At 37.6% G+C, this 141780-nt stretch overlaps 12 protein-coding genes, 3 non-coding genes and 3 pseudogenes across 22 annotated transcripts in view; 6 read left to right on the plus strand and 12 right to left on the minus strand.

Annotated features, from left to right (window-relative positions):
• LOC104742144 (serine decarboxylase) overlaps window positions 1–1466 on the minus strand; it is a 2310-nt gene extending 844 nt beyond the window's left edge. Inside the window, exons 1-4 of the mRNA XM_010463113.3 lie at window positions 853–1466; window positions 533–764; window positions 245–438; window positions 35–171 (exon numbers count right to left, since the gene is read on the minus strand). Coding sequence (XP_010461415.1) covers window positions 35–171; window positions 245–438; window positions 533–764; window positions 853–1183 — 894 coding nt within the window. The 5' untranslated portion in view covers window positions 1184–1466. The remainder of the gene's footprint in view (window positions 1–34; window positions 172–244; window positions 439–532; window positions 765–852) is intronic.
• An 11254-nt stretch (window positions 1467–12720) lies between these two features.
• On the minus strand, window positions 12721–13759 carry LOC109128780 (uncharacterized). Its single transcript, XM_087486202.1, has 3 exons — window positions 13547–13759; window positions 13294–13429; window positions 12721–13084 (listed from the first exon to the last, which is right to left on the minus strand). Exons 1-3 carry the CDS (start codon window positions 13757–13759, stop codon window positions 12960–12962), a joined length of 474 nt encoding a protein of 157 aa, XP_087342328.1. The 3' UTR covers window positions 12721–12959.
• A 549-nt stretch (window positions 13760–14308) lies between these two features.
• Window positions 14309–17891, minus strand: LOC147928585 (uncharacterized; annotated as a pseudogene).
• A 312-nt stretch (window positions 17892–18203) lies between these two features.
• On the plus strand, window positions 18204–21258 carry LOC147928586 (uncharacterized; annotated as a pseudogene).
• Window positions 21259–21422: 164 nt separating this feature from the next.
• Window positions 21423–23745, plus strand: LOC104742145 (uncharacterized). Its single transcript, XM_010463114.3, has 5 exons — window positions 21423–21910; window positions 22365–22494; window positions 22589–22789; window positions 22885–23052; window positions 23129–23745. Exons 1-5 carry the CDS (start codon window positions 21777–21779, stop codon window positions 23606–23608), a joined length of 1113 nt encoding a protein of 370 aa, XP_010461416.1. The 5' UTR covers window positions 21423–21776; the 3' UTR covers window positions 23609–23745.
• Window positions 23746–23874: 129 nt separating this feature from the next.
• Window positions 23875–29199, minus strand: LOC104742146 (transcriptional corepressor SEUSS). 4 transcript variants are annotated; one of them, XM_087483113.1, is made up of 11 exons: window positions 28898–29085; window positions 27886–28453; window positions 27119–27762; window positions 26916–27035; window positions 26683–26731; window positions 26363–26577; window positions 26205–26273; window positions 25767–25864; window positions 25586–25679; window positions 25314–25383; window positions 23875–25224 (listed from the first exon to the last, which is right to left on the minus strand). In XM_087483113.1, exons 2-11 carry the CDS (start codon window positions 28097–28099, stop codon window positions 24281–24283), a joined length of 2517 nt encoding a protein of 838 aa, XP_087339239.1. In that variant the 5' UTR covers window positions 28100–28453; window positions 28898–29085; the 3' UTR covers window positions 23875–24280. The 4 variants fall into 4 exon arrangements, with proteins under 4 accessions (XP_087339239.1, XP_087339240.1, XP_010461418.2 ...); XM_087483114.1 differs by having other exon boundaries at window positions 28623–28926; XM_010463116.3 differs by having other exon boundaries at window positions 27119–28453; window positions 28898–29199.
• A 7870-nt stretch (window positions 29200–37069) lies between these two features.
• LOC104742147 (structural maintenance of chromosomes protein 4) lies at window positions 37070–40055 on the plus strand. Of its 4 annotated transcripts, none has more exons than XM_087484766.1 (9): window positions 37070–37120; window positions 37206–37577; window positions 37740–37841; window positions 37984–38160; window positions 38237–38418; window positions 38503–38578; window positions 38994–39152; window positions 39338–39646; window positions 39746–40055. In XM_087484766.1, the coding sequence occupies exons 6-9, from the start codon at window positions 38510–38512 to the stop codon at window positions 39926–39928; spliced, it is 720 nt and encodes a 239-aa protein (XP_087340892.1). In that variant the 5' UTR covers window positions 37070–37120; window positions 37206–37577; window positions 37740–37841; window positions 37984–38160; window positions 38237–38418; window positions 38503–38509; the 3' UTR covers window positions 39929–40055. The 4 variants fall into 4 exon arrangements, with proteins under 4 accessions (XP_087340892.1, XP_087340895.1, XP_087340893.1 ...); XM_087484767.1 differs by lacking the exon at window positions 37070–37120 and having other exon boundaries at window positions 37124–37301; window positions 37466–37577; XM_087484769.1 differs by lacking the exons at window positions 38994–39152; window positions 39338–39646; window positions 39746–40055 and having other exon boundaries at window positions 37072–37120; window positions 37206–37301; window positions 37466–37577; window positions 38237–38519.
• Window positions 40056–44715: 4660 nt separating this feature from the next.
• Window positions 44716–50811, plus strand: LOC147928587 (structural maintenance of chromosomes protein 4-like; annotated as a pseudogene). Its single transcript, XR_760457.3, has 12 exons — window positions 44716–48136; window positions 48344–48427; window positions 48507–48716; window positions 48798–48887; window positions 48972–49101; window positions 49172–49327; window positions 49414–49521; window positions 49625–49685; window positions 49911–50045; window positions 50139–50226; window positions 50302–50372; window positions 50464–50811. The product of XR_760457.3 is annotated as a structural maintenance of chromosomes protein 4-like (transcript).
• LOC147928588 (uncharacterized) lies at window positions 45686–46372 on the plus strand. Its single transcript, XM_087486203.1, has one exon. It carries the CDS (start codon window positions 45686–45688, stop codon window positions 46370–46372), a length of 687 nt encoding a protein of 228 aa, XP_087342329.1.
• A 1357-nt stretch (window positions 50812–52168) lies between the features above and the next one.
• Window positions 52169–53606, minus strand: LOC104743854 (protein AIG2 A-like). Its single transcript, XM_010464890.3, has 5 exons — window positions 53453–53606; window positions 52893–52965; window positions 52692–52784; window positions 52515–52598; window positions 52169–52407 (listed from the first exon to the last, which is right to left on the minus strand). Exons 1-5 carry the CDS (start codon window positions 53575–53577, stop codon window positions 52273–52275), a joined length of 510 nt encoding a protein of 169 aa, XP_010463192.1. The 5' UTR covers window positions 53578–53606; the 3' UTR covers window positions 52169–52272.
• A 1161-nt stretch (window positions 53607–54767) lies between these two features.
• On the minus strand, window positions 54768–56711 carry LOC104742149 (stearoyl-[acyl-carrier-protein] 9-desaturase 6, chloroplastic). Its single transcript, XM_010463123.3, has 3 exons — window positions 56198–56711; window positions 55735–56028; window positions 54768–55488 (listed from the first exon to the last, which is right to left on the minus strand). The coding sequence occupies exons 1-3, from the start codon at window positions 56507–56509 to the stop codon at window positions 54919–54921; spliced, it is 1176 nt and encodes a 391-aa protein (XP_010461425.1). The 5' UTR covers window positions 56510–56711; the 3' UTR covers window positions 54768–54918.
• A 414-nt stretch (window positions 56712–57125) lies between these two features.
• Window positions 57126–57887, minus strand: LOC104742150 (protein TRACHEARY ELEMENT DIFFERENTIATION-RELATED 6). The gene has a single exon (XR_015579325.1). It is a non-coding gene; the product is annotated as a protein TRACHEARY ELEMENT DIFFERENTIATION-RELATED 6 (transcript).
• A 1589-nt stretch (window positions 57888–59476) lies between these two features.
• Window positions 59477–61286, minus strand: LOC104767947 (uncharacterized). The gene is made up of 4 exons (XM_087485872.1): window positions 60687–61286; window positions 60312–60598; window positions 59998–60222; window positions 59477–59924 (listed from the first exon to the last, which is right to left on the minus strand). Exons 1-4 carry the CDS (start codon window positions 60831–60833, stop codon window positions 59705–59707), a joined length of 879 nt encoding a protein of 292 aa, XP_087341998.1. The 5' UTR covers window positions 60834–61286; the 3' UTR covers window positions 59477–59704.
• A 10348-nt stretch (window positions 61287–71634) lies between these two features.
• Window positions 71635–75040, minus strand: LOC104743855 (serine carboxypeptidase-like 44). The gene is made up of 9 exons (XM_087483226.1): window positions 74706–75040; window positions 74153–74260; window positions 73978–74070; window positions 73671–73852; window positions 73303–73581; window positions 72886–73019; window positions 72717–72809; window positions 72497–72614; window positions 71635–72046 (listed from the first exon to the last, which is right to left on the minus strand). Exons 1-9 carry the CDS (start codon window positions 74968–74970, stop codon window positions 71879–71881), a joined length of 1440 nt encoding a protein of 479 aa, XP_087339352.1. The 5' UTR covers window positions 74971–75040; the 3' UTR covers window positions 71635–71878.
• A 10238-nt stretch (window positions 75041–85278) lies between these two features.
• Window positions 85279–88153, minus strand: LOC104742151 (PHD finger-containing protein 1-like). Its single transcript, XM_010463126.3, has 6 exons — window positions 87841–88153; window positions 87522–87610; window positions 86204–87397; window positions 85883–86107; window positions 85661–85788; window positions 85279–85547 (listed from the first exon to the last, which is right to left on the minus strand). Exons 1-6 carry the CDS (start codon window positions 87841–87843, stop codon window positions 85486–85488), a joined length of 1701 nt encoding a protein of 566 aa, XP_010461428.2. The 5' UTR covers window positions 87844–88153; the 3' UTR covers window positions 85279–85485.
• A 15557-nt stretch (window positions 88154–103710) lies between these two features.
• On the plus strand, window positions 103711–103817 carry LOC147928589 (small nucleolar RNA R71). The gene has a single exon (XR_015581094.1). It is a non-coding gene; the product is annotated as a small nucleolar RNA R71 (small nucleolar RNA).
• An 8215-nt stretch (window positions 103818–112032) lies between these two features.
• On the minus strand, window positions 112033–113053 carry LOC104743856 (uncharacterized). The gene is made up of 4 exons (XM_010464893.2): window positions 112978–113053; window positions 112479–112903; window positions 112278–112346; window positions 112033–112191 (listed from the first exon to the last, which is right to left on the minus strand). The coding sequence occupies exons 1-4, from the start codon at window positions 113051–113053 to the stop codon at window positions 112033–112035; spliced, it is 729 nt and encodes a 242-aa protein (XP_010463195.2).
• Window positions 113054–118572: 5519 nt separating this feature from the next.
• Window positions 118573–118679, minus strand: LOC147928590 (small nucleolar RNA R71). Its single transcript, XR_015581029.1, has one exon. It is a non-coding gene; the product is annotated as a small nucleolar RNA R71 (small nucleolar RNA).
• Between the last annotated feature and the right edge of the window lie 23101 nt (window positions 118680–141780).

Genomic DNA, 141780 nt, shown 5'->3' on the forward strand with positions numbered 1-141780 from the left:
ATCAAAATAGTTTGATTAAAGACTGTACACTTACACGTTTGACAAAAGGCATCATAAGTCCAAACAGAGCTCCATCACAGTGAATATAGAACCTGTCATGAGAGAAGCCACACTCTTCAAGAGTTTTGATTACAAGGTCAAGATCATCAACAGCTCCTTTAACCGTAGTTCCTGCAAATAACAAAATTTAACCATCAGCAAAGATCCCAACCTCAACAAACTAAAGTAATAAAGATACACCAACCTATGTTAACATTAAGAATAGCAGGTTTATCCTTATTTGCCAACAGCTTTTTCCTAAAATCATCGCAATCAATCTCCCCAGAGATAAGCGTATCAACCTTCTCGCACTCCATACGATACATACGAGCTGCTTTAAACACAGAGTAATGCGATTCACGCGAGGCATACAAGATCCCATCAGGAAACATCTCCCTCCTGAAAGAACAAAAGAAATTCATAATGAGCATCAAACCAAAACACCAAATAAATCAAAGAATCAAAGGTTAAGGGATGGATTCCTGAAACTGACCCAACTAAGATGCCATGAAGGTTGCCTTCAGTACCACAATTAGTAATGTAACCCCAATAATCATCTCTCTCAATCTCCCAAAGACGAGCAAACCAATCCAACACACCAACTTCAAAAGGCCTTGAGTGCACACCATAGTTGCTTTCAATAAACGGATCTCCAAGGTTGTTAATCGAGAAATGCTGTAACTGACCAAGCGCACCATAGTCGAAATCCAAATTATAAGGATAACCTACGCCACCAGATTCACAGATTCATTATAAAAATAAATAAACAGATCAAGACGACGATGACGATGACGATGAATTCAAAGTTAATACCTAAATGGTATTTGGTTCGCTCAACCAAAGTTTTGCGATAACGAGCGAGAACACTAGCCATATAAGCTTCTTTATCACCGGTGAAATCATCGTTCACCTCCGGTTCTGTAACAGCGAGTGACGTCGTGTGTATATTCCTACCGAGAACCATTTCTCTATCTCCACCTACTCCGTTCGTTTTCTTCAGATTCTCTTCACCTTCGGTTCCATTTGTCGTCACCGGAGAAGGTAATGGTTCGGTGACAACGGCGGTTGGATCGAAATCGTCGGTTAAGATGTCGTTGAGGTTCGTCATTCCAAGGAAATGATCAGATTCGAAAGCTCCAACCATGGTTAAATAAAAGAGAAGAGAGAAGAGGAGGGAGGAATCTGAAGAATCTGTAGATCTGAGAGTGATTGGAGGAGAAGCGGTGAAAATGGTGGGACAAAGAGAGAGAGAGACGCTGCTACGTTGATTTTTATTTATATAGAGCAAGAAATTGATTCTCTTTTGCTTTTCAGATTTGCCCTTTCGCCGTAGTCAGTCACCTGTGTTGTGTGTTGTGTGCTCGTGAGATTTTTTAATTATATAACAAATGTGGTTGTCATGAGACTTGTATTTTTTTTATGCTATTAAAGTAATTGTCATGAGACTTGTATTTTTTAAAGGTTGCCAACTTGCTAATTGCTATTGAGATTCTCTTTTTTTTTTTCTTTTTTTTTTTTTTTAAATACTACATGGAGACTTGGAAACAAAACAAATTTTGTTTTTACGAAGTTTAAAATAACTTTTTAACAACAACAAAAGTTAAAACTTGCTGCAAATTTTCGAAAATAGTATTTTTATCACAAAAAAAAAATCTAAATATATTAGTTGAGAATCAATTTTAATTAAGGTAATAACAAATTTAAAAAATACATATTGCTCACCAAAAAAGAAGTAAAATATATGTACCTATATGGAAAAAATTCTCACGACAAATGGTTGTGGAACATCTATTTCTTTCTGATTATGTTTTCCCGTCTTATACTCGGATAAACATGATAATCTCCAGCATTAGCTTTATCTAACAACCTAAACATTGGTATGATGCAAGGAAGCTTAAGATCTATTTTTATCCTCTCAGATATAAGAACAGCTTAGAGCACTTCTAAACTAGAAGAAATATATTATCAAACAAGCTTAACCAATCTAAACAACCACAACTCTAGACCAGCCTAATCCATCTCCAAAATCCTAACTCACTACACAGATGAACAAAACATGATGATGATGAACATAAACCCAGAAAATGATAAAACTAGCATGATAAGATAGATGAGATGATGAACAACAACTTTATATAAAGAAACTAACTCAGATTACCAATACCCAGAAAGTTATGAGACTTACAAGGTATGAAAATCTGGAGAAAAGTAAGAACAAAAGTAGTAAATGATGCAAACAAAAGCTAAAAATCCAAAAGGGTAAAAACTAGGTTTTTTTGGTGGCTACAAATATTTTTCTGACCTAAAAATGACTTATCATAGCTTATGGGCGGCCATGGGGTACATTGGATATATATATGACAAGGGGGAAGCCCTAAAATAGCTAGCTGACAAAATAGAGAGGCGGCTCAATGTGCTCGACCAAAAGCGGTCGAGTGGCTATGGTCGAGTGGTCCATTTCTCTGCTTCCTACTGGTTGAGTCCCTGAATAGCACACGGTTGAGTCCCTGAATAGCACACGGTCGAGTCCCTGAATAGCACACGGTCGAGTGTCTCCGGGCGTGATGGTCGACTCCCTGAATAGCACAAGGTCGAGTGTCTCCGGGCGTGATGGTCGAGTGGTCTCCAAGCTTTGGTTTCCAGCTTGCTTCAGCTCCTATCTGCTTCACTGGTTGCACTCCACTCCTCTTAAGCTCCATTTCCATGCTCCTTGAGTCCAAATCACTTGTTTAAACAAGAAACAATGCAAATGCAATGCAAATCCTACTCTAATGCACAAACTGACCTTAAACTACATGTAAGTAACAAAACAAGCTAATAAAACATGTAAAAGATGTGAATAAACTATGGTTAAACAAGGTAAAATATATACATATCACTGGGTACGCATCGACCGACACAAGCTTGCATCGACTGATGCAACATTCACTTGCATCGACCGACACTCACATATTTCCGCTGTGGCTTTTGCTCTAGCCTTTGCAGCGTCGATCTTCTCATTCCAATCAACTCAGCGATTATTCAACTCTCTGACCTAAGCTTTATGCGCCTCTTGCTTTGCTGTTAAAAGATTGGCCACTTCCTGTTGGAAAACTGCAAAGCACCATACTAAGTACACCGAGAGATTTAGGCATTGATGATACCAGCAATTGATGGTCATGTAGTGTTGAAGAACCTTTGGCAAGACATTTATAGCTTCTATTAACTATGTGTTGACAAGAACAACTGTTTTTGTTTGGCGTGTGTTTCAGGATTTATCTCTTGCTAAAGGCTTACCAACTCTTTGTGCCTATTACTGGTTCCAATTCAAGAATTTCTAGATGAAATGCCCCTCTCATTCGAAGTTCTAACCCTTCTTGTTCTCCTCTGGGTAACAACCACAAACTTAACTTGGTACGTTGTTTTGCCTACGGCTCAAGTGGCGCTCATTTCAAGGTTTATTCTGTGTTTATTTCACGATTTAAGAGCCACTATAAATGTTTGTAGTACCAGTTTGTTTGTCATAATATTAATTGCGATTGATCAATCTGGTTATAAAATAGTAGTTGGTAAGTGTGATCGATGATGTTATGTTATTTACTTTAATTGTAGCACACAAAAATGCAACATTGCAGAAGCGACATGGTATTACATTTTGGTAAACGTAAAACGTAAGGTTACAACATAAAAAAATGGAAATGTAATCGTATACCAAAGTAAACAAACAAGAAAACGATATATAAGAACTTCTGTATGCGAAAAACTATCAGGATACAAAAAAAGGAATGGTAAATTGTTTTGGTTTACATAAGGGTACAACATACACAAAGTGTTTGAACCATACACCAATGACAAAACACAAGGAGTGGATGAGGGTACAAAAGAAATTGAAAATGAAACCGTACACTAATGACAACACAAAAGAAAACGATATATAAGCCCTTGTGTGTACGAAAAACTTTCAGGGTACAAAAATCGGAATGGTACTTGTCTTCTGTTTATATAAGGGTACAACGTACGCAAAGTGTTTAAACCGTACACCAATGACAAAACACAAGGGGTGGATGAGGGTAGAACATAAGAAAATGGTAATGTAACTGTACACAAATGACAACACAGAAGAAAATGATATATAAGCCCTTGTGTGTTCGAAAAACTTTCAGGGTACAAAAAAATAAATGGTAATTGTTTTTGATTTACGTAAGGGTACAACATACACAAAGTGTTTGAACCATATACCAATGACAAAATACAAGCGGTAGATAAAGGTAATGAAATTTAATCTTGTACTATGAACATGAAACTATCAAATGACTACAAAATATCTTCCCTACATATGTCTGCCCGAACATACTCGCTCCAGAATTCGTAATCATAGTTTTCCTCATCAGAATAATTACCGTCCATAATTGGCTCGTTACTTATCTGTACTCTATTACATCAACCACCGTAGTTACCGTCACAACACTGGTTGATGTCTTCACTTTACATCCGCGAAAGAGAAGCCCTAAACCAACCACATAATACAGATAATTAAAATCGAACCGGTTTGACCCGACCAGACAAAGTGTTACCGAATTTCCAAAATTCTGTTCACGGGTGTTACATACGGTGAGGTACTACACATTGTGCAGTATTGACTTCTCCGTATGCACCTCCTTCCCCGTAAGCACCAATATCAACAAGAATACTAATTTTTCCCAAACAAGTTACATATACACTTATGGCCTTGTTTATCTTACGATGTTGACGGAAACCATTGTTACCCAGCTCCAATCGTTATAGGCAGTGGATAAGAGGACTCGTCAATTTCTGAAGTAAACTGATTTGCGACAAAATAAGTCATGGAGAAGCCAAACTGATGTTACTGGACTGTATTACCACCACGACCAACATCCAGTTTGAATTCCCACCCCACTTTATTATTCATAATCCATCTTCCAGCTATGATGGTTATGATGAAAACTTCATCCCGTGACATCCAGGAAGTTTTATATGTGAATCTCAATAAGCTTAGATCTTGCTCTGAAAGTTTGGTGTTGCTGTGAGATCTGTATCCCATTACTTTATTTATAAGTGAAGAACTTGAATACCTTTTATAGGTCATTCACTTGGGTACTATTTTAGTTTTCCCAAAATTAATCTTTAGAAAGGTTAAACACCCAACACAGATTACAAAAAACTCAATCGCGTTCAAGGGTTAAACACCCAACATGGACCAACCAAAATGTAAATTTGTAAGTTTGACAAAAAAAACTCAATTTTTTCATAGTAAACTCAAAATAAACAACTTAAAAAGGTGGATGCCAAAAAATTATACAACCGCGTTCAAAGGTACATCCTAACACGGATTACATGACCAATAACACCAGTGAATAACCAACCAAAGAACATATCATAATCTGAACCCTGCAATATACAAAACACTATACCTAAAGAGTGTACAAACCACACTCGGCTATATTAGTGGCCAATTAGAAAACATTACAAGTGGGGATGTCAAAAAATTGAAGAATGACATCCACATTTGTTATGCCTAACCAAAATTATGACCTAATCCCCTTTTTCAATTTCCACCGGCGTCCAAGCAATCTTGGAATCTAAACTTCATACTGGTTCGGCTATTGAAATATATATGTAATCTAACTTCTTAAGCTTTTTGATTCCAAGATGAACTCAACCTCGCTAAAGTCACAGCGTGTCAAGGAGTTATCTAACATTTTTAGAAAGCAGTTGTTGTCTGGAATCTCATCAAACACTTTTGTCGCAATTTTCTTCCTAATGACAGGCATGGCCGCATCAGAGAGGCCTTCAAAGTTTAGTCTCAGGTCTAAACACTCAATGTACTTCAACGCATACACAACACAATCACCAACTTGAATATTCTCGGGGTTGTTTTCATCCTGTAAATAATGTTTGATGATGCCCTGATTTTATCTTTCTTGTATCGTTGGGAAATAGCCTGCATCAAGTGAGGAATCATTCTGGTGAACGGCTTACAATGCTTGTGGAGAACCTCGTCGGTACTACTGTCGTTTATGCTACCGTATACTTTAATCTTGCGCTTAACTAATTCAGCTTCGAGGGCAACCTATTGATTGTTATTGATGTTGTGTGGGATGTACAAGATGTCTACATCGTCAACCCATTTCGTGTGTGTCATACCATATATTGGTAATCTCTCCAAGTACGTATCAAAATAACCATCTCCAAACTGTCATTTCTTATCGGAATCAAAAAAGGGTATTCTTTTGCCTAATGGTTAGCAAATCACGGGTTAAGAAAAGCAATCTGATCTATTACAAAAGGAGATGTATTTTTCATCCTTTCTACGGAACATATGCATACATGCGGATATGTGCTGCAACAAATAATTAATGTTGCAGTGAATAGTCCACTATGTTTAGATCAGATAATTTATCAGAGAAAACGTCCAAGCTTACCGTATCACACAACCAGTCGTACTCTTTATCACAAGGTGGCCTTAATTGTTTAGGGGCATCAGGCGCAAATAAAAATTGGCATTTCCAGTGCTCAAAACTTTTGCCCTGATTTCCACAATTTAACAATCAGTTATAAATCCTATTTGATAAACAATAATAAATGCTTGTCACATTTGAATTCCCAAAAACCACTTACAATTCTTAGGCTAGGAACGCCTTCAACTTTTTCACTTTTGCAGCACATGGCGCAATAAAAAGATCATACATTTCTTGGGAGAGGACTACCTCTGGGAGAGCTCTTCTTAGTAATGCAATTATTAGCATAATCTCTTTCTCACATATTAGCCGCTATTGTGTCTCCAATTATTAGCATAATCTATTTGCTGAGATTGGAGGATTCCTGTATCTCTATTTTCCTCATAACTGCTTTCTTGGTGACCGATATTGGTTTCTTCATCACTATATTAATCGGGAGGAAACTCATCGGACCGACATTCTCTACGGAGTGAGTTATGTAATCCATCACAAACTAATACGAGTTCTCGTTGTACCTTAAAAGGAAAAAGCGGTGCTCATTTCAAATCAGAAAACTAGATTTGAAGATATCAAAAATTCTCTCGATCACATTTCTCAAAGATGCATGACGCAAGTTAAATAACACATTTTGATTACCAGAATCACAACCTTGACCTCTGAAGTATAGTAGATCATGATACCTTGTACCTCTTAATGGCACTAAAAAATTGTGTCGATCTGCAAATCCACAATCAACTAGATAATATTTTCCTGTAATTCATATATAAATATTAATAGTTATATTAACAAAAGGGAAGTAACAATGATCTGTGTAATGCATATGGATATACCTTCGGAAATAGGTAGTTTGCTCTTACTTCTCATTAAAGCATCACTAAATATTTTTGAATCCTGTGTTGTAAAATTATAGATCAAAGTTACATGTAACAAGAACATTTTTTAATGTTTCTGATTACGATAGCTTGGTGCATCATCAGCAGGCACCGTTGCATGAATGTGTGTGTTGTCGATAGCCCCAATGCAATCCTGTAAAAATCATGATAACGAGAGTTCACATCTATGTTTAGTATATTTTTTACCCCTACGTTCATTTTTCTGTTTTATCAGTTATATGCGAAAGATATAATAACTGTAAAGCAGCTAATGAGTCTTCGTATTTAATTTTGTCCTAATTTCGTCTTTGATAGAGGTTCTCTGATTTTTCTAATAGACTTTTCCAATATGTTACTTTGTTTGCACGTTTTTGGCTTCCACGAAGCCAACTAAATAATTCACAACTAATTTGACCAATGAAGAAATAATGAGATACTAGCTAGCAAAGATTACTCACATAGTCACAACTGTCGAGTGTAAAACAACCATATTTAATAATCAAGTAAGGACAAAGAAAAACAACATTCACATCAACCCAAACGTTCCTGGGAAGCAATACGTATCCAAGCAAAGCTGGTTCTAATATTTTATAATTACCTCAATTGTGTTGAAACATAATTTGAAATAAAATTTGTAGTAAACATACCTTGAAATAAGGATAATAGTGTGTGCTTTCTCTTATTTTTGCAGAAACTGTGAGTCTAGGTTTGGCCATCCAACTTGGTGCAATCATATTTAATGCATCTAAAATCATGTGCCCATTGTATACTTATATATCTTGAGCTTTGACCAATGGTGAGCAAAAATGTAGCCACTATTTCTTCAAGAGAAGTCTGTCGGGTATCTCTTAAAGAAATTTTTTTCTCTGATAATATCACATAACTTCAAAAATACTTCACGTCGAACTGAAGAAGGAAAAAGGAAAACGGGTGATGTGTTTGAGAAAGAAATTTACACGGACCAACAGCCTGTTTGAAAGAAAAAGAGTCAGCTCTAACCAGAGGGAGAGGAGACGTCATTAATTAACTGGAAACAGAGGAGTTCAGTAAGCACAACAAGGTTGGAAGAACGTTGAAGCAAGATTGGAGTTAGCTGGAAACTCAATTAAGGGGGAGTGTTGGTCGATAATTGAGTTTCAGAGTCGCAACGTTCAAGTCAGTGATGTTTTGGTTTGTGACGTTTCATCCAAGAGTCATAAGTACAAAGAGATACAACTCTTTATGATGTAGGGTCTGTTTGTTTTCTATATAAATCAGTTTTGTCTTGATGTCATGTAACAAGTTTCAGGAAAATAAAATTTTCAGATTTCGTTATTTGTCTTCTCAAAAGAGAAGAGACAAAAGGTCTCTTACTCTGCTTTTTTCTTCTTCCTCTCAATATTCTAACTAGTGTAAGAGTGGACACGGAACTATACTTAAATTTTGATATTTTTGATCAATGTTTCTCTGCAATTATCTGATTCGTTAAAATTCAGATTTTTAGTTAGATCTTTAATATATAAAAAAATTGAAAAAAGAAAATATAAAATTCATAATTTCAGATTAAATACCAGTATTAGATTAAAAAATATATATAATACTATTTAAAAAAATATATATATACATATCATTTTTTAACATCTAATTTTATGATTTTTTTTTTAATCAAACATTAAATTAAAAGATGACTCCAAGGTTGGTTGCCCAAACCGAAGGGAAAAAGTTTACAAAAAAATTTCAGAAACTAAAGATTTTGAAAAACGAGCAAGACAATCTGCTCTCGCATTTGACATTCGCGGGATCTGGATAAGAGTGAAGGAAGGAAAGGATCGTCTGAGGGAGTTAAATCTTCCAACAAATTCGAGAAGGCGGGTCAATCGTCTGGAGACTGCACTATTGCAACTAACTCTGAGCAATCCGACTCAAAATTTTGACAGTCAACACCAACCGCTAAGAGGGACTCCATAGCCCAGATCTAGGCTTGTAACTCCGAATGAAGGGGTGCAGGGCTGCGTCTAAGGCTCCATGCTCCCAAGAGTAGCGTCCTATCTTCACTATTACTATACCACCACCCCAAACCTACAAAAGGATCTGAACCTTTTCAGGAACCATCAATCTGACAACGGGGGTAAGGATCCCGAACCTCCAAGGTTACCGGAGGATCCAAGTAACTCGCCGAGAAGGACTTGGCCTCCTCCCACAGTAATTTATCATTAGCCGCCTGATTTATAATATCAATTGGCTCTGCCTCTATTCCCTGAAAAACTTTTTTATTTATGTCCTTCCAAATTGACCATAAAATCCATGGTAGCCGATAACATCTATCTGAAGTCCCGAATTGGGATGATGCCCACCAAAAAATAAAATCTAATTTCGAATACACTGATCCATAGGAAATCGGAGACAAATCCCATACCTTACGCGAACGGATACACTCAAAAAGAGCATGATTTATAGTCTCCATCGCAGAACCACACCGTTTACACATAACATCACATTGGACACCCTGATGAGCAATCCGGTCCATCACAGGAAGAGTACCAGACGCAATAGGCCAGAAAAAATGTTGAACCTTCGGAGGGACTTGAAGTTTCCAACCCGGAGGGCCTTACACGACAGCCCATATTCAACTTTCCTGAGTAATTCTCGTGCTAGCCGATATCCCGATTTAACCGAATACTTTCCGGATTTAGTATAATGCCAAATCAAACTATCCGATTTAAAAGATTTACTGACCGCCATACTCCGAATAAGCGGAATATCCTCCGGGTCCATAAACTCCTCAATAATAGGCATATGACAATCCCTCGTAATTGGATTAATTAATTGATTAACCATCAAATTAGGATGTAGCAATCTCCTCCTACCATTAGCTGGTCTTGGTTGATGGTTCGGTATCCAGGGATCACACCATACCAAAATATTACATCCAGAACCTACCGCCTACTTTGCCCCTTGTTCCACTAGTTCTTTGGTCGAAAAAATACTACTCCAAACAAAAAAAAGGAGAATGTGGTTTTTTGGCCAATAGAGGATGTTTATTCCTAAAATATCGACCACGCATCACCCAATCCATTAAGGATGTCAGATAATGAATTAACCGCCAAAACTGCTTAGCCAGCATCACGTCATTAAATTGCTCCAGAGCACCAAAACCCAAACCCCCTTCACATTTGTCCTTATACATTTTATCCCAAGCTACCCAATGCATACCTCGTGCATTATCATTAAACTTCCACCAGAATTTTGATATGGCACTCGTAAGTTTGGACGTTAGCTCCTGCGGCAGTTTATAACATGACATAACATAGGTCGGGAGAGCTAACACAATTGATATGATCATAATTTCCTTACCCCCTTTCGATAAATACTTTTTCGACCAGCCATTTACTCGCTCGTCCAGGCGATCATTAACATAACTAAAAACTTTAGTTCGCGATCCCTGAAGACTTTCAGGAATACCCAAATAAGAACCCATACCGCCTTCTTTAGATATACTAATAACTGATATTAAGTGAGTTCGTATATCATACGGAAATTTCTTACCAAACATGATGGAAGATTTCTCCAAATTTACCTCTTGTCCCGAAGCTTTCCCAACAAATGCAAGATCATAGGGCAGTCCCGAGCAATCTTGATACCCGTAAGTTTCTTCTCCCGTTCCGCCTTTTTGATATTTGCTGTCAAAACCTCGGTACAAAGTATAAACAGGTACGGGGAGAGAGGGTCTCCCTCACGTAAACCCCTCTGCGATAAAATATAACCCCAAGCCTGACCATTCAGAAGAACTTGATACGACACCGAAGATACACACCACATAATCCAAGAAATCCATTTCCTATCAAATCCTAACTTAATCATAACCGCTTCCAGAAAATCCCATTCAAACCAATCATACGCTTTACTCATATCCGTTTTGAATGCCAAAAACTCTGAATTACAGCGCCGATTAGTATTCAGCCCATGAAATATTTCCTGAGCAACAAAAATATTGTCGGTAATCAAGCGTCTGGAAACAAAGCCGACTGAGTTTCTGAAACCAGAGACGACAAAAACCGCTTAAGCCAAAAGCGCAAAACTTTTGAAATAATCTTATAACTCACATTACAAAGACTGATCGACTGAAATTCCACCATGCGTTGCGATTGGTCAATTTTAGGTATAAGACAAATATTCATCTCATTTAGGCGTGGATCGAAACAACCCATTCGAAAAAACTCTTTAACCAAAGCCACCAAGTCCCCTTTTAATGAAGACCAAAACTGTTGAAAAGACAAAACTGTCATACCATCAGGACCTGAGGATTTCTCAGGATGCATAGCAAACAAAGCTTTTTGAACTTCCAACTCTGTGATTTCCATAGTTAGAATTATGTTTATATTATCTGTAATGAGTGGGGAAATCTCCTGAATTATCTCTGAGATGCCACTTACATCTGATTTCATAAAAAGATCCTCAAAGTATTTTGAGGCAATATTCTCCATCCCCGAGAACGATTCATCCCAGAAATTATCGGGACCAAATAAACCAACAATCCTATTCCTCACTCGTCGCTGCTTAGTAAAAGCATGGAATTTTTTGTATTTTTGTCTCCAACCCGTAACCAAAATTTCCTACTTTTTTTGTTGCCAATACAATTCCTCATCCCAATATGCCTATTTTAGTTTTTTCTCGATACCCCGGATTTCTTCCTGAGAAATCGAGTCATCCATCTTTGCCTTCTACAAGGCCACCTTTAAGGAGGAAATAAGTGAGGGACCGGAATATATATTATTCTTTCGCCACCAAGAAACTGAATTCCTACAATTCTTGATCTTATACACAAAAACCGGTATCCGAAATTTTTTTGTGCGATCCATCCTGACTCGCCACCCCTGATAAACCATCCTTAGCCAACCATCCTATTCTGACGCGTAGCTGTTTTCAGGCAAGTTGTTAAAATTGGACAATGTTTAGAACTAACCATCTCCAAATAATCTACTTTCGAGTTAGGGAAAATACCGTGCCAATACTCATTACCTAAAGCAAGATCCAACCGACACCAAACCACCTGATTGTTACATCGGTTACCCCTTCAGGATAACTACTCACCATAATAAGGGAATTCGAGCATACCACAATGTCGAATCATAGATATAAAGGACACAAAGGAAGAGACTGGTCGTAGAGCACCACTTTTTCCTCATGATTCTCAACAAGTTCGATAAAATCACCAATCATAATCCAAGGGTCAACGCAAAAAGATCCAATATCCATTAGCTTATCCCATACCTTCTCCCGATGTTGGGGGAACATGATCAAAATAAACAAAAGCCAAAAAGACCAATTGTTGTCCAAAAAACGCTTGTGTATCAATAATATGGTCACTATCATATAGAATTGAAAGTTTTATTTCATCCATAAAAAATAAAGCTAAACCGCCACTACACGCGCGGGGTTCAACAATATACAAATTATTATAACCATACTTATTCTGAAATTGTTGTAAATAAGTAAAACATTTTTTTGTTTCCGAAAAAAATAAGATATTTGGATGATGCTTATTTTACAAATCTCCCAAATAATCTTTTGTCAGGTCAGCTTATGCCCTGACAGTTCCAACTCAGGATTTTCACGTTTTCGCCGGTGGTTTCGGGAGCGCCACCATCCCTTTCTTGCCTTGACGACCACCATCCGATGAAACAGCCATCTGTTTGTTTCCTTGTTTCCCCAGCACCTTCTGTCTGTTCCCTTTACCTGTAGGTTTAGATAAAGCCTTAGCTAATAAACGTTTCTGTGAAGAAGTCAAAGCCAAAGCTGCTATCCTAGAGCCACTAGCACCTTTTTAACATGAGTACTATTAATTCTCTGCCTATGAACACACTGTCCCCCTAGGGTAACAGCAGACATAACACTATTAACTACACCCAAAACAAGCTCAACCGGAACACAGGGTGAAGAAATACCTTGCTGATTACCATCTGCCTCACCCTGAGGATCGGTCCCCTGACAAGCCAAGAGACCAGTCCCCTGATCTGGAAGAGCATCATCCCCATGGACAACCTTAGCACCACCATTAACATTATCATCAAACTCACCGTCCTATAGCAGATCATCTGTTTCTTCCACAAAATCCACAGCCATAGCAGCCATATCATCCCCCTTATATTGATAATCCTCCATTTCCTTATCCGCTTGAGAATAACCATTCCCTGAAACCAACGAACTATCACCAATGCCCACCTGTGAATTCATCACAATAAGGTTCTGTTTGACCTGATACAAAGGCTTAGGCCAAACTGGCCCAGCACCCTTCCTGTTGAGATGAAAAGTGGAAACCTGACCCGAGGGATCCTCACTCACAAAGTGAACACCTCTACGAGCACCACCCTCACTAGAAGTAGCCTCACCCGCACGTTTCTGAAAGTCCATTTCTGCGAGAAATGGCCACGATCACCAACATCCAAATTCTGAAAGTCCAAAGCTCTCTTAGCATGCTTCCTTGGCTTTACCCACCCCCCAACATTGTCATTCAATTCTTGCTTAACCAAAGATTGTTGCCTTTGCTCATTCCTCTTATTCGACTGATCTTCCATACCATGATTACTAACAATTATGCTTTACTCTGGACTCATGAGTCAGCCGCGAACAATGATCGCAGAAGCCCACCAATCTCTCATAATCAAGAGAAACCACTACTTCATCACCAGTATCTAAGGGTACCACCATCTTAAAGATCAGAGGATTAAAACCATTGACCGTAACACAGAGACTACCAGATTCCTCATCTAACTCTTGAATTTTACAAAGCTTTTTACAGATTGCTTCTAACGTCGCCACCTCCCACAAATGCATGGGAATACCAGCCACCTTAACCCAGAAATTAATCGCAGAAGGATATGAAGATGAAATGATCATTTCCCATCACACCAAAGAAACCATCCATCCATCAAAATGGTACGAACCATTCTGTAAAACTGACTAAATATCACCTTCCTCTTCAAAATTGAACTGAAAAATGCCTTGCTCCAAATCCGCTTCCACTACTTTATCCTCTAGCTTCCAAATCTTAGGGATATTAGCCACCAAGGACTCCATCCTCTGACTAGCCGGATTCATTAGCCTACCAATGAGGGTCATAGAGAACTGCTGGATTCTCTGAGCCAAAACAGAATTTGATATCTTCACTGTGTTCGTACGAACCATAGAACCTTTTCTCTTACTAAGCGCTAGTTGTGCCATAACTCTCAACAGAGGAAAACCCTTCACGACACGTCTGTGAAAGAAGCACCGAACAATGAACAGACCGCATCGACCAAAGACAAGCCAAGAACAAAGAAATATGTAACGGGTCCCTGATAAGAATCCAGACCAAAGAATAAATACCCCTTCGACGACCCTATCACCACTACACGAAATAGAAGATATGCGAATTGCAGACAATACCAAAACAGATCTTATCATCAAAGCTCCAAAGATTCTCTTTTCCATAGACCTCAAAGAATTAACCTTCAAACTTCCATAATTAAAGCACTGAGTGATCCTCACCATGATTTGTATGACTGAAATCTCAATCCGGTAAAAACTCAAATCCAGAGAAATAAAGGAGATCGCAAACGGAATCTGTATTGTCCAGAAACGGATCCGCCCAAACCTAATCCCATCAAGCTCTAAATCCGATCGATTCGTGAAATCCAACGCCATGAAATCCACAAATCTCCTTTGGAAATCAGATCCTTGCAATAAATGTCGGAACCCAACCAAACCCAGAGATGGACTTCCGATCCATCCCTGAAACCAACCCTCCACAAGATCGACAGAGAGACCACCTTTAGTAGGTAAGACTTATATGCTAACAGACTAATAAATATATTATTTTCCTTCTACGTATTTGTCTTTGATCTTCGTGTTTTGGCTATTTTTTTTTATGAAACTCAAATAAATTCCAATATATATATATATATTTGTACATAGATAATAATTATTAATTTATTATGTATATAAAAATATTAGTTTATATCAATTATTAATTTTTATCAGCATTATTAATTTAAAGAAAATTTTCCTTTATATAAAGGTGTGAATGGTGCAGCGGTTGAGGCGGACAAATATATCTGCGGATTAAACCGCTTTTTATTTACCATTCACCAAACATTATCCGCAGTCTGTGGCAGAGCCAGTAAAGTTATTCATGGGTGTAATAACTCATAATATTTTTCTCATAAAAATATAGATTATATTAAAAAAATGTTATTACAAAAGTTCATTCTAAAGATGAATCCTACGCTCACTCATACTTTGGAAACATTTAATGACTGTTTTTTTTTGTCACAGTGTCAATTACCTATTTCTCAATAAAGCAAACTAGACAATCACTAAAAAAATGTATTACAAATACGATTACGTGATGTTGTCTTTACAATGTTCATTGCAGAAAAACATCTTTCAACGATTGCGGTAGCAACAGGTAGAATCAAGGTAGAAACATCTTTCTTTTTCTCTACCATCACACGAGTTAGATCACCAAGACTTTTGAGATTAGAAAACCTTTCATCTCTTTTCGCATTATCAAGATAGATGTCAAGTTGATGATCAAGAGATACACGCTCCACATAACTAAATTCATCTGGATAAAGCTCAGCCATTCTCACCAACATTGATTTATTAAATTGACGAAAAGAATCCACTGGACTTAAGGATGCAATACAAACAAGTAGTTCTGAATTTACCTCGTCAAATCGATCATTGAACTCTTGAAGTTGCATATCTAAGACAGTGTAGAAACAATCTACCTTATAGTAATGCAAGTTGCTTATGTTGGTCTTTTTCCTTGGCCTTCTTGAATCAACAAACTCTTCGTCCATATTAAGCACTTCAGTATTGTTTTTCTCACGAAAAGAACATACTTTAGTAAGAAAATCATCCCATCCATCATCTATAAGCTTCTGCAGTTGTCGCTTAGTAGATGCCACCAATGAAATAACATTCAAGATATCTTGATCTCTTCTCTATAATGCCTTGGATAAGCTATCAGAGAACAAAAAAATATGCAATGTTAACTGGAGATAGAAAGGAAAATCAATGGTGTGAAAGCATTTGAGCAGGCCATATGCTTGTCTCCTTTTGGTTGTGTCTACACCTTCATCCTGCATATATTCAAGAACCTCAATAATACAAGAAAACAAATCAACAAGTCGCAGTAAAGTCCTATAATGTGAATCCCAACGAGTATTTGTAGGCCGTTGAAGTGAAAGCTCATGATTTAACCTAGTTCCAGTCTTAATTTCACCATTTATAATCCTTTCTTCAATTTTTTTGCGATAGCATTCCCGTAGCATGTCTTTTCTCTTGCAAGAAGCCCCAACCACATTAAACAAGAGAGAAACCATATCAAAGAAGTCTCCAACTTCAAAATATTTTTTTTGCTACCGCCACGACAACTAACTGCAATTGATGGGTAAAGCAATGAGCATAATACGCCGAACTACTTTCTTTCAAAATCAATGAACTCAATCCATTGAATTCTCCTTTCATGTTGCTAGCTCCATCGTAACTTTGACCTTTCACCTTTTTTAAACTCAATCCATGTTTGGCAAACAAAGAATCAATATCAATATTCAGAGATAAAGAAGTTGTCTCCTTCACATGACTAATGCCAACAAATCTTTCTTTTACTATTCCATACTTATCAACAAAGCGAAAAACATGGCCATCTGCTCTTTGTCTGAAACATCAGCTGATTCATCTACCAATAAGCCAAAGACATAATTACCAATTTTTTCGATAACAGATTTAGTTACTTCTTCTGCAAAGCAGTGCACAATATCTTTTTGAACCGGAGGTGATGTCATCTGATTATATTTAGGAGCATTCTTCAACACAACTTTTCTCACAATCTCATTCTGACCAGTAGTGTATTTGAGAAGCTCCAAAAAATTACCTTTATTTGTTGAAATCTTCTAACTCATCATGACCACGAAAAGGTAACCCTTGATGTAACAAATGTCTAGAAACATCAATTGAATCACTCAGCTGCAATCGATACTCATATTTCATAACATAAGTTTGCTTCTGTAAAGCATATTTGATAGACTAACCTTGTCTCATCAAGGCATCACATTTATTTTTGGCAATGCTGTGAAAACTAGTATGATCACCTTTATGCTTAGTAAACCCAAAGGTTTTATTCCACCCATAATAACCAATTGAAACAAAAGCATCACTCCCACCTTGTTTCTCAGCTTGATCTCTGAATAAATAACAACACAAGCAAACAAACTTTTTCTTTTTCCACACTATACTCTAACCAATCACATCCATATTGATCATACCATTGTGGATTAAAATGCCGTAGTATACCTCCTACAATAATTTGTTTAAAACTATGATCACGAGGTTGATAAGGTCCTTTTATCAAGTATATGCGTCGTACCTCCTCTCTTTGATTAGGATGATAACTTAGAATGCTTTTTCTTTTAGCTGGATCCCATGGCAAGTCCTCTGAATCAATGGTGGGTGGTGGAGAATTTATTTTCAAAAATCTATCAATTGTATTGCGTACAAAAAAATACACAAAATAACGAATTATCAATACATGTTTGCGTAATTATTTGTAGAAAAATCTAACATACAAGTAATGAAATAAAAATTTGTTATGTTCCAACTACGTTACAAACTAACAATAATAAATGATAATCCATGATTCCATTCCCACATAGATTATCCAAGTAAGAGAAAAACTATTAAGCAATCCCTTCTATTTTCACAAATCCAAAATCGTGTATAGTATTTTAATTACTTAAACTAAACAAAAAAAGTTTCTTAAACTACAATAGAAATAACTTACAATTCATAGTTTTCAATCTGTTTAAACAAAATGATGATGGAAATTGGAAGAGGAAGAGTACGCAAAGCTGACGATGGAAGAGGAAGAGTCCAAATTTTGGATAAATTAAGTTTTTTTAATCAACTTATAATTATGTTTAGCCATACAAATATACAATAGATTAAGATTTTGTTAAAGGCTAAGCCCAACAGTTTGTCAAAAAGCCCAATTACCATATGGTACTATTTATTTGAGGGGTGTCAACAAAATTTCATAGGGGTGTCAAAGGTTTTGCTTAAACATATGCTATTAATTATTTTTATAAAAACTAATCTGAAATTTATAATTTCATGGGTGTCATATGGCAACCATAATTTTTCTTTACTTCTGCCATTTTTCGCAGACCACAGTGGTGCGGTCCAAAAAAAAAGACAAAACCGCTGCAGACTAATTACAAACTATTTTTGCATACAAATAGAATTAAGCCGTAGCGATTTGTTGTCCACACCATTTTTAAGACGGACTAATCTATTGACGGATTTATCCACTGGGACCGCCGTTACCATTCAACGCCCAAATAAATATTGAAGGTTAAGGCCCTGAGTGGAAAGCGTATAAAAGGCAGATGATCTGTTAGATGAGTTCGTCCACTTTAATGTTACCATTCACAAGTACAATTAAATTTAGAAGTTTTTTGTTTAAAATACAAAAAGAAGAAGATGGACTGCATGCAGACTAAAATTATGAAGGAATTGTAGTGGTCTGCCATCTACAGTATAAACTAGGCCTACGAATTTGAACCGAACCGATTTGTCCGAACCGAACCGAACCGAGATTTGGGCAAATCGGTTCGGTTTCTATTAATTAAGTATACCGATCGGAAAGATTTTAATTAGGCTCGGTTAACCGAGATTTTCGGTTCGGTTCGCTTGAACCGAACGGTTAACCGAAAAAAGAAAACCTTAAAGGTAGTCGTCGTTGCCTCTTTTCATTCTTTGATTTTTCTTCATTTCTTCTTCTTCAATTCACCATCTTTATTATCTTCGATTCATTATCGTCGTCCTCTTCTTCTTCGATTCATCATCATCTTCCTCAGTTATGATACTTCTTCCATATATTATCATCTTCATCATCTTTTCTTTTGTGTTGCCTATTCTTCTTCTCGATACATCATCTTCTTCCTTTTCACGATTCATCATCATCATCATCACCTTCTTCTTTATCTCGATTCATCATCATCATCATCTTCTTCTTTTCCTCGTCCTTATTCTTTGACTTCGATACCACAATCTTCGGCTTCGAGATCTCGCCGCTGTTGCCTCCACAGCTCTAGTCGTGGTCGTAGGGTTTTCCTTCTCTCAAGACAAATCTCAGATTTTTTTATTTTTTTTTGTGTGTTAATGGGCCATTTTTTTGCAAGCCCAACGATCAAAAACATCTTTAGCCCAAAACTAATAAACCGAAATAACCAAATGGCAAAAACCGAAATAACCATCACCGAATCGAACCGAACCGAAATCTTAGTCGGTTTAATTCAGAACAGTTTTCAATTTCTAAAATAACCGAAAAACTGACATAACCGAACCGAAATATCCGAATAAACCGAAGTCGCAGGCCTAGTATAAACGCTGGTAATTTCGTCCGCTTCTTTTATTTTTTTTATTATTAAACTTATTGTATTTGTCACACATTTCAATAGACTGTATTATTAACACACATATCAATACATATCTAGTACAACACACAACACAACGAAGTATCTATATAACACACGCCAAGAAAGAATTTTTATTTAATGTCATTTTATTTATTACTGTTCTAATTTTTTTAATCTCTTATCTTTCAAATTTTAGGTGTTTCGTATATGCCAGTTGCGATCACGAGGAGTCCAATTTCTAAGTTATGAAGAAAGAATTGAGTTATGGAATTTGGAAAATGAGTAATTTGAAGAGTTAATAATTCAACCAGCACTCAGTTACTACAATCGATATTTTCAAAGAGGACCAGTCCAAACAGACGGTGGTTTAGGGTGGGTAAATATTTGGCATCGTCTGCAAGAAGATGATGCTGCTTGTTTACAATTACTACGAATGTCACTTAGTACTTTCAGAACATTGTGTGATAAGCTACAAACAAGTTATGGTTTAAGATCAACAATGAATGCAAGCATTGAAGAGAGTGTGGCAATGTATTTACAGACATGTGGTCAAAATGAAGTTCAAAGAGATGTTGGATTGCGATTTGGACGAAATCAAGAGACAGTGAAGAGAAAGTTTTTTGAGGTTCTAACAGCAACTAAGTTACTTGCTTGTGATTATATCAAGACTCCAACAAGACAAGAACTCTTCCGAATTTCCGAACGACTGCAGATAGATCGAAGATATTGGCCATATTTTAGTGGATTTGTTGGATCAATGGATGGGTTCATGTATGTGTTCAGGTGAAGCCTGAATTACAAGGAATGTATTGGAATTGACATGGTACAACATCATTTAACATCATGACAATATGTGATTTGAATATGTTGTTTACATATGTCTGGAATGGAGCACCTGGATCTTGTCACAATACAACAGTTCTCGCAATGGCACAAGATAGTGATTCTGAATTTCCTTTGCCTCTAATAAAAAAATATTATGTTGTTGATTCTGGCTATCCAAATAAACAAGGTTTTCTTGTTCCATATAGATCTTCACGAAACAGGATTGTTCAGTATCATATGTCACAGTTCGAAAATGGTCCTCTTCCTATGAATAAACAAGAACTATTTAATTGATGTCACACATTTTTATGCTCTGTTATTGAGAGGACATTTGGAGTTTGGAAGAAGAAATGGAGGATTGTCTGTGAGTTTCCTAGATATAATATTCATGTACAAAAAAGAGTGGTAACGGCTACAATGAGACTACATAATTTTATCAGAATTTCAAATTTTTCAGATGACGATTTTGCATAAGTAATGAGAGAGACAGAGATTACTAACACAAATTCTGAGTTTGATATAGGGGATACAAAATCTGCAGAGATAGCTGATGGCAATCTTATGGTAAATATCAGAGAAAATATTGCATATATGTTATGGAAAAATCAAAGTACTCGATATTAGTTTTTTTTTATTGTGTTGTATTTTAAATATTTTAATGTTTAGTGTTTTAGTATTTATGACAATAAATATATTTGTAGCATTTTAAATTGAATATGTATACATTAAATATTTTTTAATAATTTTATTTTGCATAAATATGAATAACATGTTATATAAATACAAGTTTTTGTTTTAATATGTATTATATTATGTAAAATATTTTATTTACAATTTTTATTTTTTATAATATAAATATTTGATCCGCATTATTTGATGTACTTTCACCATTCAAACATACATTTTGAACTGCTAAATCTGTTTAATCCACACTTATTCCGCCAGATCCGTTTGATCCGCTTTTATTTCGTCTGATCCACTTCGCTTGATCCGCTTTCTCCGTTGGGAGCCTAAGGAAGACCGAAGACCTACCATTTTTTTGCAATTTTGACAAATAAATATCCCAAAGTAGTGGCGGCGAGAGGGAAAAAAAGAAGACGAAGTTACGAGCGAGAGAGAGAAGAAAGCAGAGAGAAAAGAAAATGTCGAAGACGCTGGTGCAGCCCGTTGGGCAGAAGAGGTTGACGAACGTTGCAGTGGTTCGTCTCAAAAAGCAAGGCAATAGATTCGAGATCGCTTGCTACAAGAATAAGGTCCTTTCATGGCGGTCTGGCGTGTAAGCTATTCGATAATATCCGAATCTTCGCTTGCTTGCGGTTTGATTTTGCTGAGTTTTAGCTGATTCGATTCTGATTTGTGTGTAGTATGATGTGTGACGATTGTGTTGAATCGGATCATGTGCTTAACCTAATTTGAAGGAGAAGGAGTATAGTCGCATCAATCAATCTTTGTTTGCTTGTGTTTGATTGGTCTTTTGTGTTGATTTTTTTTTTTCTGAATTTTGCGGACTCGATTCTGATGTTGAAGGTCTTAAGCATACTTTAGTTGTTTCGCTCTGTAACTAATGTTATGGAATTGGTATAGTATGATGAATATGGTGTGACGGTTGGGCATATGTTTAACCTAATCTGAAGGGAAATGAGAATCAATAACACACCTCTAGATAAGATTTTGTTCTGCGTTGTTTTATTAGTAAACGTACTGAGATGTGGGCGAAAATGTTCATGCAGGGAGAAGGACATAGATGAAGTGCTTCAGTCTCATACTGTTTATTCGAATGTTTCTAAAGGAGTTCTTGCCAAATCCAAAGACTTGATGAAGGCCTTTGGATCAGATGATCATACGAAAATATGCATTGATGTATGTCATGGCTTGTTTGATTTTATTAGTGTTTGAAGTTGTGACTCCTTAAGATGTCTCTTATATGTTGCATTTCCAACTCTCTGTGTTTCAGATTTTGGAGAAAGGTGAGCTTCAAGTTGCTGGAAAAGAGAGAGAATCACAGTTCTCTAGCCAGTTTCGGGATATTGCAACCATTGTTTTGCAGAAAACCATCAACCCTGAAACACAACGGCCTTATACAATCACCATGGTAGAGCGCCTGATGCATGAGATTCATTTTGCTGTTGATCCTCATAGCAATTCCAAGAAGCAGGTGATTGGTTTAGGTTAATGTAGAGGCAAAAGTGACTTGTGGTATACATATGAAATGTTTATGTGAGGCTTCAATTTGATTATTAAACTATGCAGGCTCTTGATGTCATCCGTGAGCTGCAAAAGCACTTCCCTATCAAGCGTTCTCCAATGAGACTGCGCCTCACTGTTCCTGTTCAAAACTTTCCCTCGCTTCTGGAGAAGCTAAAAGAATGGGACGCTAGTGTTGTCTCCAAAGACGAATCTGGAACACAGATGTCCACTGTAATGATCTAAATCATCAACATTTTTTGGACTTCTTTTTTTCTTTCTCTAATCCTGTCTAATTGTACTTGTGCAGGTCTGCGAGATGGAACCGGGCCTATTCCGAGAGTGCGATTCCCATGTCAGGAACATACAGGGAAAACTAGAAATACTTGCTGTATCAGTTCATGCAGAAGGTGACACAAGCATGGATCATTACGATGAGCATGATGATATGACATTGCAAACACACAAGCCGTTGTTACCTGCTGAGGCTGAGACTAAGGATTTGACTGATCCCGTCGTTGAACTTAGCAAGAAAATGCAGAAGCAAGAGATAAGTACTACAGATAACATAAAGCAAGAAGGAGGAGAAGAAAAGAAGGGGACCAAGTGCAGCACTTGCAACACGTTTGTTGGGGAGGCTAAGCAATACAGAGAGCACTGTAAGAGTGATTGGCACAAACACAACCTGAAGCGTAAGACTCGTAAACTCCCTCCTCTTACCGCTGAAGAATGCTTGTCTGAAATTGACATGGACGACTCTAGAGCAGATTTGAAAGACTACTCTTTCTGAAACTACAGTATTCTCATTTTGTTCTTTTTAACTTTTGTCAATGTTGAATCTCGTGGTCACATGTGAGTAGATGAATGCACAAAACTTGTGCGAACTTATGAGTAAAAATCGTTTGTGTTTAAGAGATAATTTGGATTTTCGGTGCTTGAGTGGACAATTTTGACCAACCACAGACAATTAAATATCGTACAAAACCATTATTGCACGAATAACTAACAATCATCCAAACAAAGACATCATAGATCGATCATACATAAGCATTGCACTTTTTCGTTTCAAAAAGGCATTGCGTATTTAACGTTTTTGTCAGATAATTTAGGAAAGTTTGGTTAACACATGGGAGAGAGATAAATGAAGGACAGAGCTTGATCATTGCCTCCCTGATAATGTGCCCTAAGGAACACACCCATAGAAAGATGTACATTATAACTATAAAGCATAAGAAAACTCCCCAAGATCTTTAAAAAGAAAAAGAAACAGTAACTCAAGAGATGGTATGGTGGTTGTAAGAGGGTGACCTAGAAACCAGTTGTTGGTACAAGATATGACTCTTCCTTTCTTAAGCACAATATCACGGCTTTATGGCCTATCCTTATCCTGAGTTGAGTTGTGTAATGCTGCACAAGCAAAACATTACCCGATCAAAGTCTTGTTCATCTTCATCTTTAGATCTCACGCGTTCCAATCACACTGAAAATTGTTGAAACCATTCACTGCTCCTAAGAGCTGGTTTCCCAGATCCTGTTGCCCGTTCGGATCCCGCACCATCATCCCAACTCTTCCGTTCATGAGACTATTGTTACCGTTCATATTATTCATTCCATTAGCTGTCATGGACTGACCCATCCCACCACCAAACCCACCAGCACCTCCAATACTTGGGTTGCTGTTGTTCACTTGGCCATTCATCAGCAGAACACCAGAGCTATTTACATTAGCTGCCTTCCCATCATTCCCGAAAGACCCATGCCCAACCATGCTTCCTCCTGAACTATTATGAGCTTGGTTGTTCATCAGGATTTCATTTAGTATCTTCTGAACCGAGCTAGACTCGTTTGCATCAACCTCACCCGCCTGCTGCATTGCTGATGAGTTTGTGGAACCCATGTGATTAACAGATGGTATCCCGTTTTGAGAGGGATTATTGTTATTAGATGAAGATGTTGGAGACTGAAATGTTGGCAGGTTGTGTTGTTGCTGCGATGATGCCACCATGGTACCTGAGGAACTAGGTGACGGCATCTGAACAGAGTTTCCTCCATACGGACTGTTTGGAGGATTGTAGGCAGCATTCTGATGTCTTGCCTTCATTGAATTCTGGTGGATGAGTCCTGCGATGCTGTTGGTGGAGGTGGAGGCAGAAGCTGCATTGAAGGCATAATTTACACCATTGCTGGGATTTCCCTGCATTAGTGTCACCTGCCTATTACTTGAATCACTGTTTGCATTCTGGGCAACTGTTTGCTGTTGCTGTTGCTGCTGCTGCTGCTGCTGTTGCTGTTGCTGTTGCTGCTGCTGCTGATGCTGCTGCCTTAGTTGTTCACTGGGTTGCTGAGGAGAAGGACCAGGCAAGCCAGATGAAGGGCCTGTTCTCCGTGGAAACTTGGCTAAACTTTCTGTACCAAATAGAAAATCACGGAAAAGGAATTAGATGCTATAAGAAGAAAAACACCAAATACTTTGTCAGGAGGTCACATTAACTTACCGATTGGTCCTGTTCTTGTTTCTCTGCTATAATCTATCAAGTCCTTCATACTATTTACCACCTCCGAGATCTACAATATTGCAAAAAATCAATAATATGCATTGGCAGACATGGTCACAGGGCCAGGGTTATTACAAAGGTTGATTTAATTATTTCATCATGGATATCCCTTTCAAAGCAGAGCGTCCAGGGAATGCAAGTATCTTAAGTTTTATGCAAGACTGCAGAGATGCAATAGGGTTTGATTCATATCGGGACATTCTTTCATATACCTGCAAACACCGAACATATCTCTTTGTGTATCCCAAATCATTCACGAGTGGTACTTCTAGGGCCTTTGCCAATTGTCTAGCAGATGCAACAAACCTGCAGAACAGTTGCAGCACATCAGACATCACCAATTAAAAGTCTTGAGTTACATCAATCTAACAACAAAAGAGAGGAGAAGTTTACATGTTGCAATTATTTTGTAACTCCGGAAGAGCAGAATCTGTTGTTGCATTTTGAGCGGCTTGCTGATATTTCTGAGCTGCCGATCCAAGCTGACTAACCTGAACGTGTATACAAAAAAAAAAGAGCTAATTACCTAAGCCGTTTAACTGATTTTGCTGTATATTCTACTACTATTTGGAAACCACAAAAAGAGGAAAGGGAAAAGTGATGATTTCGCAAACAAAAGCAGATAGAATAATATTAAGACAGTATTTCCAATTTTGTGCTAAAAGGAAAGGTCGCATCTTCAAAATAACTATCTGCCAGAGCAAAAACTTCCTGTCACACAACATATGTACTGAAAACAACATAGGCCTCTTTACAGACTAGGTATATCAGTTTGTTATAAACATAAACCCATACGATGCAGGAAAGATGGTTAATCTTTCTTGAAGTTACCTGTGGTATCAAAAGCCTTCGTGGAATCAGCTCTTCATGCCGCCGAGCACAAAATTCCCAAGAGAATATCTGAGGAGGAACTTACAAGAATGAAGGGATTGGAGAAAAAAATAATGGTATCATAATTTGCTGTGAGAGAAAAGAGTTGTTTGAAGAACCTTAAGATCTGGAGAGAATACTATTCGAAGTTGGCCATCACGAACAACTCGAAGATGCTCAAATACACTCTCTTGTGTTGCTTTTGCGTACTCCAACACAATTTGACCAGATGAATTCTGAGATTCCCTTGGCATATCGACATATAAAAGTTCTTCCAAAGTGCCACTTTCATACTTTATCTTAAAAAGCCGCGGGAGGACTTCGGCGGTTGCCTCTAAACAATGAAAGAGTCAAAGACACAAAAGATGAGCAACTAAAAAAACAAGTTATATTCCAAAACAACGCAAGCAGTCAAGCACTGATTATCTAAATAACATACCAAAACCACGTCCAGGCTTTCGGTTACATATCTCACAGTGCCACACATCCTGCAATGTTTGTTAAATAAAATATCCATGTAAAGAAGTATAACATGAAACAAGTACCTAACTGACTAAAACAACTGGCTCAGTTGCATGAAATCAGCTTAGCAAAAGACGATATAACTAGATGAAAAGACAAGCTCTTTCACAATCGTATTACAAACAAGACCAAGTTCACTGAGCAGTAAACCTGAGGGAAAACGCCAGTTGTTTGCCGGCCACTGCCATACATCGAAACGCACCATCTCTTTTTGGCATTGGGAGCAAAGTACTCAGCTACAAATTTTCTCCAGAACTCGATATTATTGTCCTGCATTAACAGCAGACAGATCTGTCAATCACGAAGAAAAACAATAGGCTGAAAAATAATTAATAAAAGGTAAGAAGATTTACTTCAGGCCTATGTTGTTGTCGGTACATATACTGAGTAAGTCGCTGAGCACCCATGCCCGGCTCATACACTGGTTTCAGAGGTGGCCTCAGAGGTAAACTCTGCTGTTGGAACTGCTGTGGTAATTGAGGACGTTGTTGAGGCATAGATTTCAGGAGTTGCTGTTGTTGAAGTTGCATAAGTCTCTGCTGGTGAAATATGTTCATTTGAGCTTGCGGAGATTGTCCTGGCATTTGAAGAAACTGTTGTTGTTGTTGTTGTTGCTGCTGTTGCCTCTGCTGTTGTTGGAGAAACAATGACTGCTCTGAATGTTGAGGTTCCATTTTCACTTGGGCCAAGTTTCTCATGGCCTGAAGTTGCTGCGGTTCCAACTTTACTGATCCTAGGTTTCTCAACATTTTCTGTTGTGGCTGTTGTACTTGACCATGCTGCTGATCATTTGAAACCTGACCAGGTTCCAACTTGACAGGTCCCACACCTGCTAACCCACCTCCACGCACTGCTGAAAACTGCTGCTGCTGCTGCTGTTGCATAGAGTGCTGCTGACCATGTTGAAAATTCTGAGGCTCCATTTTCTTATTCCGTTGTTGTTCTGCCAACAACTGGTTAGATGAAACATTCGAGAATTGCTGACCCTGAACTTGACCTGACGAGCGCGGGGACACCATACTCGGAGCATTAAAAGAAGACAAACCACTAAACCCGACACTGGACAGCGGGTCTGACTCAGCCCCACTTGTATCCATAGAAATAACAGAACCGGGAATACCATTTACAAAAGACTGATTATTGAGGAGAGAAGATATGTTTGGTGCATTCCCAAGCATACTCATACTCATGTTGTTACCAAACTGATTACGCGGAGAAACAAGGGAAGGAAATGCTGGTTGGGAAGGAAGAGGAGCTCCTCCTTGTCCTCCTAAGATGGAAGGCGGAACACTTTCGCCACTGCCAACAGGATTAGGCGGCTCTGATGGTACCATACTCCCCACCAAATAATCACAACTTCACAATCCAACAAAAAGCAAGAACAAAACTGACTGAGAGATTTCACGGCGTTAAAACAAAAAAAAAACTCAGCTCCTCTGTGTTGGAGGAGTAAAGATGTCTCCAAGGCACAATGAAGTAGAAACGTCTTCTATCTGACCAATGATAAGCTTCAGAGTCGTAAATTCCACGAAACAGATGTAGGAAAGAGCTGAATCTGAGTGGTGAGGTTCCGTATCGAACATTCTAGACCAAAACCAAAACACTTAGTCTCCGTAATCTCTGTTTGATTACAAATGAATTTCTCAGATCCAAAATTAAGCAAATCTACTCCATTCGAAACTCAGCACCTTTAAACAAAAACAACAAAAAAAATCAAGAAACAGTCCTCCCAGAGAGGCAAAAGCAAAAAAAAAAAAAAAAAAAAAAAAGTAAAGAACAACCCAGAAAAGAAAGCTTGATCAAACCCTAATTGAGAAAACAGAGATGACTAGTGAGAAACAATCTATACAGACTTACCAGAAGCTGGAATTGAAGAATAAAGTCTCCTAAGACTCAAATCATAGAGAAGCGGAGAAGAAAAAAGGTATAAACTTTACACACAAAAATCAACTCTTTCTAATCTTTAAGAAACTTGGATGAACACAAAACAATTACAAATGAAGAAACTTTGCAAGTCTTCTAGGGTTTTTTTGGAGTGGGTTTGGGGATAAAGAACCCAAAAGACAAGAGAAACAGAACAATCCTGTGCCGCCTCTACAAATTGTTGTTTCTGGGTTTTTATTAAATTATACCTTTTTTTAGCTTCAGAGTATTGTGTCCTGTTCTTCGCTGTATCTTTAGAGAGAGAGAGACAAGAAAGAAGAAGATGAAGAGAGAGAATAGTGTCCTTGCGGACGTCAAAACTGTATTCGATCGGATTTATTTCATTCCCTTTCTTACTTTTTTCTTTTTTTCTTCTTTTCTTCTTTTCTTCAGTCTCTCTCTCTCTCCTTCAAAGGAAGTCAATGACATGCCCTAGCAATGTTTTTTTTTTCTCATCACAATCTGGATTTTTTTTTCCTTTGTTTTTGTAAATCACAAACATTTTGTTTGTATTTGTTTTAGTGTTTTAATTGTACTTTTTTAAGTTTCACATAAGGTATCAATTTTTTAATTAAAAAGGGGAAATTTTTATATAAATCTTTTAATATTTAATGTATTACTATATTGATAATGATTTTTAAAAGATTATTTCTATTGAAAATTACTATATTTGGTTCAAAAAATCATAATATAAAATACCACTATTGCTAAGAAAAAATAATTATTAAACAACAAAACTAAATAATTGATTAATCTAGCACAGATTTATTTATATAATTAAATAACTTAAGTTCGATTTTTATCGTCTACTTATTTTTTTCTATCTCTTTATAGTACGACTTCACCTCTAATTAGTGGATTCTTCCTTACTGTTATTATTTAATTGTTCAAGTCTACTTAATAAGTTTTGTCTCACTCTAAGAAAATTGTTTTTAGAATGTTGACTCTTTTTATAGTGTTTTTGAATTATTTGGTAATTAAGATAAGGGTTGGCTCATGATAAAATAAAAAAAAATTACCCCTAAAATAAAAAAATATAATCTATAAGCACCTTAAAAAATTCTCTTGTACTATAAATATAGATTGTCTATTACATAGAAACATATAGAGTTTTAGTGAAGTTCCAGTTAAATATTGGTCAGCCTTTTCCAACCAACTGAACGACGTTCATCTTTTCTTATGCTTTCCTTATCTAAGAATTTCTCGTATTTGTAATTCAAAAGCGGATTATCTAGCTTGTTCTTCCAGATCTCTTGTTTTTTAAGTCACTTTTGTAATCTTTATCTCCTGTTTGGACGATCAAACTATAAAGTAATATTTTAATTAATGTATGATTGACAATATATATATATATATATAACTCTAGAGAATTCCTACATGAGCTCATAGGTCTCTAACTACAATGATCTTATACCTAAGTATGAGAGAGTATTTATCCAAGTGCTTGGGGATTTCTAAAGCGATATTTATTTAAAAGTGATTTTTTCATTGATTTAAAGTTCTTTATCTTTGATTGTTCTTTATGATATTAGTCCAAAAAAAAAAAAACTATAATCCCATAGTCAATCTCATCAAGCCATCAAAAGTGGTGTTGAATTGATGGATTATTAGATGGACAAAGCTTCCTAAGCCAACCAATAGTTGATGTTATTGTGCTCTCAGAACTAGATGAATTTGGATTATAATGCTTGCTAAAATTGCTTAAAATAAACCAAAAGTTTAGTCTTTAATCACTAGCAGTGTTAGAGACGACCAGAGAAGCTACAACTCCCTGACTCGCCGTCGAAGCCTTTGAAGTTCACCAAAACTCTTTCTCTTTCGTTAGCTTTGCTTTGTTTCTTAGAGAGAAGTCTTTACCTCTTGTACTCGGTCTGAGAAGTAACATCTAAACCTTATCATCAGTTTTATGCTATTTACTTTTATGAATTACTTAAACCTTGATTTCATGATTTCTTTTAGCATTCTTGAGTTTTTACTTGTTGGTTAATTGTTCTATATATTTTAGATGTTCTATTCATCCACTCTTTTCGAAAAGAAAATGTTACTCATATCAAGTTGAACAAGATTTTATCGTGAATGATTTTAATTATTGAGCTTTATTTATTTTAAACAGTCTCAGGAGTTTCTATTTACACAATGTGTAAAAGAATTTTATACACAACATCGTGTTGTTAAGCTTTTATATTTTTGTTATTAGTTTTAATTTAAAATTATGTTTCAAGGTTTAGAAAACATACAAAAAATTATTAATTATAAAAGTACATTTAGATAATTTCAATATATGCAATGTAAACTATACTTATATGTACATCAAACACTTTATAACTTATTAACTTATAAATATATTAAGTTTTCATGACATATATGAATAGTCACACCTATATTTATATTTTTATATAATTTAATGTAAACTATACTCAATATATGTATTAAACAATCAAATTATATATATATATATATATATATATATATATATATATCCTATCGAGGGCCTCACTCAAGACATAAAATTATTGGCCATCTAGTTTTCAAAGGACTCAAATTATTTTCTCAACAAGGAGTTGTAATAATGTCCCTCACTTGCTAGCAAAGTTTGGTTGCATTTCAAACATTTTCTACTCAAGGTGTTTTTCACCTCCACGATGGCTGTCAAGCCAATTGTATAACGATTAAATTAATTCATCTATATAATTTATTTGCTGAAAAAAATATATTACCTTCTTATAATCACAAGTTAATTAAAAAAAACTAGAATTGGATCCGTGCTAGAGCATGGGTTGAAATTTCTTCTATTTATTTTGTAATTTTTATTTAAATCACTATATATGTGATTGTTTTATTTATTTTAAAAATATTTTTTTTGGATGAAACACTATGCCATGAAATCATGTTCTGAATATTACTTATGAAATAATATCTATTTTGTAAAATAGTCTAGTAGATTTAGATTTTGACCCGCGGTACACTGCGGGTTAAGTTATTTGTTAAAAAACAATTATTTTTTGTTTATTAATTTTATTTGATTTTTTAGTTTTTAAAATTATATATTGTATTTTGATTGTTAATTCTATGACTTAACCCACAATATACCGCATATTAATTTTAGGATCAAATATGTAACATATGTTTGTCAAAATCATCTTGACCGAGAAAGCCTCTACCAAACAACATTATTCCAAATTTTAATTTAATCTGAGAAATTGTATTTCTTTAAATTTCAATCCATGCTCTAGCAAGAAATCATATTTCTTGAAATTTTTTCATATTATAGTGACATATTATTGACCCGTGCTATAACAAATCAAATTAGAGTGTTTATAATTTTAAATTTTTGATTTATCATATATTTATGATATTCTTAAAAATATCAAATTAAACTATTTTTAAAATACTTCAAATTAAATTATTTAAAATTTTTATTATAATATATAAAATTATACAATTCAACAAAAGAAATATATGAAATATATGAAATTGAATTTAAATATTCAAATTTTTACTCATTATACAGTCAAAATTTTAGTTGAATAGATATTTTTAAAAATAATAATATTATTATAGCTTGAATATTTTATAGATTGAATAATTTATATTGGTTTTAATAGTATAACTTTGAAGTATGACTTTACAGTATGATTTCAATGTCCGATAAATCAAAATTCGTGCCCATTCGTATTCAGAATCATTTTGATTATTTTTTTTATAGCATGACTTTGAATCTTTGTCTAGTTTTCTTAGGCAATGTGGTTGAGACATTTTATACATTTTTTATTCATTAATTGAGCAATATATATCCGTTTAAAAAAATTTAAATTACATCATATGGAGAAAAAAATCATAAATTTTATTAACTAAATATATTATATAATAATTTATAATAAGTTAAATATAAAATTAAATAAAAGTGAAAGAAGAATCGCATATGTTTGTTTTAATTAGGTTGAAAGATTTCCTATAATTGATTTTATATGTTACTATAATCATGAATGCCATAAGTCTATAACCAAAAAATCATATATATATATCTATTATATAGTCTACAAAAAAAGTCATATACTTTCAAAATATTAAATAGGAGATATAAACAACTAAATACTTCATTCACGCATACTATAGACAACAATCTAGTTATATATAAGATACTAAAGTCTATTTGACTTATTAAGGGTCTAGTGGACATATTTACTACTTTTTCCTTTTGATTTGAATTATTTCGTGAAATGGAAGATTTTTAAGGAGAAGTTCCGTGAGCGTTTCAAGGCAAGCCGAGGCAGTTCGACGGTGGACCACTTGCTGCAAATGTACCAAACAGGTAGTGTGGATGAATATCGTGAGAGGTTTGAACATCTGACAAGAGTTGCCCCATGTTACTGATGATGTTTTGGAGTCGGCTTTTCTTCGAGGGCTTCGGAAGAACATCTGTGACCAGGTGGTCCGATGCAGACCGACAAACTTTGTTGAGTTGGTGGACTACGCGCGGATCATCGAATCGCAGGAGAGCGAGTCTGGTAGTTCCACGGTCCGAACCCAACCAAAGGTGACATCCTCGACACCATCACAGCCACACCGACCGACCACTCAATCCTTTCCTCGCAACAACGAGTTTAGGAAGCCAGTGGGGAGTGGTGAGAACCGAGGTTACAACCCTTGTAGGCACTGTAGAGATAAGTGGTTCCCTGGCCATAGGTGCAAACCAAAACTGAAATGTTTGGAGGTTACCGAAGGGGAGAACTTGTTGGAGGACTGTGAGGACGAACCGGCGACTCAGGAAGAGGATGAGCAGGGGATAGCAAGCCCAGAGGTGGAGACCATGCACTCCATGGGAAGCATGACGGGTGAACAGTCATTGATGTTACGAGGGAACATTGGGAAGCGAAAGGTGGTGATCTTGATTGACTCAGGGGCTACCACCAATTTCATCTCCGACAAGCTGGTAGCCGAGCTTGGGTTGCCAATTACACCAACACGCAAGGTAGGAGTGAAGATGGCAAATGGCCAAATTTGCAAGAGTAAGGGCAGGTGTTCTGGCCTGTTGCTGGAGGTTCAAGGGGTTGAGATGATGGAAGAATACTTGTTGTTCGATCTTGGAGATGACGTGGATGTTGTGTTGGGATACCCTTGGCTAGCGTCCTTGGGGGATACTAAGACAAATTGGGCGATGTTAAAAATTAGTTGGAAGATCCGCAACTCTTGGGTGACGATAGTTGGTGTCCCCAGTTTGTCTAATGGACAAATCTCTTACAAGGCAATGCGGAAGGTCATCAGAAGGAAATGAGAGGTTTACCTTCTTGAACTAAAGACTATTTTCGAAGGGGACGAACAACACAACAAGGGAGTGGAGCATGATGCGATCTTGGAGTTGGTATCCAAATTTTCCGACGTGTTTGAGGCTCCAAAAGGGTTGCCACCAGTTCGAAACCGTGAACATGCCATCACTCTCCACGAAGGCACATCTTCAATCAATGCCAGACCTTACCGCTACTCATTTGTCCAGAAGAACGAGATAGAAAAGCTGGTTCAGGAAATGTTGGAAGCAGGAGTCATACATCCAAGCATCAACCCCTATTCGAGTCCAGTCCTCCTGGTCAAAAAGAAAGATGGTGGGTGGAGATTCTGTGTGGACTATCGAGCTTTGAACAGAGCCACCATTCCTGATCGCTACCCCATTCCTCTCATCGAAGATAGACTTGAAGTCAGGTTATCATTAGATACGAGTTAAGAGCAGTGATGTAGAGAAAACTGCTTTTAAAACTCACCAGGGGCATTACGAGTTCATGGTAATGCCCTTTGGGCTCACAAATGCTCCCTCGACCTTCCAGTCTATCATGAACGACCTCTTCCGACCTCACTTGAGGAGATTTATGTTGGTATTCTTTGACGATATACTCGTCTACAGCCCCGACTTGGAGACACATCTGAAGCACTTGAGCATTGTCTTGGAGATCATGGTAAAGAGCCAATTTTACGCCAACAAGAAGAAATGCTTATTTGGAAGCAAGGAGATCTCTTACTTGGGACATATTATCTCAGGAGAAGGTGTAGCTGCGGATCCGGAGAAGATTGCAGCCATGACAAATTGGCCAATCCCTAAGAATGTGACAGAGCTACGCAGGTTCCTAGGGTTAACCGGCTACTATCGGAAGTTTGTCAGAAACTATGGACAGTTAAGCAGACCTCTCACTGATCTATTGAAGAAGAATGGGTTCGTGTGGTCACCAGCTGCAGAGGAAGCCTTCTACGAGTTGAAGCGTGCAGTAACCAACTTACCAGTGTTGGTCTTGCCTGACTTCAACAAGGAGTTCACAGTGGAAACAGATGCGTTGGGAGTCGGGATTGGGGCTGTCCTATCCCAAGAGAAATGACCCATTGCTTTTCTGAGTCAAGCCTTCTCGTCAACAGGTCGCATAAGGTCCGTTTATGAGAGGGAACTACTAGCCATTGTGAAGGTTGTTACGAAGTGGAAGCACTACCTGGCAGGGAGAGAGTTCGTGATCAAAACAGACCAGAGTAGTCTGAAGCATCTGTTAGAATAGAAGGCAGTATCCACAGTGCAACAAAGATGGGCGGCTAAACTCATTGGCCTCACTTACCAGATAGAGTACAAACCGGGGGTGGAGAACAGGGTTGCAGATGCTCTCTCGCGGAGGCCACCAGAGGAGAGATTGTTACAAATGGCGTTAGAAGCCCCACTTAACTTGGATAAGGAAGAGTTGGCAGCTCGAGTTAAGCAAGATTTCGACTTGATGACCATAATGGCAGCCTTGGAGTCAGGGGAACCATCTAAATTAGGATATACGGTGGAGAATGGGTTGTTGTATAAGAATGGATGTATGGTCATACCACGGAGATCAACGCTTATTCCAAAATTGCTGGAGTAGTTCCACTCCAGTGTGATAGGGGGACATGAGGGAGTGCTTAAAACCTACAAGCGGCTTGCTCAGGAGGTCTACTGGTGGGGAATGAGGAAAGATGTCGCGACTTTCATTATCAACTGTCAAGTTTGTCAGGAGAACAAGACTTCGACCTTGTCACCCGCTGGACTGTTAGCACCACTGCCAAATCCACAACAAATATGGTCTCACATCAGCATGGACTTCATTGAGGGCTTACTGCCAACCAAGGGATTCTCAGTCATACTGGTGGTGGTTGATCGCCTCAGTAAGTATGGGCATTTCATTGCTCTAAAACACCCTTTCAATGCAAAGTCAGTAGCTGAAGTTTTTATCAAGGAAGTGGTCAAACTCCATGGTTCCTGGATAACATCGTGTCTGACCGAGATAAGGTATTCCTCAATAACTTTTGGTGTGAACTTTTCAGGAATCAGGGAACCATTCTTCATCGAAGTACGACTTACCACCCGCAGACCAACGGTCAAACGAAGGTAGTCAATCGCTGTCTGGAGACGTATTTGAGGTGTTTCGCAAGCAAGAAACCAATTACGTGGGTGCATTGGCTACCATGGGTAGAGTTCTGGTATAACTCCTCTTACCATTCCATCATTAAAACATCTCCTTTTTATGATGTGTATGGAAGAGAACCACCCAGGCTATTGCGTTACGGAGACACGCCCTCTGCCAATGCGGAAGTGGAAGATCTACTCAAAGACAGAGACGCATTGTTGGTTGAGTTGAGGGAGAACATGGAATTGGCTCAAACCATAATGCAAAAGGAGACGAACAAACATCGGAGGGAGGTGACTTTTGCAGTGGGAGATTGGGTCTATTTGAAGCTCAGGCCATACAGACAGAATTCAGTGGTAGGACGAAGGAATCAAAAGCTGGCTCAGCGCTATTTCGGTCCTTACCAAATCACTGAACATATAGGCAAGGTCGCTTACAAGCTGAAGCTTCCCACTCACAGCCAAATCCACCCAATGTTTCATGTCTCCCAACTGAAAACTACAGTGCCTTCAGACCAGGTAGCTCAAGAAATTCCTGCTATTTTGTCCCCTAGTCTGGAGTGGCTAGTTGAACTGGAGAAGGTGTTAGATGTGAGGCGTCCGGAGCAGGGTACTGAATCGGAAGTTAAAGTATAATGGAAAGGGCTGCTTGATTTCGAGTCGATTTGAGAACCAATTACGGTAATGATGTAGCAGTTTCCTGAGTTCGACCTTGAGGACAAGGTCAGTTTATTACCAGGGGGTATTGATAGGTTGAGAGTGCCTTTGGTCTTTATGAAGGAGAAGAAAAGAACAAGTGGTAGGAAGGCAAGAGTGTGGTTAAAGAATAAGAATGCTAAAAGTGGCTACGAGTCAAGAAGTGAAGGGAAGACTCCTTCTGGAGAAGAGGGTTCAATAATAATAACTAAATGTTGTCGTTTTATTATGTTGCCCTATGCTAAGGTTGTATTTAAAGGAGATCCATTATTAGGGTATCCTTATCTTATGAAAAGAACAGTAAACATTTTCTATTCTCAATTCTAAGGCTGTCAAGGTTATATTTATCTATTCTCATCTTATTTCTCTATGTTCTTTACTCTCTCTTAACTCTGTCTTAACAGTCTGTGCCTAACCAGCAGAAGAAATCTGGAAGTCTGAGGCTTTACATTAAAGAGCTTGTGATGAGGAACTTCAGATCTTATGCTGGTGAACAACGCGTCGGTCCTTTCCACAAGGTTAGGGTTTTACATTCCCTCAATTTCATTTTCGAGAAAATTTGAATCTGATTAGGTTTGGGTTTTTATCACGTTTTCTTGAATTTGAGCATAGTTTTTCGAAATTCTGATTTTGGATACTTCTAATTTGAATTGATGCGTTGTGATTTTTTCTAACCTTGGAGATAAATTGAAAAAAGTCATAAGAGTTTTTCTGCGGTGGTTGGACCTAATGGGAGTGGAAAGAGTAATGTGATAGATGCAATGCTCTTTGTGTTTGGAAAACGAGCAAAGCAGGTAAGTACTTCTCTTTTTCTATTAGTTATGCTCTTTGCTTTAGGTCTCTCTTGCTCAGGAACCTAGACCACAGTGCTTTCTTTAGGTCAATTCACAACTATTAACGATTATAGTTTTCGATTGAGCTTTGTTTGAGTAATCTTATGTTTTGTTTGATGTCAGATGCGGCTGAACAAAGTTTCGGAGCTCATTCACAACTCAAATAATCACCAAAACTTGGATAGTGCTGGAGTTTCTGTACAGTTTGAAGAGATTATCGATTTGGTAAATGTTGTTGTCTGCTTACCTTTTATTGAATGCCTTATTACGAATATATCTTGCATTTCTGTTTGATGTACCTCTTAGGAAGTTTTTGACTTTGGAAAAGGTTTGTAGTGATGTGAATTGTTATTTTGATCTAATACAGGAGGATGAATCGTATGAGACTGTTCCTGGAAGTGATTTCATGATTACTCGGGTTGCATTCCGGGATAATTTGTCCAAGTATAATATTAATGAAAGGTTGAGCAATTTCACTAAAGTTACAAAAAAAATAAAGGGGAAAGGAGTAGATCTTGACAACAACCGTTTCTTGATTCTTCAGGTCCTCACTTTAGAGAAACAGCCTACATATTGTTGAATTACATGTTCCCCCGCTAATATTTCTTGAACGTTGACAGGGGGAGATAGAACAGATATCACTCATGAGGCCGAAAGCTCAAGGTCCCCATGATGAAGGTTTTCTTGAGTATCTCGAAGATATCATTGGAACAAATAAATATGTGGAGAATATAGATAAATTAAATAAGCAGTGAGTGATCTATGCAGATTTTGGAAAATACAGTAGTCTAAAAGATGAGCGGTAAGCATTACTAAATTTTCTTTAAAATATTTTAGAAATGATTTGAACTCATTTGTAACAAATATCGTAATATTTCTGTTTCAGAGTGAAAATGGACGAAAGTAATCAAGAGTTAAAAGAATTCGAGTCTGTGCATGAAAAACATAAGAAGAGGCAAGAGGTATGTCTGAAATCCAGATGTGTCCTGCTCTCATGCTTATTGCCGACAAGGCTTAATTCAATTTTTTTTCTCCTAAGTTTCAACAAATGATTAATCACCTTATCTTCCTTTGCAATGATTAGGTTCTTGATAATGAACTTAGAGTCGGTAAGGAGAAGTTCAAAGAGTTTGAAAGGCAGGACGTAAAACATAGATCTGTGATACTGAGTTGGTCTTAGTAAACTATTATCAAATTAGGAAGTCAGGAACGTGTTATGGTGGATTTTGTATCAGAAAATGAAATGCAATAGGGAGTGTTCTTAGTAAATCTTCAAGGTGACTGAAACTGAAGCTTTATATTTTCACCAAGTAGTTTCTAGTTATTACTCGTGCAAAAAAAGAGTGAATAATCCTTCTACAATATTCAATTTTGCAGGAAAAACAAACAGATCATATACATAAACTGAAGGAGAAAGTGAAAACTCCCGAGGATGTACCACGCCTCTTTGATCTGATCAGAGTAATGGATGAAAGTATGAAGCTTGCATTCTATGCAGCCTTGGGAAACACTGTTGTGGCAAAGGATCTTGATCAGGTATATTTGTGACTTCTCATCAAGACTGACTTAGCTACAAAATTTATTTACTGACATTAGTAAATTATGAATTCAGCTAAGCTCCGCTAATCTAGTGAAACCCAAGATGGGTAATAGCTCTTAAAATACAAAGTTTCTTTGGAATCACAGGTGAGCTAATAGATACAATTTTTCTTGCTTATTAGGCAACACGTATTGCATATGGTGGGAACAGAGAATTTCGAAGAGTCGTGACTCTTGATGGTGCCCTCTTTGAAAAATCTGGTACCATGAGTGGAGGGGGAGGCAAGCCACGTGGGGGAAGAATGGGAACCTCTATCCGAGCCACTGGTGTGTCTAGCCAAGCTGTTTCTAATGCAGAAAATGAGCTCTCCAAAATTATTGATATGTTAAGCAACATCTGTGAAAAGATTGGCAATGCTGTGAGACAATATCGAGCTGCAGAAAACGAAGTCTCTCGCCTGGGGATGGAACTGGCGAAAAGCAAAAGAGAGGTACTGTCTTCTGTGAATTTATCAGTATAATCCTCCCTATCGAGATATGTGATCAAGTTGCCTTAAGTGTAACCGATTGTTTCTATCTTTCATCTTTAGATTGAAAGTCTCAATTCAGAGCATAATTATCTCGAAAAACAACTAGCTTCCCTGGAAGCTGCATCTCAGCCAAAGACAGATGATATCGACAGGCTTAAAGAGCTTAAGAAAATCATCTCCAAAGAAGAAAAAGAGATTGAAAACCTGATGCTGGGGAAGGTTCCCAAACCTAATCAATTCTAGTTTACAAGTTATTACAATACTAGATAAGGACCCGCATTGTGCGGATTTAAAAATTGTTGAAAAAAATAAATCCTAAACCTTAAACAATTTTTTTTTAAAAATATATAAAGAAATTTTATTTCCTAAAGTAAATATATAAATAATTTAAGTTAGAAAATATTTGTATTTACCTTCATACATTTATTTATATTTATATATTTTTAATATTTTATAACAATTATTACAATAATTTAAAACTAAATTATATTCCACTAAAACTTTTGCCAAATACTCATCATTACAAATATTATTATTGTCAAATTTCAAAAACGTTTCACAACTTATTTACAAAATACTTTACATGCAACAAATTCATCAAAGCAACATTTAATAAATAACCACATATAATTTTACTCTATGTTTTACCATTAAAAATATATTTTTACACCCAAAATTATTTTATTGTTAAAGTATGCTCTTTATCACCACCTATAAAATGTCTTCTAACCAAATTAAACAAATTTTATGTTGCTTTATTTTCACTTTGGTATAATTATAGTTCTTATAATTACTAAAATTGTTTTGTGACATAATTTCTTTAACCATGAAGTTTTTTTTTTACTCCAAAGATGTTTTGGATGAACAATTGGTGAAAATTATCTACTCGATTCCAATGATTTTATGACTAACCCAATAAAAGTTTAGAAATTGAAAAAAAATTAATATAATATAATAAAAATAAAAATTTGAAAATTGTAATTAGGATGATATATATAAGTCTTAGATAATTCAGATATACAAAATAGAAACTTTATATACAATCCAAAACATGTCATGAGTCATAATCACGTTAAGGATTAACGACCTATTTACTCTTCAGAAATATCCAATTGTACTTAAACAACTTAAAGCTATGACTTCGTCTCAAATATTCTCGAATCATAAATTCTCAACTTATTTCTACCCGAATAAAAAATTCTCAAATATTTCTCTATATACCTGGTTTAAACGGTTTTGCGAACCTAATTAGATAGAAAACCACATAAATCCAGTTTGAAACAACTTTAAAATGGTATACCGTTCCAACTTCCCAATTTTGAAACCGCTTCTCAATTACTCGATCAAACAGCTTTTGTTTCAATACCGGAATCATCAACATTATTCAGAAAAGACAACTCTAAGTTTTGACCAAAAACATCAACCACCGACTTATCTACCAAACTTATAATGCTACTAACAATAGAATTACTTTTGGAACCTCCATCAGTGTCTCCATCCTCAATTAAATTAGCGGGCTTATATACTTTAATTCCATTTATTGCATCTGATAGCTTCCACTGAAAAACCCGCACGAATCAAAGACCAACGCAATAGATCGACAAAATTATATAAGAAAAAAAAATCAAAGATCAAAGCTTTCGATAGAAACATGTAATGTTATGTAGATATAATGTTATTTTCTTAATTAGCTGTCCTATTAGGTTTCAAAATAATAATTCTTTTGACATAACGTATGTTTTAAATTGTTATTCACTATTTATTTATTAATAACCTAATAATATACATGCTTAGTGAATTACTTTTTTGTTTATACATGTCAAAATCTTATTAAGAAAACACGTATAATATAAGTAATGTACAATGGAATTAGATTAGTTTTGTTAATTTTCTTTTTTGATTTAGAATTTTTTTTAGATATAAACATGTAAATTTTATTTAGATTTGATGTTATTTTCTTAATTATCTGTTTTGAAAAATAACATTTTATTGACACGTGTCAACATCTCATTATGTCATGATCATGTTAATGTCTAATTTGAAAACCCTATTTTATATAGTAAGATTTTTAATATAATAAAAAAATTAGTTCACTTCAATTCAAGTTTTTTTTCCAAGACTATCAATCGGTTTTTCATGATTTTCGTTTTCTTCGTTTTCTTCGTTTTAATATCTTGTTTAATGTGTTATGTTATATAATATAATTATACAACCAAATATGGATGACATATAATATATTTATTTTACCCTTTAGTGGTTAAAAATATTTTGTAACAGTAAAACTTTGATATGGATGACACATAGTATATTTATCTTAGTTGTTTTTTGAAAATATAATAAGATTACAATTGACACGTGTCACGATCTGATGAGTTACTAACTTTGATATTTATTCGTTAAAATTGACACGTGTAACGATCTGGTGAATTTTTAACTTTGATCTTTAATCGTTAAAACTAACACGTGTCACGATCTGGTAAGTTACTAACTTTGAGAACCAAGGTTTATATAATAAGATATTTTCCTTTTTAAGTATTTTCTCTTTTCTATTAGGATTCTAGTAACTTTACTTATTTTCTAGGAATTACCTATTTTACGTTTTAGCCTTCTCTATATAAAGAATCTTAGGTGATATGTTTTAGACACAATATCATTATTATTCTTATCAATAAAGTTTTAGAGTTTATCTCTTTTATCTTTTCTGGTGGATTCCAGAGCTTTTCTATCAAGATCATCGCTTGTGATCTTGATTTTCAATCTAGGTTTAACGCTTGTTAACCTAGCACATTCCGACTGCGTCAAGTGGTATCAGAGCAGGTCTTCTCTTACTCTTTTCGAAGCTTGATCGGCCATGGGTGATCAACCATCAACCAAAGCAGATATTGAGGCTTTAGGAGCTCTGCTGACGGCGTTGACTAATCAAGTTGCTGTTTTACCCCATGAAACTTGCTTTCTAGTGTGATGATGATGGATGATATGATATGATGATGAATATAGAGATGGATGCAAGATGTTTCAATTACCCTTATGTAGTTGTAGCATAAAGGATGTCAAACCATAATGAGTATGATGCAAGCAATCAGGATGTGAATACTCATCTAAGTTAAACCAAATATGAAAGATGTTTGTCACTAACAACCTAATGATGATTATGAAATGCAGAATGTAAATCTACTAAAACAGGATACTAAATGCAAAGCAAAAACAGAATGATCAAAGCAATAATGAAATGAAACAGGAAAAGTAATTATAGTAAGCAAACTAAGCAATGACACAGGATTAAACAGAAACTAAATCAAATGCAACAGGACAATGCAACTAGAATGAAACAAGGAATGAAACAGGAAGATACAGAACAAAAAAAACAGGAACTCTGGAAGGAGCTCGAGCAAGCACTCGATCGGATGCTCGATCGAGTGGATGGTCGAGTTGATGAGCGAATGCCAGAAACAGAGCAAATATTGAAACAGAGCAAACAGCAATCAATTAACAAAACTTGAACATGAAATCAATAAACAAGAAAGGTCTTAAGGATGGATTCATGGGATGGACTCAAGCTATGGCTATCTAAATTGGTCAACAAACCTCAATCAACAATGAGCTATCTCTAGACAATGATCTTCTAATACATGTTAATCCATTCTCATGACAATAACAATCAAGCCAAGATACTTCTTAGACTTAGTTCTCACTAGCTATTACATATCAAAGCAGACATTAAACAACCAGATCATCAATGTCAAAAATCATAGTAAACATCTAATCTCTTTGCATGCTTCATGATAATCTCTAGTATTAGCTTTATCTAACAACTTAGACATTGGTATGATGCTAAGAAGCTTAAGATCTACCCTTACCCTCTCAGTATAAGAATAACATAGAGCATATCTAACCCAGAAGAGATATTAAGCAATCAATCTTGACCAATCCAAACAACCATTACCTTTATCCACCCTAATCCATCCTCAAGATCCTAAGCCACTACTCACAATCACAAAACATGATGAACAAAGTCATAAACCCAGAAATCAAAGAAACTTGCATGATTAGAAAGATGAGATGAAGATCTACAATATTGAAGAAAAAATCAAACTCAAATTCTTAATACTTTGAAAGCTATGGAACCAACAAGTATCAAAGATTTCTTAAAAATAAACAAAAGTGGCTAAAAGATCTAAGCAATAAAAAGCAAAAAGGAATAATTCCCCAAAAAGGTAAATACTAGGTCTAGGATTGTACTCTAAAAAGTCTCTCTCTTTTGGTGGCTGCAGGGTACAAGGCCTTTTATAGGAAAAGGAAGGGAAGCTCTAAAAAGCTAAAAGACAAAATAAGTGGGCGGCTCGGTCAACTCGACCATGTGCTCGGTCGAGTGCTGGTCGAGTGCTGGTCGAGTGGGTGGTCGAGTGCTTGGTCGAGTGGGTGGTCGAGTGGACTTCCGGACCTTGATTCTTCAGCTCCAAATCCCTTGTTTCCTTCTCTTGACAGCTCCAATCTTCTTCAGCATCACTTCCATGCTCCTTAGGATCCAAAATCACCTGTTTATGCAAGAAACTATGCAAATGCAATGCAAATCTACTCTAATGCATAAACAGTTCTAAAACTATGCAATAATGGACAAATGAGATAGAAAATCATGCAAAAGATGTGAATATACTAAGGGAAAACAAGGCAAAATATATGAACATCACCCCAACAGATTGCTAACGCGATGCAAGGAAGAGGAGAACGAAGGGGACCAAATCCAAATCAACAAGGCGGAAACAATCCGGCCGTTGAGGAACAAGCTCGGGTTCAGCAAGGTGGAAACAACTGACAGCACGGTGGAAACAATCGACAACAAGGCAGAAACAATCGTGTTGTTGTTGAAATTCCAGCTTGGAGGAGGACTCAGAAGGAGAAGATGAAGAACAAGAAAATCAAAACAATCATGATTACCGAGTGAAAACAGATATTCCATTGTTTTATGGGACTATGGGAGTAGAGGAATTTCTCAACTGGCAAATTGATGTTGATCGATTTTTCGATGTTATGGGTGTCCCGAAAAGTAAACAGGTCAAGATGGTGGCAATCAGATTGAAGAAGACTGCTGCTATATGGTGAGATAAACTAGTCCTCCAAAGACAAAGACAGAGGAAGGGTCCAGTATAAGATGTAACTACTGATGGTGGAGCGTTTCTTACCGGAAGATTACGAACAGATTCTCTACAAGATGTAAATTGAGTGTGTTCAAGGAAACAAAACAGTGACGGACTATACGGCTGAATTCTTATGTTCCTCTTAACGTAATGACTTGAATGAAACAGAGAATCAGAAGGTGGCTAGATACATCAGTGGTTTAAATGGGTCTCTTCAGGGAAAGATAGGGTTACAGACTGTATGGACGGTGCAAGAAGCCTCGAGTCTAGCTTTGAAAGCAGAATTGATGGAGAAGTCATCTCGGGGGTTCTCAACCTTCCCTCGGTTCAGAACAGCTTCGAACCAACTGGGGAGAAAGACAAGGGCGTATCCAACAGGGATCCAAACACTGGCAACAAAGGAGCTAGTAGTTCTAATAGCAGCATTCAACAGAACAACACACCAGCTCCGAAACAGAATACTCCTTATGCTAGACCAACCATCGACAAGTGTTTCCGTTTCCAAGGACAAGGTCACAGGTTGAATGTATGTCCCAGTCAAAAAACGGTTGCCTTAATAGAAGAGGAGGATGACGACTTCGCAGAGAATGAGGAGTATGAGGGGGTCGAGTTTGCTGAAGAGGAATCTGAAGAAAGAATAAGTATTGTACTCCAGCGACTCTTGTTATCATCTAAAGAAGAGGGACAACGCAAGAATATGTTTAGAACACATTGTTCTGTTCAAAACAAAGTGTGCAATATGATTGTTGATAACGGTAGTTCCGAGAATTTAGTTTCTCAAAATCTGGTGGAATATTTGAATCTACCCACGACCCGTCATGCAAAGCCGTATGGTCTTTGTTAGGTCAAGAAAGGCTCACAAGTAATGGTTAACGAGACTTGTAGGGTTCCCTTATCTATAGGAAAACACTACAAAGAAGAGATAACTTGTGATGTTCTTGACATGGATGTTTGTCATATTCTCCTTGGGTGTCCCTGGCAGTATGATAACGACATCACGTATCGAGGACGAGACAATGTGATCATATTTACGTGGGGAACTCACAAAATTTCTATGGCTCCTGTTAAGGATTTTGGTGACAAAGCGAAGGAAAAGAAGTCAAGTTTCTTGATCGTGACGCAGAGTGACAAAGAACTTGATAAAGCTGTTAAAGAGACAAATTGTTTCTATCCAGTGGTGGTCAAAGGGCTGATGAGCGTTGTAACGGAAGAAACTACAACTCCGCGGGAAGTATTAAAAATTCTAAAAGACTTCAAGGAGTTGACTGTAGATGAACTACCTAATGATCTACCTCCTATGCATGATATTCAACATCACATTGACTTGATTCCGGGTTCTAGTCTACCAAATCTTCCCCACTATCGAATGAGTCCTAAGGAGAACGAAATTGTAAGGGAAAAGATTGAAGAATTGTTAAGGAAAGGGTTAATCCGCGAGAGCATGAGCCCTTGTGCCGTACCGGTTCTTCTCCTTCCAAAGAAGGGTAACCAGTGGCGTATGTGTGTTGATTCTAGGGCCATCAACAAGATAACAATCAAGTATCGATTCTAGGGCGAATTTATTCTTTTCACGGACCATCAAGCTCTCAAGTTCCCTCACAGCCAGAAGATGGTCAATAAGATGCATGCTCTTTGGGTAAGTTACCTACAGAAGTTCCTTTTTATCATCCAGCACAAATCAGGAACGCTTAATAAGGTTGCAGATGCCTTAAGTAGAAGGGCTTCTCTACTCACTACTTTAGCACAGGAGGTTGTCGGTTTCGAGTTTTTGAGGGAGTTGTATGGACAAGATGATGAGTTCCAGGACCTATGGATCAAGTGTAGTCAACAGCATCTCGGCGGATTTTGATATCCGAGAAGGTTACCTTTTTAAAGGAGATAGGTTATGCATTCCATGTTCTTCCTTACGGAAGAAGTTGATTCGAGAATTGCATGGAGGAGGCCTTAGTGGTCATTTGGGACAAGATAAGACGATTGCAAGCTTGGAGGAAATGTACTATTGGCCGCATCTTCAGAAAGACGTTGGAGCTATTGTTCGAAGGTGTTATATATGTCAGGTTTCAAAGGGTCAAGCTCAAAATACAGGTCTTTACATGCCATTACCTGTTCCTGAAGACACCTGGCAGGATCTATCCATGAATTTTGTGTTGGGATTACCGAGAACACAACGAGGTGTGGATTCTGTGTTTGTTGTTGTTGACAGGTTCTCCAAAATGACAGACTTCATTGCTTGTAGGAAGACTGCAGACGCAAGCAACATAGCCAAATTGTTCTTTCGTGAAGTTGTACGTCTCCATGGAGTTCCTAAATCCATAGTTTCAGACAGAGATACCAAGTTTCTCAGTCACTTTTGGATTACATTATGGAGGATGTTTGGAATAAGTTTAAAACGAAGCTCTACAGCTCATCCCCAAAGTGATGGAAAAACCGAGGTGACAAACAGCACGCTGGGTAACATGATCAGAAGTGTCTGTGGTGATAAACCGAAGCAGTGGGATTAGCTCTACCATAGGTCGAATTTGCTTACAATAGTGTCGTACATTCCACAACAGGGAAATCACCATTCTCTTTGGTGTATACCTCTGTCCCGAAGCATGTGGTCGATTTAGTTCCATTACCGAAAGCTCCTGGAGTTAGTGCGTCAGCTGAGGCTATGGCTAAAGACATTTTGGAAACTAAAGAAGCAGTCAGAGCTATATTGGAAACAGTTGGACAAAAGAATAAAAGGGCAGCAGATAAACATCGACGGCTCAAGGTTTTCAAAGAAGGAGATGAAGTGATGGTGTTTCTCAGGAAAGAGAGGTTTCCCGTTGGATCTTCCAGACGACATGAACATCTCTCATACGTTCAATGTGGCTGACATTTATGAGTATCATGCAGATGGTGTTCTTTATCCAAATGAGAACTCGGGGTCGAGTGCTTTGGAGGAGGAGGAGACTGATGCAAGAGAAGGTTCTGAAACCTAATCAATTCTAGTTTACAAGTTAATACAAGTTATTTTCCTTTTTAAGTATTTTCTCTTTTCTATTAGGATTCTAGTAACTTTACTTATTTTCTAGGAATTACCTATTTTACGTTTTAGCCTTCTCTATATAAAGAACCTTAGGTGATATGTTTTAGATACAATATCATTATTATTCTTATCAATAAAGTTTTAGAGTTTATCTCTTTTATCTTTTCTGGTGGATTCCAGAACTTTTCTATCAAGATCATCGCTTGTGATCTTGATTTTCAATCTAGGTTTAACGCTTGTTAACCTAGCACATTCCGACTGCGACAAAACCTTGAGAAGGGTTCTAAACAGCTGAAGGATAACGTGCGTACCATCAGTAATTCTATTTTTGTTTTGAAATGTGGCAATATGTTTTTGGTCTAACCAGCCATGTTTATAAAATATTAACTGCTTTTTCCTTGGGAGCTGAGATCAGTAGATGCAAAATCTATGGAGTTGTTCCATTGTTTTATTACTCTGTAATATAGAACTACTGCATTGAAACTTGATGAGGTTTCTTATTTAATTTAGGCTTTGGAGATGCAAACCAACATAGAGAACGCTGGTGGTGAAAAATTAAAAGGACAGAAGCCAAAGGTTGAGAAGATTCAGACTGTATGTTTGCTTTTTCTCTTAGCATGCTGTTAGTGATCTCACAGTTGAGTGTGTCCTAATTTGTGTTGCTCATATTTAGGATATGGACAAAAATAATACAGAGATCAATCGGTGTCATGTTCAAATAGAAACAAACCAGAAACTGATAAAGAAGTTGACAAAGGGGATTGAAAAGGCGACTCGAGAAAAGGAGAGGCTAGAGGGTGAGAAGGAAAAGTTGCATGTGACTTTGAAAACTATAGAACAGAAAGCATTCGCAATCCAAGAGACATATAAAGAAACACAGAAGGTTTTAACAGTTCTTATCTCAATCATGAATTATCTAGATACTATTTGGATAAAACTCACTGATCTGTTCTTTCTATTTTAGTTGATTGATGAGCATAAAGACATTCTGACTGAATCAAAGTCCAATTATGAGAATCTGAAAAAGTCTGTGGATGAGTTGAAGGCATCTAGGGTAACAAACTACCAAATCATTTTCTTTCTTGTTGGTTGCTGCATTTCTTTGCGTTTTCATCATCTAACCTCTAGTCGAATACAGGTAGATGCAGAATTCAAAGTACAAGATATGAAAAAGAAATATAATGAATTAGAAATGAGAGAGAAGGGCTACAAGAAGAAACTCAGAAACTCAACGACTTGCAGATTGCTCTCAGAAAGCAAATGGAACAGTACGTATGGTAAACCCTTCGTTATATGATTACCTCTTTCACATCTAAAATTTGTCATTCTCCATTGCAGAATTCAGAAAGATCTTGATGATCTGGACAAGCTCCAAGCAACATTTATGGATAATAATTTGAATGAAGCTTGTGATCTGAAAAGGGCTCTTGAAATGGTTGCCTTACTGGAGGCTCAGCTAAAAGAGTTGAATCCAAATCTTGACTCCATCGCCGAGTAAGAATTTTGTTGTTGTTTCTTCCTTACTTCGATTTACACATGTTTCTCTAGCTTTCTTGATTGTTTGCTATAATTACTTATAGGTACCGGAACAAAGTGGAACTTTACAATGGACGGGTAGACGAACTTAACTCGGTGACCCAAGAGCGTGATGACACAAGGAAGCAGTATGATGAACTGAGAAAGAGAATGTATTCCACACCTCTAGTTTTTTTCTGTATATATATGTGTTTCCCTTTTGTTCTTCGTCTCATGAAGCGAATGTAAACTTGGATGACTACAATTTCATTTCAGGTTGGATGAGTTTATGGCAGGATTTAACACAATATCCTTAAAGCTCAAAGAAATGTATCAGGTTAGTTTACCTTCTGAACATTGTTTCCAACTCCAAAACCAAAAGCTTGGCGAATAACAATATGGTGTATAATGAAGATATCCAGAAAGATTTTAAAAGTTATGATTCCTGTCTTTCTATGAGTGCTGCTTTTAAAATCTTACTAGAATATAATACTTTTTTTCTTTGCCTATCTTATGCGTTTTATCTTCGTCCCTAATAAATTATACAAATATGTTTCTCTAGATCATCACTCTCGGAGGTGATGCAGAGCTGGAGCTGGTAGACTCGCTGGACCCTTTCTCGGAAGGTGTCGTTTTCAGTGTAAGACCTCCCAAGAAGAGCTGGAAGAACATTGCAAACTTGTCGGGTGGTGAAAAGGTCATTCAGAAAAACAAACATCTTAACACACTTTTATATCACCAGTTTGTCTGTGAACTCTCTAAAAAACTTCTCTACCTCTTTTACTTACAGACACTTAGCTCACTCACACTAGTCTTTGCACTCCATCACTACAAGCCTACTCCACTTTACGTCATGGGCGAAATCGACGCTGCTCTAGGTAACTCTTCCCATATTTTATCTGCCAAAAAACTCATTCAATCCCTGAAACGTTTTTACTCTTTTTTTACACCAGATTTCAAAAACGTATCAATCTTTGGACATTACGTGAAAGACCGTACTAGATGCTCAGTTCATTATCATCAGGTCAGTTTCAATCTTCTAGTTTAATCAGTTGTTAGCTTATTCAAGTAGGTCAGTTCTTGAGGTCTAATTAATACTATGAATAATGGTGCAGTCTTAGGAATAACATGTTTGAGTTAGCAGATAGATTGGTGGGAATCTACAAAACAGATAACTGTACTAAGAGCACTACGACCAATCCTGTAAGCTTTGCAGTATGTCAGAAAACTCCTGCTTAGTCTACCAAATGGCATGTCTACATTAACAACCACATAAAATATTTATTGTATTTTATTGTAATGGATTCCTTGTTTAGTGACTTTGGCTATGCTTTTCTATGATGGTATTAACATCAACTATGTGATACCCCCACTGTATAAACGAGATTGTACAAAGTAACGAAACTAGGAGACTTCCCAAGCTCCCAAAGGTAAAAAGTATATATAATCCTCCTTACATGTCACTAGATGTTACATCTGTTTCCTTACTTACTGTTGATATTTTGGAATTATTAATCTCAGACTATGCTTGTTGTTCTTTAGCCTCTATCATGCTCATTATATATATACAAGACGGAGAGATCTGTACTTTACTAACTGTTCCATTTGCACGCTATGTGGCTATGAACGGGTATCAGAACATTCAAAAGATACCAAATAGCTAAAGTATACCGAAGGGATAACCCATCTAAAGAGATACAGAGAGTTTTATGAATGCGATCTCGATTTCATCGGTCTGTTTGAAAGAATGGCACCCCATTTTGAGGTTGTAAAGATCATGACAGAACTTCTTGATGAACTACAATGAGGTGACCGTCACTGCTAGCAGCCTTGTGAATATCATTGTCCCGACGTTAATTTACAGAGGTTTTATTGTACTTATTGTGAATCTCTCTGAGTTTTGAATAGGTAAAGTTGAGTCACCGGAAGTTGCTTGACGGTATCCTGGAGCTATGTGGAGTACCACCGGAAAAGTTCAGAACCATCTGTTCGAGTATCATCGACAAGTTAGACAAGCAGTCATTTGAGCAAGTGAAGAAAGAAATGGTGGAAGAGAAGGGTTTGCCTACAGGGACAGCAGAGAAAGAGGACCACATATACTGTTGTTGAAACTCAGACAATAAGGGAGCGAGCTGTTAACTAACGAATCAACAAAAGAAACAAGACTTGAGCATTCTGTTTGAAGCACTTGAAAGATCGAATTGCATCAATAGAATAGTCTTTAACACAAGTGTTGGTTAGTGTCATGGTGGCATAGTGTTATTTTTGCAGAATTGGTACGTCAGCTTTGGATGCTAAGAATAAAAGCTTGTGAGCAGAAGACCGTCAAAGCATTTCAAGCGGGCCATGGAATCTGAAATTCCTTGGATGGTGATTGTGGACAAAGAAGAACTCAAGGCGGTGTTGTTAGATAGAAGATTGTTAAAGGGACTTCCCAGAGATTGTTTCACAGACCGATTGATGAAGCTTCGTAGCACTTGAAAGCCATTTCGTCTTATCATTATGTATTGGTGAAATAAAAACAAAGAAAACACTGATTCGACCATTACTAGTTTTGATATTTGAACAGAGTCACTGGTTTAAGTGGGGTTCGGCTAGTTAGTTCTAGTTTCAATGGAAATTTGGTTACCGACTTGGACGTGGCAGAAACCACAGTCTCCGGTTACCAGTGCCGTTCAAAGAATCATGATTCAGATCAGATTTGTCTGATTGATGAGACGATCCTAATAAAGACCAAACGCAAAAAGCTTTTAACTCAAAATGATGAAACAACACTCACATACAACTCAATGTTCACAAACAAAAATATAAGATACAACATCTTCTTTGTGCTTCTAACTCACAAAGCCTCTTACTAAACTTTGTAATGAGACTGATTTATTTGCAGTAAATGAAAGTGATCAATACATATAAGATAAGATTCTTCAAGCCGGGGTGGGAGGATCTGCGTGTACAAACTTCTCAAACTCTTCCCTACTTCTCCCATCCGGATTCTTCTTCCATTCCATAAACTTCTTCGACGCCTCTATGAATTTCTCCATATGAAGCCGCTTCCATTCCTACCAAACAAACCCACACAACATTTCACCAAAACCATTAAGCAACAAAACCTTCAAACACCTCATTAAAATTTAAATTTTGATGAAACAACAACTTGTGAATGAACCTCAAAATCCCATTCTCCATACATATCAGGATCATCCTTGTTTGCCCATACATATGTTTCCACATTCATCTTCTCACAAGTGTCCTGAATCCAAAATCAAGAATTTTAAAAATAAAAGCTTAGATCTTTAAGTATCTCAAGATCATAAAAGGAACACAATTACAAGTAGAAACTTACAGTCAAAACAACTTGAACAGTCTTCCTCACATAATCATCTCCTTCAATCATATCTAAATTCTCTAACTGAGCATCTGTTAATCCAGTTAGTATCTGCAACAACCCATTTCTTCAGACTTTTGTGATTCAAAACCCTAATTTTTTTATTTCTTCCAATTCTTGTAAAAGAAGGAAACAAAAAAAAAAAAAAAAAAAAAAAACCTTGCCGTTGATTACTCCATTCGCACAAGGAGATATACATGGATGCAAACGACCCTTGACTCTATACAAGTGACTGTCAAAAACCTATGATGCACGGGTACGTCTATTTGGTAGTCGTCCCCGTACCGGGGACATGTTGGGACGTAAACTCTACGGGGACTCTATGGGGACGCCTTAGATGCTTTAGGGGAAGATAACATCGAATTTTTTGATATTTGCATCCATTTCATTTCATTCAAAGCACTCTTATCATAAGTATATTTTCATTTCTTCATGTTTTTCTACTTTTTAGACTCTTTTCCCCTCTCTCCTTTTCCCATTAGCTTTACTAACCCCCTCTTATTCAAGGTATGGGTATATTTTCTTATATGTTTATTGAAGTACCCATACCGTATCCGTATCTATAAATTTTTACTTCACCGTTTTCCGTCCCCGTTTCTGTACCCGATTCCTGTTCCCGTACCCGTTTCAGTGCAACCTAGTCAAAAACAAAACCCATAAAATCAGATTTTAACCAATCTTGAAGAAATCGAAAATTGGAATCGGAGAAGGTGACATACTAGCCGTGGAGTTGAGCGGAGACGATGATCGGAGTGCACTCGAGGATGAGACCTACGACGGCTGGTTCTTGGAAACTGCCGTAGACGAAGACGTTGTGCGACGGAGATTGGTCGGAGCTAGTCATCTTCTATGATTTCCACTGTGAGATGGAGTTTGAAATAGAGGAAGTTGATAGATGAATGAGTTTACTTAGGTAGAGTGTCGTTTTTATATTCTCTTTAAACTGATTCCATCTGTTGACTTTAGCCAACCATCTTTCACTCTTTTTTTTTCTTGGCATTCTATACAAATAAGGAATTTTGGCAAAAGTAACCAAGAAGGAAACCTAAATTAAATATCTAACTAGCTCTAACCATATAACTATGATATTCTCTATATAAACTATAATATACTAGTAGTCACTCCGTGCGTAGCACATAATTTAGTTTACATTGTTTTTAGATATTTTTTGTAATTTTGGAGATTGTTAGGTAAAACAATATTAATTAAAAAAAAATATTATGTAAAAATTAATCAATTTTTTAAAAAAATTTAAACTAATTTACTTAAATAATACCTACCCACCATCTTACTAAATTTGATTCCGTTTGTGCCCGTGAAAATTATATAAGATTCAAATACAGAAACTAAACCCAAGAATTCAAACCTATAAATTTAATTTAATGTTGGTATAGTTCCAAGATGAAACCAACTACAGACTGATATAAGGTGTTTTTAGATTCTTGGGCCTACATATGTTTCTGATTAAAGAAGGGAGGAAGGAAATGTAGTTTTTTTTTTTTTGGTTTATGAGCCTATAGTTAATTAGATCTAAATTATAGTTAATTAGATTTAAATAAATAAAATACATGTATCAAAAATATAGTAAGCCAAGTGTCATCTATAAAAACTTTCTCATATTATATAAGATATCATTATATCCTTCACCTTCACCACCACCCCCACCCCTTACCACCACCAACAGCGAGATGCTGGTTAGCATCATGGTGGCAACTGGCAAATAAGGTAGCTGAAGCTGCAGAATTGGTAATTAATTAAGCGTTGGGATACTAAGATAAAAGCAGAGTTCCTTGTGAGCAAAATACACTAATGACTTCATTTGATTCCTAACGTATTCGACCTTTTTACACTAGACTCCAACAATATTTCTAATTTTATAATTAATGTTGAAACTTTAATTTTATAGTAGTCTAGTAGATAAATTAATTGTAAAGTTGTTTGGATGCATAGATAAAGGTAATGATATTTTTTTGTAATTCTTTAAAAAATGAAATATTTTTTTTTTAATTTATATTTCAAAAATACTAGTTCGGATGGATCAAATCAGTCTATCCGGATTGAACATTTATTTCGAACCATTCGAATTGTAAGTCAAAAACACGTTACAGAAGTAGAAACTTGACTGAAGGAAAAAAAAATATATGCTTACAAAAAAGAAATAAAAAAGTTTTATATTTTCAAGCGGTTACACAATAATCTTCTTGTCAAAGATCCAACTAAAGCTAACCTCATGGGTCTTCTTAAGCTTCTTAGCTCTCTCATCTGCACGCTCTTGGAGCCGTCTGATCCTCTGAGCTAAACCACACACAAACTCCTGTGCACGTTGACCCTCAGCCGTCAATCCTTCTAGCGTCTCCAGTCTCCACCGTCCAACCAAAAACTCCAAGATGTCAGCGTAATCATCCGCCGTGTAAACCCCTAGCCGTTGAGCCACGGCGGAGAAATGTTCGAAAAGCATTGGGTCTCGACCGTCTGTCATTAGATGAGCCGGCATTGTGATCTTCTTCCGCATCATGTCGGCTATGGCAGAGACTGCACCATTTGGGTCGATCTCGAGGAGCTTCTCAACGATGCTCGCGTAGGCTCTCTCGTGACGTTTCTCGTCCGCTGCAATGGTGCCGCAGATTCGAGCGAGGACAGGATCTCCGGCAGCCTTAGCGAGCCGTGCGGTGTTGCCGTGAGAAACGAAGGTGGCTCGCTCTTGGAACGACGTGTACACGAAACCAAGGTACGGGTTGTTCTCTGTTCCTGGATCCTATAAAATTGTAAATATTGTAAGTTATGGATGGTATAAACTATAAACCTAATCCAAACCAACCAAACGAAAGTATTTTATATCGATAAATGTTTATGATCACTTCGTTCTATTATTCAAAACATACGCATGCATTACAGCTCCAAGAAAAATGATTTAATAAACCAGATAACTACAATTTGATTAATCAAACTCTGAATAGTAAGCGTTTTTTTTTCATTGTATGGATATAGAAAAAGAACTGACCATCCCTGAGCCGATGAGATACTGGACGGTGCGTTCGACCATAAGCATATCAACCCGACCGGATAAATACAAGTAAGTCCGCAACAAATCACCATGAAGGTTCTCCTCAGCCGTCCACGCACGTGTCCACCTTGCCCACGCGCTACCACTCGCACCAGTCTCGTCTCTAACGCCATCAAGCGTGTTGATCATCGTCTGGTAAGTCGGCAACGCGTCCTCCGTTATCATATCTCCGACCAACACCACGAAGTACTCGTCCGGCAATGACGCTGTTCTTTGCCTCACCTCACGCACCTATCATTATATATAAACATTTTTTAACATTTATTGGTTAGTCTTGGTTAAGGTTTATACATTTCTTGATTTTTAGTTGTTTTCGATGAATTGTAAATAAACGATGTAATTTCTACTGCCGCAGTAAGAAGAAAATGACAAGATTCATGATGTATATAATATAACGTACCTGATCGGTGAACTCGGAAAAGGGTAAGGCCGGGTCGGGTAAGAAAGAAGCGGGTTGCCAACATTGGTCAACGGGTTTGAGAAGAGGCAAGATTTGATCAGTGGCCCATCCGTCTAAAGATTTGAAAATCTCCACTTTCTCCGGTGCCATAGAGTGGATTTTGTTCTGGTGTTTTAGAGCCGGCCTCACCGGGGTTGCCACGGCGGAGATCTTGACCGGCCGGTGGGAGCGAGAGGCGAGAAAGGTGGACGGAGAAGGCACTAGTGCAGCCCATTGGAAGGTGTTGGAGAGAAGAGACTTGTGGGTATGCATTTTGTATGGTAAAGGAGACAAGACTTTTAAACTTTGGTTGGAGGTTTCTTTGTTTGCGAGTGATGACGATCGACTACTGTGGAGTTGTGGTGGACTAAATAGTCAAAGAGTGCTGAGGGTATAATAGTAATTTGGTGGTTTTTGTTAGACAAACCGTGGGGTGAAACGAGGGGTGCTAACTGGTTTGATTTTCTATGGGTTTTGTTTAAATTTTTTTTTAATTTTGTCCCATTTAAGTCTTAACTGAGAGTAACTTTTTTTTTCTTTTTCTTTTTTTTTTTTTTTTAAATCGTTTAAACTGGAATTTCAATTTTTAGGTAATATATTTGGATTTTTAATGAAACTTATAAGCTCTAAATTTGTGATCGTGATGTTCTTGTTGTTGCGATGATGTGAGTCTCAATTTTTTAATGGAATACTTTTAGTGTTAGTATTGTGTACACGAGAGTGCCAGTTGTACGTATATAATGAGCCATTGGATCTTATAGACTGACAAATAACAAGGACGATGTATATTTTTGTACGTTACACTTGTACGCTTGCTCCTACGACATATAATAAAAGTATAAAACCATCACCAACCCAATTTTGAATATTCTTTATCGTCCGAAGAATATAAATAAAATATTTCGGATGCTTTTTATTTCACCAAACAAATGATAGACACAAACACAATTATAAGATAAACATATATATAATGACAATATTATGAATGCGAACGGGAAGCGACAGATGGGCCAACTGCACCGTGTTTCTTGAGATCTTTTTCATCTTTCTTGACCGCGTCTGCGAACTGAACATCATCCTCAACGGATAACACAACAGACTTTTTTCCATTAGGTCCTTCGACTATAGCTTCCTTCATCTTAAAATGCTCATCCACACGAACCGCCTCAGATCTCTCACGGTGTTTCCTAGATCTCTTCTTGATCAAGAACCAGATAACAAACGCTAGAAACGCCAAGAACATGACACAACCCAAGGAGACAAACACAACTACTACAACGGTAGTGTCATGGTCCGGAGTTGGTGTGGGGCGGTAGACTGCGTTCGTGGAGGCCATATTGATCGTGTTTGATGTGTGAGGCTGAGTGATTTCTTGAGGTAGGTTTGGTTTGAGGAAGATGGAGACTGAGGTGGCTTATTTGTAGGGAGGATATAAAACAGTAGGTTGCTGCTAAGTTTCTAATGACTTGGCTCCCATCCTAAGGTTTTGTTTGCTTGTTTTTTTTGTTAAGCTAACCTAGAAACAAAAATAATAATAAAGATAGAGTAAAAGCTAAGAACAATAGGCTCTTAATATATCTGATTTTGGTTTGTACATAATATGTAAGAATCTGAAGAGGTAAATTTCATAAATCCCACAATATTTTGTTTTTGTTTTGTTAACATATATTCTCCATACACTAAAAGAAAAGTCATGAGAGATAAATTATCATAAGGGAAAAAAATTGTAGGTCGATCGGAACATACTGTAATCAAGGTTTTGTCACAATATTTACACTCTTCAATTCCACTTCGGGTAAGGGATACAGACTCTCCCGTGACCGGTTTACAAATAGCCATAGTATCTAGACACCAATAAAATGTCTTTAAATTTAATAGTATGGTCAAAGTGTCTTTAAGACACCAATATAGAAATGATCAATAACGGTGCTCTTATTAGGAGATATCAATTGGGATTTATCTTCCCGGAGTTTCAGATTGTGTTTTTCTTGCTGCTCAAAATTTTTCGTGGTGACCCTAAAATCTCTTCAAAGCTTAGACGAACAAGCAAAATCTTCGTAGCTTATGACTGAAACAGCAGTAATTAAAGCACCTAATTAGTGCCATTTTTTTCGGTTTTCAGAGCCTGTACAACTGCACAAGTTTGGGAAACCTTAACATCCACATACGCCTAAAACCCAATATCGTAATTCTATTAAACAATTAAAATTAAAATCTATTTTAACAGTTTTGGAGTACATTTCTGTGCCATTTTTTTTTTATTTTTGTATTCAAACAAGTTCCAACTAAATTCTTTACAATCATTACAACCAAACACAATCATTTTCTTATTTGATAATATTAATTTCAAAATTCCTAAAATCTATCTACCTAATTTAAAGCAGTATGTTAAATTAAAATATAATTCTCCTTTCATTTCTGTTTAATCTTATATTTAATTATTTGAATTACTATTTAATACATAAAGTTAATAAAATTTTAGATTTTTTTTCAGCATATGATGTGATTTGAAATTTATAAAAGGATATATATTTTAAAAATTATTTTAGGATTTTTGTAACCAAACAAGTATATTCAGATATAGATTCTTTTACATTTGAGTTATTTTAATACATAATGAATATTTACACTTAAAAAGTTAAAATATCACGCGATGGAGTTATATTGTGCGAACACTACAAGAAAACAGGCCAACGGCTACTGTGGTAATAGTCGCTAAATAGTCGTTAAATGAAATTATACAACTATTTAGCGACTAATTACTGTTGTAGCTAACATTTTGTCGCTAATACAAATAGTCGTTAAATAGTCGCTAAATAACGACTATTTAACGACTATATAGTGTTGTCGTTAATTTGTCGTCATTTAGTAACCACATTTAGCGACAATTTGCCGACAATGTAACAACTATATTAGCAATAGTCGTTTATTAGTCGCTAAATGTAGCGACTAAATTGCGACAAAGTTGCGACGTTTTTACATGAATAAAATTTGCAAGACTTTAGTATGAAATTAGTCGTTTTAATTTGCGACTATTTACCCTCTATTTAACGACAATTTGCCGTCTAAATGACGACTATTTAGCGACTACTTTGTTTTAGAAAATAATGAAATTGAATGGTTTTTATTGTTTTGTAATCCTGAATTTAATCCTGATTTTAAAACTGATTTACTAAATGAAAAATCTAATGAAAACACATTATAAACATAACCATGATTGTATTTAAACCAGAATATACACAAGTCCAAAATAGAAATCAAACCAAAAGCAAAGAAAGAAAAAGTTTAACACATACAAACTGAAGAAAATAACTTAGTTCATGAGTTAAGAAACAATAGAGTTGATCATGGAGTTGTTGATGGAAGATTGTCCTCCTCAGCTGATTGAGAGGCTATAAACTCCAGGTAGGCTGGATTAGTGTGGCGCATAAACTTTGCCATCATCGTCAACTCTTTGATCTCTTGCTTTTACTCATCCACAAGGAGAGCAGTCTCTTTTTCTCGAGCAGCAGCTTCAGCGTTGAGAGTGGCCTGAATTTCAGCCTGAACTTCAATCTGGTGTTGGGCTTCCTTCAATTGCTCTTGAAATGTAAGAAAGGCTTCGGTTTGTTGATTGCCCTTGCCCTTGCCAAGAGTATCTTTGAGACTTTCCAACACCATAAGGGGTTCCACGTGAATCCTCAGTGCACTGTTTTAAGAAAAAGAAAAACAGTAAGTAAAGAGCAAAACAAATGCCTGATCGAGTAGAAATGCTAATTTACCTCAAGAAAGATGGCAGTACATTCATCGCTGGTGAGCTCCCAACGGTGTGAAGTACCATCTGAAACAGTTGAATCTGCCTCGAGCTCAGCCATCTTCTCTTGCAACTTCCGCTGATAAACTTGATGGATTTTCTCTGCCTTGCCATCAACATCAGAACCATCCGGCTTTGTATGTGTTTTGAAAAAAACTTCACCCATACTGACCTCTCTTCCCAACTCCTCTTCCTGCAATGTTAGAAATTAAAGAATGGTTAGTACGAGATAAAATATAAATGTTGATAAATGTAACTAACAAAATAGAAATGACTTAGTACCAGATCATCTTGGATTTCCCTATATGACTTAGGGCCTGATAATTGGATGTGAGGACCGAGCCATTACGGTCAGACATACGACACTTGGAATAGGTGGTACTCCTTTGCTGTTGTTCTTCAGTATCCCAATTATCAACCATCACTTTCCAGAGGTCACCTTCAATCCATGAAGGTTTAATTTGAGCCGTCCTTGCATCGCTAACCATGCCCTTCATCCGGCGGTTACAGATGGTGTTGAAATGTTCTTGAACGGTTCCTGTTATCAATGGATCCCAGGTGTGAGTTTTCTACATAACAAAGAGAGAAGAAATTATGTCAGTGAAAACAAGCAGTAAACACTAGTAAAAAACATGGCAGTCATTGTACTATTCTTACCGCAAACTCCATGAAGTATCTGTCTTTTCTATCGGGAGGCACACAAATCCAAGTAAAATATGGACCATCGAATTTGTTTGTAAAAATCTTGGTAATCTTCCGAACAAGTTGGCCTTTTTTGTCCCGATCAAACCTCCACACACACATGTAAACAAATTGTAGTTAGTTTGATCAGTTAGAAAGCTCAGACAATCAAAGTTATTAACTGAGACAATAATCAAATAGTAAGACACTAACTCAGATAATCGAATGCTAATTGTTTGTCATATTAGAAAGCAAAACATACCAAGTATCAAACAAACAACACTATAAGAACTAGAACTTTGTTTTAATTAAACGAATCAAATAGAAACTCTGAATTAAACAAACAACACATGGGATCCTTCCACACAATTCAATGATCTGATCAAATAAAATTACTATGGCTCAAGAGAAAGCCAAAGTATCTACTCGGACACTACAGTGGAACACAAACATTGAATAAAACAAACTATATATATATATATATATATATATAATTTGAATCAACAAAGTTTGAATCAAACAAAGAACACTATGAGAACCAAATTTTGTTTTAATTAACCGGATCAAACCATCGAATTCCACACAATTCACATGAAGCGAAACATACCAAGTCGTCTTCTCCAGTGGTTTAGGAGATAGAACTATCGTAAACGTCTCACGACCAGGCATCGTGAGGAGGGCGGTTAGAGATTGCATTGTGTCATCCTGGAGTTGAGGCTCGTAGTTGTTGCCTTGAGAAGATGGTTGACTTCCATGGGAGTGATGCGGTGGAGACAGCATATGATCCTCCGGTGGATTCAGTGGATTGTTCTGAACCTCAGGCGACGGAACAGGCGGATCAGGAACTCGATTGCCGGAGCTCTGGAAAAGCGTCTGTGGCGGTGGGAAGTTCCGGAAATTGGGTGCTCGTAGTTATTGGGGGATAACACGTTCTTCCTCCGACGGCGTGAACGGCGGAGGAATTCGAGCAGTCGGGGTGAAATTGTACTGCGATGGTAGAGGGTTGGTTCGATGAACGGCTGCTGATGGGTTAGATGGTTCGGCTCTCTGAGGGTTGGTGAGATGAATGGCTGCGGATGGGTTAGATGGTGCGGCTCTCTCAACCTTTCTATTTTTTGTTTTCTTAACCGTCGAAGCCATCAAGTGGTTTAATCGAAGAAGAAGAGAGAGAGATTGAAACTAAGAAGAAGAAGAAACTTTGATCAGTCGGCTATTAGGTTTAATCGAAGAAGAAGAGAGATTGCAAAGGAGAAGAAGAGAGTCGGCTTAGGTTTAGGTTTTCTGAATTAGGTTTAGGTTTTGTTAAAAAGAATTGGGTTTTAGGTTTAGATTGTTGGGCTGCGGATAGTTTAGGGCCCAACAGCATATGATCCAATTATATTTATTTGCGTTAGTCAATATAAAGTATATGTTGTTGACTTAATCACAAAAGAGTTAATGGCTCAGATGGTTAATGTACTATAGTTAGTCTCTTTAGGCTCGGGTTCGAGTAACCCCAATGTTAATATGTTTTTAATTTTTTTTTTAACAATTCAGCTAATAATTTGACATAGTTTATAGTTTCACATTGTTTACATAAAAATTAAAGTACATAATTTATATTACATAGCTTAAAGTACTAAGATTATATTACATAGTTTATATATATATATATATATATATATATATATATATAATTATTGGAGTTCTTCGTCGTCTTCTTCTTCATCATCCGAAGACGATAAATTGCACATAAATTCATCTTCAGGTTCCGCGTCTGCAACATCATAATCCAGATTTATTGGGTTTCCCCTTTCCAAATTGTCTACATCGACATCTTCAATTGTAGTCATCAATACAACATCATCAGTTTCTGTTTGCAAAAGAGTAGGTTCTCCAGAAATATTTCCCCTCGGATTTACTTTTAGAACATTGAGCCACAAATGCTTTTGTTTCTTTATGTATGGGTACAGAATATAACAAACTTGATGGGCTTGAGATGCTGTTGTGCAATCAACGTGTAAAGGTTACACATATTATATATGAAGGTGATAAGACAATATATAATTAATGTGGACAATTATATACATACCTAGAAGAAATGGTTCGTATTTATTGTACTTTCTGGATGAAAGAACGTCTACAACGCCACCAATACTTATGCGAGTGCCTCTACCAATAACAGGGTCATACCACTTGCACTTAAGGTTTATCCGGACCAATGCTACGCGCATCCGGAATACCATGAGATCTTCGTAAAGTTGATAGTTATGAGTCTTACGATGAATTTGAATGGGAAATTCAGTGGCAAAAACAAGGAGATTCATTAGCTCGTTATTTAGTACGACTTAGGTCATTAAATTCATATGTTTGCTTGCGGTAATTGTAAACTCTCGGGATAATGTGATCTTCAACCCAAGCATCTCCTCATACTCAAGTTCTATGATATCAGTTAATGTCCCGTAGAAATCTGCAGCATCAGATGCATTCGCATAATTTTCACCTTTAACAGAGACCCCATAGTTACATGTCTTTCGTCCAACACTGTAGTTCTCTGTATGAAACAAATAACCTCTTGTAAAATACATTGGCCATGTTTTTGCCTTGTTCAAAGGTCCATGGACAATTTCTTGAACCCAAGTAGGAAATGGATTGGAGGCGTTCCAATAAGAAACCTGCATATAAGTCTCGATATGTTAAATAATAACAATAAGTAAAATATGTATATCACGAAAAAGTATTTAACATACATATTGTTTAACCCATAAATGATATTCGTCAGCTCTTTTCGCGGAGAGTTCTTTCTCGTTAAGTCCTGGATATTTTGCCGAAATATAATCCCCGAACATACTAAATATAGAAAGACCAGATCACCACAAATGTATATGAGAAAATATGGTGGAACTAGATATCTTAAAATGTAACTAATTTGTGACATATAACTAATTATATACCTCTCAATTGGTTGAAAATAGTCACAATTCCGTAAAACATATGCATGTGCCAACGATAGTCATCACCTGAAAGCCATATTTCATTCATTTCTCCACTGGGATGGCCAACTTGAGTAAATATAGAGGGTACTCCAAGGACATTATATTCAAACGCATCACCTTCATCAAATCTTGTTAATCTGACCATAAAATTAAAAAGTAATTATTATGACTATTAAATTAAATATCACATTAAAAATATTTACTCTTAATTGCTCACCTTGATTTTGTTCGTATGTTCGCAGCAAAGTAGTGCTCAGAGAAATAAGCAATCTCGTCATTGATATATGATTTAACAATTGATCCTGCCGCATATCTTTTGTTCTTTGCTCTTCCTTTCAATTTTTTGAAAAACCTTTCAAAAGGATACATCCACCTATATTGGACATCTGGAAATTTAACCGAGTATTTCACACATTCCAATAAGCTTGTTCTGGCTTCGTCTGTCAATGTATAGGGCGAGAAAGGTGCTTTACCCCTACTATCAAGATGTAAGTGTGGCCGAGAACAGAACTTTGCTATATCCAACCTTGACATGACGAAATCTTTTGATTTACCTTTCACACGCATAAGAGTGTACATGATGTTGTCGAAAATATTCTTCTCTGTATGCATCACATCAATATTATGTTGGAGATTAAGGTCCTTCCAATACGGTAGCGACCGTGCTTTCCTTGTGCCAGTTATGGTGCTTTCCATATCCATGCATCTTCCTTTCATGACCATTTTCACCGACGTCCTTGGTTCTTGGAGGATTTACAGAATTCAACTGCTCAGAATAAACTTGCTCACCGGTCAAGGACTCTGGTGGATACTCTCTTGTAAGTCTTTTCCCTTCAGGAAGTCTTTTTTATTCCTCCTCAGAGGATGATCAGGAGGAAGAAATCTCCGATGACAATCAAACCAACATGTCTTCCTTCCATTCGGTAGATAAAAAGACTTTATATCGTCCATGCAAACTGGACAAGACAATTTACCATGTGTTGTCATCCAGATAACATGCCATACGCAGGAAAGTCGCTTATCGTCCACATCAGCACTGCTTTTAGGTTGAAATTTTGGCCCAAGGACACATCGTATGCATCGAATCCAGTAGACCACAACTCTTTTGACTCATAAATAAGAGGTTGGAGAAAGACATCAAGACTAGCTCGCGGATGGTTTGGACCAGAATTCAGAATTGTAAGAAACAAGTACTCAACATCCATGCACATACCAGGGGGTAGATTATATGGCGTCAATATCACTGGCCATAATGAATGGTGACGAGACATCCCAAATGGATTGAACCCATCAATACACATATCCAAATACACGTTACGGGGTTCTTCAGCAAATTCAGGATTTTGTTCTTGAAAATACTTCCACTCCGCTGCATCAGACGGATGACTCATTTCTCCTACCTTTGCTTGGTGCTCGGCATGCCATCGCATTGCTGCTGCAGTCTTGTGACTCTGATACATTCTCTTCAGTCTATCACCAATAGGTAAGTACCACATACGACTATATGGTACTTTGGTTCTGCGTCGGTCATTCTTAGGCTTTCATCTTGGTGCATCACAAAACAAACATTTTTCTTCATTTTTGTCATCTTTCCAAAATAACATATAATTGTTTATACAAACATCAATTGTATGATATGGGAGTCCTAAATTGCGCTTCAATTTCTCTGTCTCGTAATGAGAACCCGTAGCCTGGTTTCCTTCTGGTAAATAATCACTCAACATTTCACATACTGAATCCACTAACTTTTCACTCATATTATAATCTGCCTTATTTTACATAACTCTAGCAGCTAAAGATAATTGTGACTGACCTTCACGACAACCAACATATATTGGATTTTTTGCACTTTCTAACAAGTCATAGAATTTTTTTTGAATGGTTAAGTACTGGTTCTTCTACACTCTGATAACCCCCATCCCATTGATAGTTATCATCAAAACCCACATTAGAAGGAAATGCATCATTCACCATATCCACATATCTATCTTCTACTACATTACCCACTTCCTCACTCCCACTAATAAATGTCGGATCAACAGTACTCGTTCCTATATCCATATTAATTTCTTCTCCATGCTTATACCAAACATAATAATCTGGCATAAACCCATAACTAAAAAAATGATTCCAAATTCTAGTCCCTAGAAAACGCTTCCTGTTTTTGCACCTACTACAAGGGAAAAAAAATTTACCCCCGTTTTCTTGTGCAAAAGGCTGGCTATTTGCAAATTGCATGAACTGCTCCATCCCGGCTCTGAACTCTTCTGTAAAATTTCCCGTCACCTCATCGATCCTCTTGTACATCCACTCTCGGAAATTACTATAATTGTAACTTCCTGACATTATTATAAATCTCTATGATCTCGTTTTTTTTTGTGTTGCGTTGTGTTTCTGTGAGTGAGAAAAACGATTGGTGAGCTCAGTTTATATAGGCATATTTAGCGACTAAAAAGTGATTATATCACGTAGTCACTAAATACAGGTACACCTACTCCGGAATGCTAAAAACGTGTTTTAAACCAACTTTTAGCGACTATTTTGCGATATTTGCAGCGTGTCGCAAAATTTTGTCGCAAAATAGTCGCCAAATTTACGACAAAACAACCAACTACACAATCAGTCGCTAAATTCGCGACTATTTTGCGACAAAATTTTGCGACCCGCCGCATATGTTGCAAAATAGTCACCAAATTTACGACAACACAAGCAACATTAGTCGCTAATTAGCGACTATTTTGCGACAACATTCACAACTACCTTACTTCGTCGCTTTTTAGTCACCATTTAGCGACTCAATATTTTTGTCGCAAATTAGCGACTAATACACGACTAAATATGATTCGTCGCAAAATAGTCGCTAAGTAGACGCAAAATAGTCGCTAAATTTAACGACTACAAATTTAGTCGCCGATTGTAGTCGGAAAAACCGTGTTTTCTTGTAGTGGAAGGAATTGGATCAATATGAATATAAATTTAATTATCATTAATTTGGTGTTACACGGATAATTTATCATTTCTATATTTTGCTAACATTATCAATATTAGAATATTGGATATATTAAATTGAGTAATTTATGATAATGTAGAGAACAAATTATTTTGCGGTAAACTGTGGATTAAATCCTATAATTAACAGTCAAAACCAATTATATAATCTTACACTAAACAAAACTAACACATAAATATAACTTAAAATTTGATCTATCTTCAATTTAGTGTAATCCTCTTTTTTTTTTCAATTAGTGTAATCCTCAACTAACACATATAAGACAGATTTTGGGGGTTTTCAATTTAGTGTAATCCTCTTTTTTTTTTTCAAAATGGGTCGGTTTTAATTCAAACAAACCCGATTGCAATAATTAGATCAGGCTTTAAATCCTTAATTAATGACATCCAAAGTAATTCTTAATTAATAATATCCTAAATAATCCTTAATTAATCGGAGTAGTTAATTATATATATATATATATATATATTCCAAAATAAACATATCTACCGAAAATCAGGCATTTAATCAAATGAAATATTTAATCGGGAATTTTTATCCCTAAATTATCTCTACTTCAATGCTAATTTCCCAAAAAATTAACAGCTTTTAACATTATTTCAAAATAATAGAAACAATAATATTCTCTCCAATCAATTTAACCCAAACAATTATTTATTTGATTTCGATACTCTTTCACTACCATCGACTTGGTCGGGATTATGTTGTCGACAAAATCTGTCTTTTAGAACTTTAATTATGTTGTCGACAAAAGAAAAAAAAAACTTAATATGTGTGATAAGAGTTGAGAAGAAGCTCGAGTTGGTTTTTTTAGAGGGTCTGGTACTCTGGTCAATTTACTTAGAGAGTCAAGTTGGTTAGGGTCTGATCGATTTAATTGTTTTGGTTTTTGTTTTTGTTTTGGTTCAATATATTTTAATTACAATATAAAAGCTCATTATCAAATTATATTAACAATGGATGTCACTGTGCATTATTTCGATAGTTCGTATATGTTATTTAAATAATTTAGTATTGGTTATGAATAAAAAGAATAAAATATGTTTTTAATATTTTTGGAGTATTCCTAATTGTCGGGTCGGTTTTAATTAAAAAAAAATGATTGCACTAATCGGATCTTCATTCATTATTATCTTAGTCAAAATTGAAAACTTTCCTATTATTTGATAACAAATATTCGTTTTTAATGAAATCTATTTATTAGTATCAAATACAGATTTTCTATATTTATTATAGTTAAAAATAGATGAACTAATTTATTGATTCGAATTTATAATGAAATATTCGAATTAATTTCTTTATAATGCACGAGGTTATTAATTTATAAAACAAACAAAAAAACAAAAGAAATAGACTTGTGGTGTACCAGAAGGTAAATCCTAGTATTAATTAAAGGAGTAGAAAAAAGTACATAAACAGTTAATGAGTACATCTCCTGGGACTTAGACCATCATTAGTGGAGAAACTCTCCTAAGTTACTCACATATTAAATAATTATATAATTAATACTAAATTAATTAAAGCAATCCTAAGAGAACTTTAGCAAAATCATCCTTCCACTAGAGAACCCAAAGAAGGTTGCTCAATCATTATTAATTTTGTGTACAAGTGTTTTGAATTTAAACTTGACACACACTCTTGAAAGTGATTCAATAACGGAAAACTATAATGTAGACAAGGAAAGGGACATTGAAAGGAAATGAAAAAAGCTCAGCTAGAAAAGCTTCAAACTCAGGCTTGGAAAGATCTTGATACAAAGCTTCTATGATGCATTTCTCCTTATCGCCAAGCATCTTGGAAATGTTTTGAAGCTGAGAAATTCTCCATTCGTAGCTCTTTGTTCTGCCAGTGTTGAAGTTGGTTCTGAGCTCATCTACAACCAAAACATGAAATTTTAAAACCAGATTCTGCATTTTAAGAACCAAAACCAGAACCTGCATTTTAAACTAGAACCTGCATTTTAAACCATAACCTGCAGTTTTTGAAAAATCAGAACCTGCAAATGATCCATTTAGTCACACTAAAACAGACTATTTTGTTTATACAATGCCAACAATTTCTACATAGGAATCATCTTTACGACAACAACACAATGAGTAGCGTAAATCGTTGCCGCACCAAGAATTTAACAATGACCAGAATAAGAGGATTTCAAATTTAAAGAAAATGGAGTTGACTCCTTTCATGTGATTATTCTTGAATTGGTAATAAAAGAAAGAGCGGCATTGTTGTTGCCCATGTTAAACATGTCCTGAAAGATAAAACCATTGTTCACAAATACATTTCATGAGCCTAGGGGAAATGGAAGTGTTGTTAAAGATCACAATGTAAGACAGAGCAATGAGACATATCAACTGAACCCATCTTCAAACACATTCATACCAAAGGCAAACCAACAAGTAAACAAGTAAACACTATAAAAACAAGTAAACACATTTCCTCAACTTCCGCTCTTTAATACTATATTCTTCTGTTCCAGCACATATATTCCGTTTTCCTTGTCTAACAGGTTTATCAGCCACTATAACAGGTTTATTAGCCATTACAAGCATGAGTGTTTCCAAATTAAAACAAGACAAGTTAGCAAATTATTAGTAATCTACCATCCAATACATGGTAAATATCTCTAGCCAATAGTCATGTAACAGAGTGTTAGCAACACCAAGTTATATAGGCAAACGTAATGTTATGGGTTGATTTACATGAGCAATCAGATGGCGGAAATGGCAAGGTATCAATCAGGTAACTCAGATCAAAATAGTAGAATTACCCCTGTTCTAAGAAACTTTCACTAAGATCTAATAGAGAGAGAGAGAGAGATGGAGAAATAGTAGAATTACCCCTTTCTGATGGCGTGGACGAAGATGTTGCCATCTGCTGAAAGAGCGAATCGAATCCCTAAGAGATGACGGCGACCATATACTCATTCAAGTTCATCTTGAACGGAGATGACGACGACGACGACTGTAACACCCGCGAACCAAAATCCCAGTTTAGGGGTTGCATCGGTCGATGCATGTGGTGCATCGGTCAATGCATGTCCGGTTCTGCGCGTTTCAACTTAAGTGAAACGCTGCGTTTTGGGCAAAGGGAAGAAGAAAACCCTTATATCGTTTCTTTTGTCTCATTAGTCGTTTTTGGCCGCTTCTGAGAGAAACAAAATAGAAAAAGAGTGTTCTTGGTGTTCGTGGAGATTTCTGTGAATTGGTGGCTTTTTCTGGTGAGATCTGAGGCTTAGGACGTTGTAGGAGGCTTCTAGAAGTGTTTTCTTGCTTGAGTGAGGTTCAGAAACTTCTTGGCAAAGGTAAGTGCATGACCATGGCTTATCTAAGCTGGAGATTACTCTGATCTGTTTGTTTCTGTGATGTTAGGTTTGCTAGTATGTTGTATGAGGCGTTAGGAAGTTTTTTGTGGCTTGGGATCGATTCTTGTGTTTGCAGGAACGGAGATCCGGCGAGAAGCTTCGGGGAAAAACGATGCTCGGCATTTGCGTCAGTCGATGCACTAGGAGCATCGGTCGATGCCAAGTAGAAGCATCGGTCGATGCAATTAGGGTTTCCGCATGATGTCGAGCATGTGTCGATCGATGCATACCTTGTGTCGGTCGATGCTTGTCCCTGTTGGTGTCGGTCGATGCAAGCCTTGCGTCGGTCGATGTAGAGCCTGGTTTGTTTGTTGATTGTTGTTTGATGGTTAGAGTATCTCTATTGCTTGTGTGTATAGCCCAGTAGATGGGAGGATTTCCTTACTTAGTGTTTATAAAATACTCATGCATTGCAATTTGTGTTTGTGATGCAGGTAAAGGCAAAGTGTGATCGTGGAATCAAGGCAATGAAGAGGAGGATGTTCTAGGGACTCGACTGGATGTTGTCTGGCATTGCTAGGTTGCTAGAGTTGGGTCTTTAGAGCTGGCTAGGTTGTTGGTTCCTTGTTTCCTGTTGTTTGATATTGGAGTATTGTTATATTTAATTATTGGCTATTAGTTATTGGATTATTGTTTGGATATTGGTATCTGTTATTTCCGCTGTTGGTTGTGCTTGTGGTTAGGTGGCTAGTGGATATGGGACCACTAGTTGTAGTTTATTATTATTATTATTTATTATTTAAAAAAAAAAACGGGTCGGGTCGTTTCAACGACACCGCTACGACTTTGAGAAAGAGTCTTCGTCTATTGAATCAGACCTTTTTCCTAGAGCCAAAGTAGGCGATCTCTCCTTTTCCGCTCCGGAACGGCAATCCGGTCAGAATAGACGGAGGAGAGTTCGAGAACTCCAAAACCCGGAGATTTGTTAAAGAAACGCCATAATTAAACCAATCGGAGATCCCAATCTAGAGATCGAGAGTATGAATTGAGAAAAGAAGAATCCATCGCGGTTAACATCGACAGAGAAAAGAGAGAAAGGGTCGGGAAAGAAAAAAAAATGATTTTTTTTTATATATTTACCCTATAACCAATCTAAACCTGACACGTATGCGAGGTTGCTCCAGCTCCTTCCTGAAGAAATGATTCGCGGATTATTAGAGAATATTATGGGTTTTTTATTTTTTATTTTGGCAATAAATAGGAGAGCAACTCATAAAGCACTCTCCAATAAAGATGCTCTTACAGTTCATTTTGAACAACTCGCTTTACTTGGCAAGGTCATTGATCTGAAGTTGAATTTATCTTGGTAGGTAATGTATATCATAAGACTACAAGTCGCTGACTGATCATGTTCAAGGCAGAGACACTCTTCCAACATTTGCAAAACTTCATGAGAAGCTACTTCTCAATAATGCTAATATAAGTAGTATAAATCTTAGTAATATATTCTTTTTCTTTTGTGAGAAAATATCTTAGTAAAATTTCGCAAATATATTCAAGGTGTTCCAGATCCTTCTATAGTTTCAACTTCCAACGTTGGTTTTTCAAACCTAGGTAATTGTGAAGTCTATAGTGTTTATCTTGTAAAATACTTATGACATTACACCATGTATATCATAATGGTATTCAAGAATTGCTTTCAACGGAAACAAAGAAACTGATATCTAAAGAAAACAGAAGAAAAAAGATAAGAACACAAAAAAAAAAAAGAAAAAAAAAAGAAAAAAACAATATTCTCCACTACATTCCCCGTAGAATTAATTAAACCACCAATTTGACCAACGAAAAAAAGAAAGAGAGGGAACTCTTTCTCATTAATTTATCCATGAAGAGCAGGAGGCGATTTGTGTGGCAGTCTCCGGCCAAGCACAAAGCTTGTGAACAAATGTAAAGCTCTTGAGGGTTGTGCGTACGGTACCATATGAGCTGCTCCTCTCACCGTTGCGAATGTCAGTAGATTCCCATACTCTATCACCCATCCACCGACCTACCTCACGTCAATAAGTTTACAATTAGGTGTAGAAAAATTAAGTACAAAACCAAATGAACTACAAATTTTAAAATTGAAACCTTACCAGAATATTTTATAAAAAGAACGTTAGTAATTTTTTAAACATTACATTAGCGAAGCCAAAACTAAAACCAAAACCAAATATAGAACAACCGAACTGAACAAGTTAATTAAAAGTGAAAATCAACTAAAATGTAGACCATAAACACATTCTTTGAGTATACCTAAAACATGTGACTTAATTTAATTTACGTATTTAGTTTCTTTTCTCCATATTTTATAAGAAAAATCCGAACCAATGGAAGCAAACCTATCTTCTAAAAACCTAAATCAATGCCAAAGAAATCAAACCAAGCGAAAAAAAGAAGAAGCTAGATGCTCAAAAACCAAGGGCAGAGCATACTTAAGTTTTTTTGTGGAACAAACCTGTCCTTTGTGGAACCAAGCTGCATAGGGAACTGTGGTGTTCAAGTAGAGATCATCTGCAAGTTCTCTTACAAGAGTCCTCGAACCCAAAAGTGGAATTACAGAATCTTCATCCCCACTGTATTTTATAAATTTGAAAAAATAACTTTGTACGTGTCTACCACCATATTACGAAAGTAAAAGAATAGAAAAGGGGCTAAAAGAAGGGAATTCAATTTACCTGAAGACCCAAACAGGGACTTTGCTCTTAACGATTCTCTTAAGAATTGGAAGTATGTTGGTGTTCCCGTCATTGTAATTGTAGTTCAAGAGGCTGTGAGGATGTGACACAAACTTAGAGTTAGATATTAAATGAGATATAAGATGGTTCAAGTTCAAGTTATATATACCTGCTGCACATAGACCATTCATATGGCAGTTGAGTTCGGTTAGCATGGAGAGCCTTTTGAACCTCAGGAAGAATTAAGTACAATTGCTCTTCATAGCTCATGCACACGTCCACCCCAAAACTCATCTTTGTACCCTAAACACCATATTCAAAGCGTTTTTTTTGTCAACATATTCTTATATTTTCGTTTCTATATTAAAAGAGTTTTTTAATTTATTCATAAAATATTTTTGCAGTGTAAAGTCAAACGCAAATATAGTTACTTTTTTACATTTGCGTCTAGTGTTAATAAGAAAATATTATTTTGTCCAAATACTTATATTTTGGGGGTTTTTTAAATTAAAATGTACTATATAATTCTATGTAAATGCAACCAAATAGTATAAGTCTTGGGGTAGACTCGTTTTTTCTTTCTTACCATTTTCTTTAGCCTGAGCTCTTGCTCAACGAGGGACGGGTAGCAGATATCGAGGAGGATGTCGTAGTAATTGACATATTGAGTGATGATGGTTCCAGCTTCATTCATTGCGGCTTCGCAGGATTTGCTTATGTTGTGTGTACTTGAGAAAGAGTAATCTTCAAAGTCACATTGGTTCATGATAGTGAGTCCAAGTTCATCAGAGATCATCCCATGTGACCAGAAGAACTCGTATATTGCTGGAACATCCCGGTCAAGCTTCAAAAGCGGATTCCCTATCTGAATAAAAAACAAAGGAATCAATCGAAAACAGAGCTAGCAAAACAGAGATTTGAAAGAAAAAAAGTTATATAATTCTTATTGCTTACTGCAATGCCTTTGAGCTTGAACTTGAATCTACTTGAGCGTCTAGTGTTGTATTCGAGTATCACATCAGCTAGTTGAGGTATATAGTGTCCTGCATAGCTTTCGCCGGCCAGAAAGAGGTTTCGAGTCTTGAATTGTGGAAATTTCTCTAACCATCTTAACATGAACACCAGCATATCCTTGGCTATAATTTAAAACACATCATTCGAGAATTAGTTTTTTTTTTTTTTTTTTTTTTTTTTTTTTTTTTTTGAAAACCTTGTTAATGGCAAAAGATGATTTCATCATTAGAAAGATTATATATAATACCAGTGGTTTCATCGCCCGTGGTGTAATCAGAAGTTGTGTTCGAATAAGACCATCCTACTCCAGCCGGTGAATCCACAAACAACAGATTTGAGGCTACATCATATATAGTAGTTAAGTTAACATCACAAACTTTCTCATTTGTTAATGAAAGAAACTAGAAGAGAGGGGGAGAGACCTTTGTTCCAAGATTTGGGATTTCTACGGAGACCGCGACCATTTCCAGTAGGGTAAAATGGACCCAACTCTGTGAAAGCTCCTCCTCCAATGGAAGAACAGCCTGGTCCTACATTTCGACCAAAAAATAGTTAAGAAACTGAATAATTTTGTAAATTTAAAGCCAGAAATATTGAAATTAAAAGTTTAAAACTATGTAACCAATCAAAGCAAATTCCCCTAGAAGATAGATAGTAGTCATTCACATAAATATATTGATAAATCAGTTTTATATTTTCAAATTTTGTTAATTTTTATTTAAACCAAACCAAATTGAAATAAAAATTCAAGTTGAATGGAAATAAAACAAAATTACATGTAAACTTTATTCGGTTTTAAATTCTATAAAATCAATATATACAAAAAAAAAAAAAGATAACAAACGGTAATCATATAAAATTATAAACATTTCTTAAATTTAATTTCGACAACCAAATCCTATTGTCTAAATACCCAATTTCAATGAAAATCTACAAAGTTGAGAAACAAGAAGAACCAGTGTCAGTAAAACAAACCTCCATTTAGCCAAAGGGTTAAAGGCTTAGTGTGTGGTTGCTTCTCGGCTTCGACAAAGTAATAGAAGAGGCTCCGACCAGCTTTGACATCGATATCGACGTAACCAGCGAATTGTCTGAATGCCACTTCAGGTTGTCCAGGCAGCTTTGTCACAAGATCTTCTTCTGGAAACCCTTCAGCTAAGTTACCATTGTAACTCCACCACCACTGCAACGCCATTAGTGCTACTGCTACTTCTAGGAACCGCCACTTACCGCCCGCCATTTCTCTCCCTCTCTTGCTTTTTGTGTATCAGAGGTCTCTCTCTGTGTTTTTAACTTCTGCTCTTTGTTTCTCTGCCTAGTGCACATGTATATTTATAGGCAAAACACTTCTTCTTCACGAAGTTACGTGTGATATAAAATATTTATATTTACTGCAATAATTTGGCTAAGCAATTAAAATTGTCAGTATCTTTTTTATTACTAGATTAAGATCTTTGTTAGAGCACAGATTAAAATTTATTTTATTTATATTATAATTTTTTATAAAATATAATTTATGTGATTGTTTTTAAAAGTTTTTTTGGATAAAATATTATGGAATAAAATCATATACTAAATATGATGACTTAAAAAAATACATATATTTTGTAAGTTTTATATTGTTAATGATTCTAGATAATTACCCGTACTACAACACTGGTTAAATTTTATTTTATACAAAATTTTGTATATTTTATATTTTAAAATAAAATTTTAATATGTTGTATTAGGTTATATATATGAAGTTATTTCAATAATGTATATTCTACATCATGATTTGAATGTCATTACAAGACATAATTTTAAATTTGAATTTAAATATTCAAATTTTTACCCGTTACTCAATACATTTTTTAATTCAATAGATATTATATTTAAAGAATAATATTATTAAAGCTTGAATATTTTATAGATTGAACAATTTATATTTGTTTTTAAAAATTTAACTTATGGTATATTCGGAAATAAAACTTTTTTTTAATTATAATAAATAATATGATAATTTATTTGTTTCACATAATAGACTCATATATAAAAATGAAAGGCGAAGTATAATGATAGTTAACAAATTAATATGTTAAGTTAGATATCAAAAGATTTTATTCGATGAATAATTTAATAAAGGAAATTAATATGGTAAGTTAGATAATATGATTTTTTAGAATATTCTCTTTAAGATTTTTGGCATAACCTATTTGTAACTAATTAATCTATTTTTAATATATAACCTATATGTAACCAACTTATTAAAATTATATAATCTACAAAACAATATTATGTACTTCCGTTTTATTACAATAGGATGACTTTTTATCTCGAATTTAGTATTCTACAAAGTTGCAAATGTTAATATTTTACAAAGTAATACTTAGGTTTAAGTGTTATGGGGTGGGACACGTGCCCCATACTAACTTAAATTTTGTTTAAGTGATCATTGGCTATTACTACCTGTACCTTGTATGGTTACGTAGTGCCCCACACTATGTTTCGGGTGACTTGTTCGATGCCCAGATTTATATGTTTTTATCTGCTTTTTTCATTATTTTTCTTTTATTTGTCAGATACTTTTATTGTTTTATTTTGGTTTTTGTCCGATACTTTTCTTATTAGTAGTTTTGGGCATTCGGGTTCGGATCGGGTATTTCGGTAAAACGGTCTTAGACCCATTTAGATATTTTTAGTATTCGGATCGGATTTTAGATAAACACCCATCAGATTCGGATCAGGTTCGGATTTTATCTAATACCCGAAATTTACTTCAGATTTGGGTTATGTTTTGATTATTTACATCTTAAATTTAACAAAATACTCGAATTTAATCTAAATTTTCAAATATATCCAAATTAAAATCTCTCCAACTCTGATATTAAAGATGAAGAAAAGGTATAGCAAACATATTTCTTGTTGAAAATGTTCTATTGGTTTTGCATTTCTTCTTCTTTGTGTTTTTAATATGTAAAAACAATGTTTTGGTATCTAAAGTTCATGAGTATAAAATAAAAAAAATGCAATTAAAGCTCTGATTGGGAGAGACTTTAAAGACTTTATAATTAATTTAAGTCTTAAAATCTCTAATATCTATTTTTTTTAAAAAAAATGAAAATTGTACATAGTAATATATAAATATGGGAGGTTTTATATGTTTTATAGTAACATATTTATATGTTTTTATCTGCTTTTTCATTATTTTTCTTTTATTTGTCAGATACTTTTATTGTTTTATTTTGGTTTTTGTCCGATACTTTTCTTATTAGTTATTACATGTCCTTTTTAGTGTCTTCTCTAAGTTTTAACATGTTTTTTTTTTCTTTTTTCTTATTGAGCCTTACGGCAATTTCCAGATTCCATTTATACTTTATAGTTTCTCAAATAAATGATGTTAGCTTAGTTTATACCTTTATTTTTACATTGTAATTCCATTTTGACTTTTGAAACAAAATTATTATTTTTAAACTGTAAAGATTACATTTGAATTATAAAAATGTTAGTAAAATGAGTAATTAAGTAAACATTGTATTATCTCTTTTGTAGTTTATTTCATAGAGTTTGAATTTATTTGATATTTTTTTTGTCAACCAAACATTAATTAAAATCAAACTCCAAGATTTATGAAATAAACTAGAATTTATGTGATATTTTATAATTTACGATTCAAATCATAATTTTTGAAAATAAATTACATGTTTGTTTTGATTTGTAACTGAGCAAATAAATTATATTATATGATATATGTAATTAAGTATATTTAGAAGCCAAAATAATTTTGTGTCTTTTCCAATTTTATAATTTTAATATATTAAAAGTAATTATGAATTATTTTTATTTCATTTTTTATTATATAAATTAATATTATTAATTAATAATATGTACCCATACCGATTTGTTTTCTGGATCCGTCACTAGATACACCATGACCTCACCATGGTCATTGTTGTTTGATAGTATAATTTTATTCCATTTCCTTGTGTCTTGCTTCTATCTCACTCTTTGAAGTTGTTACAAACTACAAGATATCGCCTTGAAGCACTATCATCCATCCACTGTGATCAGATTTCATCGGACGGTTGTAATAATTTGTCATATTCAGTATTTTGCTAGATTTTTCTAGATTATGTGTATTATATTGTTCAGGTGAAAATATCTTTTATGGATGCATCTTCTTCTAAATTATTATATACTTAGGTAGTGAGATTTCATGTGGCCTTTCAATTATGATACGAGATTTTTTAATTATTCATACGAGAGTATAAAATATAGATCCTTTTAATTATATATAGGTTATATTACTAATTTTAAAATTTTCAGTCGTAAACTATACAAGTACTCACAGTTGGCTACACAGAAATTTTAATATTTCATATTTCATTTTCTTTTTTGGTTAACAATGTAAAAAGTATCATTATACTTGATACTAAAGAAAGTACCCAAAAAACTAAAGAAAGTGAAAACCTGAAAAAGTAAATATGAACATGAAGCTTGCGGTTTAGAAACTAGAGAGAAACCAAGAAAAAGCAATATGGTAAATATCACGTCCACGTGCCTTTCAAGTATTATCCTATCTGCCAATTTTGTTTCCCAAGAGAACCTTTAAGCATCATCATTTCTTAGGTCTATCACTTGCAGCTCTGCAACTATTTTAGCCAACCACCGGTCCACCGCTTACGTTGAGTCGTCTTGGTCCAATAGTAAAAGAAGAAAAGTTTCGCCATCTAGATTCGAATAGTATTGGGTACAGAGTTCAAAATTTAACATGTCTCCCCCGACTCCAAAAAATTAATCAAGAAATATATATATATATATCTATATTAATCCCATATAATATTTTATTTATTTATTTAATAGATTTATGTAGCTTTTTGCTGATGATGTTAAAGGTTCTTTCACTGAAGTTTATGGACCACCAACGACTTATCTAATAAAAAGTTAGAGAACAAGATCCCATTTTGGAGAAAAAATATCAGTAAAACATAAAAAATATTAAAAAAAAAATATCTTTCAATATTTAACAAAAATAAATAAAATCAATTTTAGGTTAAAATTGATATTCGTTGTTTAATTTCTATTTTTTCTCCTACACATTTTAGAATTAAACTTTTTAAAAACAGTGAAAGATGATTTTTAAAATATATTTTAATTTGAAAACTGAACGAAAACTTCTGTTTTTAAAATGCGACGTAATCTTCTTTTTTTTACCACTAAATACTGATTAGTTTTGGGCATCTTGAATTTGTTGATATCTCTCTTTTGAGGAAAGATAATTTTCTTTGATGGAGAGGAAAGTACGAATGAAGGTCATTTTCTAAATCTTTGACTTTGATTGTTATAATAATTTATTTTAATTTATTTTTAGTTTACTGTGCCTAACATAACAAGGCTGGGAAACAAAAGTAGTGATCTTTGTTTGTGTAGGTTTGAAAACTCCTCTTCTGTGTTATTATGCAACTGATACGACTATTATTTTAGGTACAACTGGTATATGTAGGAAGAACTATGTTCTTGGGTTATTTAACAACAACTATGTTTTTGGGTTATTTAACAAATGTTTTTGTACAACTGAGTAAATCTAAGTACAACTATATATTTGAAGAAATAATAAGAATATATATTTTGACTATTATTTTGGTACAACTGATAAATCTAAGTACAACTACGTATTTTGACCTTTTGCGCCGTCAAAAGTCTACATTGTGACACCTGGCGCCGTCAAAGAACTCACATGTATAAAAATTAATTGTTTGCGCCGTAAAAAATTCATATAGTTGTTCAGTTGTACACAGTTGTACAAAAATGAACATAGTTGTTCTTTGTTCTAAAAACCACAAAAATTAGTTGTTCTTTATTCTATATCATTTTTTTTCTAGTTGTATTCATGATATTACATAATTAAAATAGATTTCCTATGTCATCATCTTGTATTTAAATGTTTGAAATCACCATTATTTCTTGTTTCTCATAATTTGTGGTTGTTATATATTTTTTTTTCACAAAAGGAACTCTTTATTAAAGCCTAAGAGCAAGAAGCCAAGGCTATTGTTCTACGAGCAACATATTTTATATATTTTACAGTCTGCATAGAGATAAACGAAATGTAAAAGAAGTGTAAGACTAAGATTACAGAGCTTAGGTGACAATACTTCATAAACAAAAGAAGGGTAAGGAGAGTCTAGTCTAATAATTGTCATCCAACTTGTCAGTGCATAGCCTGCATTCTTCGTGATCATTTCTATGCTCATCTTCAAAAAATCAGAACCTAAAGGCCATCATGCCTAAACTAAGAGTGAACTAATTACACCAAAAAGATAATCTTGACAGAACTTAGTAGAGTGTTCAAAGGGGGTTAGGAGGTTCATGATTAACCTCTCTTTCATGATCTGGTAAGCTTGATCGTTTCTTCATAGGGAGTTCTTTTTTGGGATTAATGTCCAATCTTCTTTTTGAGCATTCTCCTGCTTCAAATTTAGATTGGATTTTGGGGTGTTTACCACCATCTGAGTTCGATCCTGTCGATTCTTCTTTGCTCGAGAGTTCAAAATGAGGAAAAGCTAAAGCAAAGTAGCGACCTGATTTCTTGATAGGTTGAGTTTACTGGTTCTGCTGCATCACCTCTTTAATGACCGGAACTTGAGCGACTGGGCTTGATGGTTGTGAAATAGGAGCTGGGTATGCTTCTTCAAACTCTTCATCTCTTCTTTGTTGATCCTGATTACAATGATTGTTGAAAGGGTTGGGATTGATCGGTTCAAAGGGACACCTAGAAGATGGGTGCATAATTCTGCAGCAGTTAGTACATATTTTTTCCATCTTCTCGTACTGAAAACCAAGCATAGCTCTATTTCCCGATTGAAACCTCGCCCTTCTAAAGAACCTGAAACGATCAGTTATAGAAACCTTAATTTTCACTCTGATAAATGAGACTTGGTTTGTAACTGATTCTTCAAAGTCCAACTCCACAAAGTCTCCTAAGGATCTAGCGATCCTGCAGAAAGTTTTGGCAGAGATGTAAGGTAACGGAACCCCTCGTATCTGAACCCAAAGATCTATGGATGTTAAGAATTCCAATCTTGGTAAGTCATCCTATCTTTGCAGTGCAACAAACCATCTATTAAAGCTCCATGGTTGACGTCGTAGGACTGATTCCAAATCTCTTTCAGATTGAAAACAAAACTGAATAAAACGATCATCCAAGACTCGACCATGAACAGACGATGAGAGACCCCAAGCTGTTGGGAGATTGTCAGCTACTTCAAACAAGTTTTTGATCCACTGGATTAAGTGGTTTGGCAATCAAACTTAACCTATTGCTGGCTAGAACTTCTTCATAATCTGAGTTTGGAATTAAAAGTTCTGGGTCATCTCGTCCTAATGCTAAGTATTGAAGGTCGTCCCACAATTCTTTCTCCATTAGAATCTTTTCTCTCTCTTTTTTGTGTTTAAGGGAAGACGGTGAGTTTTAAAAACTCTAGAAAGGTTCTTTATATAGTGAGGTAAAAGAGGGTTAAGAACCGAGAAGTAAAAGGGATAAAAACCTTAAAAAATTACAAACCTTATCCAAACTGCAGGATCAAGAAGTAAAATTCAATTGCAGTAGAAACAAAAAGGTTGTAATAAACGAGATAAGAAGAAAAGAAGATAAGTGAAGAGAGGAAAAAGAGAAAATCAACTACCGAACAGTATAATTTCTACAGATAAGACAAAGAACTGTCAATCAAACCTCTTCCCTTAGTAAAATCTAAATGCTAAGAGTATAATTCAAACAAAAGCCAAACTCGAACCCAAAGGCTGACTTAGGATTGATTCCTCCCTTCTAAATCAAAAAGAAGTTTAAGCCACTTCGGAGCACCCAAAGCTACATAAGACTGAAAAAAGATTATTTTGTAGCACACTCCGAGCAATGTAGGAAGCTCCTTTATTGGAATGAGATGGTGCAATATCCAATTTCCAATCCTTTATAAAACAGAGGCTTCTTCTTAATGGATAAGCTTGAAATTGGAATGATGGCCATTCTTGAGGATAATTAACTGCATTGATCACTTCAAATGCTTCACCAGAGAAGATCACTTGATTAATTTTGTGATTCGCCATGCTGTCTATAGTCCACAGAATACTATGAAATTTAGCATCCAACAAGCTTGGAATGTTAGAGAATGACCGTCTACTATGTAGCCTAACTTTGCCAGTCCAATCTCTTACAACCTAGGAAAATCCACATATTCTTGTATGTTTACACTAGGCGATCCCTATATTGCATTTTAACCAGAACCTAGGTGGATTGATCCAGTCCATCCAATCTTTTCCTCTCTTATTTTGAGATCCAATGCCATTAGATCCTTTGATTTTCTTTCAAAAAAGAAGTCATTCCTATGTTTCCAGAGATACCAAAGTATCCAAGGAAATCTCCTTTTGATATAGAGGAGAATATTCTGATTCTTTTCTGTAGATAGTAAGTAGGATAGATTAGTGTATTCAGAGGCAATATCAAAACCTCCTTCAGGGGATGGGAATTCCGACAGGGCCCAAACTTGCCTAGCAATAGAGCAGGAGAATAGAACATGATTGATGGATTCTCTTTCAAGTCCACAAAATTGACATCTCATGTCTTTACTCAGACCTCTACTTTCTAACCTGTCTGCAACCGCAACTGCTCCGCTTAATGCTCGCCATATAAATTTTTTAATTTTTGGAGAAGTTTAAATTGACCACACCTGAGATTTTAAGTCATTGAGCGAGGGACATGCTTCAACTTCAGAGAGCAATTCATGCTTATTTAATTGACATGCTAGAGCATACCCTGTTTTGACTGAGTAATCTCCACTCTTAGTATATTGCCAACTCCAAAAATCGGATCTTGATATCACTGGTTTATTTGATAAGATAAGATTCACATCTCTTGGATAGAATAATTCCTCTAATGCTTCTCGATTCCAGTTTCTGAGAGAGAAGTCAATTAGATCTGTTACCTTCAAGTCCAAATTAATGAAAATATTTTTGATTAAGGGAATTCTTCTTCTTTCGTCAAAGAGCCATGGATCTACCCAAACATATGTATTCTGACCATTACCAATTATTCTTTTGATTCCTTTCATCAGAAGTTCTCTACCATGAAGAACGTTTCTCCAGATATAAGAAGGACGATAGCCCATTCCTGCCGATAAAAATTCATTGTTAACAAAGTATCTGCTTTTCATAACTTTAGCAAAAAGGCTGTCAGGGTATTGAATGATCCGCCACGCTTGTTTGGCTAATAATGCTTGATTAAAAGCTTGCAAATCCTTGAATCCTATTCCTCCTTGTTCTTTTGTTAAACATAACTTCTCCCAACTTATCCAGTGTATCTTTCTCTTGTGTTCCAATGAATTCCACCAAAAACTAGACATTGCAGAGGTGATTTTTTTCACAGGTAGTTATAGGCAGCTTGAAACACGTCATTGCATTAACAGGTAGAGCCATTGCTATTGCTTTCAGAATGATTTCTTTACCTCCAAGAGATAAAATACGTTCAAACTAGCCAGATAACCTTGATTTTAGTCTGTCAAAAATATAATCCAGCATATCGACTTTAGAACTGCTAAAACACTCTGGAAGACCTAAGTATGAGCCAGTTCCTCCTTCCTGATGAATACCTGTTAACCTCTTAATAGCTTCCAGAGTTTGCTGATCCACATTAGAGCCAAAAGTTATTGAGGATTTGTGCACATTAATCCTTTGTCCGGTTACCCCGCCATAAGATTGTAAGATTTTCTGGAGAACTTCAACTTGGTAAAGAGAAGCTTTACAACTATAAAGGATATCATCAGCAAATAAAAGATGGTGAATAGAGGGTCCAAAAGGAGAAAACTGAATTCCTTGAATTGTTCCTGCATTTTCAGCTATATTCAACATATGTGTAAGGCCTTATGTACAAAGCACAAAGAGAAAGGGAGAGATAGGATCACCCAGTCTCAAACCTCTATGAGGAGATATTATCCCAAAAGATTGCTCATTTAGCATTACTGAATATGTAAGGTAGACACACAAAACATAATCCAATGAATCCATTTATGGTGAAATCCTAATGCAGTAAGCAACCCTCTAAGATAATTCCATTCCAGTCTATCAAATGCTTTGGACATATCTGATTTTATTGCCATATACTCTGAAGAAATTAAAGGATGAGTCTTAGAGCATGTACCAATTCATGAGCAATAGATATGTTATCAGAGATTAATCTTTTCTCATTTTCATCAATCCCCTGATTTTGTTCTTCATTATTGGTAACTTAGACATGCAAAATACTTCTACACCCTTCTTTAGACACATCCTTTAAATAACACACAACATCTTCATCATCTCCAATATAATTTAGTATTCCTTTATAGTTTGGGAATGAGAAGGGAAAGTAACTAACTCTCAGATTTTTCACAGCCTCTTCTATCCTTATCTTGATGCATAATTTCTTAACCAACTTAGCATATGATACATCACTAGATGATGTCTTCATAAGAAAATAATACACTTTTTTATCTTCTCTTGAAATCCATTGTACATCTTCTCCAATACTTGAATAGTATCCATCATAAAGAAAGCGTATGACTGAAGTCTTTGGCATTGTCACCTGGAAAAGAAAGAGAAAGAAAACAGTCAATATTTTTCCATTTTTTAGTAGCAGTTCATAAATATAGTTGTATCTATTTGTCTCAATTGCACCAAATTTTTGGGTCCTTAATTTCCTACATAATTGTACCCAATGGTCCCAATTGTCCCAGATCTGAAATCCCCAAATTCTACAAAATCCGGCGTTCAAAGTCAACCTTTCTCAATCATAATAACCAACACAAAACCTTAATCCACTAAGAAAATAAGTCTACTAACCTTAACAAGCATAAAGACCAAATAAATTTACAAATCTACAATTTTTCCAATCCTTCCAATTGAGATTCCACAACAATTTCATTAAACACTGTTATATCTAAGGAAATATTTGTCAAATTGCTAATCTAGAGAATAAGAGAGATTAAAACTACCTTCAAGTGAGTGTTAATAGTGGATGAAGAAGAGAAGGAATATGGAGGATTCAAAATCCTAAGAAGAAGAGCTCAATATCAGTTTTATTTGATTTTTTGGCTAATGAGAAAGGAGAGAGAGTTTTTGTTATTGGTTATTTTATTTTTTTAAAATTTAAATTAATAATATAATATAAGAAGGGTAAAGTGGAATTTTGATAATATTTGAAAGGATAAGGGTAGTAAAAATAAGTAGAAGTTTTTCAAATTAGATTTGGAGCAAAAGGGGCAGAGAGAGTAAAATCCTACCGCTAATATCAGGAATCAACCGTGAGAGGACAGATATAAGCACTGCGCCTACCGGCTACCACAGCTAATATCAGGTATCAACTCCCTCTTAACAATATTCTCATCTGTCTACTCTTTATGATTGTCCATTATTGAAACACATCTTTTCTCAGACTAGGTTACTGTCTAGGAAGGTCCTGTATCAATATCAAGTTCGTCAATCAGGACGATCTCAAAGTTACCACTCATTTGACTAATCGGTCGCACAAACTCACCACAAAGAGACAAAGATATGCTATCAAGGATGCCAACTCAAGTAGATTCTGTACAGAGTCTGGCTAACTATCAACAATTACACCACTAAGTATATGCTCTCAAAAAAGTTGTAGGAGAATCCTGCAAGTTCTACTTAAGCTTTCTCAAGAACTATCTGTTTGTTAACCTTGCTCAAATTCAGAGACTGGTAAAGGTAGCGACGAGTCTAGTGACTAATGTGGAGGAGTACATCTGGGCTTGAAGACACCCCACAGGTAGTCCTTTGAGTTAAAAGCTGCAAACCATAATCACCTTTATTAGTTTTACCTATTCTTGCGAATAATGAAAAGAACAAACTGTAATAGAAAATAGAGTTCCATTATAGATTAAAAGTTCTCTACGACTTACACCAAAAATCCACTGGTAACATAAAAGAGGTGAAAAGTAGCAGTTCTGCATCATCAAGCAGGCATCTCATCGCCAAATCATTCTTCTCCATTTCACCAACAAGGGAATAGAAAGTCTTTTCATCATTACTGGAAACCAAAAACAAAAATGGCCAGACACTTTTTCAACATATGCATAGGACGAGAAAAAAAAAAAAAAAAATATCAGTATTTCAATGTATACCTTTGACTGGAAGGGAAGAAAAAAAGAGCAACACTGTCGTCCTTAGGTCCTCCATTCTTCAGAAAGGTTTTTGGCCATATTTCCATCCTGGGAAACATTTCAGCAGAGAGGCAGCCCCGTAATGAGCTTGCCTTTTCATGGACTATAGGGCAGGCTAAGCTTGATAGATGAGCAGAAATCCCATCAAAGCTATAGCTGGTTCCTCCTTTTACAGACATCAATCCCCTAGAAATTGACAAAACATATCGGAAATCAAGTGATAATGTCATCAAACCATATAGAGATGCAAAGTGATACAATTAAAGAGCATTACTTCTTTACCTCCATATCGGTTTTTTGATTGGTTGTGCTCTACAATGCATAGATGTCAACCTCTCAGAAGTTTGAGGCATATTTAATTCAGCTTCTTTGCAAGAACTATTCCCATCAGCTAACTGTCTATTTTCAGTAACCGGTATGTTTCCAGAACTTAATTTTCTTTTCTTGGTCGTATAAGAATCGTGATGTCGCACACTAGATGAATTTTCAGCCTCCGAGACAGATGCTCCATTTCCATCTAACCCAGTCAATTCATGAGGTTTTCTGCTATCTGAGATTTCTTGTCTCTTAGCCTCCATTGTTTCTTTAATTGGTAAAGAAGACACCTCCACAGGTTCAACATTTATAGCATCATGGAGCTCATTGTTCTCCACAACTAAAACTGGCGGCGAATGATTGCTGCTCCTTTTCTTCTTCTTCTTCTTTTTCTCACTCTTCTCCAAGATATTTCCAAGATTTGAAGTCTGATCAACTTCTTTGCGACCAGAACCACAGTCATTCCTTTTGCTGGTACAAGAGCTATGATCTGGAACACTAGATGGCTTTTCAGCCTCCGAGGCAGATGCTCCATTTCTTACTAAACCAGTCGATTCATGAGGGTTTCCACTATCTGAGCTTTTTCGTTTCTTAGACTCCTTCGTTGTTCCTTTAACTGGTAAAGAAGACACCTTCACAGGTTCAACACTGGTGGCATCCTGGACATCATGGTCCTCAGCAGCTAAAACCAGCGGGTTGGAATTGCTGCTCATTGTGTTGTTCTTCTTCTCCTTGTTCGTCTTATCCTTCTTCTTCTTCTTCTTCTCTTTCTCATTCTCCTTAGATATATATAGAAGCTTATCAGTCTGATCAACTTCTTTCCGAAAAGAGCTACTGTCACTCCTTTTGCTGGTACCAGCGTTATGGTCTGTACCAGAGTTATAGTCCACTGTTTCGTTAATTGGCGAAGAAGACACCTCCATAGGTTCAACATTGGTAGCATCCTGGAGCCCATGGTCCTCAGCTAAAACCGGCCAGGTGTGATTGCTGCTCCCTTTTCTATTCTTCTTCCTTTTTCTGTCACTCTTCTTCAATATATGTGTAAGCTTAGCAGTCTGGTCAACTTCTATGCTATCAGACTCAATTTCACTCTCATCACAGTCCTCGCATATCCAAGTTATGTAATCCGTAAAAGGAGTCGGTGTTATGCCCACACAATAACTGAAAAAAAAACAATAGAAACAGGTAATAACACAAATGAGCCAATCCGTTTCTCTGGTATAGGGATATACAGAACACAACACAACTCAATCAACTACAAGGGAAAATCAAGAACCAAACTCACCGGTGTATAGCCTCAATCTTACAAGAGTCACAAAAAACTAGTGCTTCTTCAAAACCAATGTCGCCACAAGTTTGACAAACAGGAGGAGCCTGCAACAAAGGGGAAAGAAAAAAACCACTTTTTTTTTTATCAAAGATGAAAGCTTTCCTGTCCCTGAATCAAGAGTTACGAGCCCCTATGTGAAATTTAACAATATCAATCAAAATTCCGAAACATACATATCCGTGCCACAGAGAAACGAGTATGAACCCTCAAAACCCAAACACCAAAAAAACATAATCTTTGTTAAAATTGAGAGAAGAGAGAGTGATAAAGTTACCATCTTTACTGAGAAATTTCGAAATCAGATTCTTTGAGTAGGAACAGGACAGCTCAAAAGGAAGACGATTCGGAGCAAACGAGGCTTAGGGTTTGGGGAATTTGATTAGGGTTTTTAAGTAGTCGCCTTAACCTCCTCAAATATCAGTGATTAACTTGGACTTAAGGCGCTCCCTTCGGCAACACAAATCGCTCTCCCCCTCCCAACATGCATGTCCTCGTTTAGTGAGTGGTTGAGTTAGTTTTTATAGCATAAACCTCCGGCCTCCGGGGAGGAAAGGAGAAAAAAACATTTTTAAGGTTTGAAAAATGGTGCAACCAAAGATTTAATTATCCCAATTTGAAGATATTTTTATTTTTTTTACATTTGAATATAATTTCTTTAAACTAATTTCATTTCCTTATTTTTGATTAACATTTTAATTTTTATTTATTCAATTAGATACAGTAGAATAACAGATTTTTTTTTGGGGTGCAAACCTCTCATTCATTCAAATAGGTAAAGGAGTACAATGTTTAAAGGTTTAGCCAACAAAATGCAAGATACAAGAATAATACAAGCAAACTTAAAAGTAGATAAAATGGATAGAAAGTTCGACCAAATGTGCTCTTGAAAACTTGAGCAGAGAAGCAACAAATCACAAGGAAATTCAATGGCCAAGTGTTGCAAAGTATCAATTGTGAGGGCTCAAGGATCAAATAAAGAGTAACGACGGCTCCATAGAGTCAGGGTTATAATGCTGATTGTCTTTAAACAATGACAGTCAAGAGATGCATCCCTAGATGAGTCTAAGGGTAGGATTCGCAAATAACTATTGTTTCGAACTAGCAACATTGAGTGGTTCTGTTCTAATTGTAGTCTTCGATAAAGTTCCAAACAAAAGGATGCTATAGGAGGGAAAAAAGAGATTTGGGACAGACCTGGGAAATTGAAGTATATTATTTGGGTCGCAAAGCCTTGTCCAGATCTTGTGCAGATCTTGTTCAGCTGCAGCCTAAGTAACACACTTGGTGAATGGATCTGAATCCGAGGAACAAGGAGATGTTGGGGTTGACATCCAAGGGAGCCGGTAAGAGAGACATATGATAGAGTTTGCAATGTGGTAAGAGGGCTCAGATTTGGCGTTGAAAGGCTGTGGGCTCGAGAGAGACAACTCGTCGAGGAAACCCACCTGATAAGCAGAGTAGGGGAAGAGAGGATGTGAAACAGCCCGACCCGTTTTTTTTATAATCCTAATATCTAGTGATCCCATACTCACTAGCAACCTAACCCCCAATCAATAACAAGAGCGGGTAACACAAAACAATCCCAATAACAAATAATCAATAACATAATACCAATTTCAACAACAATCCAAAACATAGCAAAGTCATAGAACCAGCAATCCTAACAACCATTCTAGACAATTAAGTTCCACTCTAGCATCCTATCAACGACACTGAGTAAACAATCGAGCCTCTAGAACATCCTCCTCTTCATAGCTTTGATTCCACGATCACACTTTGTCTTTATCTGCGCCACAACACAAAAGAGAGGCTTAAGTATTACTAGAAATACTTAGTTAGACAATCCTTCCATCTATTGGGCTATACACACAAACAATAAGATCTCTAATGCTACAATTAACAAACAATTAAAATAAACCTGGCGAAGGTTGTGTCAACCGGCACACGACATGTGTTGATCGACACTAAACACCTTGCTCGACATGTCACTAAATCCCTAATTGCATCTGCCGACACCTCCAAACCGAATCTTAGAAAATAAAGTTGCCAAATTCATTGGATGAAGAACCCATCAAAATGTTTTAGATTACAAAAGAAAGTTTAAATTCGAAGAAAAAAACCGAAAAGCTCGTCCGAGTACACACAATTATTATGAAAGGAAAGAAAAAATTGGGCCTAGCCGTATTAGTGGGCTTAACAAGCCTATATATGGCCCTGATGAACTCCACACGATCTTCTCCTCACGGAGTTACGATTATCTCATCGAGGTCCAAGTCATCAATAGTGTCTCGCTTTGTGGCATCTCTGACGGCTTTCTTGGCGATGGAAAAATATCTCCGCTACGGCTTTTTCTCTAGCCTTTGCGGCATAGATCTTCTCGTTCAAATCAACTCGACAATCATTCAATTCTCGGACCTTAGCTTTATACGCCTCTTGCTTCGCTGTTACAAGATCAGTCGCTTCCTGTTTGAAAACAACAAACCACCATACTAAGTACACCCAAATATTCAGACACCCGAAGACACTCGACCGTGTGCTGCTGAGGGACTCAACCAGTGAAGAAATAGAAGAAAAGCCACTCAACCATAGGCACTCGACCGTGCGTGGTCGAGCGCATCAAGCCACCTCTCTATTTTGTTTGTTAGCTAATTTAGGGCTTCCCTCTTATCCTATAAATATCTCTTGTACCCCATGGCCGCCCACAAGTCAGAATAGGTCAGAAAACACATCAGCTGCCACCAAAAACCTAGTTTTTACCCCTTTTTGGGGTTTTAGCATTTGTTTACATCATTTGCCACTTTTGTTATTGTTTTTCTCCATATTTTCATACTTTGTAAGTTCCATAACTTTCTGGGTATTGAATCTGCGTTTGTTTCTTTATATAAAGTTCTAGATCTTTATCTCATCTTTCTCATCATGTTAGTTTCATTAATTTCTGGGTTTGAGTTTATCATTATCATGTCTTGTTCATCTGAGTAGTGAGCTAGAATTCTAGAGATGGATTAGACTGGTTTAGGGTTATGGTTGTTTAGATTGGTCAAGCTTGTTTGCTCATAGATCTCTTCTAGGTTAGATGTCCTCTAAGCTGTTCTTATTCCTACGAGGGTAAGAACAGATCTTAAGCTTCCTTGCATCATACCAATATTTAGATTGTTAGATAAAGCTAATACTAGAGATTATCATGCTTAGCCTAAGAGATTAGTTGTCTAAGGTGATTTTTGACAAATAATGATCTGGTTCTTTAAAGCCTATTAAGTATGGTTTCACCAATGAGAGATGGCTTAGGATGTTACTAAACTTGATTACTTCTGTCATGAGAGTGGATTAGTAAGTCTTTAAAATCATTGTCTAGGGATAGCTCATATTGATTGAGATTTGTTGACCAGTTTAGATAGCCACAACCTGAACACCAGCCCATGAATCCATCTCTAGGAGCCTACTTTGTTTATTGATTGTCTGTTTATTTGCTTCTTATTTTGTTCCTTTGCATTTTGATCAGTTTAAGTTATTAAAATTGCTTATGTTCTTCTGTTGTGCACCACTCGACCACCTGTTCGACCATGCACTCGACTGAGTGCATACTCGAGCGCCAGTTTACTTCCTTGTTTATGTTCTGTTTCATTCCAGTTTGCTCTTAATTGCATTTGTTAGTAGTTTTCTCTTGCTTAGCGTAGTTTATTGCAGTTGTTCTATAGTTTAATTATGTATTAGTACTGTCTTAAGTTTCCTTAGTTCATTGCATTTCATTTTTGTCATTAGGTTGTTAGAAACAAATCAACTAGATATTTGGCTTAACTTGAATGCATTGATCATGTCTTGACTGCTTACATATCACACTCTTTATGGGTTGACATCTTTTATGCTACAACTACATAATGGTATTGAAACACCTTGCATCCTATCTGCTCATCTTAGCCTAAGACTGTTTGTTTGTTATCATCCATTCATTTATAGGTTAGAGCATACAAAATTTCAAGTTTCACAGCAATTGAAGGTCCTGTAGAGTTGAAGAACCTTTAGCAGGACATTTATAGCTGCTATTAACTCTCCGTTGATTGGAACAACTGTTTTGGTTTGGCGTGTGTTTCGGGATTTGTCTTCTGCTTAAGGCTTACAAAGTCTCTATGCCCCATTACTGGTTCCAATTCAAGAATTTTCTAGATGAAATGTCCCTCTAGTTTGGATTTGTAACCCTTCTAGCTCTTCTCCTGGTAACACCTCAAACTTCACTTGGTATGTTGCTTTGCCTGCGGCTCTAGTGGCACTCATTTGAAGGTTTATTCTGTGCTCATTTCAAGATTTATGCACTATAAATGTTTGTAGTACCAGTTTGTTTGTCATAATATAAACTGCGACTTATTCATCCTGTTATGAAATATTACTTGGTACAAGTGATTGATGATGTTATGTTATATACTTTAACCGTAGCACACAAAAAATGCAACATTGCAGAAGTGGCATGGTATTGAATTTTGATAACCGTAAGGGTACAGCATAAGAAAATGGAAATGTAACCGTACACCAATGTCAACACACAAGAAAATGACATATAAGCACTTCTGTGTGCGAAAAACTATCAGGGTACATAAAAGGAATGGTAATTGTTTTTGGTTTACGTAAAGGTAAAACATATGTAAAGTGTTTGAACCATACATCAATGACAAAACACAATGAGTGGATAAGGATACAAAAGAAAATGGAAATGTAATTGTACACCAATTTGTTCCTAAACCTTATCACGAAGAGATTTAAACCATAAATTTTCTAAGCTTAACAGATTCACACAGATCAGCCTATATAGCTATCAATATAAATCTTGAGCTGGTTCGAGTTAATCTTTTACACACATAGAAGGTTTGTTAGGTTATGTTTATTGTGAATCAAAGTTAGAACGTAACAACAGTAGACATGAAGTAAAAAAAGTAATATTAGTTATAATCATCAATCTGAGTTTGTTTGTATCTTTCTCAATCCTTTCTATTTATATTTTCCGGTTTTGGAACTGAATCTTAAAAGATAAAGTTGTCGAATTCACTGGATGAATAACCCATAAAAAGGTTTTGGATTACAAAAGAAAAGTTCAAATTCGAAAAAAAAACCGAAAAGTCATCGGATTACACACAATTATTATGAAATGAAAGAAAAAAATTGGGTCTAGCCTTATTAGTGGGCTTAATAAGCCTGTATAAGGCCATGATGAATTCCACACGATCTTCTCCTCACGGGGTTACGATTATCTCATCGAGGTCCAAGTCATCAACAGTGTCTCGCTTCGCGGCATCTCCAGCAGCATTCTTGGCGATGGAAAATATATTTGCTACGGCCTTTGCTCTAGCCTTTTCGGCGTCGATCTTCTCGGTCCAATCAATTCAACGATCATTCAATTCTCAGACCTTAGCTTTATACGCCTCTTGCTTCAATGTTACAAGATCGGCTGCTTCCTGTTTGAAAACAACAAAGCGCCATACTAAGTACAGTCAAATATTTAGGCATTGATGATACCAGCAATTGAAGGTCCTGTAGAGTTGAAGAACCTATAGTAGGACATTTATAGCTGCTATTAACTCTTCGTTGATTGGAACAACTGTTTTGGTTTGGCGTGTGTTTTGGGATTTATCTCCTGCAAAAGTGAAACAACCCGACCGAGCCTCTAGAACATCATCCTCTTCATAGCCTGGATTCCACAATCACACATTGTCTTTACCTGCACCGCAAACACAAATTGAGATGCATGAGTATTTTATAAACACTTAGTAAGGCAATCATCCCATCTACTGGACTATACACACAAGCAATAAAGACATCTCTAACCATCAAACAACAATCAATAACCAAACAACAAACCAAACATTTGCATCAATTGACACCAACCCATGCATCGACCGACACCAACTAGGGTTGCATCGACCGACACAAGCTTGCATCGACCGACGTAAGGTTCACTTGCATTGACCGACACGCACACTGCATCGACCGACGCATGCTCGACATTTCAAGAAACTCCCTAGATGCATCGACCGACGCCTCTACATGGCATCGACCGACGCTCCTAGGTCAATCTGCACTGTCATCGCATTGCATCAACCGATGCACATGCCGAGCCTCATTTTTTCCCAAAACTTCTCGCCGGATCTCCATCCATAAACCCCCAAAACACACAAACCAAGGCCACAAAAGCTTCCCAAAGCTCCTAGCGACACAACAACATACTAACAAGCCAATAAAACACATAAAACAAGCAGATCAGAGAAATCTCCAGCTTAGATAAGCCATGGTCATGCACTTACCTTTTCCAAAGAGGATTCTGACCCTAAAACGAAAGATCTATGCTCCTAGCAAGCTCCTACAATGTTCCTAGCTTCAGATCTCCAAAGAACAGCCACCAAACCCCAGGAATCTCACCAAGAATGCTCAAGGACATTTTCTCTCTTTTCTTACTCTCAGAAACGGCTAAACTCAGCTACAAGACGACAAAGTCTCTTTTTATAGTTGACTCAAGGGTTTCCTAACCCCCAAAATGCAGCCAAAACATGCGTTTAACTTAAACTCGTCCGCACAACCAACCTTGCATCGACCGACACACCATGTGCATCGACCGATGCACCTCCCAAACCGGGATTCTGGTTCACGGATGTGACAATTCTCCCCCACTAGCATAGATTCGCCCTCGAATCTAGCACTAAACCAACAACAAAAGATCTCCCGTGAAACCAACACTATGCCTGCATATCCTCTGACTAACTATGAGGACTAAATCTGGCCAATAACCCGCGTCTCTGACATTATAGGCTCTCAACTCATGCATCTCCCTCGCTCTCATGTCAACCTTCGAGTCTTACCAACTCATCTTCGGGCCTCAGCCCTCAAGCTACGGTATCAGGAAGTCAAATCTTACTCTCGGGCTATCACCCTACAGCATGCCTTCGGATCGTCACCCGAAGTCGATATATCAATTATACCCTCAGGCCACAAAGTCATTCGAGATAACGGTACACAAGAAGCTAACTGTCCCTTCATGAATTGTGCGAGATCTCATATCTCTAGAGCAATAATTCTGAGCTCGACCGAGTACCACGCTGACCAGAACTACCTCTATGGTTCTTGCAGGAACATCGCAATGTCCTACGGCCAACACTCACCACTAAGGCTACCGAGATGTCACAAAGACCCTAAACACGTCACAAAGACTCCATACACGTCACGAAGACCACACAAACGTCCCGCAGGACCGCCACTAAGGCCACAAACGTCACCAAGACCGCCACCATGGTATCAGGCATCACTAAACCCATCAAGGAAACAATAACTTGGTAACCTTCTTTGAATAGATGTGTCTCAAAGCAGCATGGTCGATATACACTATGACCTTCGAACCCACAAGGTAACTCCTGAATTTTTCGAATGCAGACACAACTGCTAGGAGCTCCTTCTCTGTGGTAGCATACCTTCTTTAAGTCTCTTCCAAGGTTCGACTGGTGTAGTAGATGACATGAAGCTTCTTGTCAATTCGCTTTCCTAGAACTGCTCCAACTGCGAAGTCTAAAGCATCACACATGATCTCAAAAGGGTGATCCCAATTTGGAGGTTGTACTATGGGTGCTGAAACCAACACCTCCTTGATCTTGCTGAAGGCTTCCAGACATGCTGCACAACAACCTTGTTAATGGTCTTGCAATTTTTGAGAAGTCTGTGATGAATCTTCTGTAAAACCCAGCATGTCCCAGAAAACTTCTGATGTCTTTCACTGTCTTTGGCGGTTGAAGCTGAACCATGACCTCAATCTTTGCTTTGTCAACCTCAATTCCTCTTTCAGAAATCTTGTGTCCCATAACGATACCTTCTTCAACCATGAAGTGGCACTTCTCCCAGTTTAACACCAGGTTCGTATCCTCGCATCTTGCCAATACCCTGCATAAATTTAACAAACAGGAGGAGAAAGTGGAACCGTATACAGAGAAATCGTCCATAAACACTTCCACTGACTCCTCAATCAGATCCAAAAAAATTGATGTCATGCACCTTTGAAAGGTGGCAGAGGTGGCATGAGCATTGCACAAACCAAATGGCATGCGTCTGTAGGCAAAAGTGCCATAAGGACAAGTGAAAGTTGTATTTTCTTGATCATTCAGGTGGATAGGGATTTGGAAGAATCCACTATACCCATCAAGGAAACAATAATAAGGATGACTAGCTAGTCTCTCCAACATTTGATCAATGAAAGGCAGAGGAAAATGAACTTTCCTAAAAAAAGCATTCAACTTCCTATAATCAATGCACATCCTATGTCCTGTGATGGTCCTAGTTGGGATTAGCTCATTTTTTTCATTTTTGATAACAGTGATTCCCCCTTTTTTAGGTACACAATGCACTGGAGATACCCAAGTACTATCAGAGATAGGATAGATAACTCCTGCATCAAGCAGTTTTAAAATTTCTTTCTTTACTACTTCCTTCAGGTTAGGATTCATTCTCCTTTGGGGTTCAATGCTAGCATAAGACTCATTTTCAAGATTGATCCTATGTGTGCAAAGACTAGGTGAGATTCCCTTGATATCATCTAAAGAATAACCTATAGCCTTTCTATATTTCTTAAGCTTAGTTACTAGCATCCTCAATTAATCATCACTCAACCTAGCATTCACTATGACAGGATAAGTAGAATGGGTTCTCAGAAAAACGTACCTGAGTCCGGAAGGGAGATTGTTGAGTTCTACCTTTGGAACTTTCAGTTTCGACCAGTCGTCAGCATGGGAGTCTGGAATGATTACGGTCGAGTGAGAGGGTGCGACTCGATCGAGCGGGATGTCGGTGTCTCGATTCGGGTCTTGACGACGGTCGAGTGGGAGATATCTCGTTCTGAACTCGCTGTCTCAACTGCACATACCTCCTCTGCGTCAGATAGCTGCTCGAATTCCTCTGGTCCATCTGTTTCTCTGTGGGAGTCTAGCAGATTCTTGTAACAAGTGGTCTCCTCATGCAGGAACCCTTCTTCTCCACCCTTGTTCAAAGCAGTCTTGAGATGATCCTCCTTAGCTAATTCCTCCAATAACTCATCAGCCAATTTATCCATCTCTTCAATGTAGAAAACTTGTCCTCCTATCATTGGCTTCTTCAAGGTATCCTTGATGTCAAACTTCATGATGAAGTCGTCGCCCAGATTGAGATCAATCTTGCCATTTCTGACATCAATGATGGCTCGAGCAGTCGCCAGGAACGGTCTTCCTAAGATCAGCGGATCTTTTGGTTCTTCATCTATCTCTAGAACCACAAAGTCGGTTGGCACTATTGATCATGAACCACCTTGGGACTTAGTCGTGTCCGTACGGCCGTCCGTATGAGTATTCGATATGGCCGAGTTCTATCAAGACATATGGAAGAGAGAAGAGGCCTAATCTTCTTAAGGCCCAAGAGAAGGATCTAGAATTCCTATTGTAGCCGTTAGGGGAAAAGAGGGAACATGGTCACGGGTTGGCTTCGTCCTAGGAGACCATGACCGGTCGCTATCACCATTGGGATCTTCTCTATCTCTCTCTTTATGTCTCTATCACCTAGTTGTCGATTCAAAAGTGTGTAGCCCTAGTTTGTTCTCCTATTTAAAGGTTGTAGCCGACATTGTAATAAACATACTAATGGAATATTATTCTACCTTTATTCTCTTTGTTTTTCACTCATCAAACTCGCTTCACTCTCACATTTCTATCTTTACTTCCACTTAAACTAACATGGTATCAGAGCAAGTTCTACTTTGCTATTCTTATACTTTGATACTGTCTCGATTCTACTCTCTTTACACTTTATTCTCAAGCTTTGACTATAGATAACAACAAACCGATTGTTACTTTAGTGGTGCTCAAAGGAGCAAATTACTTAGTGGCCGGGGTTTATGGATCCACGTTGAAACGGACCAACTCCCCAAGAAAGCTATCAAAGAAGACGGTAAGGAGGAAAAGGAAGAAGACAAGGAGGCTGATCTCGAGAAGGAAGTCAAGTGGTTCCAAGAAAATCAGACCGTGCTTGCCATTCTCCAAAACTCGTGGGACGCACCAATCCTTGAAGCATACTCGTACTACGAGACGACCAAGGAATTATGGGAGACGCTTGCGAATGTCTATGGTAATGTGACCAACTTGACCTGAATGTTAACGGTCTCCACCAAGAAGACTTGGAGTTCACGAAGCACTTTGGGAAGTTTAGGTCTCTATGGGCCGAACTTGAGATGCTTTGACCAAGCACAATCGATCCGGCTATTCTCAATGAGAGGAAGGAACAAGACAAGGTCTTTGGTCTTCTCCTTACTTTGAATCTGGCGTTTAATGACCTCATCAAGCACATCCTTTGAGGCGACAAGCTGCCTACACTTGAGGATGTATGTTCTCAAGTTCAAAAGGAACAAGGTTCACTAGGACTGTTTTGCGGTAAGGACGACTTGGCCACGGCCAACAAAGGTGTCTACAAGCACGAGGACAAGAAAGTGGTGGTATGTGACCATTGCAAAAAGAGGGGCCATATCAAGGACAAATGCTGTATCCTTCACCCCCATCTCAAGCCGGCCAAGTTCAAGGCCAATCTCTCGCAATAAGGACCGAGTGGTCAAGGTACCGGTGCAGTGAACCAAGGAAGCGCTACAGCTATGGCGGCTTCCTATGGAGATCTTGTGAGGAAATCGGACCTGGAGGCCCTCATCAGATCTATTACCGCACTCAAGGACTCCGATATCGCTTTCTTGACCTCTAAACCTAGTAAATCTCTTGTTGTGGACTCGGGAGCTTCTCACCATATGATTAGCAACCCGGTTCTTATCAACAATATAAAACCGGCTGTGGGAAATGTTATTATTGCCAATGGAGATCGTATACCTGTTAAAGGAGTAGGAGACTTGAAACTATTTTACAAGAACTTAAAAGCTTTCTTTATGCCTACTTTTACATCTAATCTCCTATCGGTGAAGAAAGCTACTACTGATTTAAACTATTATACTATTTTTGGACCTAATAGTGTACATTTTCAGGATATTGAGACTGGAAAGATTCTTGGAGAAGGAGATGCTAGAGGAGATCTTTATGTCCTAGAGAAAACTTCATCAAGTCCTAATCTGTCTTCATTTATATCGAGTCTTAGTATTATTTCAAGTGAGGTGTGGCATGCTAGACTAGGCCACCCTCACTCTCGAGCTTTTGAATTAATGTTGCCTAATGTTTCTTTTGATAATTTAAGTTGTGAGTCTTGTATTCTTGTTAAACATTGCAAGTCTATTTTTCCTAAATCCACTACCATCTATGAGCACTGATTTGATTTAGTACATTCTCCATGTCTATCTAGAGATAATAACAAGTATTTTGTGACCTTTATTGATGAAAAATCTAAGTACACATGGCTTACCTTGTTACCATCTAAAGATAGAGTCTATGATACTTTTGTTAATTTTCAGAATTATGTTACTAATCACTTCAATGCTAAAATAAAGGTACTAAGATCGGATAATGGAGGAGAATATACAAGCCACAAACTCAAAGAACATTTAGCAAAGCATGGCATACTTCAACAAACAAGTTGTCCCTATACGCCCCAACAAAATGGTGTAGTCGAGAGGAAGAATCGACATCTCATGGAAGTGGCACATTCGATGATGTTCCACACCAATGTCACCAAGAGGTTTTGGGGAGATGCCGTGATGATGGCATGTTACTTAATCAATAGAACACCAGCAAAAGTCTTACAAGACATGTCACGTATGAGGTACTAAACAAGGTTAAACCTTCCCTTGAACACTTACGTGTGTTTGGCTGTGTTTGTTTTGTTCTAGTACCAGGTGAACAACGAAGTAAGCTCGACGCCAAAAGCACTAAGTGCATGTTTATCGGCTATTCATCAAGCCAAAAGGGGTATAAGTGCTATGACCCCTCTACTGGCCGCACACTTATCTCTCGAGATGTGAAGTTTCTTGAAAGTCAAGGCTAATATGAGACAAAGGATTGGGACAGCTTGAAAGATCTACCAAATTCTACCTGGACTGAGCCGCTAATTTGCGGTTTCTTCTTAACCACCTCAGCATCACTACACCGCCGGAACAAATGCAACCAAGGGAAGCCAGCACCAATGACATGATGCCCTCATCTGCTAATAGTGAATCGCCACCCGGAACCAATGATGAGGCCACTACTCCACAGATGGACCAGAATGACACCGTACAAGAAATGGAACCAACCGATGATGTCCACACTGAACATGCTAATCCAACAATCTTCCAACCGACAATTCAACCTCAGAGAAGCGAACGTCTCAAGTTCCACCCATCCACTTGGAAAGATAAGCACGTCTACTACAACAATCAAGCTGTCGCTCATCCTATGCAGGCTGTGTGTTTGCTTGCCCAGTTCCCTACGGATCATGCGGCCTTTCTTGGCAAGGTAGATGATCATTTCATTCCTCAGTCGTATGATGAAGCCAAGGAACACCAAGTGTGGGTTGATGCTGTGGTGGATGAAACCAGCGCGATGGTCCGGAACCATACGTGGGACGAGGCGGACCTACCTAAAGGGAAGAAGGCCGTTAGTTCTAAGTGGGTCTTTACAATCAAGTTCTTGAGTAATGGTGATATTGAACTTCACAAATCTCGGCTAGTGGCTCGCGGGTTTACTCAAATGTATGGAACCGACTACACGGACACCTTCACTCTGGTTGCCAAACTTCACACCGTTCGGGTTGTCCTCTCTCTGGCCACGAATTTGTCGTGGAACCTTTGGCAAATGGATGTCAAGAACGCCTTTCTTCAGGGGGAGCTGGAGGAGGAAGCGTACATGCGTCCTCCACCCGGCTTGGAAGATATTGTTGCACCCGACAAAGTTCTCCGTCATCAAAAGGCCATATATGGTTTGAAGCAGTCTCCACGTGCTTAGTACCACAAGCTGAGCTCGACTCTTACGCATCATGGTTTCAAACGCTCGGAAGCTGATCATACACTATTCACTCGTCGCACCGACAGTGGCCTCGTTGTTGTTCTTATCTACGTCGATGACATCATTGTCTCTAATGATGAGAAGGACGGTATACAAAACACTAAAGCTTTTCTCCACTCTACGTTTTATATTAAAGACCTTGGTGAGCTCAAATACTTTCTTGGTATTGAAATCTACCGCTCTTCGGAGGGTTTATTTCTTTCCCAAAGAAAGTAGGCTCTTGATCTTTTAAGTGAGACAGGGAAACTTGGTGTGAAACCGGCACCTACACCGCTTAAAGAAGGCTACCAGGCCAAGCGAAAGGGGGAGAATAAGCGCAAAAATGAACAACAAGCTCCGCTTGACCCATTAGATGCACCATATGAAAATGTGATACGATATAGGCGCCTTGTAGGTAAGTTGAAAGAATCCTAGGCTATCTCACGAGGTAAGCCAGTTCATGAATGCGCCAACCAAATATCATTGGAGTATGGTGGAAAGAATCTTAGGCTATCTCAAAGGGAACCCGGGCCAAGGCATATGGATGGGTAAGAACTCCAATACCGAAATTGTAGGCTATTGTGATGCAGACTACGCTGGTGATACATTGGACAAACGCTCAACCACGGGGTACTGTACATTCATTGGAGGAAACCTTGTTACATGGAAATCCAAGAAATAAAAGGTGGTGTCATGTTCGAGTGCTGAAACCGAGTATAGAGCCATGAAGAAGCTAACCAACGAGCTAACATGGCTTAAGGTACTTCTCAAGGATCTTGGTATCGAGTCAAAGAAGCCAATCATCATGCACTATGACAATCAAGCGGCAATTCATATTGCAACCAATCCAGTCTTTCATGAGAGAACCAAACACATTGAAGTAAATTACCACAAAGTTCGAGAGAAGATTCAAGAAGTGGTCACACTCCCATGTTACACCCCAAGTGAAGATCAACTGGCGAATATCTTCACCAAGGCTGCATGTCCAAAAGTTTGCGAACATATTCATAGCAAACTTGGGCTGGTAGACCTCAAACGCCCATGATCGACTTCCCTAACACATGGACATCACACTCTTTTTCCCTTAACATAGTTTTGTCCCATGAGGTTTTCTATGTTAAGGTTTTTAACGAGGTGGTGCTTCATGTGTTCCAAGCTTAGTCATTTCATTCGGCTAAACTTGAGGGGGAGTATTGATCATGAACCACCTTGGGACTTAGTCGTGTCCGTACGGTTGTCCGTATGGCCATCCGTACGAGTATTCGGTATGGCCGAGTTCTATCAAGACATATGGAAGAGAGAAGAGGCCTAGTCTTCTTAAGGCCCAAGAGAAGGATATAGAATTCCTATTGTAGCCGTTAGGGGAAAAGAGGGAACATGGTCACGGGTTGGCTTCGTCCTAGGAGACCACGACCGGTCGCTATCACCATTAGGATCTTCTCTATCTCTCTCTTTATGTCTCTCTTACATAGTTGTCGATTCAAAACTGTGTAGCCCTAGTTGGTTCTCCTATTTAAAGGTTGTAGCCGACATTGTAATAAACATACTAATGGAATATCATTCTACAATTATTCTCTTTGTTCTTCACTCATCAAACTCGCTTCACTCTCACATTTCTATCTTTACTTCCACTTAAACTAACAGGCACTTCCACGTCTCTGATCCTAAATGGGTAAGTCTTCTAAAATACCATTTGGAACTCTCACTGATCTGTCTGCAAGGATGAGAGAGATGTCGCAACCCTTGAACCTTGTAAAACCCAACCTCGTAGCAACAGAGAGTGGCATCAGATTAACTGAAGCGCCAAGATCACATAGGCACCTGTCAAAAGACATAGGTCCAAGGGAGCAAGGTAGAGTGAATGATCCAGGATCTTTGTGCTTCTTGGGTACAATCTTCTTCTGGATGATTGCACTGCACTCAAGACTTAGTACCACCATGCCTTAAACTTCTTTTGATCTCTCCATCACTAAGTCCTTGAGGAATTTCTGGTAGTGAGGAACAAGTGCGAATGCATCCAGCAATGGCATCCTCAACTCAATCTCCTTGACTTGTTTTTCGAACAAGGCTTTGTACTTCTCACTAAGCTGCTTCTTGAACCTCAATAGGAATGGTAGAGGAGGCTTGTATGGTGGAGGGATGAATCTCACAGGTTTGTCTTCAGAAACAACCTGTTCCTTAACAGCTTCAGGTTCGGACTGCTTCACTGGCTCGATTGGATCTTTGACTGCTTCAACTGGGTTCTCCATCTGAGCGTCATCCAGAAAAAAACCCTCCCCATCCAATTCCTTACTGTCCGCAGTGACGTTTGGAACGCCTTGCCTGGGAGGCAATGTTTTCCCACTTCTCAGCGTAATGGCATTGGCGAATTCCTTGGGGTTCTGAACAGTCTTTCCTGGGAATTGGTCAGGCTTTGGTGCAGAAGTAGAAGCGGATTGGCCTTCCATATACCTTATCTTTGAATTCAGAGCTTCAAATTTGACGTTCAGATCATTGTATGAACATTCCATTCTCTGACTAAGGTCGGCAAACTTTTTAGCAGTATCCATAGAACCGCTAGCTTGACCTTGAAGAATTTATTGCATCATTTGCTTCATTTCTTGGTCAGGAGCTTATGTAGGCGGAGCCTGCGGAGATGGGAATCCTGGTGGGGGTCCTAAGGGAGCCTGATAACCATGCTGGAAGTGTTGCTTGGGCGCGAATCCCTGATTGTAAGGCACGAAAGGCTTTTGTTGACCTTGCTGTTGTTGTTGTGGAGGGTACACCTAATCTTGCGGATTAGCGACATTGTTGCTTCTGTAAGACAAATTTGGGTTTGCCTTGTATTGGTTGTAACCTTTGTTGTATCCACCTTGTTTTGGACATATCTGATCTCTTCATACTACTCACCCTCCCCATCTGGAACTTGGAAAGAGTCATCCTCAGATACAAAGTGGACACTCCTCTGCTGACTTAGCAGGATACGGTCCAGCTTCTCATTGACGTGCTTGAGGTCTTTCTTGTACTTCTCCTCAGAACTTGCGTCACCTCTAACTATGCGGTCATAAACTTTGTTGTAGTTGCCGTCAGACTAGACGAGATTCTCAACCAGTTGCCAACCTTCATCTATGTCCTTGTTCAGGAAGTTACCGTTAGAAGCAGTGTCAAGCAGCATGCGTATCTTTGGAAGGACACCACGGTAAAGAGTGCTCAGTAGTGACTCGTTGCTGAAACCATGGTGGGGACACTGGCTGTGGTAACCCTTGAAACGCTCCCTGGCTTCACATAATGATTCTGAGTTATTCTGAGTAAAGCTAGAAATATCATTCCTGAGACGTGTTGTGCTGGAGTTGGAGAAAAACTTGGCCAAGAAGGCTTTCTTGCAAGCGTCTCAAGTGGTAATTGATCCCTTGGGAAAGTTTTTCTCCCATTGATGAACTTTGTCTCCGAGGGAGAATGGGAAGAGGCGCAACTTGTAACCGTCCTCACTCACGCCGTTGATCTTGGTGAGACTGCACAGACGGTCGAACTCGTCCAAATGGTCCAGCGGATCCTCCATAGGTAACCCATGAAACTTGTTCCCTTGGATCATGGAGATCAGACCGCTTTTGATCTCAAAGTTATTGTTCTGCACAACGGGAGGGACGATTCCAGCATGCTGAGTATGAGTGTTCGGTGCATCCCCAACACCAATGTTTCGCGGTCTTGGATTTGGTTCATTTTGTTATTTCATAGTGACTGGTGCGGGATGATCAGTGAGTTGACGAGCTTGTCGTGGTCGTTGTAACCGATTGATGTCGTCGATAACAGGAAGAAGATTCTGATGCCCTCTTGATCTGGTGTGCATGCAAGGTTGCAATCAACAGGTTCCTGAGATGCAAAACAAACAAGCAGACAACCAAAACAAGTCAGTACTCAGAATGATGAGTGTAAAAGAACTTAATCTTGCAAAAATTGGAATCGTAAATGTAGCAAAAGGAATCCCAAATGGCAACGGCGCCAAATTGATACTAGGATTTTATGTATCTCTATCCCAACAGGTTCATTAACCTTATGCAGTTGTAATACTTAAGGTGTCAATCCAGTTGGGAAACTTTACTAACAATTAAGATGCAATCAAGAAATCACAAGTTAAGCCAATTCAATAAGAGTGTTTTGATCTAACAGTCCTAAAATGATCAGAATGCAAAAAGGAAATGTGTTCTAGAACAAGAAACGAGAATGTATGACAAGAAGCGAAAATGAATGAAAAACAAAAACGAGTCTAAGCATGAACTAAACAACAAGAATCAAAATAGTCTCAGGAATGCAATAAAAGTCAGAAAGAAAGAAGTCCTAAGGATGGGGGTAATTGATGTTGGTGGAGTATCCTAGTTTATAGAGTGTTTAACATGCCACAAGCAAACTATCCCTAAACAATGAATATCACGACTTAGCTAATTCAATCTCTTGACAGAAGCTACTCAGACTCAACCACTTCCAAACCTAGCTCTCGATAGAGAAACATGATCAAGCGTGGCATGACAAACAAGTTCATTCACGTCAACAAACATCCTAGACAACTAATCTCTTAGGCTAGGAACGTAAGTCTCTGGCACTAGTTGGTCAGACATTTCATCGAACACCTTTTGGGTGCGGAAATGTCTAAGACCTAGTTCCAATTGATCAGAGAGAAACTAGTATTTCTAACTCTAGTCCAGAAAGGATCATACAAATCAAAGCTTAAACACTCTACATCCTAAGATCCTCCACCTAATTTATCCCATCCTCAAGAACTACCACACTACTCAGATCCGAAAATCATCATCAAGGATGCAAACCCAGAAAACATTGAAACAAGCATTCTTAGATAGATAAAAATGAGATGAACAAGTTTGTAGAAGAAATCAAATGCAAAAACTCAATGAATTAAAAGATATCTGGATACAAAGTCTGAGAAAGTTTTTGGAGGCTAGGTAAAACCTTAAGAACAAAATGAGATAAAAGATAAGATGTCTCCCCAAAGACTTAACAAAACGTATTTATAGTAAAAACATGTAAATCCCTAAAACTTAAAACGACAAGATGAAGAGTCGGTTTGGGAATCTCATGAAGCGTGTAAGACGGAACGTCTTCTTGACATGTGCGAACGAGTGGTGGCTCGAGTGGGTGACGGTGTTGGCTCGAGTGGTGGAGGTTCGAGTCGACGGGCAGCGGCTCGAGGTGGAGGGTCGAGTCGACGAGCAGCGGCTCGAGCTGGGTGTATACGCATCCACTAAAACGATGATAACTTTTGAACCACACCTCCGATTGGCTTGAAATAAACGGCATTGGAAATGTGACTCAATTCTCTACAACGTTAATGAAGACGTCAAAAGCTGAATCCCTCGACCGGTGGCTCGTCTGATGGCTCGAGTGGTGACTCGAACGGTGGACTCGAACGGCGTCATGGAGGATGGCTCGAACGACGACTCGAAAGGCGACTCGAACGACGTCTTGGAGGATGGCTCGATCGATGAATAGAATGGTGATGTTGAGCGATGTGTTCCGGACGTCTCCTAGATACCTGAAATACTCCAAAATGCACAATGTATGCAAGGATGATGCAATAACTACCTGGACATGTAAAGTGTATAGAAAATACTAGAAAAGGATGCAAAACAATCAGTTATTCTAGCTAAATGCATGATAAATATATGCTACGGAGAGACAAAATATAGACATATTAGACTCTTATGAAGATGTTATTCATATGACATGTTCATTTGATGAAGAAACTGCAAGCCACTACCCCTTAAGGAGACTACCTAAAGCGAAAGATCCAAGACGTTTTGTTTGCTCATGCTCCATAACAAGCATTGAAGTCTCTAACTCTCTTTGTGATTCTAGTGCTAATTTTATTGTTATGTCAAGAAGTGTAGCTGAAAAGCTAGGATTGCGAGACATATCGCCATCCAACCTCAGTTTAGTCTTTGGAGACTCATCTCAAAAAGTTCCCGATGGATTAGTTCGAGACCTACAACTTGTAGTGGGAGACTGCATAGTCCCTACCTACTTTCACATCTTGGATATGGACGACAAGACCGAGAAACCATTGATTTTAGGAAGACCATTCCTAGCTACTGTTGGAGCTATCATCTACCACAAGTCAAAGAGGACAACCTTTGCTAACATCAGCAAGAAGAAGTCATATCCGACTATCTCCAAGCCAAAGCTATGGCCAACCAACTCATTACATGAAAAGCCGATGGATCCTAACATTGACAAGATGAAGCAATCCTACCATTCAGCGTCCACAAGCATCAACAACCTGCCACCTAAGCAACCTAAACCGCCTAACCCACCACAAATTTCCAAGATCAAAATCATAGTTCCTCCTGAGCTAAGTAGTGAGAGAAAGGAACATATCCAAGAGATGATAAGGCATACTAAAGAAGTTTTTCTACATGCAAAAGTTTATGGATCATCTGACTACCAAGCTATCAAAGGAGCCGAAGGAGCATTGATTCCTAAAGCTAACTCTTCTCAAGCCTAATAAGGGCACCAAACGTCGAGCCAACGACGTTAAACAAGAGCGCTACTTGGAAGGCAACCCATGTCTAATAAGTTTTTATTTTTAGGATTTATTTTCTTTTACTTTTAATATTTTTATATTTTAGTTTCAGGTTTTCAAAAAAAAAAAATAGAAAAAAAAAATATAGAAAAGCCAAGGAGAAGGAAGAAGAAGGTCCATGGATTGTCTACACACTGTGACTAGAGGCAAGTACCACCTACTCACCGGCCATGTTCAATGTGACCAAAGAATGCCGAAGGCGACGGATCATCACCATCCTTGAGTGATTGATGCTGAGAGTCCCCACCAGACATACCAACCATAGTCGATGCCATGTACTCCGTCCCATGTACCATGTACCACGTCCAACATTAGCTGCTAATAATTGTGACCGTACCATCTACTTATGTCCGCGGCCGTTCATCCGTGTACCGCGAGACTACTCCGAACCACCACCATTCTCACCACCTACCATCACCATTCTTTTATTTAGGTATGTTTTTATTATTTTTATTTTATCATTATTATTGATGGTTTTAGGTTTTTGTTTCAAGGAGGATGCATTTAGAGATATATCAAACGAAATTCGAATGAACTTAGCCTAGTTCAAACTCGATGTCAAGCAACCAAAGGAAGTACTAATGGGTCACCACACATCATTACCACAGCCGACCTCTAGACATATTTTTGGGCAACCATAACCGTCTAAGAGTCGACACAACATCATTCCATCAAGGTGACATTGTTCTTAAATTATAATTTTTAATCCTCAACTCTTTCTTTTTTCCCACCGAGGACGGTGTGATTTAAGTCTGGGGGAGGGGGAAGGATGTTCCATCCTATACTAATGCTACTTTCTATTTTGTTGACTTGAGACCTTTTTCCACTTTTGACATCAATAATTTTGACATTTTTATCGAGTTATATTTTTTTATTGACTCAAAACTAGTAGGGGATTATGATCTTATTCTAACGGTTTATTTGATTTGGATTAACACTCTTATGACTCTTGATTATTCTTGACAACAGAACCAAAGTTTGGAAAGACTGTGAGCCGACTCAACAATCCCCAAAGTCCCTATTTGATGGTTATTCAGATGATCTAACGTTGTCTCTAAATTTTATAGGACCTAAACCGAACTTAATTATCAAGCCCTGGGAATTGGTATACATTGGACTAGATCTCTACATTCAAGCCACACAAGACATTGCACTTTTTCAAAAGTATGTTCCCCTCTCTCTTCCCTTCAATACTCTAAAAAAAAAGAGAGAAAAAAATAAGAGAAAAGAAAAAAAAAAGAGAGAAGAAAAGAATAAGGATATAGGTAGCAAAGAAGTGAGTCAAGGGATGTCGCGTAAACCCGTGCATACTTTGGATTTCATGGAAGCCTGTCCAATATATATATAAAAAAAAAGAGAAAAAGATCAAGGGATCTATAAAAAAAATAAAATGATACCCTAGAAAATTAGGGAGAAATAGATTCCTTGGAAGTGAGAAAAGGGAGAAGAAAGGAGTCATACGAAGAAAGTCTTGGCTTGAAGAGAGTCGACAAGCTATTGATCGATTCTCCCTCAGTAAGATTTCACTTTTTATTATTTCTTTAATTTATGTAAAGAGATAACAATGGAGATTCTGGAGACTCTAAAGAATCGTGGGATCAAGGAGCGTTGATGATTCTCATGGTGGATTACAAATGGAAGTTCCTAATGTCAAGGCGAAGAAGAGTGCAAAGACAATATCCCCAAAGAGAAGTGAATTCCCATGATTTTCAAAACCTCTTTTCCATGACTTTATTTGATTATTTGCTTGAGGACAAGCAAAGTCTAAGTTTCGGGGAGTTGATAACATCATTATTTTACTCATATAAGCTATAGTTTTCATATGCATTTAGGAAGAGTTTTATGAGATTTCAGGTATAAAAGGTCTATTATCAAGTATTTCAGGTTTCAACAAGGTTTTACAGGTTTTATAGCAATTTGGGCCAAAAGACAAAGAAAACATCTTTCAGGACAGATTCAGATCTCTTCAGTACGGGCCAATTTTGAAGACCTTCCATAACTCATATATTGACGTTTTTGGTGTCTATGGAAATATGAGAGAGTCGTATTTCTCCTCGAATTCGAATCAAGTCAATCCATCCAGCCATACGGAAGATATGCCTGATTTACCAAGACGTGTTATAAACCGACGTAAAGAGAAGCAATCAACCGATGGGCTTTTATTGAAGGCCTGACTAGCGAGCATCACTGCGGTCCAGTACAAGCCTCCTCCACGGTCAAGAAGCCTCTTTCGCCGCCCCTTGTCCTGCACTTAAGAAGAGAAGAAGTTTCCACCCTTACAAAACCCTAACCCTAAACAAAAGCCTAAACAAAATCCTATAAATACTCTTAAGACCTAGGGTTTTGAGGTGTGCCCCCGATGTGCTTCCTGTGCATCTTCTACAGCTTTTGGAGCAGCCCTAGCCATGACCAGAGAATCAGCCGCAACCTCTCCTCCATCTCACAGCCCTTGAAGATCCCCCACCTCTCTTTCTACTCTTTCTAGTTACTTCATACTTTCGTTGCTTTTGGGATCAAGTTACTTTTGTGACAAATAGAGAAGTTTCCTTTGAACCCCTTTTTATTTATTGATTCGTTTTTGATGCTATACTTTATAATATAAATGTCGTTTCTTTGCATCATGAGCGAGTAGTTTACTTTGTTGGGTTTTATGGGGTGATTCAAGGGGAATTCATGGTTCGCTTTAATTAGGTTGTTAGATCTTATTTTCGGTTTTATATTAGAGTTCTTTTGGGACATCTTCTTCTTAATGCATGTGCTTAAATTGATCACCAAGTGCTGATCTAGAGAACGGGAGCGCTAACCGCGTTATCCTACTTCTCCGAACTAGTGTTATTCTGAAACCTCGCGTCGTAACATGTGTAAGTTGAGTTGCGGAGTTTGGTGAATGTATCGAACTTGTTTTACTAGCTAGTTGACATGCGTTGTTGCCTGCGAAAGTTGGGTAACGGAGTATGAAGACTTTAGACTTTCATTCCATGAGAATAGCTTGTTAGTTCATTAGTGTTTCGTAGTTGAGAACATAGACCGAAATTAGTATTTACTTGTTAGATCTTACACTTAATATTGCTTAGAACCATGAAAACTCTGAGATGACTCCTAAAACGCCCAACGCCTTAGTCTTATAGTTTTAAACCATTTTATTTATTTGCAATAGTTATTAGAAAAACCAAAACCCCAGTCTCTTATTTAGTCTTAGCCATAGTTCTTTTTCTTATAATTCAATTTGTGTTAGCTATTACTCTCTGTGGGATCGATCCTAAAATACTACACTGATTAACTGTGCACTTTCAGTCGTTGTGTAGTCTTTTCAGGTAAAAATTTTGGAGTGAAATTCTACACACATCACACACCATGCAACCTCACAATCTCCCTCACATACATCTTAGCCAAGACTGCCGCTCCATCAGTCTTCTTAATGACCAGAAAATGTGCAGACTTGGTCAGACAATCCATAATCACCCAGATGGCATCCATAGTCCATGACACAGGCAACCCAACAACGAGATCCATCGTGATCAAGTCCCACTTCCACTCTGGAATATGTAATCTCTGTAACAGGCCTCCCTGCACCTGATGCTCAGTCTTCACTAGCTGTTAAGTATCACACCTCGAATTCCAACTAGCGACATCCCTCTTTATCCCGACCCAATGATAATCCCGCTTGAGGTCACGATACATCTTGGTCGCTCCAAGATGAACAGAGAACTTGCTCAAATGAGCCTCTCTCAGAATCTCCTGCCTCAGGCCCTCATCCTTGGGCACACAAACCCGACATGCACCAAGATAGTCCCATTAGCAGAGACCTGATACTCTGAACCTTCCACCTTAGAGGCATTCACCAGCCCCTCATCACTCTCCTGAGCCAACCGCACTCTACTCAGAAGGTCCGCTTTGTCAACTACCTCCAGTCCCAATGGGCTTGTGAAATAGCACATAACCTCAAGGTACTAATCTCACTCACCAGAGACTCCATATCCTGCTCCTGAGCAGAAGCCGCCCGCTTCCTGCTCAGAGCATCTGCAACCAAGTTAGCTTTACCGGGGTGTTAAGCTATATCCAGATCATAATCTGCCACCAACTCCATCCACCATCTCTGCCACAAATTCAGCTCAGGCTGAGTGAAGATATACTTCAGGCTCTTATGATCTGTGTACACCTGTACCTTTCCGCCATAAAGATAAGATCTCTAAATCTTAGAGCGAAAACCACAACTACCATCTCCAAGTCATGAGTAAGGTAGTTGCCCTCATGCATAGGCAATGACCTTCCCCTCTTGCATCAGCACACACCCCAAACCAACTCTGGAAGCATCTTTATACACCACATATGGCTTATCCTGCTCCGGCAAGGCTAATATTGGAGTACTCGTCAACATCTGCTTCAGGCTCTCAATAGCCGTCTCACACTCCGGCGACCACACAGAGGAAACATCCTTCCCTGTCAGCTTATTCATCGGTTATGCCATACTCGCAAAACCCCTCACAAACTTCTTGTAGTACCCTGCCAACCCAAGAAAACTCCTGATCTCTGTGGCATTCTGCAGTCTAGGCCAATCCCTGATGGCCTGAATCTTCTCTGGATCCACAGAAACTCCTGCTACAGAAACAACATGACACAAGAAACCCATCTCCCTCTACCAGAAACTGCTCTTGCTCAGCTTAGCGAAAAGCTTCAGCTCATGCAACTTCTTCAGAACTGCTTTGAGATGGATCTCATGCTCCTGAGGACTCTTGGAATACACCAGGATGTCATCGATGAAGATGATGACAAACTCATCCAGAAACTCCTGGAATACGCTGTTCATCAACCTCATAAATGCAGCTAGTGCATTGGTCAAACCAAAGGGCATCACCACAAACTCATATTGCCCATACCTCACCCTGAAAGTTATCTTCCTGACATCCAACTCATCTATCAGAATCTGATGATAACCTTACGCCAAATATATCTTGGAGAATCAAGTAGTACCCCTCAACTGATCCAATAACTCATCAATCCGCAGGAGAGGGTACTTGTTCTTCACATTCACTCTGTTCAGACCTTGATAATCTATACACAAGCGGAAATTTTCGTCCTTCTTCTTAACAAAAAACACCGGCGCCCCCACGGTGAAGTACTAGGACGAATGAATCCCTTGCCCAACAAATCCTCTAACTGCTTCTTCAGCTTTGCCATCTCTGCTGGAGCCATCCTGTAAGGTGCCTTAGATAATGGCGTAGTCCCTGGTTCTAACTCAATCGTGAAGGGATCAAACCGAGATGGTGGTAACCCCTGCAACGACTAAAAAACATCCTCAAACTCACGAACCACAGGGATCTCACCCACACCGACCTGTCCTACAGACTCCAACATCGATATTGTAGCCAAATATGCCTACCGACTTTTCCTGATCATCTTCTTTGCCTGCACAGCTGAGATAACCAGACTCCCCGAGGTCGGCCTCACTCCCTCATAAAACCAACTCTTCGCCCCGGGCCTCTCAAACACAACCCTACCCCGATGACAATCCAGATGTAATCTATAATGGTGCAACCAATCCATGCCCAATATCACGTCATACAACTCCACTGGACTGATAACCAGATCTGCCAGCATTAACTCTCCAGCCACCTGTATATCTACATCTCTAGCCCGTCCATAGACATGGATAATCTTGCCTCCAGTAACCTTAACGATCCTGAACCGCTCCCTGGGATCTCCATAAATGTTGCTCCTCTCGGCACACTCTGGGGTAACGAAGTAATGAGTAGCTCCGGAGTCGAACAACACATGAGATGGGAAACCTCCCACCAATAAGGTCCCAACACAAATCTTATGCACTAAAAACCCTAACATTCATCATAGACAAAAATAAAATCCAAAAAGTGACAGAAAACCACAAAGTCAAGTTTATAAATTATACCTGTGATCGCGTTAGCACTGGTTCCTCCCGTCTCCACTGTCTTGTACACACGCGGTGCCACTGGCAAAGGCAACATTGTCTGTCCCGCCTGCTGCACTCATGTCTGCACTGCCGCCATAGCCATCAGATGTAGCTTAGAACATGACGCTCTGAGATGCCCCGCCTCTCTGCAATGGTAACACACTCGAGTCGTTCCGGTGCTGGCTGGTTGCCCCTCTGTGGACAACTCACCACCCTGTGCTCCAAACTCCCACACCTGAAGCATCCTGCACCACTAGACCCCGATCTCTGCATAGTATCAAACTTCCCCTTCTGACCCTGTGCAGGCTTGCCGTCCTTGCTAGGAACAAAATGAGACTGAGTCTGCTTTGGCTGCGCCGGAGGACTGACCACCACTACCTGTGACCTCAAGTGATCCTCTATCCCAGCTTCAGTTTCCACCAGCTCTGCTCTCGTAGCATAGCTCCTCACTCTGCAATGAGTCCTCAAATTATCACGTAGAGCCAACAAGAACCTCCGCACCTGAGCCGACTCAGGCTCCAAATCCCGACCTGCATACCCCACAAGCCGACTGAACTCAGCGTCCAGCTCCCTCACAGTACGGTTACCCTGAGTTAACCCCAAGAACCGCACCTCCATACGATCAAGTGCCTCCTGCGGAAAATACTTGGTGCTGAACTCTCCCACAAAGTCCATCCAAGTCATCTCACGCTGCACTCTCCGTGCTGTCACCGACCTCCACCAGACCCTCGCATCTCCTCAAAGGTGGTGCGCTACCAAGTCTACTCGATACTGGTCGGGACACCAAAGCGACTGGAAAATATCCTATATCCACTCTCTCCACTCATTCGTTGCACTCGGATCTGTGCCTCCTGAGAAAAATCCTGCACCCACATGTTGTAGCTGCAGCAACATCTGAACATACTGAGCATCCACTACCTTGGCCCCCGGCTGCACACCCGCCTGCACTCCAGCTACAGGCTGCACCACTGGACCCTGCCCACCAGCCATTGGCTGCACTACTCGAACCGGCCCACCATCCACTGGCAGCACAACTGGAACCTGCCTACCATCCACTAGCGGTGCCACTACTGGAAGTCGTGCCAAAACCTGAGATAGCAAGCCCACCAGGACATTCTCTCTACCTGGAACACCCTCCGCTGCAACCCCCACTCCTGGGGCAACACCGTGGCCGAGACCGGGCCCTTTCGTCCTGCCGATTCCACCACTAGCTAGATCTCTAGACACACTAGGATGACCTGCGACTCTGCCACCTCCTCACTGGCCATAATATGGGTCACACTCTCACTGATCTCAGGAGCCTGTCCCCGCCCACGGCCACGCCCACGGCCACGCCCACGCCCACGACCACGACCATGACCACGCCCGCGACCAGCAGCTCTGATATGATTCTTGAGGCTCTGATACTACTTGATATTATTCTCCCAAGGAATCGACACCTTTGAGTTGGTAGATAGAGACACCTTAATTCTAAAGACAAAGAAGCCTTAAGAATAAGGATGATGGAATGAATGGTTGCACAAGAGTTGCGGAAAAACTCTTGATATACCGGTTTGATCTTTCAGCCTCGCACCAAAAAGATCAGATCTCTCAGCCTCGCACCAAAGAGATCGTGGTTTTGACTATTGGAATCACACCAAGTAGTCGATTTTGATTGTTGTAATCACACCAAGCAATCGGTTTTGTTCACAAAGAACAGAAGAGAATCACTCTCAAAAGAAAAGAAAAAGTATTGATAAAAAGTTGGATTGATTATTTCACTACTCTTACATGAGTTTATGTAGGATAAGAAAACTTGATAACAAAGCCAAGTATTATTCTTGAAACTTAAAACAATAATGATAGATAGTTGAATGAAGATTCAACTCTTGAAGTTTGCCTTCCCAAGGTGAGTTGAACTCCATTTTCGTCACTGCTCTTTGACCACAAAATAAAGTGATTATTTTGGGCTTTTTTGGACTTGAATTAGGCTCAAAGTGGGCTGGACTTGATAGACATCATCCCCAATAGAATTTTCCATGCTCTCTTAGGCCATAAACTCTTGAATTAGCCCATTAAGTGCATTCCTTCATCTTCTCTCTCTTTGACTCTTTGGTCCAACTTGTTGATGAGAAACAACATGGGCTGTATCTTTTCTTTACCTTGGACTTAGTAGAAATCACTCCTGGTTGTCATACATAATTCTGGAATGTCCTAAACCAATTGGACCTAAAACTCTTCAAGTGTAGAATTAGATTCACCTGATTTTTAAAATGAATAACTCCTTCATCTGAACTCTGATTGGACTGATTCCACCTCTTGATATGCTCTAGATGAGGTAAGAATGTATCTTAAATGGTTGTTTGGCTGGAGGAATTTATCTTCAATTTCTTTTGTGTTGAACAAGGTTCAAGGATTTTCTTGCATGGTCTCATGATCATATCATACCCCTCCTCTTGAAAAAATTTCGTCCTCGAAACTGTAAGGCCTTGGGTTGGAGAGTGTAGAATTGATTCTGGTGGATTCTCTTTGATGGAATATATGATTCCATATTGTTGACCATGAGGCAGAAGTGCACCCCTTTCTGTGAGACCTTTCTTTATTCCTTCAAAATCCAAAACTTGCTCTATCTTGTTGGACCATAAGTGGAACGTTGGCTTTTTCTCTACTTGTTCCCATAATCCCTTTTAGTCTGTTTTTGGTTTAAAAAATGCTGAACCTCCAAAAACAATGTCCACTGTGTCCACCATTTTGAAATCCAAGGTATATACTTCAACTGTAAAAAATATTGGATACCTCTTTGTTGGTGGATTAGCTGAATCATCCATACTGCCAAGGTTGTTAATAATGGTGCTTTCCTTTGCGTCTACCTCAGTCTTATCTTTGCTGACATCTTTCTGCTCTGGTTCCTCGGCTTCCGTTTGCTCACTCAATGAATTTTTTATTTCCAACATATTATTCTGAACCAGCAACTCTTTATGCTCCTTTGGTGATGGTTTCAAAACAAAAGCAACTAATGTTCATATATTTTGCTCTGTTTTCCCTTAGTATATTCAGATCTTTTGCATGATTTTCTATCTCATTTGTCCATTATTGCATAGTTTTAGAACTGTTTATGCATTATAGTAGATTTGCATTGCATTTGCATAGTTTCTTGCATAAACAGGTGATTTTGGATCCTAAGGAGCATGGAAGTGATGCTGAAGCAGATTGGAGCTGTCAAGAGAAGGAAACAAGGGATTTGGAGCTGAAGAATCAAGGTCCAGAAGTCCACTCGACCACCCACTCAACCAAGCAGTCGGACGTGTGCGGAGAAAGACTCGACCGGATGGGAGAAGCAAAAGAAGAAGCCACTCGACCAGCACTCGACCGAGCACCTGGTCGAGTTGACCAAGCCGCCCACTTATTTTGTCTTTTAGTACTTTTAGGGCTTCCCTTCCTTTCCTATAAAAGGCCTTGTACCCTGCAGCCACAAAAAAAGAGAGACTTTTTAGAGTACAATCCTAGACCTAGTATTTACTCTTTTGGGGAATTATTCCTTTTGCTTTTTATTTTGATTAGATCTTTTAGCCACTTTTGTTTATTTTTAAGAAATCTTTGATACTTGTTGGTTCCATAACTTTCAAAGTATTATGAATTTGAGTTTGATTTCTTCTTCAATATTATAGATCTTCATCTCATCTTTCTAATTATGCAAGTTTCATTGATTTCTGGGTTTATGAATTTGTTCATCATGTTTTGTGATTGTGAGTAGTGACTTAGGATCTTGAGGATGGATTAGGGTGGATAAAGGTTATGGTTGTTTGGATTGGTCAAGATTGATTGCTTAATATCTCTTATGGGTTACATATGCTCTATGCTATTCTTATACAGAGAGGGTAAGGGTAGATCTTAAGCTTCTTAGCATCATACCAATGTCTAAGTTGTTAGATAAGGCTAATACTAGAGATTATCATGAAGCATACTAAGAGATTAGATGTTTTGTTGATTTTTGACATTAATGATCTGGTTGTTTAATGCTTGCTTGATATGTAATAGCTAGTGAGAACTGGGTTTAAGAAGTATCCTGACTTGATTGTTATTGTCATGAGAATGGATTAACATGTATTAGAAGATCATTATCTAGAGATAGCTCATTGTTGATTGAGGTTTGTTGACCAATTTAGATAGCCATAGCTTGAGTCCATCCCATGAATCCATCCTTAGGATCTTTCTTTGTTTATTGATTTCCTGTTTAAGTATTGTTAATTAATTGTTGCTTGCTCTGTTTCAATATTTGCTCTGTTTCTGGCATTCGCTCATCAACTCGACCATCCACTCGATCGAGCATCCGATCGAGTGCTTGCTCGAGCTCCTTCCATAGTTCCTGTTTTATGTGCTGCATCTTCCTGTTTCATTCCCTGTTTCATTCTAGTTACATTGTCCTGTTACATTTTATTTAGTTTCTGTTTAATCCTGTGTCATTGCTTAGTTTGCTTACTATAATTTTTGTTCCTATTTCTCTTCATTATTGCCTTGATCATTCTGTTTACTTTGCATTTAGTGTCCTGTTTTACTAGGTTTACATTCTGCATTTCATAATCATCATTAGGTTGTTAGTGACAAACATCCTTCACATTTGGCTTAACTTAGATGAGTATTCATATCCTGATTGCATGCATCACACTCATTATGGTTTGACATCCTTTATTCTACAACAACATAAGGGTAATTGAAACACCTTGCATCCATCTTTATATTCATCATCATATCATATCATCCATCATCACCATAGAAACCAAGTTTCAATTTGGCGTCGTTGCCTGTTTGAGTGTTTATTTGTGACATTTAGGATTCATACAAGTCTAAGATTAAGTTCTATTGCTCCTTTAACCATTACTGATTCAAATTCTTGGTTGCTTGCATTTCAGGTACCCACTCGACATACAACTCGAGTACTCACTCGACCGTCTGCTGTTCGAGTACCTGATCGAGTCACAACCCGGATACAATTAGTCGTCTTGTCTCAGTCAGTCCGACCTTCACTCGAGCTTGTGCTCGACCGAGTGCTGTTCGAGTACATGATCGAGTCTGTTGATGCAAACAAGATCCAAGGGTAATCAGAATCTTCAGAGGTACCTTGATCACATCAACAGACTACCAAGAGATTTGAGACAGCAGAGAACAAGAATCCAACAAGAACAAGAGAATCAGTTGCTAATGGAGCAACAAAACAATCAAGATCCAAGACCAAGAAACATTGGTGCTGGAGATGCACCAAACACACTTAACCAAAGAGCTGGTATTGTGCCTCCAACAGTTGCTAATAATAATTATGAGATCAAAAGTGGACTGATCTCTATGATACAAGCAAATTAGTTGCATGGTTTGCCAATGGAAGACCCCCTAGACCATCTTGATGAGTTTGACAGGATTTTTAGCCTCACAAGGATAAATGGTGTAAGTGAGGATGGATTCAAACTAAGACTGTTTTCTTTTTCCCTTGGAGATAAAGCACACTTCTGGGAAAAGACCTTACCACCAGGAGCTATCACAACCTGGGATGGCTGCAAGAAAGCCTTCTTAGCTAAGTTTTTCTCAAATGCAAGGACCGCTAGATTGAGGAATGAGATCTCAAGTTTTGCACAGAGAAATAATGAAAGCTTTTGTGAGGCATGGGAGAGATTTAAAGGTTTCCAAACTCAGTGTCCCCACCATGGATTTAGCAATGAGTCTTTGCTCAGCACCTTATATAGAGGAGTTTTACCTAAGATAAGGATGCTTTTAGACACAGCTTCAAATGGAAATTTCCTCAACAAGAATGTAGAAGAAGGATGGGAGCTAGTAGAGAATCTAGCACAATCTGATGGGAACTACAATGAGGACTATGACAGAACAGTAAGGTTTGTCTCCAATGATCAAGATGAAAAGTACAAGAAGGACTTGAAGGTTTTTCATGAGAAGTTGGAAAAGATTCTACTAAGCCAACAAAAGAACATTCATTTCCTTGCTGAAGAACAAGCTCCAGTTCAAGATGGGGAGAATGAATTTGGAGAGATTTGCTACATGCAAAATCAAGGAGGATTCAAAGGTTACAATCAAGGAGGAGGATTCAAGAACAACAACCTCTCCTATAGAAGCAACAATATCGCCAATCCTCAAGATCAAGTCTACCCACCTCAACAACCCCAACAACAAAACAACTATGCCCCCAAACAACAATGATGTTCATATATTTTACCCTGTTTTCCCTTAATATATTCACATCTTTTGCATCCTTTGCTATCCTTTTTTTACCATTATTGCATAGTTTTAGGATTGTCCTTGCATTATAGTGTAGTTGCATTGCATTTGCATCTTTTCTTGCATAAACAGGTGATTTTGGAGCCTAAGGAGCATGGAAGCAATGATGAGGAGAAGTGAAGCAATCATGAGGAGAAAGCAAAAGAGTTAAGGCTGGAGAACCAAGGTCCGGAGTCCCACTCGACTGCCCACTCGACCAGACACTCGACTGTGTGCTGAGAGAGAATCGACCGAGTGGAAGGAGCACAAGAAAACCCAACTCGACCGGTCACTCGACCGAGCACCGGGTCGAGTTGGCCGAGCCCCCTGACTATTTTGTCTTTTAGCATTTTTAGGGCTTCCCCTCCTTTTTCCTATTTAAGGACCTTGTACGCTGCATCCACCAAGAGGCAGCTTTTTAGATATTCTCAAACCTAGTATTTTACCCTTTTTGGGAATTTATGCTTTTTGCACTTTTATTTTCTTAGATCTTGTACCTCTTTTGAAGGAAAAAACACAAGATTCTTCATACTTGTTTGTTTCATAACTTTCAAAGTATCAAGAATTCGAGTTTGATTCTTTCTCCAATATTGTAGATCTCTGTTTTATCTTTCTAATCATGCAAGTTTCGTGTTTTTCTGGGTTTATGACTTTGCTGTTCATCATGTGTGATTGTGAGTAGTTTCCTTAGCTCTTAGGGATGGTTTAGGCTGGATGGATGTTGCGGTTATTTGATTTGGTCAAGCTTGATTGTTGTAGATCTCTTCTAGGCTAGATGTTCTTAATGCTGATCCTATAACTGAGAGGGTAGGGTTTGATCTCAAGCTTCTTAGCATCACACCAATGTCTAAGGTGCATAGATAAGGCTAGATCTAGAGATTATCATTAGGCTTGCTAAGAGATTAGAAGTCTTGTTTGATTCTTGACATAATGCTTGCTTGTATAGATTCTTTACTTTGTGAGAACAAGTCTAGAAATATATGAGCTTGATTGTTTTTGCCATGAGAATGGATTAACATGTTCTTAGAGATTAATGTCTAGAGATTAGCTCATGTTGATTGAGGTTTGTTGATCAAGTTAGATAACCACAATCTAAGTTCAGCCCATGAATCAATCCCTAAGACCTTCCTTGTCTATTGATTTCTTAGTCTAAATTTTGTTGTTTGATCGTTGTTTGATTTACTTTTGTCTTGCTCTATTTTGTATGCATTGCTCTGTTTTACGTTTTTGTCCAGCTCGACCCTGCACTCGATCTACACTCGATCGAGTGCTTGCTCGAGTTCATTCCCAGAACTCTTGTTTATGATTTGTGTATGTCCTGTCTTGTTTCTTATTTCATTCTAGTTGCATTTCTGTTGCATTCATTTAAGTTTTCTGTTCATTACTTTCCTTGCATTAGTTCATTACCTGCATTACTATACTTTGATCTCTGTTCTAGTTTCATTATTGCCATAATCATTATGTTCATTACATTTAGTATCTTGTCCATTCAGCTTTTACATTCTGCATTTTACATTCTGCAATAGGTTGTTAGTGAAAAACACCCTCTATAATTGGCTTAACTTAGACAAGTATTGCACACCTTGATTGCTTGCATTCACTCATTTAGGATTGATACCTCTTATACTACAATTGCATAAGGGGAATTGAAACACCCTGCTTTCACCATTGTTCATCATCATCATCACATCATTCATTCACATTCCATTTCACACACACACAAGAAAGGAACTCGTTTCAATTTGGCGTCAGCTTGCAAATAAACCAAACAACATCAAGGGTTCCAGCCTCAATTGTGTCCTCCACCAGGGTTTCAGACTAACCAAGACCAAGAACCAGATTTAAGGACTATGATATAACAAATGTTTCTTGGGCAAGAAAATGGGCAGATTGAGGATGCAAAGAAGTTTGCTGAGCTGAACCAAAAGCTTACTTCTCAATATAATGATCTCAACATCAAGTTTGAGAGTTTGAATTCTAGAGTGAAGTATATGGAGAGCAACATTGCTCTACTTCAGCCACAAAGCCTAATCAACTTCCTGGAAAAGCTATTCAAAACCCAAGGGAGTTTACTGCTAAAGCTGTTCATCTATATGAGGAAGCTGTCACTGAGGACAATGAAGTTCAAGATGGGGAGGATTCATCATTTATTGAAGCCCAGAGTAAAGATTTCACACAGCAAACTGAATCCGGAAAAGCACTCGACCTAGTGCTCGACCACACACACGATCGAGTGACTGATCGAGTGACCAGTCGAGTTGTTTCCCCTGAAGCTGTTAAACCTACTAAGTATATTCCTCCTGCTTATAAACCACCTCTGCCTTTCCCAGGACATTTCAAGGCACGAAAGCGGAAAGAACTAAGGGAAATCATTGAGAAGAAGGAAGCAATGGCTTTACAAGAAAAGGAAGTAATTGAGAAGAAAGATGTGATGGCCATTCAACAAGAGGTTATCATTGAGAAGAAAAAGGAAGATAGAGGACCCCCTTTGGAAAAATATGCTCAACATCCTTTCCTCAAGGAAATGCTTCTTGAATTATCCAAGCAAAAAGCTCAAGAATAAGATACCAAGGATTTGAAAGAGATTGGGAAAGCTATTATCCCAACAAAGCTTGAAGATCTAGGGTCATTTAACCTACCTTGTTCCATCAGCTATATGCACTTCAACAAGTGTCTATGTGACTTGGGAGCTTCAGTGAGTTTAATGCCATACTCAATACTTGAGAAGTTGGGGTATGAACATTTTAAGCCCATCAACCTCTATATTGGCCTAGCAGGTGGATCAAAGAGGGATGTGGTTGGAGTAATTGAAAATTTTCCAGTCAAGATAGGGGAGGCTAGGATTCCAACTGATTTTGTGATCATGAATATGGATCAAGAGCCAGAAGATCCTCTCATCTTGGGGAGACCATTATTAGCCACAGCTGGGGCTGTAATTGATGTTAAGATGGGAACCATCAAGCTCCAACTTGCTAAAGACTTCACTATGAAGTTTGACATCAAGAACTCAGCACATCAACCTACTATTGAAGGTCAGCAATTTGTGGTAGAGAAAAAAGCTAATTGTGAAGCTTTTGAGGATGGAGAGGACCCTAGGATTAAACGTTCAGCACAAACCAAGACTGTTGAAGGGCTCAAAAATTCAGTTCAAAGGCTAACTGAATTAGTGGAGGATCTTCAAGTTCAGCTCAACAAGAGGTCTTTCAAGAAGGCAAGACCAAGGCTCAAAATTAAGAAGAAACAAGGTTCATGTGTTAAGAGTGAAGTGATCAAGGAGCAGCTTCACATTGATCAAGTGGTACCAGGGAGGATCTCATCACCTCCTTGGACTCTAAACCAAGCCTAAAAAGGCAATCAAAGTCAAGCTTAGTGAATTTAAACAAACTCACTAGGGAGGAAGTCCCTAAGGTATCATTGTAAATATGTTTAATTTTTCTTGTAGTTTTGATTTCTTTTCTTTTATGTTTAAGTTGGGCAGGTGAAACTGACTATTTTTGTGGTGTGGTGAATGATGAATAGAATGATGACTTATGAATGAATGGATGTCAGGGTGTTTCAATTCCCCTTATGCAATTGTAGTATAAGAGGTGTCAATCCAATCTGAGTGTTTGTGAACAATTAAGATGTGCATATGAGTCAAAGTCAAGCCAGATGTAAAGGTTGTTTGTCACTAACAATCCTATTATGAAATGGAAAGTGCAGAAAGTAAAACTACAAGAACTAGGAGCTAAATGCAAATGGAACAGAGTGATTATAATAGCAAGAACAGAAATAGAAACTATGTTGATGTAGAACTAATGCAAGATAAGTAATGAACAGAAAGCTAAATGAATGCAACAGAAATAAAACAGGAGTTAAACAGGACAATCACAAATCATAAACACAAGTTCTGGGGACGAACTCGAGCAAGCACTCGACCGAGTGTAGGTCGAGTACAGGGTCGAGCTAGACTAAACGTGAAAACAGAGCAACACAATAAAAACAGAGCAATGCAAAAACGAATCAAACAACAAGCAAGCAATGATATTTAGACTAAGATATTAATAAACAAAGAAGGCCTTGAGGAGGGATTCATGGGCTGAACTAATCATTGTGGTTATCTAACTTGGTCAACAAATCTCAAGCAAACTTTGAGCTAATCTCTAGACATACTATTCTAAGACATGTTTAATCCACTCTCATGGCAAGAAACAATCAAACCTATGCATTTCTAGACTTGTTCTCACAAAGTAAAGAATCTACACAAGCAGGCATTAGGCAATACATCTCAAACCAAACAAGACCTCTAATCTCTTAGCAAGCCTAATGGTAAGCTCTAGATCTAGCCTTATCTATGCTCCTTAAACATTGGTGTGATGCTAAGATGCTTGAAATCAAACCCTACCTTCTCAGATATAGGATCAGCATTAAGAACATCTAGCCTAGAAGAGATCTGCAACAATCAAGCTTGACCAAATCAAATAAACCACAAGATCAACCCATCCTAACCCATCCTCAAGGTCCTAAGCAAACTACTCACAAGAACACATGGTGAAATAAGTCAAAAACCCAGAAAATATTGAAACTTGCATTATTAGAAAGATGAAACAGAGATCTACAATATTGATGAAGAAATGAAACTCGAAATCTTAATATCTTGAAAGTTATGTAACCAACAAAATACAAGAATCTAGTCTTTCTTTCTTAAACAAGTACAAAATCTAAAAATAAAAGAAAGTGCAAAAGGAATAAATCTAAAAAAGGTAAAAACTAGGTTTTAGACTCTCTAAAAAGCTACTCTCTTGGTGGCTGCAGGTACAAGGGCCTTATATAGGAGATGAGGTGGAAGCCCTAAAAATACAAAAAGTCAAAGCAGTCAACGGCTCGGTCAACTCGACCAGTGCTCGGTCGAGTGGCTGGTCGAGCTGGCTTTTCTCGTGTATTCTCCACTCGGTAGAGTCCTTCTCAGCACACGGTCGAGTGTCTGGTCGAGTGTGCGGTCGAGTTGGATTCTGGACCTTGATTCTTCAGCCTTAACTCTCTTGTTTTCTCCTCATGATTGCTTCACTTCTCCTCAGCATTGCTTCCATGCTCCTTAAGCTCCAAAATCACCTGTTTATGCATGAAAAGATGCAAATGTAATGCAACTATACTCTAATGCATGATTAGTCCTAAAGCTACACAATAATGGCCTAAATGGATAGCAAAAGATGCAAAAGTTGTGAATAAACTAAGGGAAAACAAGGTAAAATATATGAACATCAGCAGGCCATTTTATGAGAGTGTAGATGGATTTAAGAAGATTTGGACTTGTAGAAGTGAATTCGCAAGCCCACTCGACCAGCCCACGAGAGGTACTCGATCGAGTGGAGTAGGAGATCAAGCCCAATAGATTCAAATTTCTCTTGTACGATCGAGTGGAGGGAGGAAGGAGTTCAAATTTCAAAATTTGGTCAAGCACTCGACCACGTGGGGTCGAGTGGCAGAAAACGAGAGTCAAAGATTCACAATTCAAATTTGAATGGTATGGACGCTCCACCCTTGTCTCCTTGTCCCCTTAGCTTCTTTATATAGGGCTAAACTCGATCCTAGACTTCTCACACTCTCACATTTGCTTAAAACATTAAAAATCTAGTTTAAAATCTCTCTCTAGTTCATCTTCTTGCTCAAGCTTAGTTCTTTTGGTTTTTGGGTCACTAACCTATTAACTTTGAGCTTTGAGTCTATTCCTTTCAAGTTTTCTTTCAAAATGTCTTCAAGGGCCACAAGATCATCTCAACAAGCCGTCGAATGCTCCTTGAATCGACGTGATGCACAATTAGCATCAAGAAGGTAAGCTCGTGGAGGTACTCGACCACCAACTCGAGCAGCCACTCGAACGAGTGCTGGTTCGAGTAGGCGGTCGAGTGGAGTGCCGAGAAGAAGACATCAGCCAGTTGAGGAGGATCCTGAGAAAACTGAAAGTGAGGAAGAGATGCAGTTCACTCTTCAAGAACACATGAGGAGGAACAAAACAAAAGGAAAGAGGCCAGCTGAAGATCAACAATAAGAGGAAGAAGTTGAGAGTGAGAGTGAAGAAGAAGAAGAAGGAGAAATGGGAGAAGAAGAACAATCATGTGGACTAACTACAAAACAGCTCTATGAAGCCTTCATGAGGATGAGCTTCCAAAGAACAAGATATCCACACAAGGAGACCATGGAGAAGCTGGGAATTGCTGAAGATGTAGAATTTCTTTTTGAGAAGTGCAACCTAAGCAAGTTCATGAGTTTGTGCATGGAGGGGTATAGAGAAGACAGCTGTGAGTTCTTAGCCACCATCAAGTTTCACTTCTACTCAACAATGGACAAGGAATCTGGACCTGGTTGTTGTGATTTCACCATCAAGGGTAAGAGATATGAGCATTCATTTAAGAAGATAGCCAATATCTTTGGTTTTGAAGTTGGTAGTCAAAGGAATATGATGATTCCAAGGGAAGAGCTATTCTCTGTTTGGGAAACCATTGGAGACAACTACACCTACTCATCCTCCAAGTCCAAGAGCTCAAAGATAAGGAGCCCAGTCCTAAGGTACTTCCACAAGGCACTAGCAAACACTTTCTTTGCTAGAAAAGAGACTGGAAATGTGGATGAGGGAGAACTCAAGATGATTGATGCAACACTCAATGGTATCATCCTCCAAGCAAGAAATGGCACCATCATCCTTGGGAGTAGTGTGGAGACTGATCTTGCCATGCTCCTTATTGACCAAATGATATACTATAGAAGTTGGGTGAGCAAGTTGCACAAGAGGGGCTCAACTGGAGTTCTAACCATTGGAGGCATCATCAATCCAATGCTAGTGGCTGCAAAATTACCACTTAGAGGAGAGCAAGCAAAGCCAAGATGGATTGACACCAACTACCTCACCTCTACTCTCATTCTAGCCAAAGAGATGCACAATGGGAAGCACCTCTTCAACTTTGAGCTTCCAACACTAGGGAAGACTCAACTTATTCTACCCAACAAGGAGCTTACAACCATAAGTGAAGGGGTGAACATTGATTTTGGCCAGCTGCTGAATTCTTGTTTGATGGGACAACCTAAGTGAGAGTGGATGAAGCTTAAGATGTAGATATGGCTGATGGGGAAGAGCAATTTTACTTTGAAAACTATGAGCCAAGCCAAAGAGATAGTAGAGGAGTGAGAGAGACTAGCAAGAGGTTGACACTCCTACAGAAGTGGAACAAGTGGCAAGGAAAAAACATGGGCAAGCTGAAGGAGAAGATGGGAAGGATGGCTAAGTCCATCAAGAGATTAAAGAAGGAAATTGCTGAATTAAAGAGTGGGAACTCTTCACCAACACCATCTAGTCCTTTGAGGAGGAGTAGCTCAACAAGAGCATTATCTAGAGCTGATCTAGCAATGGAACCGGCAAGAGCTTTAATGCAGGAGCCAATTCAGAGGAGGAGAAGGTCAAGTCGCCCAGAACAACAATCGGCAAGTCACTCGACCGGCTCACTCGAGCAACCACTCGACCGAGCACCTCCAATGCACTCGGCCGAGCACTTGCCCAGACCTCCTTATGGTTTTCCAGCTCCAGTAGGCTATCCCTTTGGCCAAGCTTACCCTCCCATCCCTCCCCAATACTTCATGGATCCAGCTCTCTTGCAGCAGTACTACCAGCAGCAAGGCCAACAATTTTTCCCACCACCACCCATTCGGCAACCAACTCGACCACGCCACTCGACCGGGCACTCGACCGAGTACCAGTCGATTGCCATCATCGAGTTGCCACCCTCTCCACCTCCAAGTCCACCACAAGACCCCCACTACACATATGAAAGCATGAATGAGGATGTGGACAGCTTCTTCCACAATCCATGAGGTAACATCATCACCAAACCTTTGTAAATACCATTGCATCTCTACTTTTGTTTTGTTTTAAGTCTTGAATCTTCTCTCAAATTTCTCTTACACAAGGGACTATGGAATTTAAGTTTGGGGGAGGGTTTGAGATAGTATTTGATGCTGTGTTTTGTTTTCTTATTTCAATTTTTTAGCATAAACATGTTAGTACTTGCATTTCATCTATGGCATAGAAAAACCCTAAAAATTTGAATTTTTTTGCAAAAATCTTTACAAAAACAGAGTGTTCATGTAGTTTGTATTGCATATTAGCATCTTGTTTAGCTTGTTTCATATAGGACTGCTTCATATTTGCATTAGGGATCTATGATGAGTTTTCCTTGTTAGCTTGTTTAAATTTACTAAACTAGGATCAATGCCCAAGTTAATAGTACTTTGATGCTAGTTGAGTGGTTAGAAGCATAAGGTTGAACCAACTCTTGAATTCATGCATTGCATTTGGTCTAAATTGAAGCATGTTGTGATTTGATACCATTTCCTATTTATAAGAACCTAATATTGACTTTTAATATCAATTTTTGCATTGCTTTAAACTCATGGATACCATATACATATTTGAATCATTTTTTTTTTCCTTTCTACCACTCTTGTTGATCCAAGTAGCTGATTGCACCATTAAAATCAGTTTCGCCTACCCTTAACCTACCCTTCTTTCAAGCCATGTTTATTCTTGTGTGTCTGAGGCCTTTTTTGGGATTGAGCTTGGTAGAAAGTGTTAGGTTTGAGCTGACAAGAATATTGCCTTGTGTAGTTCTAGTTTGCAATTTTCAAACTAGATAGGACTAGGTGGTTTAATTGTTGGGTTTGGGATTTGGTTGTTTAGAAAAAGAAAAGAAAAGAGAAAAGAAAGAGAAAGAAAAGGTTATAATCTTTAGGAGAGGAATGTGTTTTAGAAAATGTAAACTCTAGTGAAAGAATGGGAAGTATGAGATTGTTAAAGATGGTTCTGGTCAAGGAAAAGAAAGAAAGAAAAGAAGAGTATAAAGAAAAGCTTTTATGTCTTAAGAAGTAAGAAGAAAAGGGAACCATAGCAATAAGAAAGAAGTCCCCATTCCACTAGTTGATTCAAATAAGAAACCTCTCCTAAGGCTTAAAAACAAAAAGAGAAAAAGGGTACTTGAGAAGAGAAGAAGACAAAGGGTAGAACTAGGATCATTTGAGTTTAGAATGATAGGATCAAACACTTTGGTTACTTTTGGATAGACAATGTTTTGTTCTTGTATGTGTCTAAGTGTTCTTACCTTTAGCATTCTTCTAAAGCTCAATCCATTTTTTTTATGAGAGAACCACTATATTGATAAGCCCTACTCTAAAGAGAGACCATCATTGTCTCTAAACCTTTATTACCAAGCCAAATGAGTTTAAGCATTGCATAAGTTGATTCATGTTCTTGCTTAATAAATGTAAAAGGAAATGGTTGATTTGAATGCATGTGGATATTTAAGGCTCAAATCAGTAAAGGTTGTGATATGCTTGTCTAAAATCTTTAAGTACAACTCATTCAACTTGCATCATAGTACTAGTAACATGGACATTGATTCTAGCTAGTTTGTTAGCAAGCTTTAGGAGCTGAGATCCCACTTTCAAACCTCACCTACCTTCTTGTGTCTTTCATTTGCTTGAGGGAAAGCAAAGACTAAGTTTGGGGGTGTTGATGTTCATATATTTTGCCCTGTTTTCACTTAGTATATTCACATCTTTTGCATGATTTTCTATCTCATTTGTCCATTATTGCATAGTTTTAGAACTGTTTATGCATTAGAGTAGATTTGCATTGCATTTGCATAGTTTCTTGCATAAACAGGTGATTTTGGAGCCTTAGGAGCATGAAAGTGATGCTGAAACAGATTGGAGCTGTTAAGAGAAGGAAACAAGGGATTTGGAGCTGAAGAATCAAGGTCCGGAAGTCCACTCGACCACCCACTCGACCAAGCACTCGGCCGTGTGCGGAGAAGGACTCGACCGGATGGGAGAAGCAAAAGAAGAAGCCACTCGACCTGCACTCGACCGAGCACCTGGTCGAGTTGACTGAGCCGCCCACTTATTTTGTCTTTTAGCATTTTTAGGACTTCCCTTCCTTTCCTATAAAAGGCCTTGTACCCTGCAGCCACAAAAAAAAAAACTTTTTAGAGTACAATCCTAGACCTAGTATTTATCCTTTTGGGGAATTATTCTTTTTGCTTTTTATTTTGCTTAGATCTTTTAGCGACTTTTGTTTATTTTTAAGAAATCTTTGATACTTGTTGGTTCCATAACTTTCAAAGTATTAAGAATTTGAGTTTGATTTCTTCTTCAATATTGTAGATCTTCATCTCATCTTTCTAATCATGAAAGTTTCATTGATTTCTGGGTTTATGACTTTGTTCATCATGTTTTGTGATTGTGAGTAGTGGCTTAGGATCTTGAGGATGGATTAGGGTGGATAAAGGTTATGGTTGTTTGGATTGGTCAAAATTGATTGCTTAATATCTCTTATGGGTTAGATATGCTCTATGCTATTCTTATACTGAGAGGGTAAGGGTAGATCTTAAGCTTCTTAGCATCATACCAATATCTAAGTTCTTAGATAAGCTAATACTAGAGATTATCATGAAGCATGCTAAGAGATTAGATGTTTTGTTGATTTTTGACATTAATGATCTGGTCGTTTAATGTCTGTTTGATATGTAATAGCTAGTGAGAACTGGCTCTAAGAAGTATCTTGGCTTGATTATTATTGTCATGAGAATGGATTAAAATGTATTAGAAGATCATTGTCTAGATATAGGTCATTGTTGATTGAGGTTTGTTGACATAGCCATAGCTTGAGTCCATCCCATGAATCCATCCTTAGGATCTTTCTTTGTTTATTGATTTCCTGTTTAAGTATTGTTAATTAATTGTTGCTTGCTCTGTTTCAATATTTGCTCTGTTTCTGGCATTCGCTCATCAACTCGACCATCCACTCGATCGAGCATCCGATCGAGTTCTTGCTCGAGCTCCTTCCAGAGTTCCTGTTTTATGTGCTGCATCTTCCTGTTTCATTCCCTGTTTCATTCTAGTTGCATTGTCCTGTTGCATTTCATTTAGTTTCTGTTTAATCCTGTGTCATTGCTTAGTTTGCTTACTATAATTTATGTTCCTGTTTCTCTTCATTATTGCCTTGATCATTCTGTTTACTTTGCATTTAGTGTCCTGTTTTACTAGGTTTACATTCTGCATTTCATAATCATCATTAGGTTGTTAGTGACAAACATCCTTCATATTTGGCTTAACTTAGATGAGTATTCATATCCTGATTGCTTGCATCACACTCATTATGGTTTGACATCCTTTATGCTACAACTACATAAGGGTAATTGAAACACCTTGCATTCATCTCTATATTCATCATCATATAATATCATCCATCATTACCATAGAAATCAAGTTTCAGCAACTTCCTCTTCCTTAGAAACAAAAGACGTCCTTTCTCGTTGGTAACTTGGCGTGACAATAGATGCTCCACGATGGTGATGGTTGGGAACATATCGTTTCCTCAAAATAGACTCAATTCTGCCCAAGTCTCAATAGGGTGTTCTCCATTTCTCCTCCTGCTTATCACCAACTGATCCCACCAAGTAATAGCATAATCACAAAATCCAGTGGCTGCAAGTCGTACCTTCTTCATCTCGCAACAGCTTTGACAACTAAAAACTGACTCAATCTTTTTCTCCCATTCTAGGTATGCATTTGGGTCATTCCTGCCTTGGAAGGTAGGAATCTTCAACATCAAACTACCCATGTTATAATCCACTCGTCCTCTTGCTTCTCTAGCACTTCTTGGTCTCATATGGCTCCCTCTTGATGATTGACTACTATGATAATCATCAGCCCTTGCTACTCTAAGGTTGATCTCTTTCTCTTCTATGATGCAACATTTGTGGTCGTCTCTGTTGTGCCTCTGATTGGACTTCATCCAACCTCTCATAGATGATATTCATCTCAACCCACAACAACCACCGCATATCTCTCATAATTGCTTGAACTTGTCGATCATTAGATATCTTTCTTTTTTTTGTTTTTTTTTTCTGTTTGCCTTTTTTGTCTTTTTTTTCCTTGTTTCTTTTTTTCTAAATAAAATAAAATAGAAATAGAAGATGAAGAGATGGGAAGATAAAAAGAAAGAAAGGTGAAAAGATAGAAACATGGTAGATGGTAGATAGAAGATGAAAATATAGAATAATAAAATATCAAACTCAAGGGTGTGCTCTGATACTACTTGATATGATTCTTGAGGCTCTGATACTACTTGATATGATTCTCCCAAGGAATTGGCACCTTCGAGTTGATAGATAGAGACAACCTTAATTCTAAAGACAAAGAAGCCTTAAGAATAAGGATGATGTAATGAATGGTTGCACAAGAGTTGCGGAAAGACTCTTGATATATCGGTGTGATCTTTCAGCCTCGCACCTAAAAGATCGGATCTCTCAGCCTCGCACCAAGGAGATCAGAGTTTTGACTATTGGAATCACACCAAGTAGTTGATTTTGATTGTTGGAATCACACCAAGCAATCGGTTTTGTTCACAAAGAACAGAAGAGAATCACTCTCAAAAGAAAAGAAAAGGTTTTGATAAAAAGTTGGATGATTATTTCATTACTCTTACATGAGTTTATATAGGATAAGAAAACTTGGTAATAAAGCCAAGTATTATTCATGAAACTAAAAACAATAAAGATAGATAGTTGAATGAAGATTCAACTCTTGAAATTTGCCTTCCCAAGGTGTCCTTCCCAAGGTGAGTTGAACTTCATTTTCGTCACTGCTCTTTAACCAGGAAATAAAGTGATTATTTTTGGCTTTATTAGACTTTAATTAGACTCAAAGTAGGCTGGACTTGATAAACATCACCCCCAATAGAATTTCCCATGCTGTCTTAGGCCATAAGCTCTTGAATTAGCCCATTAAGTGCATTCCTTGATCTTCTCTCTCTTTGATTCTTTGGTCCAACTTGCTGATGAGAAACAACATGGGCTGTATCATTTCTTTACCGTGGGCTTAGTAGAAATCACTCATGGTTGCCATACATAATTCTGGAATGTCCTAAACCAATTGGACCTAAAACTCTTCAAATGTAGAATTAGATTCACCTGATTTTTAAAATGAATAACTCCTTCATCGTAACTCTGATTGGACTGATTCCACCTTGTGATATGATCTAGATGAGGTAAGAATGTATCCCAAATAGTTTGTTTAGCTGGAGGAATTTATCTTCAATTTCTTTTCTGTTGAACAAGGTTCAAGGATCTTCTTGCATGGTATCATGATCATATCAAGCCCCCACACCTCTAACCATCTGTATCACCAAGAACAGAAGGCTAAGCAAACAAAATGACCCTAACTACACAAAGAACACAACTCACCGTAAAATCACAAAGTAGGCTCTAAGAAGATGTTATAGGACCCCATGCCACACACAAGCATTCAATCCAACATCCACAACACAAAGCACACAGCGAACCCGTACCGAGAACCGTATAGGCTCTGATACCAATCTGAAACAACCCGACCTTTTTTTTTGTTTTTTTATCCTAATATCTAGTGATCCATACTCACTAGGAACCTACCCCAATCAATAACAATAGCGGATAACAATAATAAATCCAATAACCAATTAAGAAATGACAAACATCAATCCAACAACAATCCAGAACATAAAACAAATCATAAGCCAGCATTCCTAACATCGATTCTAGACCACTAAGTTCCACTCTAACATCCTAACAAATACATAGAGCAAACAACTGAGCCTCTAGAATATCCTCCTTCTACGATCACACTTTGTCTTTACCTGCACCACAAACACAAATTGAGATGCATGAGTATTTTATAAACACTCAGTAAGGCAATCCTCCCATCTACTGGTCCATACACATAAGCAATAGAGGCATTTATAACCATCGACCAATAATCAATAACCAAACAACAAACCAGACATCTGCATCGATTGAAACCAACCCATGCATCGAGCGACACAAACTAGGGTTGCATTGACCGACATAAGCTTGCATCGACCGATACAAGCTTGCCTCGACTGACGCAAGGTTCACTTGCATCGACTGACACGCACACTGCATCGACCGACGCATGCTCGACATTTCACGAAAATCCCTATTTGCACTGACCGACGCCTCCACATGGCATCGACCGACGCTCCTAGGTCAATCCGCGTCGTTCTCGCATTGCATCGACTGACGCACAAAGTGCATCGACCGATGCACATGCCGAGCCTCATTTTTCCCCGAAGGTTCTCGTTGGATCTTCGTCCCTAAACCACCAAAACACACAAACCAAGGCAACAAAAGCTTCCCAAATCTCCTAGCGACACAACAACGTACGAACAAGCCAATAAAACACATAAAACAAACAGATCAGAGAAATCTCCAGCTTAGATAAGCCATGGTCATTCAATTACCTTTGCCAAAGAGGATTCTGACCCTAAAACGAAAGATCTATGCTCCTAGAAAGATCCTACAACGTTCCTAGCTTCAGATCTCCAAAGAACAGCCACCAAACCCCAGGAATCTCACTAAGAACACTCAATGACACTTTCTTTCTTTTCTTACTCTCAGAAACGGCTAAACTCGGCCACAAGACGACAAAGTCTCTTTTTATAGTCGACTCAAGGGTTTCCTAACCCCCAAAACGCAGCCAAAACACGCGTTTAACTTAACCTCGTCCGCACAACCAACCTTGTATCGACCGACATACTTGCATCGACCGATGCACCTCCCTAACCGGGATTCTGGTTCGCGGATGTTACAAAAAGGCTTATCAATTCTCTATGCCCCATTACTGGTTCCAATTTAAGAATTTTCTAGATGAAATGTCCCTCTGATTCAGAGTTGTAACCCTTCTAGTTGTCCTCCTGGTAACAACCTCAAACTTCACTTGGTACGTTTCTTTGCCTGCGACTCTAGTGGCGCTCATTTCATGGTTTATTCTGTGCTCATTTCAAGATTTAATAGCCACTATAAATGTTTGTAGTACCAGTTGTTTGTCATAATAATTATTGCGACTGATCAATCATCTTATGAAATAGTACTTGGTACGAGTGATCGATGATGTTATGTTATTTACTTTAACCGTAGCACATAAACAATGCAACATTGCAGAACCGGCATGGTATTACATGTTGGTAAACGTAAGGGTACAACATAAGAAAATAGAATAACAGTACACCAATGAAAACACACAAGAAAACACAATATAAGAAATTATGTGTGCAAAAAACTATTAGGTTACAAGAAAAGGAATGGTAATTTTTTTTGGTTTACGTAAAGGTACAACATACGCAAAGTGTTTGAACCGTACACCAATGACAAAACACAAGGAATAGGTGAGGGTACAAAAGAAAATGGAAATGTAACCGTACATCAGTTGGTTCCTAAACCTTATCACAAAGAGATTTAAACCATAAATTTCCTAAGCTTAATAGATTTACACAGATCCGCCTATATAGCTATCAATATAAATCCTTAGCTGGTTCGAGTTAATATTATACACATATGGAAAGTTTGATAGGTCATTCGTTGTGAATCAAAGTTAGATCGTAACAACAGTAGACATGAAGTAAAAAAAGCAAGATTAGTTATAATAATCAATATGAGTTTGTTTGTATCTTTCTCAATCCTTTCTATTTCATTTGTCCGGTTTTAGAACCGAATCTTAAAAGATAAAGTTGCCGAATTCACTAGATGAAGAACCCATCAAAAGGTTTTGGATTACAAAAGAAAGTTCAAACTCGAAAAAAACACCGAAAAGCTTGTTCAATTACACACAATTATTATGAAAGGAAAGAAAAAATTTGGGCATAGCCTTAATAGTGGGCTTAATAAGCCTGTATAAGGCCCTGATGAACTCCACCCCATATTCTCCTCACGAGATTACGATTATCTCATCGAGGTCCAACTCATCAATAGTTTCTCGCTTCGCGGCATTTTCGACGGCTTTCTAGACGATGTAAAATATCTCTGCTACGAGTTTTGCTATAGCCTTTGTGGCGTCGATCTCCTCGTTCCAATCAACTCGGAAATCATTTAATTTTCTGACCTTAGCTTTATACGCCTCTTGCTTAGTTGTTACAAGATCGGCCGCATCCTGTCTGAAAACAACAAAGCGCCATACTAAGTACACCCAAAGATTTAGGCATTTATGATACCAGCAATTGACGGTCCTGTAGAGGTGAAGAACCTTAAGCAGGACATTTATAGCTGTTATTAACTCTCTATGCCCCATTACTGGTTCCAACTTAAGGCGATGTAAAATATCTCTACTATCAACTGTTACGGTTTGGCGTGTGTTTCGGGATTTATCTTCTGCTTAAGGCTTACAAACTCTTTATGCCCCATTACTGGTTCCAACTCAAGAATTTTTTAGATGAAACGTCCCTCTAGTTTGGATTTGTAACCCTTCTAGTTCTCCTCTTGGTAACACCTCAAACTTCACTTGGTATGTTGCTTCGCCTGCAGCTCTAATGGCGCTAATTTCAAGGTTTATTCTGTGCTTATTTCAAGATTAAATAGTCACTATAAATGCTTGCAGTACCAGTACGTTTGTCATAATATTAACTACGACTGACCAATCTTGTTATGAGATAGTACTCGGTACGAGTGATCGATGATGTTATGTTATTTACTTTAACCGTAGCACATAAAAAATGCAAAATTGCTGAAGCAGCATGGTATTATATTTTGGTAAACGTAAGAGTACAACATAAGAAAATAGAAATGTAAACGTACACCAATGAGAAAACACAAGATAACGACATATAAGCAATTTTGTGTGCAAAAAACTATTTGTTCGCATTCTTTTTGTCCATAATTTCACTTACATAGTGCTTATAATTTACTTATATATTGCTTTATAATTATCTAGTTAATTCTTAACCTAAATCCATTCAAAAATTAATCCTTAACTATCAAAATAGTATGCTATTTCAATCATAATCTAATGTGCTTGGTTTTTTTTCTCAATCAATAGTTAACTGGAAAAAAGCATAGCTATGTTTTGTGAAAAATATTTTGGTAGGTAAGCTATAAATCTTTTACTAATTTATCAACAAAATCTTCCATGTGTGTATAAGATCAGTTATAATAATCAATCTGAGTTTGTTTGTATCTTTCTCAATCCTTTCTATTTCATTTGTCCCATTTTAGAACCGAATCTTAAAAGATAAATTTGCCGAATTCACTGGATGAAGAACCCATCAAAAGGTTTTGGATTACAAAAGAAAGTTCAAATTCGAAAAAACACCGAAAAGCTCGTCCGATTACACACAATTATTATGAAAGGAATGAAAAAATTTGGGCATAGTCTTATTAGTGGGCTTAATAAGACTGTATAAGCCCTGATGAACTCCGCCCGATCTTCTCCTCACGGGATTACGATTATATCAGCGAGGTCCAAGTCATCAACAGTGTCTCGCTTTGCGGCATTTCCGACGGCTTTCTAGGCGATGTAAAATATCTCTGCTACGACTTTTGCTATAGCCTTGGTGGCGTTGATCTCCTCGTTCCAACCAACTCGGCAATCATTCAATTCTCCGACCTTAGCTTTATACGCCTCTTGCTTCGCTGTTACAAGATTGGCCGCATCCTGTTTGAAAACAACAAAGCGCCATACTAAGTATACCCAAAGATTTAGGCATTGATGATACCAGCAATTGACGGTCATATAGAGTTGAAGAACCTTGAGCAGGAAATTTATAGCTGCTATTAACTCTCTATTGATTGGAACATATGTTACGGTTTGGCGTGTGTTTTGGGATTTATCTTCTGCTTAAGGCTTACAAACTCTCTATGCCCCTGATGTTCATATATTTTACCCTGTTTTCCCTTAATATATTCACATCTTTTGCATCTTTTGCTATCCATTTTGACCATTATTACATAGCTTTAGGACTGTTCTTGCATTAGAGTTTAGTTGCATTGCATTTGCATCTTTTCATGCACAAACAGGTGATTTTGGAGCTTAAGGAGCATGGAAGCAATGCTGAGGAGAAGTGAAGCAATCATGAGGAGAAAACAAAGGAGCTAAGGCTGAAAAACCAAGGTCCGGAGTCCAACTCGACTGCCCACTCGACCAGACACTCGACCGTGTGCTGAGAGGGACTCGACCGAGTGGGAGGAGCACAAGAGGAGCCAACTCGACCAGTCACTCGACCGAGCACCAGGTCGAGTTGGTCGAGCCGCCTGGCTATTTTGTCTTTTAGCGTTTTTAGGGCTTCCACTACTTTTTCTATATAAGAGCTTGTACCTACAGCCACAAAAAGAGTCCAGCTTTTTAGAGAGTCAAAAAAAACCTAGTTTTTACCTTTTTTAGAATTATTCCTTTTGCACTTTTATTTTCTTAGATCTTGTACTTCTTTTAAAAGGAGAAAAAGACTAAATATTTCAATATTGTTGGTTTCATAACTTTCTTAATATTGAGAATTTGAGTTTTGTTCTTTCTTCAATATTGTAGATTTTTGATTTATATTTCTAATGACGCAAGTTTCAGTATTTTCTGGGTTTATGACTTTATTGTTCATCATGTATGCTTGTGAGTAGTTGCTTAGGATCTTGAGGATGGGTTAGGCTGGGTTGTGTTTGAGGTTTGTTTGATTTGGTCAAGCTTGATTGTTGTAGATCTCTTCTAGGCTAGATGTGCTTAATGCTGATCCTATATCTGAGAGGGTAGGATCTGATTTCAAGCCTCGTAGCATCACACCAATGTCTAAGGAGCATAGATAAGGCTAGATCTAGAGACTATCATTAGGCTTGCTAAGAGATTAGAAGTCTTGTTTGATTTTTGACATATTGCTTAATGCCTGCTTGTGTAGATTCTTTACTTTGTGAGAACAAGTCTAGAGATGCATGAGTTTGATTGTTTCTTGCCATGAGAGTGGATTAAACATGTCTTAGAAATATATGTCTAGAGATTAGCTCAAGTTGTTTGAGATTTGTTGACCAAGTTAGATGACCTCAATCATAGTCCAGCCCATGAATCCCTCCTCAAGACCTTCCTTGTTTATTGATTTCTTAGCTTAAATCATGTTCTTTGATCGTTGTTTGATTTGTTTTGGTATTGCTCTGTTTTGCGTATTTGTCCAGCTCGACCCTGCACTCGATCAGCACTCGATCATCACCCGATCGAGTGCTTGCTCGAGTTCCAACCCAGAACTTGTGTTTATGATTTGTGTTTGTCCTGTTTCACCCTAGTTGCATTTCTGTTGCATTCATTTAGTATCATGTTCATTACTTACCTTGCATTAGTTCAATACTTGCATTATCATAGTTTCTATTTCTGTTTTAGCTTCATAATTGTCATAATCATTCTGTTCCATTTGCATTTTGCTCCTAATTCTTGTAGTTTTACTTTCTGCATTTTACATTTCATCATAGGATTGTTAGTGACAAACAACCTTTACATCTGGCTTGACTTAGACTCATATGCACATCTTGATTGATCACAAACACTCAGATTGGATTGACACCTCTTATACTACAATTGCATAAGGGGAATTGAAACACCCTGACATCCATTCATTCATAAGTCATCATTCCATACATCATTCACCACAAACACAAAATAATGTGTTTCAGCCCCATTACTGGTTCCAACTCAAGAATTTTCTAGATGAAATGTCCCTCTAGTTTGGAGTTGTAACCCTTCCAGTTCTCGTCCTGGTAATACCTCAAACTTCACTTGGTACGTTGCTTTGCCTACAGCTCTAGTGGCGCTAATTTCAAGGTTTATTCTGTGCTTATTTCAAGATTTAATAGTTACTATAAATGTTTGCAGTACCAGTACGTTTGTCATAATATTAACTACGACTGATCAATCATGTTATGAGATAGTACACGGTACGAGTGATCGATGATGTTATGTTGTGTACTTTAACCGTAGCACACAAAAAATGCAAAATTGCCGAAGCGGCATGGTATTATATTTTGGTAAACGTAAGAGTACAACATAAGAAAATGGAAATGTAACCGTACACCAATGAGAAAACACAAGATAACGACATATAAGCAATATTGTGTGCGAACTACTATTTGTTCGCATTCTTTTTGTCCATAATTTCACTTACATAGTGCTTATAATTTACTTATATATTGCTTTATAATTATCTAGTTAATTCTTAACCTAAATCCATTTAAAAATTAATCCTTAATTATCAAAATAGTATGCTATTTCAATCATAATCTAATGTGCTTGGTTTTTTACTCAATCAATAGTTAACTGGAAAAAAGCATAGCTATGTTTTGTGAAAAAAAATTTGGTAGGTAAGCTATAAATCTTTGACTAATTTATCAACAAAATCTTCCATGTGTGTATAAGTTTAGTTATAATAATCAATCTGAGTTTGTTTGTATCTTTCTCAATCCTTTCTATTTCATTTGTCCGGTTTGCCACTGAATCACTCCTAATCTACCCAACCTTACCTACACAGCAACAGCTGTGCTAACTCGTTTGTTCACTCACCAATGAAACACTCAAGCAATATGCTTTTATTTGCTTAAATCTAACCTCACACTTTTCTGTACTCAAAAGTGCTAGCCGAACTAATATGTGTTTTCTTTTGTTTTATAGACTTCAACAATCTTCACCAAACTCTTTTTTATCCCTCAAATCTCCTATTTCATGTCCCTCAAGAGTCTCTCTTTATCTAGTGAGTCATAGGAGGTTCCTCATCATTATGTTGACTTTAGCAAGCCACTTGTTTGTAGCTTCCAACAAACACCTTTTAGACTAACACCTTTTTCGCCCATGCTCCCCATCTCCACACTCGATGTGCCGCACTGTCTCCAATGTGTTGTGCTCGCAGATACCACTTGACACTTTCCTGTTTCGTCTGAAGTCCTTAAGGTACATTCCGCCACAGCTTGTAATTATTACAGATATTCTGTTTCTTCAGATTTAACCGTTATTACATATCCTAAGGACTATCTGGAAGTTCTATGTGTTTGTTCTCAATCACTGAAAAGCTTCACACTAGGGTCTCAGCGTGATCCCGAGGAAGAACAAGATCCCAATGTTGTAATCGATGCTCCAAGACTTGAGTACATGAGTGTCAGTGATTACTGGCCTTAACGCTTTGTCATACGTAATGTTGGCCCCTACGCAAAGGTAGACGTCGATGTTATGTTTGACGACATTGACCTTGATGATCCGTTGGAGGTAAAGAAGATCCGTAAATTCCTCTTTGGGATATCCAAATTTCACGAGGTGACCATCTCAGCTTGAACCCTAGAGGTACGCACACATAAGTGATTAGTTTAATAAGAGTTTAATTATGCTGGTATTCAATTTCATATCTGACATATTTAATATTTTATACCACAGGTCATCCATGAGTACTCCCAGGTAGGAAAGTTGCCGAAGTTTCTCAATTTGACTCGATTGGATGCTTCACTAGTGGAGTCTTCGTGGGAATACCTACCAGCCTTTTTGGGATGCTGTACGAATCTACATTCGCTGATTCTGGTGCGTTTCATTAATTTGCCTTTGTTCATATCCTAAAATTGAGCTTGCTTCATACATATATACCAATAAATATTTCATTTATATGATTTGTTTATATTACTAGGAACTTGACCGTATCCCAGAGATAGAGGAGATTCAACTTTCACTAGTGCCCCAATGTGTCTTATCCTCACTCCACTTAAATTCAGCTGAAGACACCACAAATAGTAAGTAAAATGATGCTAGTTTCGTATAATGATGCTAGTTTCGTAGTTTAGGAACAACTGTAATGCCTTGAGGAAAATACTTTTAAGTAGCTAGGCTGTAACCATCATCAAGAGAAGCAAAAGGATATATTCCAATTAGGACATGTTGTTATGCTTACATTATATTGTTGTCTCACATAAATTCAGTTTACCTTACCAACAATTTTTGAAATACTTTTTCAGATATTTTGTTGACATTGGTTTTATGTTTCCCATTTTTTATAATGGATGTTATTTGATTGTGATACATCATGATATATATGTTAGGAGCACAAAAATCAAATTGAGAAAAGATGCGAATTATATTAAATAACGAAATCAGAAACGAATTACAACAGCATAATATAAAGCATAAAAAAATAATGGAGCGAGATATGATATCTCTCTCCTTAATTCAATAAATCGGCCGTAAGTACTTTTGAATCACGATTTATGAATCCCAGGATAAAACCGATCACAAACTATTATAGTAGCATACCAGTAATAGAACTCAAGCGAACAGATCTACGTTACACTCTCGAGACTACTAAGGTAAGAACTTACTTGGACGAAGCAAGAGAGAGAGAAGCGGCGGCGATCTTTAGAACTAGGAGTCTTTGTGTTTTTGAGTGTGTAAAATAATGAGAGGTTGCGCCTCTATATATAGTAGAAGGAGGTAGGATCTCGAGAAAATATTCATAGAATATTCTTGGAGTACTCCGCAAGTTCCTTGGCCAGAAAGTCGGCCAGAAAGTCGCCAGAAAGTAGTCCAAAACCTGCAATTTTTCTGAACTTATTTCTGAAAATTCAGTTCCAACTATCCCCCACATAAATAGAAATAAGTCTAAACATATGACGACAGAACTAACCCTATAGAGTGACTAGCTATACTAGGAAAACCTTCGAGAGTATATGTGAAAACTAATTGTATTTGAGTTGG

The sequence above is a fragment of the Camelina sativa genome, chromosome 14 (genome assembly GCF_030686135.1).
Source record: "Camelina sativa cultivar CO46 ecotype springtype chromosome 14, ASM3068613v1".
NCBI classification, from domain to species: domain Eukaryota; kingdom Viridiplantae; phylum Streptophyta; class Magnoliopsida; order Brassicales; family Brassicaceae; genus Camelina; species Camelina sativa.

What these genes read in the sequence shown, in the direction of transcription:
- LOC104742145 (XM_010463114.3), top strand. Translation starts at nt 21,777, where the DNA reads ATGTCGAAGACGCTGGTGCAGCCCGTTGGGCAGAAGAGGTTGACGAAC. An exon ending in ATAGCAATTCCAAGAAGCAG is followed by an intron (nt 22,790 to 22,884) that starts GTGATTGGTTTA and finishes TAAACTATGCAG; the next exon opens with GCTCTTGATGTCATCCGTGA. An exon ending in CTGGAACACAGATGTCCACT is followed by an intron (nt 23,053 to 23,128) that starts GTAATGATCTAA and finishes GTACTTGTGCAG; the next exon opens with GTCTGCGAGATGGAACCGGG.
- LOC104742149 (XM_010463123.3), bottom strand. Translation starts at nt 56,509, where the DNA reads ATGCATACCCACAAGTCTCTTCTCTCCAACACCTTCCAATGGGCTGCA. An exon ending in TTTCCGAGTTCACCGATCAG is followed by an intron (nt 56,029 to 56,197) that starts GTACGTTATATT and finishes ATATAATGATAG; the next exon opens with GTGCGTGAGGTGAGGCAAAG. An exon ending in ATCTCATCGGCTCAGGGATG is followed by an intron (nt 55,489 to 55,734) that starts GTCAGTTCTTTT and finishes ACAATTTTATAG; the next exon opens with GATCCAGGAACAGAGAACAA.
- LOC104743855 (XM_087483226.1), bottom strand. Translation starts at nt 74,970, where the DNA reads ATGGCGGGCGGTAAGTGGCGGTTCCTAGAAGTAGCAGTAGCACTAATG. An exon ending in AGCTCAGGCTAAAGAAAATG is followed by an intron (nt 73,020 to 73,302) that starts GTAAGAAAGAAA and finishes TATGGTGTTTAG; the next exon opens with GGTACAAAGATGAGTTTTGG. An exon ending in GTCCCTGTTTGGGTCTTCAG is followed by an intron (nt 72,615 to 72,716) that starts GTAAATTGAATT and finishes TATAAAATACAG; the next exon opens with TGGGGATGAAGATTCTGTAA.
- LOC104742146 (XM_010463116.3), bottom strand. Translation starts at nt 28,099, where the DNA reads ATGGTACCATCAGAGCCGCCTAATCCTGTTGGCAGTGGCGAAAGTGTT. An exon ending in AAAGCCTGGACGTGGTTTTG is followed by an intron (nt 26,578 to 26,682) that starts GTATGTTATTTA and finishes TTCATTGTTTAG; the next exon opens with AGGCAACCGCCGAAGTCCTC. An exon ending in GAAGGCTTTTGATACCACAG is followed by an intron (nt 25,865 to 26,204) that starts GTAACTTCAAGA and finishes ATACACGTTCAG; the next exon opens with GTTAGTCAGCTTGGATCGGC.
- LOC104743856 (XM_010464893.2), bottom strand. Translation starts at nt 113,053, where the DNA reads ATGTTGCCTTTGCCAGTGGCACCGCGTGTGTACAAGACAGTGGAGACG. An exon ending in TGGTTATCTCAGCTGTGCAG is followed by an intron (nt 112,347 to 112,478) that starts GCAAAGAAGATG and finishes TAGTCGTTGCAG; the next exon opens with GGGTTACCACCATCTCGGTT. An exon ending in GGACTACGCCATTATCTAAG is followed by an intron (nt 112,192 to 112,277) that starts GCACCTTACAGG and finishes CATTCGTCCTAG; the next exon opens with TACTTCACCGTGGGGGCGCC.
- LOC147928588 (XM_087486203.1), top strand. Translation starts at nt 45,686, where the DNA reads ATGGTTAACGAGACTTGTAGGGTTCCCTTATCTATAGGAAAACACTAC.
- LOC109128780 (XM_087486202.1), bottom strand. Translation starts at nt 13,759, where the DNA reads ATGGACTTTCAGAAACGTGCGGGTGAGGCTACTTCTAGTGAGGGTGGT. An exon ending in GCATTGGTGATAGTTCGTTG is followed by an intron (nt 13,430 to 13,546) that starts GTTTCAGGGAAT and finishes GATCTGCTATAG; the next exon opens with GACGGTGAGTTTGATGATAA. An exon ending in GGCAGATGGTAATCAGCAAG is followed by an intron (nt 13,085 to 13,293) that starts GTATTTCTTCAC and finishes CTAAACCTACAG; the next exon opens with GTAAAGGGAACAGACAGAAG.
- LOC104743854 (XM_010464890.3), bottom strand. Translation starts at nt 53,577, where the DNA reads ATGACTAGCTCCGACCAATCTCCGTCGCACAACGTCTTCGTCTACGGC. An exon ending in TCCGCTCAACTCCACGGCTA is followed by an intron (nt 52,966 to 53,452) that starts GTATGTCACCTT and finishes GGTTTTTGACAG; the next exon opens with TCACTTGTATAGAGTCAAGG. An exon ending in ATGGAGAATGGGATTTTGAG is followed by an intron (nt 52,408 to 52,514) that starts GTTCATTCACAA and finishes TTTGTTTGGTAG; the next exon opens with GAATGGAAGCGGCTTCATAT.
- LOC104767947 (XM_087485872.1), bottom strand. Translation starts at nt 60,833, where the DNA reads ATGTGTGTGTGGAGGTTTGATCGGGACAAAAAAGGCCAACTTGTTCGG. An exon ending in GATACTTCATGGAGTTTGCG is followed by an intron (nt 60,599 to 60,686) that starts GTAAGAATAGTA and finishes TTTGTTATGTAG; the next exon opens with AAAACTCACACCTGGGATCC. An exon ending in GTACTGCCATCTTTCTTGAG is followed by an intron (nt 59,925 to 59,997) that starts GTAAATTAGCAT and finishes TTCTTAAAACAG; the next exon opens with TGCACTGAGGATTCACGTGG.
- LOC104742151 (XM_010463126.3), bottom strand. An exon ending in ATCAAAAAACCGATATGGAG is followed by an intron (nt 86,108 to 86,203) that starts GTAAAGAAGTAA and finishes GTCAATTTCTAG; the next exon opens with GGGATTGATGTCTGTAAAAG. An exon ending in GTTACCAGTGGATTTTTGGT is followed by an intron (nt 85,548 to 85,660) that starts GTAAGTCGTAGA and finishes TATGGTTTGCAG; the next exon opens with CTTTTAACTCAAAGGACTAC.
- LOC104742147 (XM_087484766.1), top strand. Translation starts at nt 38,510, where the DNA reads ATGGACGAAAGTAATCAAGAGTTAAAAGAATTCGAGTCTGTGCATGAA. An exon ending in TGGCAAAGGATCTTGATCAG is followed by an intron (nt 39,153 to 39,337) that starts GTATATTTGTGA and finishes CTTGCTTATTAG; the next exon opens with GCAACACGTATTGCATATGG. An exon ending in TGGCGAAAAGCAAAAGAGAG is followed by an intron (nt 39,647 to 39,745) that starts GTACTGTCTTCT and finishes TTTCATCTTTAG; the next exon opens with ATTGAAAGTCTCAATTCAGA.